We start from the raw sequence: 144179 nt of genomic DNA, 5'->3' as shown, positions 1-144179 counted from the left end.
GGGACAATAATTGGAAAAACAATTAAAGATAAACTTATTGACGTTTTAAACAGAAATTAAGGCTTTTGTTTATTGCGATCAATAAATAACATAATCAATGGAAGTTTTGACGAAGTTGTTAATATGGATCCCTCGCTAATTGTCAAACTTTATATTTGCTCCCATTTCATCTTGTGATGTTGAAAGATCGTTTTCCTCATATAAACACTTATTAAGAAGTGGCAGAAGGCATATCATTAGTCTGAAAAATATTGAATATTTTATGATTATATATTGTAACAGCAGGAACGAGGACATTTTCTTGTCAATTTTCATTTATATTTTATTAGTAAATGTAGTAATAAATAAAAACTCAGTTATACAATAATTTTATATCTCGCCGAATCTTAAGCCTTGGAAATTGCAAAATATTTTTTCTAAAGTGCACATATAAATGCATATTGCATATAATAAAAGCATATTTGGTTACTTTTTAAGTGCATATTGCATAGATATTTTAACTATTTTTTAGTGTATATAATCCAGGCTCTATATATAATACATGCTTGCCTTCTTCTGCGCCTACAGAACGCCTATTCTCTTATGCTACAATAATTAGTAGCCCTCGAAGAAATGCTCTAACTGATGAAAACTTTGAAAACTGAGTAATCTTAAAAGCCAATAAACTTAATCAGTGATTGTGAGTGGTGTTATACTGATTATTAATCGAGGATTAATTTTTAAAATTCTTATTTTTTATGTCAGTTGGAATTGTACGTTATTTTATGTTTTCATGACTCATAAATATGTTTAGAGATGCAGAGATAATTACAGTAGACTCCCTCTATAACAAGAACTGAAATGGCGGACTAATTACCTCGTTATAAGCGAATCTCGTTATATCAGACAACAATATTGTGCATACATATTATTAAATATAGTTTTCTAAGACATTAACTTCCTATAGTTAAGCCATTCGGAGCAATATAAAATGCTAAATATTGTTTCCTCAACAATAAGGCTTTGGCCATCGTAAATTGTAAATTTCCTGTAATACTCAATATCTGTCGAAAAACAAACAGATTAGGGAGAAGTTTATTATAGGCGGTGGATTTTATTACAGTACTGGCCTCGTACAGCATTTTTCCTCGTTATAACCCAATATGCCTCGTTATAGAGGTGTTACAGTGCCATAGGAATTTCATGGGACATCTAGCGTACCTCGTTGTAAGCAAAACTTCGTAATAACCGTGTTCGTTATAGAAAGAGTCTACTATATTACCTTCTTACCTTTTTCCGGGTTTTACATTCAAATGTACTCGAAATAAGTACCCGAGAAATTCGGGTAATTGTACTTTGAGTATTGTACTCTGAGTACTTTTCTGGAGCAATGTACTCGGTACTTTGTACTCGTTCCTTTAATATGAAAAGTACCCGGTACTCCGTACTCGAGTACAATTTATCAGTACCCGGCCCAGCTCTGCTTATTGGGGGGCCGTATGGGTAGAAATAAACATTTTAAGCATATTTTTGTGATTTTTTTTGAAACTTATGAATAAAGCTCGGATTATAGGCAAAATGCCTTTTTTTGCCTATTTTGCCTATTATAATTGTTTTTTGCACTTTTTGCCTTTTTTCGTAAATTCCGCCTATTTGTACCTATTACTAAACCATTCTATAAGAAAATTTTGGGTCAATAATAAAATATCAATGGTTTGTTTATATAACAGATTTCTAGGAAAATGTACCTGATCGAGACTTGAGGGTTAACTATTTGGAAATCCCTAAACTTTATTAGTTTATTATCAGTTGTACAGTCGGTTACTGTATCAGAGTTTAGTCACAAATTGCTATATCCTAGTTTAGTTTTGTTACGTATACCGAAAAGCAAAGAACACGTTTTAAAACGTTTTAGACATTTGTGTGAAAAGATGACATCTAAATTAAGTCTATGGATCGCACCTTATTCGGAACTTTCTCTAGAAGGAGATGGAGCATTTTGTAAACCATGCGGCAAATCGGTAAGTTTTATTTTTTCTCTTTCTTTCTCGTCCCACAACATAACTAAATTCTAAAGCGGTTTTAGAATTCTAATTTATTTTTTAAATTCTCAGATTTCAAGTAGAAAAAAGTACTTTATTGACCAGCATTGTGGAACCCCACTTCATAAACGTAATTTGGAAAAATTAAATTCCTCTAAGTTAGCCCAAATATCTCTGCGGGATAGTTTAAGAAGTTCAAAAAAAAAGGAGGAAGACGCATTTAAATTTGATTTATGCCAGATGATGATTGCATCCAACATTCCTCTATATAAAGTTAATAACCCTAGTTTTAACTGCCTTTTCGAAAAATATCTTAATAAATCCTTACCGGACGAGAGTACATCGAGAAAACATACTGCGGAAAAATGTTATGTGGAATGTATTTCAAAAATTAAGCGGGAGTTAGAGGGCAATTTTTGAATATTATCGTGGATGAAACGACAGATGTTTGCGGCAGGTATATACAGTGCGTCCATAAAGTAACGCATAAATTCATTATTTAGTAAACCGGCGACTTTAAGGGAAAATCCCGAAACAGGTCCATTTTTATTTTTTATTTACAATTTTTTGGCATATATATCATATTAGTGACGTCATCTATCTGGGCTTGATGACGTAATCGATGATTTTTTTAAATGGGAATAGGGGTCATGAAGTACCTTATTTGAAAGGGTATTCAATTATCTATTCACTAATATAAACATTAACATAATTATTTATACAGGTCGCTCAAAAAAAAATTTAATTAAATTAATTGAGACAAAAGGAAGAATGTAAGTATGTATTTTATTTAATTCAAAATACGTTTCACTGTTGTCAGAAAACAGAAAAAAAAATGTTTATTTGACAAATAAACATTGATTTTTGCGAAATGTTCAAATTGTCAAGAGGCAGTGGGTGGCAGCTTTAACATTGAATTTAAGCGAAAAGCAATATTTATTTGTCAAATAAACATTTTTTTCCTGTTTTCTGACAACAATAAAACGTAGTTTGAATTAAATAAATTACACACATTCTTCTTTTTGTCTCAATTCATTTTATTAAAAACAATTTTTTTGAACACTCTGTATAAATAATTATGTTAATGTTTATATTAGTGAATAGAGAATTGAATACCCTTTCAAATGAGGTGTCACATGACCCCTATTCCCATTTAAAAAAATCATCGATTACGTCATCAAGCCCAGATGGATGACGTCACTAATTTGATATATATGCCAAAAAATTGTAAATAAAAAATAAAAATCGACCAATTTCGGGATTTTTCCTTAAAGTCGCAGGTTTACGAAATAATGAATTTATGCGTTACTTTATGGACGCACTGTAGCTAATTTAATGATTGGAATTTTGTACGAAAACTTTGCGAGAAAACCGTATTTAGTTGCCGTTAAAGAATTGGAAAAAACCAACAATTTAACAATAAGTCGATTTATACAAGATAGTTTAACAAACCTCTTTTTACCCAACCCTATACCAGTGAATAAAATAGTTTTATTGCTTTCAGATGCTGGTGCATATATGTTAAAAGCTGCTGTTAATTTAAAGATTTTTTATCCTAATTTAATTCATTGCACTTGTGTAGCCCACGGGGTAAATAGAATTGCTGAAGAAATAATAAATCTATTTCCGTTGGTAAATAATTTTATAAATTTTATGAAAAAAGTTTTTGTAAAGGCTTCGTTGAGGGTGCAAATATATAAAGAAAGACTTCCCGGTGTCCCTTTGCCACCTAGACCAGTAATTACAAGGTGGGGAACCTGGCTCAAAGCAGCTTTTTTTTTTACTTTGAACACTGCAATGAAATAGAATTAGTTATGTCAGAATTTCATGATGATATTTCCGAAGCCATTCGAGAAGCAAAAAAAATATTAAAAAATCCACAAATTGAAACAGGAACTCGCTTATATCAATGACAATTATAAATTAATAGTTACCACAATTACCTTATTATAAAAGCAAGAGATAAATTTATGTGAGTCAGTAAAATTAATAGATAATTTAAAGACGAAAATTAAATCGGCACCTGGAAGAAACAGTCAATTAATTTTTAAAAAAATGAAATGTTTTCGACAAGAATGAAGGTTTTTCGTTTTTATCTAATGTTGCTAAAGTTTTGAATGGGACATTTTCCGAGGAATTACAAATTGTGCCAGATTTATTATCCGCTCTGAAATATGCTCCAATTACATCTTTCGATGTCGAACGTTCGTTTTCAATGTACAAATTAATTTTAAGTGATCGAAGACATAGTTTTAAGACCGAAAATATTGAAAAACATTTAGTTATTTCTATTAATGATAAAATTTTAAGTGGCTACAATGTTTAATTATTAATTAACAGTTATTTAGTTACTAGTTTATTTATACTAATGTGTAACTATACCTGCCTAAAGTTAATATTACGTTAATTCACTTTGTACAATAAATAATAAGTTATATTCCTTTATTGCCTATATTTTGCCTAAATGTTAATATTCCTGCCTTTTTTCATAAAATTCTTTGCCTATATAGGCGCCTTTTTCTTCAATTTTTGTTGCCTATAAATCCAAGCTTTAGTTATGAGAGAATAATTTTATTTTTAAATTAAATAAGCATATTAAGTACAATTCAGATAATATTAAAAAAATCAAGAAAAAATATTAACAAATAAGCCAACGGTGGCAAATTTTTAGGCACATAAAAAAAACAATGAATTTTGCGGTGGACATAGAAATTTATCATTGGATCATGGTAGACAAAATATTCAAAAAGTTTTTTTAGCTAATGAGTTTCTCGAGGTAACGCTGTCAAGTTTCTTTTAGTTTTAATGATCTTTGAATTTTTAGTATCACTCAGACGTCAAAACAACGAAATTTTTTACAGAAAAAAGGGTGACAATCAACATATTTGTTATTGTTAAACAAAATATGAACGTCTAAAGAATAAGAATGTCTAAAGAAATCATGTACAAAATTCCAGGTAAGTTGGTCAAGTAATTTTTGAGTTACAATGTCTCCAGGTTTTGAAAAAAAACAGTTTTGGGAAAAACGCTTTTAAAGTATTGTCAACTTTTATTTTCAATTTTTTTTGTCTGTCATATCGTAAAGTGATGCACACCGGAATGTTTTTGAATCGAGGGGTAATTTACGCGAAGATGCTGCAAAGCGAGTCGAAGGTAGGGAGATAGTGATGAATATCCCTATCTTCGGCTCGCTTTGCAGCAGATTCGCGTCAGCACGCTTGAACGTAATTAACAGAGGTCAACGGCTGTTCTCATTTTCTTTTGTAAATTACTCCGCGGTTCAAAAAGATATTTCGGTATGCATCATTTTACGATTTGACAGACAAACTGAAAATAAAACACAAATTGAAAATAAAAGTTGATAATACTTTAAAACGCTTTTTTCAAAAGGCTGTAGACATCGTAACTCAAAAAACTACTTGACCGACCCACCTGAAATTTTGTATAATATATTTTCTTTAGACATTCCTTGAGGCAACGATGTCGATATATGTTTTGTTTTATACTTATTTTTTATTTAACAATTATAAATATGTTGATTTTCGCCCTTTTTGTGCAAAAAAATTTCGCTGTTTTGATTTCTGAGTGATACCAAAAAGTCAAATATAGTTATAACTAAAAAAACTCGACAGAGTTATGTCGATAAACATATTACATATAAGCTAGTAAATTCTTTTTGAATTTTTTGTTTATCCTGATCCAGTGAAAAGTTCGGATGGCCACCGCAAAATCCATTTTTCTTTCGAGGTGTCTTAAAAAATTTGCCACCGTTGGCTTATTTTTCAATATTTTTGTTTGAATTTTTTGTTGGGTATCCTTTGAATTATACTGAATACGTTTATTTGATGTAAAAATAAAATAATTTTATATTTAAAAAAAAATTCACAAGAATGTGCTTGAAATGTTGTTTTCAACCCCTACGCCCCCCCCCCTTAAGGATAGCTATGACACGACTTTGATAGGCAACCAATGTTGGTCGTGTTTGTCTATGTATGAAATTAAATAAAAAAAATGTTTGATCCGGCAAGCAGATGGGTACATTTCGTCCTCCTATTCGGATCTTAGACTATTGGGCTATTAGAGAAGGCGAAAACGGCGGGTTCGTTAGAAAAAATATTCCCATCAGATTTTTTTGCATATTCACATTCGTGAGACATCCCAGAATAAGGTTCAGGAAGTCGCCCACGTGAAAAGTGGTCCAAATTTTTTTTAACAATTTTTTTTAATCAAATTGCAAAAATCAATTTTTGTTTGGTTCGTACAAATTTTCTTAGGTTTCTTAAACCATTCTGGACAAAAAAGGTCTCTTGTAATTTTTCTTTAAGGTTGATAGTTTTCGAGTTATAAACAACTTAAAATTGAAAAAAAAAATGTGTGTGTACTTTTGTAGGCACGTAAGAAGTTATACTTCTATTATATGATTATATGATTATAAACGAAATGAATATACTTTTTATTTATATTTTATTTAAATATTAAACTAATTTATACTTACTACTTCTCAAACATTTTTATTAAAACTGTGCCAAAAATTAAAATAATAAAAGAATAAAACACACACAAACACATTAAAAATGCCACAAATGATTTCTGAACATTAAATTGTCGGAAATTTTTTTAACTAAATACGTATTTTCTGAAAATAAAATTATATAATAAATATACTTACAATCATAAAATGTATAAAAAAAATAAAAAAACAAAAGTTTCTATTGGGATTCGAACCAACTTACCAGCGCTCCTGTTATTGGCGTTGTATTGGGGTTCACTCGCATTAAACGCTTCGCCACGGAGACAGTGTGTCATTATGTGCGAAGATCGACTAACTAAGGGCCGGTTGTTCGAACGCTAATCAACAAGAATCACTATCAAATATTTAATTACTGTCACAGCTGTCAACGTCAACTTTGGTTGGGTTGCTGAAAACATAATTGACTATAATTATGAGATTAGTTAATCAATTAACATAAAAATTATTAACATAATTGATTAACTAATTTCATAATTGTTATCAATAATTATATTTTCAACAACCCAATCAAAGTTGACATTTAAAGTTATGACAGTAATTAAATATTTGATAATGATCATTTTTGATTAGCGTTCGAACAACCGGCCCTTTGCGGATTAAACTTTTTGACATTTTTGAATTATGTAAATCAAATTATTTTGATTTTGAATTGAAATGATTTAGAATTGAAAAAATACAACAAAACATAGAGTAAGAAAACAATATATTAGGTGAATATTGATAGAAATTTTGATGGTAATCAAATTATGTAAATAAAAGTATTACATACTATGTATCAATATAACGACTAATAAATTTCGCAATCACTTGCATCGTGCTATGTTCAAATATCATAACAAAATTTGATCAACTATTTTTAAAACACTTACCAGTGTAAGATTATTTAGCTTTGAATAAGCGAGATCGTAGATCGTCCCGGTTGATTGTTGTTATCCACAGTTCTCTACGCTTTCGAGCTAATAGGTTATCTATCAGTAATTTTGCGGCACTCATACTAGTCACAGTTTGATGGGATTTCACATTGGCATGCAACAATCATCTCTTTTATAGTCCTGTCGCCAGGGGGGGTACAACGGCCTTCTTAATTCAGATGGACTTACCCAAGTTTTTTTTATGTATTTTGACCCGTAGAACACGAATTTTTTGGGTAACAGTTGATCCGGATGTCGATAAGATTGTTATAAACAAAGAAGTTGAGGAATTACATAACAGCGATTTCTCGCAAAACAAAACATTTTTTTGTATTTTTTGGGTCATTCTAACCAAAAAATGTTCCTACAAGTTTTTTCGTAGGATGCATAGTTTTCGAGATAAATGCGGTTGAACTTTCAAAAAATCGAAAAATTGCAATTTTTGAACCCGAATAACGTTTGAATAAAAAATAAAATAGCAATTCTGCTTACCGCCTTTAAAAGTTTAAGTAAAATTATATCTGTTTTGAATATTTGCATTGCTAAAAATTTATTTTTTGATTGTTAAAAAAAGCTGTAAACACATAGTGTTTCCCGTGCCTAATACATGCGTTTTAATGCATGTTACTTAGAAATAGCCCCGCTTGCACTTTTACCTCCTCTACGTACTCGTTCGATTTTAAATGAGAAATCATTGAAACATCACTCAAGCACTAGGTGTTTATAGCTTTGTTTTAACAATAACATAATACATTTTTAGCAATACAAATAATTAAAACCGATATAATTTGACTTGAACTTTCAAATGCGGTAAGCAGAATTGCTATTTTATTTTTTAATCAAAAGTTTTTCGGGTTCAAAAATTCCAATTTTTCGATTTTTTGAAAGTTCAACCGCGTTTATCTCGAAAACTATGCATCCTACGAAAAAATTTGTAGGAACATTTTTTGGTTAGAATAGCCCAAAAAATACAAAAAAATGTTTTGTTTTGCGAGAAATCGCTGTTATGTGATTCCTCAACTTCTTGGTTTATAACAATCTTATCGACATCCGGATCAACTGTTACCCAAAAAATTCGTGTTCTACAGGTCAAAATATATAAAAAAAACTTGGGTAAGTCCATCTGAATACAGGAGGCCGTTGTACCCCCCCTGGCGACAGGACTATTATGTTAATAAGTCCAAAAATATAATATGAAAACTATTTAAAAAGGCAGTATAACCATTAAGTAACTTTTTGTTTGTTGTTTCTCTTCTCTTCCTACAAATTTTAAAACGCAACAACCAAACCACAGTCCCACAGCTGCCATATTGGATAATTTTTGTCATGTCATTTGAACATCCAATCAGAACAAAGTTGTAATGCGACTGCGCCGGGATCAAAAGTTTTAATCCTATTAAAATTCACCCTCATGTCGCGCGTAAAGAAGTATAACTTCAAATAACGAAAAATTGCGATTTTCAAGGCTTAATAAATTGGTTAAAAGTTATTATTATGAAAGTCAGAAAGTGACTAAATCAAAGTTTAAAGCCTCCCCTAAAAGATCCTGAAGAAACTTTTGTCATTATTTTATTACTAAGCTGTTATTTTTAAGTAATAATAATGAGCGCCTGCACGTATTAGGAGGCCGTCTATGGTGAGTGCGAGAGAGATGCCATTCCGGCAGTCCAATGGGGAATATTACTCGCACTCACATTTACAACCGCGTCAATACGATCTTACGGCTTATTGTTAATAATTAAAAATAACAGCTTAGTAATAAAGTAATGACACAAATTTCTTCAGGATCATGTAAGGTAGGGATGTCGGTTTTTGACAAAACACCGGTTTTCGATTATACCAATTTTTTTGCTTACGGTTTAACCTGGCGGTTAAAACCGGCCAAAAAACCGGTTTCTGGAAAAACCGGTTTTCGGTTTTTTTAATCCGATAGGTTACAAAGTTATATTTACAATACACTTTAGTTTCCGATACTCCATTCGACTCGATATCAATATGATCAAAATTAGTACTATCGAAAGAACATGTATTACTTTTAACACGTTTGTATATTTGTAGAATAGGTACATTTTAACTCATTTAATACTTCCTGTATGAGTGTATCGTTTTGAAAACGTAGCGAAATTCTTGGAGATTCGTATTCGTAATCAGTAATTCGATGTTCATAGTCAGAGCATTATTTTTGGTACCTAATCAGAAAAAGTCATTCACCCACTTTCAATGTCAAGAGTTAAGTGTGAAAAATAGATGATGTTTGCGCAGATCACTTCTTATGTAAATATTGTGATTACAAATACCTTTTCAGGGAAATATTATAATAAAACTTAATAATTGTTTCTGGCTGATGTGAGATTGCACTTTCAGTTTGCTTCTGTATTTTATAAATTAAAATAAAATGTGAATTATTGTTTTGTTTGGAATAATTACTTGAGAATAATAATTATGATTGGGATCCAAAATAATACCTAACCTAATCCTAATCACCGTAAAAACCTAATAACCGGTTTTTACTTTAAAAAGAAAAACCGGTTATAACCGGGACAAAAAACAAGCGGTAAAACCGGTTATTGCGAAGTAAAAAACCGGTTTTAGGTTTAAACCGGTAGGTTTTTTCCATCCCTAATGTAGGGGGGCTTTAAACTTTGATTTAGTCACTTTCTGACTTTCATAATTATAATTTTTAAACGAGTTATTAAGTTCTTAAAAATGGCCAATTTCGCGTTTTTCAAATTTTAAATTGCTTATAACTCAAAAACTATCAACGCTAAAGAAAAATTACTAGAGACCTTTTTTGTCCAGAATTGTCTAAAAAACCTAAAACATATGTCCGGAGCAAAATAATAACTTTTGCCATTTGATTTAAAAAAATGTTAAAAAAAATTTGGGCCACTTTTCGCGTGGGCGACTTCTTGAACCTTGTTCTGGGGTGTATTACAAATGTGATTATGCAAAAAAATCTCAGGGGAATATTTTTTCCACCGAACCCGCAGTTTTCGCCTTGTCTATATGAACAAATTTTCAGATTGCTATTAATAAACTTTTTTTCGGTGCGTGTGATCCAGGACTATAAGAGTTGACAAAAGTCTTTTGTGATGAAATAACATTATATGTATATAGTAAAAAATAAGAAGACTAAATAAAATAGGTATACTTTAGTTTTTAAATACAAAACATTTTGTAAAATATTTAGACAGTTACTGGTGCAGTTGAATTTACGTTTATCAGAAATAGTAGAATTCTGTAGAACATTCCAAAATACTAAAAAAAAACAAACATAATATTAATGTTTATACATTTTAAATATAATTTGTATATTTATGTAAAAAACCAAATTTATTTAACTGAATTTAGTCAAAAAAATTTTAATTGCACCTGTATATTAAAATTATTTACAGTCATCTGATATAACCCGGGAGGTAGTGCCCAATTTGACCGGAGGATTTTAGCAAGGCTATTTTTTTTATTTTGTTAGGTGTTCCAAAGCCTATTAACAAATAATATTGATGTGTCAGCTGGCCCAAAACCGGGGCTTTTAGGCAAGGAAAGATAAAATATGAAAGTATATGGAAAGACCCTACAACTTATATTTATGTCAAATATTGTTAATATGTCATATTGGCCTAGTGGTTAGGATACCTGGCTCCTGGCTTTCACCCAGGCAAGTCGGCTTCGATTGCCGGCGTTGGAAATCTTTGTTGTTTTTAAAATTAACATTTTGATTTGAAAAATAATTATTTTTATAATTCTTTTTATACTGTGTCGTATAAATAATAAAAACGTGGTATTATAAAAACAATAGTTATTTTTCGAATCAAAATGTCAATTTTAAAAACAAAAAAGGTTTCCGATTCCGGGAATTGAACCCGACTCGCCTAGGTAAAAGCCAGGAACCAGGTATACTATCCACTGGGCCAATATGGACGTAAGTCATGGAGATAAATATTTGACATATAAGTTGTAGGGTCTTTTCATCTACTTTCATATTTTATCTTTTCTTGTAGAAAAGTCCCGGTATTATGCTAGCTGATACACAATTTGTTAATAAGCTTTGGAACACATAACCAAATAAAAAAACGAGTTATGCGCGTTTTTCTTTTTTTGGAAAAATCGTTTTTCTATACATTTTTTTTCATATACTTTTTTATATAGTTTATATTATTTGTTTGTTTCATTTGTATCTTCTACTTTAGAATCTTCCATAGAATCCACAGAGATTCCACATTAAATTTTGTCTTAGCTACTTTCTCTAGATCCATAAAAAACGAAATAGATATGTCGTCAGTAAAAACTTTCCAAATGTCCCACTATACTAAACTGCTATTCAAGTTAGTTTTGAATAAAAATAAATAGAAAGTTTCACAGAAAGTGCTGTGGGTTAGGGATCACATTTCCAGGGGTGATCACAATTCGTGGGAGGAATAGTCATCACCTCGACTATTCTTTATACGAACAATAGAATTATTTCAAGAATTTCTGGAAGTGCGGCAAGTTGCATATTAAGCTTATAGACAAGGCGACACCGGCGGGTTCATTGGAAAAAATATTCCCATGAGATTTTTTGCATAGTCATATTCGTGAGACATCCTGGAATAAGGTTAAAGAAGTCGCCCACGTGAAAAGTGGTCCAACTTTTTTTTCAATTTTTTTTTAATCAAATCGCAAAAATCAATATTTTTGGCCGGGAAACGCCATATTTTTTTAGGTTTTTTGGACCATTCTGGACAAAAAAGATATCTTATAATTGTTCTCCAAACTTGCTGGTTTTCGAGTTGTAAGAAATTTAAAATTGAAAAAAAAAACGAAAAATGCCGATTTTTAAGGTTTAATAACTCGGTTAAAAGTTATTATGAAAGTCAGAAAGTGATTAAATAAAAGTTTAGAGCCTGCCCTAAAAGATCCTGAAGAAACTTTTGTCATTATTTTATCACTAAACTGTTATTTTTTAAGTAAAAATAATGAGCGCCATGCACGTACTAGGCGGCCCGTAATGATGAGTGCATCTTACTCGCACTCACATTTACAGCCGCGTCAATACGATCTTACGGCTCATTATTAATAATTAAAACAGCTTAGTAATAAATTAATGATAGAAATTTCTTCAGGATCATGTCGTGGATACTTCAATCTTTGATTTGGTTACTTTCTGACTTTCATAATAATAATTTTTAATCGAGTTATTAAGCCTTAAAAATGGCCATATTGACGTTTTTCAAATTTTAAATTACTTATAACTCTAAAACGATCAACCTTAGAGAAAAATTACAAGAGATCTTTTTTATCCAAAATATCCCACTAAGAAAAATTTGTCTGGACCAAAAATATTTATTTTCACAACTTAATTAAAAAAAAATTGTTAAAAAAAATTTGGACCAGTTTTCGCCTGGACGACTTCTTGAACCTTCTTCTGGGGTGTCTCACAAATGTGATTATGCAAGAAAAGATTGTGTGTGTACTTTGTACGCACGTAAGAAGTTATACTTCTATTATATAATTTCAACGAAATAAATATACTTAACTGTTTATATTTGCATTTTATTTAAATATTAAACTAACTTTCTTACCTACCACTTTCAAATTTTTTTTATTAAAACTACCAAAAACTGGATTATCTCTAGTCCAATGCTCTACCTCTTATCTGTTTCCTCCCAAGAGTTCGGAGCCGTTTTTTAATTCTGAACAAAATATTGCAACTAAGGTACATACTGTCTGTGTGCGCATACGCGCAGTATTATGAAATTTTACTCTCAATCGCGCCTAAAGAAGTATAACTTCAAAAATCTCATGGGAATATTTTTCCAACGAACCCGCCGGTTAATGCCGTTAATTATTGCATTATTTGACATATTTCTAATGCAAATAATGCAATAATAAATTAACGGTATTAAATGCTAGTGTGCCCCCAGTATTAAAGTATAAGTCGAGCTTAGCTAAGCTCGAGCTTTAGATCTGTTGGTGCAACCAGGCATAATACATTTTTAGTTTGAAAATAATATACCATTTTTTTGCCATATTTTGTTTTATTCAAATGGGAAATAAGCCACAATTTTACCTAAAAATGATTTTATTAACGTTTCGACGCCCAAGTCGGGTGTCGTTGTCAAAATACAAAATAATACTAAATAAACAAAAATGTTGTTGCTTAGTAAAAAATTCTTCTAATAATTTATTTAATCTGACTCATTTATATCGGCAATTCAGACACGTATTATACATTTTAAAGTAGACGACTTTAAAATGATATTGCCAATATTGATAAGTTGCGTTCCTGGGACGACTTTACTAAAAGATAGTTCATTCGATTACATGAAATCAATCCCAACTCAAGAATATCCGCCACAAAAAACTCATAGCATGTGATCTGTCTTTAAAAAGACAATCAAATGCAACGGTGGCACTGAAAAATTTTATATTACAAGATAGAACATCACCCTTAATAGAACAATTATCCTATTTTCATGACCATGCATTAATAATTTTAGTAATTATTACAGTTCTAGTAGGTCAATTAATATTTTTTTTATTTTTTAATAAATTTTTACATCGAAACCTTCTAGAAGGACAATTAATTGAAATTATTTGAACTATTTTACCAACAATTACTTTAATTTTTATTGCTATTCCATCTTTACGATTAATTTATATTTTAGATGAAGTTAATAATCCAGCTATTACTATTAAAACTATTGGACATCAATGATACTGATCATATGAATATTCAGATTTTAAAAATGTAGAATTTGATTCATATATAATTCCAACTAATGAATTAAATAACTTTAATTTTCGATTATTAGATGTCGAGAATTAAAATTGATTATTAAAATAGCTTCAGAACAACATATTTTGTTTATTTGGTTACTATCATACGCTTTATCAAAATCTTTGAATATATATTATGCACTTTTTCCTTTTTTTAACTATATAATATAATGTTAGATAATAAAATATTTACCATAATAAGCATTTTTCGATTTGAAGGCAACTTAGCAAATGGCGAAAAGGAAAATTCCTTTGAATGATTCAATAAGATGATCAAGTAATTCCGTTTATTTTCTTTATCGAAAGTATACCATGGTAGCACATTAAAATTTTGAAGACTTCTGGATTCCTAAAACAATCATAAAATCTAAAAAGATAAAAATATATGAAAATAGACGGGTTCGTTTTAATTCAAATCTGTCTCTTGCCACCCTTCGATAGCTATTTCTAGGTGTACCCATTGTCAAGAAGGCTTTGCAAGAAGATAAATCCAAATTAAAACTTCCGATCTTCTCGGTATAGACTATCTATACCGTAGTAAGGTTATAACGACCTCTAACGGGGAGTAAGTGAAATGAATGTCTGCACAAATCAAGTTTTCTGTTAACCCAGATATTAAAATATCAAATGGCACCGCTAGGAAAATATCCCAACATTAGTCTCAGAGAACCCATATGAAATGAGTCTTTTGTCCTCTAATACAGTAATACTGTATGTAATCTAATACTGTATTAGAATACAAAAGACTCGTTTTATATGGGTTCTCTGAGACTCATGTTGGAATATTTTCTTACTTGGGTAGTAGACGGGAAAAGTCACTAGTTAGAAATACTTTTGTAAATGCAGGATTAAATTTACGGTTAAGAAGGTCTACACAAACAACACAAACAGGCAAGTGTCTCTCACAAAGGACTTACCTCAGATTCCAACTTTTCAACTACTTCCGCACATACTAAACATAACGGCAGAATTATCAAGGTCCATAACCATGTTATAATTTCCTTTTTTGCCTAAAATATTATAACAGTATTATTCTATGTTACACCATAATATATATTTAAACCAGTTTGTATTAACCTATAGAGCTGAAGTCTTGCAATTAATCAAGAAGTACAACGATAAATTACTATATGTAGGGATGGGAAAAACCTACCGGTTATAACCTAAAACCGGTTTTTCCTCTGCAATAATCGGTTTTTCCGGTTGTTTTTTTGTCCCGGTTTTAACCGGTTTTTTCTTTTTAACGTAATAACCGGTAAAAAATCGAATACGTAGAAAAAGTACTGAATTTAGAGAAAAAATGGGAAACTTTTCGCCCCTTGCGCATAAATGAGAAACTTTAAGCTGACTGAAACCGATTTTTAACTCTGATGTCTGATTTCTATACTGATATTGACTGATATCGATTCAAATGTAGTATCGCAAACTAAAACCCAATGTAAATGTAACCTATTGTGTATTGGCTATGACTAAAAAAAACCTAACACCGGTTTTTGGAATAGCCGGTCCTTTTGACCGGTTATAACCGCCAGGTTAAACCGTAGGTAAAAACAACCGGTATAACCGAAAACCGGTGTTATGTCAATAACCGCCATCCCTACTATATAGCAACTGACAGGCGCGGATACAGGGGGGTCAAAGGGTCTATAAACCCCCCTATTGTATTTAGTCTATAAGTATTTTTTTATTAAAAAAAAATAAAATTAACATGAAGTAAAACTCCCTAGTGTAGTTGGTATATTTGTTATTATTTATTATTTTTTCTGTCAACTCTAAACTTTAAGCCATCAGTAGAACCCTAAATTAAACGACAACCGCTTCCAAAGAATTATTGAAAGAAGCAATAAAATCTAATAAAACCAGCCTTTTCTGAAGAATATATTGAAGCCGCATTTGTTTGGGTACCGATGGAGCCATAAACAACGAAAATATTTATCTCAATTCAAAGAATAACATAAATGATATCTTAAAATGCAAATACATTACACTGGGTATAAACCTTACCTCATGAAAAGTCACGTTTCAAATTTGCGGTAGGTATCATAAAGATATAAAAATTTGAATTTTACTATTTAGATAATCCATGCGTACCTACCCATTGATGGTAGAAAGGTTAATCTCTATGGTAAAGAACAACCAGTGAGATTAATAGTCGTGAATTGTCTATCAATCCTTCTGATACCGTAGGTATCTGGGATTATATAGTGTATTTTATCCTTAGAGTAAGTGTGAGTCGTATGTCTTAATCTGGAAAATATAATATTTGAGCAGTGTTGCCACAGGTCTTGGACAAAATTTCGGGAGACTGCTCCTATTTTTTCGGTAGAAATCGTCAAATTTCTGTAAATTTCATTTTTGCTTCTTTTGCTATCACATTGCAAAAAATTATACTTTAGACTTTATATATTCAAAAATAAACTACATTAATCATCATATATAATGATCAATAATCAACATTCATCATAAAAATCATTCAAAGTTCAAAATCGGTATACCTTAAAAAAATGTATTTTCTCGGCTTTCTAGGTGTTATAGATGCTTTAGTTTTGTTATAAGGAATTAATTTATTTATAATAAAATAAAACTGCATATTTTTTCCTGTTGTAGAAGTTTTAAAAAATCTTACCACACGTGTACCTATTAGCGTTCAAAATACAAATATTTTTATTTAAAAGCTGTGTAATTGTTTAACAAGTTAAAAATTTTTGTTATAATAAATAATAGTTATAAGTTATTAACATTTATAAATTACTGCAAAAATAAGGGTTTTTTGCAATTATCTCCAATTCTTTATGTATTTCAAATTAGAAACTATTAAGATCTAGAATATTTATTTGAAACATTTTTCTCTAAAATATACAAGGAATGTTTTATAGGCAAAAACATGATTTTTAACACTTTAGAATCGTTTAAAAACAAAACAATATCGGATATTGAAGCAATTGAGAACGAGAAAAATTTTTAATGTTCTTTAGTTATGTCGAAATACTGTAAGTTAAAAAGGTGTAAAATAAATTTCTCTTGTTTTAAGATTTTAATATAAATACCGTTTTTAGTTTGGAGTTATTTTCTATATCAAAATAAGCCACAATTCTTTAGTTTTCACTATTCATTTTCAGGTAGATACATTTTACTCCAAAATCATAATATAAAAGGACAAAGGACTGGTCATAAAATTGATATCGGTAAATCCGTATCTGCTTATTCGCACTTTGTGTCACAACCTAGTAAAAGCAATTCAAGAATTCTTGACAAATGACTAAATTCTGCTGCCAAATCTATCCGCTAAAAAAATTTTCTAATAATTTTGATTTTTCGGTAGAAAAAAAAAGGAGAATTAGGTAGATCGGTAGATCGGTAGCATTTCGGAGCTACCGAAAAGTCGGTAGCTGTGGCATCACTGTATTGTGGTAGGTCTGGCCCCCCTATTATGAATTTCTAGATCCGCGCCTGGCAACTGAGATGGATTTTTGGAGGTTAGTAAGAAGATCTAATCCATCTTTTTATAGAAAAGATTAGAAACGGCGACCTTAGATAACAAATGGTAATACAAACCACAATTATAGGTGCCATCAAAAGTTAACAGCTAGTATGGTACGAACACGTAAGACAATTGGAGGATAAAATTATTAATCTTTCTATGGTTACTGTAAACAAGTCTAGTTAAACACCCATTGATTGACGATGACACAGTTAATTGCCACTATTGCCAGGCATATCAACTTTAACAACAGAACTTTTACATAGACCATTTAAAACATATTTCATCATTTTTAATAAGGATTTTGGAGATTCGGGTATTTTAATATTTTATTATGTGTAAGTTGCTCCACATATCAGAGAAGAATAATAAAAAGAGATTAAAAATAAATCTCGGGAAAGTAGGGCTGTCGCCAGGGGGGTAAAACGGCCTGTCAGATGGACTTGCCCAAGTTTTTTTATGTATTTTGATCCGTAAAACACGAATTTTTTGGGTAACGGTTGATTCGGATGTCTCTAAGATTGTTATAAACAAAGAACTTGAGGACTTACATAACAGCGATTTTTCGCAAAACAGAACATTTTTTTGTATCTTTTTTTGATTAAAAACTAAAATAACAATTCTGCTTCACGCATTTGAAAGTCAAAGTATTAAGTCAAATTATACCGGTTTTGATTATTTGCATTGCTAAAAATTTTTTTTTTATTGCCAAACAAAGCTATTAACAAATAGTGTTTCCCGTGCCTAATGCATGCGGTTTAATGCATGCTACGTAGAAATTGCCTGTTTGTAGGCGAGCCTACTCGTTCGATTTCAAATGAGAGATGCATTGAAAACATCACTCAAGTATTATGAGTTTATAGCTTTGTTTAACAATTAAAAAAATTATTTTTTAGCAATGCAAATTATCAAAACCGATATAATGTGACTTGATCTTTCAAATGCGGTAAGCAGAATTGCTTTTTTATTTTTTTGTCAAAATTTATTCGGGTTCAAAAATTCGAAAAAGGAGGCCGTTGTACCCCCTGGCGACAGGACTAAAGATATATGATGAAATTCTTACTTACCAGGTACCAATTTAAACTGCAAATAATTATTGTCATCGTGGCTAGAAGATGAGCTAAGAATATTAAGAGCTTGTTGAATTGGGTGTAGTGATTTTTAAATCTGAAAATTATACCTATAGTACGGTATAATTACATGTAGTACGATACAATTACATTATAGTATGATACAATTGATCCAAAAGATGGCATAACCCAGACATCTAAAGTGAAAGTTATCCTCCAACACCAAATTGTTCTATATGGTCCACATAATGTTCAGAAAAAAGTCACACCATTTTGAACTTTGGGTTTGGGGGACAAATCGGTAAATTCGTAGTTTTTTACGTTTTTCCTCAAAATATCTAAAACTATGCGGTTTAGCATGAACAACCTTCTATACAAAAATGTTCTAAATTAAATTTTACATAAAAAGGGCCCTATGCATATTCCTTCTAAAATGAACGGTTTACTACGGAGGTAGTATAGTATAGTTGATCCAAAAAAGGCCTAACCCAGACATTCAAAGTAGAAGTTTTCCTCCAACACCAAATTATTCTATATGGTCCACATATTATTCGGTAAAAAGTTACACCATTTTGAGCGTCCCGTTTGGGGAGGAGAAGTCGGTAAATTAGCAGTTTTTTTTACTTTTCGTCAATATTTCTAAAACTTTGCTTTAGCGCAAACAATGTTCTATACAAAAATGTTCTACATAAAATTTAAAACAAAAAAGCTCGTATACATAATTGTTATAAAATCAACGGTTCCAAAGTTACGGAGGGCAAAAAGGAGGTTTTCGATATTGTTTATATTTTTTGGACAATTGATGATGATTTTGGGTGGTTAGGTTGACGTTTCTTCAAGGGTTTATCACTAACACACCATCGGCCACTGAAATAGCAAATTTTATTTACAAAACACAATCCTGTGAAAGAAAATTTCTTTCATCAGTTATAATACTATAAATTGCCCAAAAAATATAAAAAGTATCGAAAACTTCCACTTTTCACCCTCGTTGATGTAGATGTTGTTTTTATAACAATTATGTATTCGACCTTTTTGGTTTTAAATTTTATGTAGAACATTTTTGTACAGAACATTGTTTACGCTAAAGTATAGTTTTAGAAATATTGACGAAAAACTTAAAGAAACTACTGATTTACCGACTTCTCCCCCATCTTCCCCCACACCCGACCTCAAAATAGTGTAACTTTTTACTGAATAATATGTGCACCACATAGAACAATTTAGTTTTGGAGGAAAATCTTTATTTTGGATGTCTGGGTTGTTTTGAACCAATTATACTATACTACTTCCATAACTTTGGAACCGTTCATTTTAGAAGGATTATGCATATGGCCTCTTTTATTTCAAATTTAATGTACAACATTTTTTTTTTAGAAGAGTGTTCATGTTAAACCGCATAGTTACAGAAATATTGACGAAAAACTTAAAAAACTACGAAATTACCGATTTCTCTCCCCCCCCCCTAAACCCGATGCTCAAAATGGTGTGACTTTTTTCTGAACATTATGTGGACCATATAGAACAAGATAACTTTCACTTTGGATGTCTGAGTTTGGGTCTAGTTATACCATACTACTAATTGAGCAAGTAAAAAAACGACAAAAATCTGTGCAAGCCTAAGAAATTCAAAATTGAATTTTTAAAATTTTAAAAGAATTTTAAAATTGAAAATCTTTAATATTTGTATATTATTCTAAGGGAAGGTTACAAAAAATAGTACTAACCTTCTTAGTCGAAACTCAAACTCTACAACTGATTTCATTTTTCTTTTTATGTTTTTCTGATAACTCTTATCATAGACCAACTGTATGTGGTTATCACCATCTAGATTGGTGACTATAGTAGAAATGCGTTCATTTAGCATAACTAGTTGAAAGTAACAGCTGACTATAAAATAAGTGACGATACTACCAACACAACACATCAAAATTAAAGACGCCAAAATGTGTAGCCAAAGACAAAATCCGATAAATTTTTTATTAACAAAGTGTATTAGAAACTCATGAAGAAAATCCACCTGGTATAAACTAAATCCTTCAATACCTATCGTAATGTATGAAAAGTTAATCAATAATGCGATAATCTGATACGCATTTAGTAAGATTCTAGTACTGCGTAAAATAGCGCATTTCATTTTGATTGAACAGTCTTGGAAAGAAATGAAAGTATCATTTTTCATTCGAACTAAATCTTCTATAGGTTTTTCCAGCCAAAAACGATTAACTGGGTATATAGCTACCTAAAATGAAAATCAGTGTAAATTAGGTATGTAAAAAATAATGAAAAACTAATCAGGTATTTTTAGAGATAAACGGTAATCGAGCTCATAAAAAAGATATCATCAACGAATAAGAAATAAAATGGTCATCAGAAAAATTAAGAGAACATTAAAACCGTAGGCTTTGTGGTAAAAAGGCGGTTTGCTACCTAGATTAGATTAGATTAGATTATGTGGGGTCGTTAAGGCCTATAAAGTTCTTTTGTGCATATCTTAAACTACACTTGAGAGCAATATAATCGACTCACTTGCTGAATTGTACATGTTAGAAGTCCCGAATTTCCTAAACCTGTTGTCCGATTTTAGTGATTTCTTTAGTGTGTTAGAGCCTTATTATTTAAGAAAATCGATGTAATATTATTGTTGCTATACAGGTAAAGGTCTTTTATACCGGGTGTAACAATCATACTGTGTTTTTTTCTTAAAGTTCGGAACACCCTGTGGAATGTTCTAGCATATAAAAAATATTTAAATTAAAATTTAATGGTAGCCTTAGGCTTTATTAACATTTTCTTTTTTGATTACTTTTCTTATGTTGGATAATAAAAAAGTTAAATACGTTAAAAACTAGCAATGTTTTTCAACAATAAATCCTCATTTTCTGCTTAGTTTAATAAACAAGCCTAAAGTAGGCTATCAGAAATTAACAATTTAATGGATGTCAAATGGTTAACAGTCAAAAAGTGTCTGGTTTGTTGTGAAAATGAGTAGATTTGTTACACAGGTCTGCGACCAAAAAATTGTTTAAAATTTAATAAGTGATTTTCATCATGTTTTTAACACTGATGCCGGGAAAAATAGTGAAAAAATTCCATCACGTACAGTTATTTCACAAAATGATAATAAAAAGTTATTAGGAGAAAGTTATTTTCATACTGTTTTCAACGCTGATTTCGGGAAAAATAGTGAAAACATTCTATCAAATACAGTTATTTCACAAAAATAAAGAGTAATTATGAGAAAGCAGCAGTATTTTGTACAATACTACGATCCTGGCACAACCGATCCCCATTCCATTCTTACAATTTGAGCTGAACGATTTAGTAAGAGATCTAGGCCTTTCTAAAGAATTGGCAGAAGTTTTAGGATCTAGAATAAAAAATAAACATATGCTGGTTCCGGATACATCTTTGTCTTGGTATCGATGTACGGAAAGGGAATTTGTATCTTTTTTCTCTTAAGAAGATGACCTGGTGTTAAGCAAACTTTGCTACTCAGACCACAAATGTACACTATGTGGTGATTTAAAAGTTATTTCAATGCTGCTTGGTCAACAAAGTGGCTATACAAAGTTCCCTTGCTTTCTCTATGAATGGGACAGTAGAGACAGAAAGCAACACTACATAAAAAATATTGGGCCCTGAGAGAAAGCTACAAGTAGGAGTTAAAAATGTTGAGAGGAAAAGCTTTGTGGATCCCAAAAAGGTCATACTTCCACCACTTCACATTAAGTTAGGGCTGATTAAACAATTTTTCAAGGCACCGAATAAAGAAGGGGAGTGTTTGAGTTATCTTTGTGGACAGTATCCTGGTTTATCCACGGCAAAACTAAAGGAAGAAATCTTTGTCGGACTGAACATTAGAAAACTATTGAGAGATTCCAACTTTGTGAACAAAATGAAAAGATGACTTGGACAACTTTTAAATTAGATGTTACCGATTTCCTCGGTAAGAAAAGAGATCCAAACTACAAGATAATCGTCGCAGACATGATCGACAACTTTAAGAAGTTTGGCTGTAACATGAGCATCATAAGCTTTACTTTCTCCACTCACATCTTGAGTACTTCCCGGCAAACATTGGTGATGTCAGTGAAAAGCAGGGCGAAAGATTTCACCGAGACATCAAAGAAATGGAAAGAAGATACCAAGAGAGATGACACGTCAGCATGATAGCAGACTACTGCTGGGTGATGAAAAGAGATGATCCTCAACGAGTCCACAGCCGGAAAAGCAGTAAAAGAAGCTTCGACAGAAAGCGTTAGCGTTATTATAAGGACTTTTGAGCTTAAAAAATAAATGTAAGTGTACCGGCAATGTAGATTAGAACATGACTAATAAGTAAAATAAATTTTATAACGTTGGAAAGAGGTGACAAATTGCTTACCTTTTGTTATTATACCCAAATATACCCCATAATTTGTGAGAAAACCTGACGTGATAGACAAAAATGGTTTACATTTTTGAAACCAGCGCTGAAAAGTACATCAAAGTCAGTTATCAAATTTCAAACAACTTTAAAAAAATATTTTTTGCAGGCCTGTGTTATTTAAAGTTTCAATTAAGTCTGTACTTTTTTTTTGTTGTTTGGTGGAAATGGAACGCGCTACAAGGAATTTGACCTGCGATGAGTGTGCTAAAGTAGTGATCTTACATAGCGAAGAACTTAGCTACTATGCTATCGGCTCCTTTTATTCGTAAAAATTTTTTGCTAGTGCTTGATAATGCAAGACCACGTTCACGAACTGTAACAGAATATTTACAACAGGTAAATCTTCGGACTTTGCATTGGCCATCGCATAGTCCAGATCTTAATCTGATCGAAAATTTGTGGGACATAATTGGCAGAAAACTACAGAGTTTTCCACCTTCTAGAACCTTACAAGAGGTAGAAACAGTTGCTCTCGAGATTTGGAATGATATTGATCAAGCATACCTCATTTGTAATATAAAAGTGCATATCTCTGTTATTATCAAACGCAAGCAAATAAATCAAAAAACATGATGTTAAGAAAGCCTAAGGCTACAATTGAGTTCTAATTTAAATATTTTATATATGCTAGAATAATATACAGGTAGGGCCGCGCCTAGGCTTTCAAGCGCCCCTTTCCTCCTCTATTTGTAAGTAGTTTTTTGCAACTTAGTGAATCGGTATACCGTATTCGCTCCGTGCGTGACTATGGTGGGTTACCTTGAAACGATGCCAACGTGAGTAGTGGCGAAATATGACAATATTGGAGCTATCTTTGTAATGTCATTGTCATTGTTAGTATAAAAATTTTTGTCAAAAATGGTATATAACTGTTACCTATTTATCATATGCTTAACGTCAAATTGTGAGATCCAAAAACGTCAGATGAAGGCGCTAGGTGTCGCGTCAGTCATGCACAAAGCGAAAACCTATAAACTATTTGTTTCACCATTATTCCTGTCTTTATCTCTATGCGGGGTCAGCTTCACTAATTATTGCATTTATCCATAAGTTTCTGTCTTGGATCATATAGATATTAATCCCCTTTACCAACATGACCTGACTAAGCGCCTAACTCCAAGTCTTCTTTGGTGTTCCTTTCTTACTACTTCCAGGAACCTGCAATTCAAGAATTCTTCGTATTGGGTGACTGACGTCTCGACGTTGAACACAACCAAACTATCTTAACATATGCTCTCTCATTTTGGCATCTATTGGTGTCACCCTTAGACTTCCTCTAATATACTCATTCCCAATCTTATCCTTCTTTGTCACTTCAGTTATCCATCTAAGCATTCTCATTTCCGCCACATGCATTCGTTGTTCTTCTTTCTTTTTAAGTGTCCAACATTCAGTTCCGTACATCATAGCTGGCCTTATAGCTGTATAGAATTTTCCCTTCAGCTTCATTGGAATTTTTCTCTCACGCAACAAACCACTCGCTTCATTCCACTTCATCCATCGATCCATCCCACTCTAATTCCACTACATGCATCTCCATATATTTCCCCATTACTCTATAATACCGATCGTAGGTAGTACTATTATTATTCAAAAAGTTTTAAACTCTTTTTCACTAGTCTCCACTGTTCCAGTTTTTGTTATAAGTTGCTTTATCATTTCATACCAACACAATATCAACAGCATACATTGAGAATCAGGGAATGTTACCCTGCAGCTGCGCTGTTATCTGATCCAAAACTAATAAGAATAAATAAAGACTAAGCACTGAGTCTTGGTACACGTGAAATCCTACTTTCATATGAAATTTATCAGTCTCTTCCACACCTGCCCTAACACTAGTTGTTGCTCCCTCATACATATCCCTCACAATATTTACATATTTATCCTCACAATATTTACATATTTATCCTCACAACATTTACATATTTATCCGGAACTCCTTTGTTATTGAGTGCCCACCACAGAATCTTTCGAGAAACTCTATCATCATATGCGTTCTCAAGATTTAGCATATAAAATATGCGTTTGTTTCTTTGATCCTATATTTTTCCATCAGCTGCCTTATAATGAAAATTGCATCTGTTGTTGATCTGCTCGGCATAAACTCACATTGATTATCGCATCTTTCGGTTTCTGCACGTATCCATCTATCAACTACTCTCCCCCATATTTTCATGGTGTGACTAAGTAGTTTGTACATTGTATCTCCCATGTTTTTGTAAACAGGTACTAATATACTGCTTCTCCATTTGTCCAACTTCTCTAATTCTATTAAATAAACCTGTTAGCCACCTTGTTCCTGTCCCTATCTCTCGTAATGCTCTCCACACTTCCCCAGAAATATCATCTTTTCCAACTGCTTTTCCTTTCTTTATTCTTGAAGTGCTTGAATCACTTCTTCGTTGTATACAAAAAAACAACGATTATACTAAGAGAACAAACATATAGTTCAGATTAATGAGATAAATAAGGTTTCGTACACTTATGGGATTAAAGTTAGTAGTAGCTGCTATTTTTATTTACCTACGATTGGGAAGTTTTCATTTTTACAATAATATATTGTTAATATTTCTGGTTTGATTTCACCAGTGGGTAAAATCATTCTTTTCCTTAGTCAATGTCATTACTTTTATTTGTTGTTTCTAGTAATAAAAAAAATTCTGGTAATTTGGGTATTGCCAAAAAAATTGTTTTCTGCACCTACCGGCGCCTTTTCAATATGGCGCCGGGGGGCACCGCCCCTCTTCGCCCTTGTGGCCCTGTATACAGGGGGTTCCGAACTTTAAGAAAAAAAAACACCCTATGATTGTTACACCCGGTATAAAATGACCTTTACCTATCCAGCAACAGTAACATTACATTGATTTTCTTATAATAAGGCAGTAACATACTAAAAAAGTCACTCGAATTGGACAACAGGTTTAGGAAATTCGAGACTTCTAAGATGTAAAATTCAGCAAGTGAGTCGATTATTTTGCTCTAAAGTGTAGTTAAACTTTAGGATGCCAATACTTCTAATGAAGTTGCATAGAATCCTAGGTGAATTGTTTCCTATGTCAGAGGAAACCGTTAGAGTGACCTCTTCTAGGAATTTTAGTCGTTTGCAGAACAGTGCTACGCAATTGCATAGAATGTGTTCTGCCGTTTCTTTTTCGTTGTCACAGAAACGACAGTTCTCACTATCTGATTTGCCCATTTTTTGAGCCGATATCTCAGAGGGCAGTGACCAGTGAGAAGGCCAATGACCGTCTTTTTTGCTCATTTGGAGAAGGAGGTTTGTTGCAGTAGCCGACACATTTATGTGCCTTTTTGCTTGCCTTTGTCCTGGTGTGTTAGACCAGTATAGTTGTAGTTAATTAAGTTCCCAAATCCGGAGTTCCTCTCTGATTATGGCCTTTTTATAATACACAGAAGGGTTCTGGACCTTAGAATGGGGTATTAGCCCCTTCTTTTGCGAGGCTATCAGTTTCCTCATTTCCTGTAATTCCCTTGTGACCTGACACCCATATCAAAAAAATGCCAAAAATGATCCCGACACATACAAAACAATAAATATATCAATAAGAAGGAAAATTAGAGAAGCGAAAGAAAAACAAGCAATGGAGAGATGCCAAGAAATTGAGATTCTACAATCAAAGTACTATAGTCACAATGTACATAGGAAAGTTAAAGAACTCAAAGGTGGACTAAGACGGAGACAGAGAGGAAATCAAACTGATTCTGACGGAAACATCATCTTAGATAAACAGAGTAAAATTAGAACGTGGAAAGAATATCTAGAAAAACTATTTGAAGACCAAAGAGATAACACCTTTGAGCTAGAAGAAGAGGTAAATGATGGACCAAGAATATTACAGCAGGAAGTTTATTCTGCCATAACACAGCTAAAGGATGGCAAAGCAGCAGGTCCCGATAATATACAAGCAGAACTACTCAAACTGATGGACAACGAATCAATAGAATAATCACAGGGATATTCAACAACATATACAACTGAGGACAAATACCAACAGAATGGCTGAAGACTGAGTTTATTGCACTTCCAAAAAAACCAGGAGCCAAAAAGTGCGAATAATATCGTACGATAAGCCTGATGAGTCATCTCCTAAAATTGTTCTAAAAGGTAATCCATACGAGAATTTACAAGCTATGTGAAAGTCAAATTTCGCCCAACCAGTTCGGGTTCCTAAATGCTGTTGATACGAAAGAGGCTTTGTTTTTAATGCAAGTCTTATTCCAGAGACGCAGAGACGTAAATTGCGACGTATACGCATGTCTGGTTGATTACGAGAAGGCGTTTGATCGAGTACAACACGCCAAGATGATGCAAATACTAAAAAAAGCAGGAATTAACATCCAAGATCTGAAAATAATTAGAAACCGTTACTGGAATCACACTGCAAACCTCAGAGTTGACGGTGAACTCACCGAATATATCAAAATCATGCGTGGAGTGAGGCAAGGCTGCATTTTGTCCCCCCTAATTTTCAATCTTTACTCTGAAAGAATATTTATCGAAGCTTTGCCCGAAACTGAAAAAGATATTCTATTAAACGGGTACCGCCTAAATAATTTCAGGTATGCAGATGACACCATAGTATTTGCGGACAACCTAGAAGACCTACAAGTCCTCATGGACAAAATCACGTATTACAGTCAACAATATGGACTCAATATATACGTAAAGAAAACAAAGCTTATGATCGTCAGCAAGAAAAAGATAACAGAAGGTCAACTCTATATCAACCAAACCCCTGTAGAAAGAGTGAGACACTACAACTACCTCGGCACCATAATAAATGAAGAATGGACCAACAACCAAGAAATAAGAGCGCGCATCGGAAAAGCTAGATCAATCTTTAACCGTGGGGGCGTTTTTCAAGAGCCACAACCTTTCTCTTGGTATAAAAGTAAGAATGCTGAGATGTTACGTCTTCTTTATCCTTTTTTATGGTGTTAAATCATGGACCTTAAACGAGGATATGTGCCGAAAATTGGAAGCATTTAGGATGTAGCTATATCGGAGAATTTTTAAAATCCCAAAGACTGATCGGGTAACAAATGAGAAGGTTCTTAGAAGAATGGGGAAGAACCGAGAAGTACTAACCACCATCAAATCTCGAAAGTTAGAATATTTTGGACACACTATACGAAATGAATCCAGATATGCCCTCCTACAAGCCATCCTGCAAGGAAAAATATTTGGAAAGCAAGGTCCAGGAAGAAGAAGGACATGCTGGTTAAAGAACCTCAGAACCTGGTTCAAAACAACATCTGTGCAGTTTTTTCGCGTTACTGCAGATAAAGTGAAGATTGCCATGATGATCGCCAACATTCGTCACGGATAGGCACATCAAGAAAAAGAAGTTGATAGTTGTAGCAAATTTTCCCTGACATTCTATGTCTCTCTCTAGAACCTCTCTCTTGTATGTTGGCCGCAATCTCGCTTCACCGTTTGAATGGGACGGGGCCACTACATCAGTATTGACACTTCTCTGCCTTCTACAATTTACAAGGCATAGACACGACGACAATAGAAAACGGAATAGATTCTACAATATGCAATCACATTCCGTTTTCCTTCATCTAGGAGAAGGTACAAGAAATGGTTCTTAGTACTCACAATCTGAGTAAAGGTAGAAGTGAATTAAAGGCAATTTATATTTTATGATTCAGAGGCAAGGCACAATCTGCAGACAGCGCTGTTTCTAGTATAACCTTCGTTAGTACAGATGCCTGCAGATTATGCCTTCCTCTGAATCGAAATAAAACTTAAATTGCCTTTAATTCACTTCTATCTTTACTCAGATTGTGAGTACTAATAACCATTTCTTGTACCTTTTCCTAGGTGAAGGAAAACGGAATGTCATTGCAAATTGTAAAATCCTTTGTGTTTTCTAGTTTCGTCGTCTCTATGTCTTGTAAACTGTAGAAGGCAGATATTCAGGATGTTAAGAGTGAATGGTTCTAATAAGGGAGGTTTCAGATTATTTTTAGTGTATATAGTGTACATACAAATATACAAATTAGTGTACAGTGCGTCCATAAAGTAACGCATAGATTCATTATTTCGTAAACCGGCGACTTTTATCGATTTTCAATCTATATTTGAAATTTCCCTTAAATAGGCAATTTTATTTTGTGTTGATTCAGAGCGTGCAAGCACTTCAGAGGCAAGGCATAATCTGCAGGCATCTGTACTGACGAAGGTTATACCGGAAACAGCGCTGTTTGCAAATTATGCCTTGCCTCTGAATACAAACAAAACTATATTGCCTTTAATAGTAGTGTTCGCGCAGTACAAATCGAGCATACCCAGAGTAAGTTCGGGATTAGTTTCCAATGCGCAGGCGTCAACGCAAACTTATCCTGGACATGCTCAGGATTTTTCGCTCCGCGAACAATTTTCGGATTCGCAATGTAATGACGGGTTGCATACATTAAGGTTAGAGAAGGAAGCCTTTTGTTGTCTCTTTCTTATTTCGAAATAAATGTCAAAAAAAATGCAACAAATTTGTATGTCAACAAAGAGAAAGAGAAAAGAGAATAAAGGCAACAGGCAAAGGATTAACTTTCTATTCAATAATTCAATGCCTTTCTTAGAAGGTAGAAATTTGATTAGAGTCTTTTTTTATTATTTCCACAATATAATGCGGTTATTTTCACTCTGAAATCCAGCTTACATTTTTGTAGAGTAAAAGATTGTTGATATTTAGATATAAAAATTACCTTTAACTTCCTGGGGGTTGAACATTATCTGAAGGAAGGAATAATTTAGTAAAACAATCATTTCCAATTTTGATATCTATGTATTGAATTTAATGGGTTGTGGCATTGTGTTGTGGTTTATTACACCACAAATATAATGAAATATAACAAGACACAAGAAATAGTTTCAGAATAAGTTTGATGTATTGTTTATGTTTCATTATATTCAATAAGAGACTAATTTAACTCATAAATTAAACTGAAAAATAAACCACAAGAATATGTAGGTACTTATAAGCTCATTTAGATAGAAGAAATTAAGTAAAAACAGAGTAAAATTTATTGTAATACATACTACCGTAGTAGATAATTATCGAATATCGAATGAAAATAATACTAGAAAAGGTACCTACTTATTTATAAACATACGAAATGGAAAACATTGACAAAAACAACTAAAAAAGCTTTAATATAAAAAATATTAAAATTTGTTTGAAGAATATTTAAATGATACAACACTTTACATAATTTCAAAACTTTAAAAACCAGAATCTACATCTACAAGCTGTTAAACAAAACAATATTTTAGGTTAAGAATTGGAAGGAGTAAGAACAGAATGTCAAGAAATTCCTCCCAAATATTTTGTGCGCCTGTGCGAACTTAAAATCCGAAACAAAATCCTCGAACGTCGAGAGCGTATCCCGGACACGTTCAGGATCTTTTTTCTGTACTGCGCGAACACCGAATTAAAAATCCGGAGGGTGTTCAGAGGGAAAGATTTGGACTCCGCGAACGCCCAATTTTGTAATACGCAGGCGTTCTCCCTCTGGGTATACCCAGGACGTACTGCGCGATCAAAGCTAATTTACTTCTATTTTTACTCAGATTGTGAATACTGAGAACCAATTCTTGTACCTTTTCCTAGGTAAAGGAGAACGTAATGTAATTGCATATTTAAAATCTTTTCCGTTCAGGAAGGTTACAGATTTAAATAAGTCTATATTATAATAATAAAAATGTATACCATTTTTACCGAACAAGCCTGCGCTCTCTCCGATGAGATACCAATAAGAATCGAAAATCGCAATTCAGAGAGCTGGATTGCACTCCGTATTCTAATTGAAAAGTAAGATTGTTTTGCCTTGGCATTGCAACTGAATAAAAATATTTATGTTCTAGTCGTATCACTCCGTAGAATAACTAGGTGCATTTTCCGTTATAACCTTACCAAGCTGCAGACGGAGTATGTGAAATGCATAGTGTAGAATTCCTTCCCTTTGTCTTCACTGCAGCATCCATTTGGCTTGCAAATTGTAGAAGCCTTGAAGGTGTCACCAGAAAAGTGCACCAATAAGATTTTCAATTTAAAAATCTTTTAGTAATATTTTTAATATTTTCAATATTATTAATGTTGCTATTAGGATTGAAAAACTTCATCTTTCAACTGTCAGATGACGCTAGTCACCTACCCTATTTGTTTCAGTTGCAATTTATGCGAAAAGCTCTCGGTGCTGGTCAGTTAGGATATGGAGAACAAGCCTGCGCTCTCTCCAATGAGATTCCAATAAGAATCGAAAATCGCGATTCAGAGAGCTGGATTGCACTCCGTATTCTAATTGAAAAGTAAGATTGTTTTGCCTTCGCATTGCAACTGAATAAAAATGGTATACATTTTTTTTTTATAGTCGTATTACTCCGTACAGTAACTAGGTGCATTTTCCGTTGGAACTTTACCAAGCTGCAGACGGGGGATGTGAATTGCATAGTGTAGAATTCCTTCCCTTTGTCTTCACTGCTGCATCCATTTGGCTTGCAAATTGTAGAAGCCTTGGAGGTGTCACCAGAAAAGTGTACCAATAAGTTTTTCAATTTAAAAATCTTTTAGTAATATTTTTAATATTTTCAATATTATTAATGTTGCTATTAGGATTGAAAAACTTCATCTTTTTAAGTCTATATTATTTTTAATAATGTATGCTGTATCTAAGGCCTTTCCACTTTATTTTCTAATTTTTATTGTGTTAATTATTTCGCATTTTTTTGCCTATGTCGCGCATTACTTCCGTATCATTTCTCTTCTGTGCCCATTTTATTCTAAGTATCCTTCTGTAACACCACATTTCAAATTACTGTAGCTTATTTATGCATTCTTGCTTTAATGTCCAGCTTTCAAGTCCATATTTCAGTATTGAAATCACCTAGCATATCAAAGCTCTTACTCTTAGTTCCAATCTGAACCAGAGTCTTTGACGAAGGTAATTATTTTCAGTTTTACAAACACATTTCTTACTATTTTTGTCCTGGCCCTTTTTTCTGTTGTACTGACAACTTTTTGTAATTCGTGCACTGGAAAGAGAGTTGTCAAGTTCTCCCAAGGCAACCTCCAAAGACAACATGATGACAGTAGCCTTGTCACACATCCAAATAATACCCGATACCACAATTGATTATGTAATGTTTGGGGATTGAGGAGGACTGCCATACGTCAAAAGATCTTGGGAATACTCATAATTAGACTTAGGCAAATATGCAAATTGCAATATTTTGTATATTATGCATAAAAAATGCAAAAATTTCAAATTTTGCATATTTTTTAATATGTGTGCATAAAGTGCATATAATTTGAAATTTTGGTTGTACATATATTTTTATATTCATGTAACAAATAGCTTGGAAATCTAATTATTTAATTTTGTTCTATAATCCCTTGGTATTCAAATTTTTGGTACAGGAATGTAGTAGGTAACTAATAAAAGATAGCGGCTTATACATAGTTTTGTCAAATTTTTATTTTGACCGTCAATTTTGCTTTTGTTGTAAAATAAGCCGTGGACACGAGCCTTTATAATTGTGAATAATTATTGTGCTTTGAAAATCCCGAAAATAAACAGTTCAGTGTCGTGGTGTCATTCATAAAATCAAACTAGTTTTGTTCAAAAAACTATTACTCATGACAGTACATTATAAATAAAATAATTTGAATCATTGTTTCAAAACGTTAAAAGCAATACATATTGGAAAGGAAATATTCCCAAAATTTTAAGCAACCATGAAAAAAAAACAGCGGTTACCTGGTTCTTTCTGAAGTGGTTCAAGTACTAGGTGGTACATTTTCCGATACACTTAACCCTTATCCGGACAAGGTGGGCCCGGCGGGCCCGAGACGCCAGTTCTTTTATCATAAACTGATAAAAACATTTTTATTGAATTTTATGCATCACTGAATTTGTTTAGAAGTGTGTTTCCTTCAACATAGTCATGAGCTATTCAAAATATTCATTATCATTTTTGAAGTTATTGCGTCGAAAGAATTTTGTCACGTAAAGGGACAATAAGGGCCTGTCGGGCCCTATTTGTATTTATACCTAAAGTCTAAATCTTTGTTACAGAAGTTAATCTGGCAGTCAGGTAATGTTTTTGTTGATTATGTAAAAGACTTTTATGATTCCTGAAATCCAATAATAAAGTCTAAACGTGCAACAAACAATTTAAACATCTCTTTGATGTGAACATCAAAGAGATGCTTACAATAGGTGTTATATCTATTCTAAATGAATTGTAAATACTGATAATGGTTGTTGGAATGTAATAGTATTTTTAGGTAGGTACCTATTAGGGTGGTCCTTATTTTCGAAAGTTCATATTTTTTCAAAATTATTTGTAATTTTGTTCAGTTACACCAAAACATTAAAAATACAAAATTTCAGCTCAATCCGATAATATTAACACGTGCCGCATTGGCCTTGAAGTTTCATGCATCTGACTGTCTAACATGCTACGACGAGTCGGCGCCAAGTGCGTTCGAATTCGCTACAAGCGCGACTACAAGTCTCGACAAGTCAATTTTGTTTTTACATATTATTTGTTCAATGCTACATTCGTTTTAGTTTCGTACTTGAAGTGCATAAGAAAAGACGTGCTATATAAGTAATTGATAAAAGTGCTGAAATGTCCACTTTGCGGAACAATATTTATCTAGTTGGAGTGATGAAAAATCAAATCTGCGGTAGTAAATTACCATGTAAACGAGATGTTTTGAGTGTACTTTTTTATAACATGAGAGTGGTAAATTTAAATCTTAATGACAGCAGTGCTTTAGTTATTGATGAAGTGGTCGTTTTTTGGAAAAAAGCAAGAATCCCAGTTCAAAACCGTTCAAACTGTATTTTGAAATTAAAATCTTTGTACGATAATGTCAGAAATTTAGAAAAATCTAAAAATAGAGATACTGAACGGCAGAGAGAAAAAGAAAATGATTTTAAAGAAGCTTTAGACAACCTTTTCGATATTGCCACCTTAAATGCGTTAAATGAGATTAAAATCGCCGAAGATAGAGAATTTTTAATTAAGCAAAGGGAGAAAGGTAGAGTAGGTTGTATGTTGGGAGTAGATATCAAATTATTACGTAAGGAAAAGCGGAAAGAAGAACGCACAGCTGCAGAGTTGAAAAGAAAAGAAGATTTGTTGGAAAATTCTAGTTGTTCGATTGGACATTTTGAAATGGAAGATAAAGAACACGAAGATTCACAGAAAAAAGTGATAAATCAAGACAACAGTGAAGATGACATATATTTCATATCGGAATCTCAACAGGGTCCATCTTCAAACAAGAGAGGACGAAAGACGTTAATGACACCTCGCCTGGCCGCTGCCTTGGACAAATGTAAAGTGAGTGACAGGGATGCAATGCATATTATTTCTGCCGTCCTAGAAGCTCTTAATATAGATATCACCGAGTTTGTTCTCAATAGATCGTCTATCAAAAGAAATAGAGAGATTTTGCGGAAAATAAAATATTCATCAATAAAATCGGTAGGAAATGATGCAAATTTTATTGAAGTGCATTGGGATTCCAAATTATTGCCTGATATCACAAAAAATGAGAAAATTGATCGGCTTCCTGTGATCGCGGTTGGTTTAGATTTTGAACAATTATTAGGAGTACCTGGAATTGCATCATCAGCAGGATCGGAAGTTTGCTCTGCTGTGTTCCATATCACTGATGAATGGAATTTAACCGAAAAAATTCAAGCCTTTTGTTTTGATACTACAGCATCAAACACTGGACGTATAAAAGGAGCTGCAGTTCTGCTTCAACAAAGGTTAGGGCGAGATATTTTGTGGCTTCCATGCCGACACCATATATTTGAGGTCGTTTTGGCTGGTGTATTCACGAGGACAAAAGCAATTGTAACATCCGGCCCTGAAATTGCTCAATTCAAAGCACTTAAAGAAAACTGGAAGAATATTGATAAAATGAAATTTTTAGATTATACCAGCGATGAAGCCGTTTATAATGCACTGAAAGATGTAGCGCCCGAAATTATTTATTTTGTGAAACAGAAACTTGCAGAAGAGCAACCACGTGATGACTACAAAGAGTTTTTGCAATTGACGCTCATTTTTTTGGGAGATAAAACAAATGTGAGTTTTAGGGCCCCCGGTGCATATCATTTAGCGAGATGGATGGCTAAAGCGATTTATTGTTTAAAACTTTTTTTATTTCGCGATCAAATGAAAATGAGAAAGGATAATTCCAAACTGAATGCAGAAATTTGCGTTTTCGTTGTATACTGTTATGTAGAGGCCTGGTTTTCAGCAACGAATACTACAGGAGCTCCCCTAAATGATATATATTTTTTGAGAAAATTGGTTATATTTAAAAATATTAATGAAAACATTGCAACCATTGCAATAACAAAATTTTTAAACCATTTATGGTATCTAAGTGAAGAGTGTGCTGCCATGGCAATATTTGACGATAGAATTGAGAGAGTTGAAAAAATTAGAATGGCTCAAAAAATTATGGAATGTGCAAGTAAAAACATAGAGACTGTGAATGAAAAAGAAGAAGAAAATGAAGAGACAGAAGTCATTGAGAAAAAACTATCGTTGCAAATCCGAGATGTCCAAAATTTTGTTCAAAAAGATCTACCAACTGAATTATTGTCCGCCAATTCACTTCAGTTATTTAAACGATTCGGTATTTGTGTTGAATTTCTTCAGGACGATCCGCTGAATTGGGAAAACAGAGAGGATTATCGCACAGGAAAAAATATCATTTCAACCTTAAAATGTACAAATGATATTGCAGAAAGAGGAGTCAAGTTGATTGAGGATTACAATGAAAAAATGACGAAAAATGAACATCAAAAACAATTTTTGATACAGGTATGTAGTATGTATAAACAATAGTTATTTATGAAACAGTTCGTGAAGTATGCTTTTTGCGAACGCACGCGATACTTAGAGTACGAGCGATAGCGAGTGCTCTACATCGCGTAAGTTCGCAAAAAGTACTTCACGCACAGTTTCATACAATATTTTATCTACTCTACGATAAATAAATCAAAAAACTGTAACTCTTCGTCACTGGAATTCATTTCAATTCTATTTACAATTTTTAGAACTTTGACATTTAAAAATTCTAATTTCTTTCAAACCACAAAACTGTCAAAATTTTTGTTGTAATTTATTGCTCATTATGTCATCACCATGACAACGCGAAAGTTAAGGATATTTGATTATATGAAAGTGTGTGAAAAACCCATTGAAAGTGTGTGAAAAAGTTAGTCCCATTTAAAATACACAGGTACTTCACGCACACTTTAAATCCTTCACGAACTGCTATCTATAATGACAGTTTTCACAAACTAAAAACTGATACATAATATGACGTAGAGTAGATAAATTTAATTTTTTGTTATTTTTTTCTTAGCAGTTAGTCCCATTTAAAATACACAGGTACTTCACGCACACTTTAAATCCTTCACGAACTGCTATCTATAATGACAGTTTTCACAAACTAAAAACTGATACATAATATGACGTAGAGTAGATAAATTTAATTTTTTGTTATTTTTTTCTTGAACACATTATATAGGCTAGGTTCAGAAAACACATTCAATATTATTTTTTTTTATTCAGGTTGTTCAGGAGTACCGGAGAGAGTTCCCAGTCGCCACAAAAGGAGGCTTACTTAAATCCAAAATATGTATCTGAAGTGGATGTATCATTTCAATAAATAAAAAATATAGTATTAGGATAAACTATATCTTTATTTTACGTTTTCATTTTAATTAGTATGTTTTTATACTAAAGTTTAAAAAAAATGCTTAATTTTATGTTTACAGTCGAGCGTACGCGTACATTGTCGTTCTTATAGGTAATAACTGCCTTACATTGAATCTCACAACTTTAGCGTCGATGCGGCACGTGTTAATATTAACCGATTGAGCTGAAATTTGTTATATTTTCATGTCTTATATAAAGGTACATTCTGGCAAATAATTTCTAAAAAATTCGAAAAAAAAATTTTTTCCTTATAAATAAGGACCACCCTAGTACCTATACATATTTTGAAATAAATAATGCATCTGCTATCAGTCGTTTGATACCGATGTTAGTGTCGACAACTACTAAGCCAGTAAAATTATATTGAATTACAGTGAAGGTAGATAGTGCGAATAAAATGTCCCGAAAACCATTACCAGCTGCAGAAATGCAAGATATTGCTAATAATTTATGGAATTCCAATGGTGAAGGATCTTCTGAAGTAGTTGACATTGAAAGTGACTTTGAAATTAAAGATCATCTTTCGGGAGCAAGTGAAGAGGATGATCAGCAAGTAGTACTGAGTGATAATGAAGAAGAATGTGTAGCTACCAGTTCCCAGATTTCAGAGTGTGTAATTTTTGAAACTAAGGATGGAACTAACTCTAAGAGTCAACCACAACCGACAGGACGTATGCGTCACATAACATAATAAAAAGCAAAATGCACAAAGTAATGTTAGCCCCTGGTCAAAGTGTGGATGATCCTGTTGATTCCTTTTGTTTGTTTGTGGACGAAAAAATTGTGAACGAAATAGTGAACTGTACAAATAAAGAAGCCGAAAAAGTCCTGGGGATAGAGAACTGGACATATTGCGACTGTACAGAGATATATGCCTTTTGGACTACTACCAACTGCAGGGCACATGAGTGTCAACAATCATAATGTAGATATACTTTGGAGTAAGTTTCTTGGCCCTACTATATTTTCTCTTTTATACCCTTTTCTCAGAAGGGTTTTTACACAGTAATGAAAGGCAACAACATTGTAATCCTTTTCCAGGGTATGCATAAATACCAATCCCTCTTTTCAAATAAAATGGCCTATTAGATTTACAAAAGATTTTATTTGTTTATGGCTCCAAAGCTTTATTAATAAGTCTTGTTTGGCTCCAAATCTTTATTACTTGTAAATAAATATTTTTTTCACAAAAGTTTTTTTGCATTTCATTATTTTGTGCAAAACCTTCAGGTAGATCGCACCCTCGAGGTAGACCGAATAAATACTACAGTAGCACCTTTTTTTAATCTAGAGAATTTAAATTTAACTTTAATAAAAAATCAAAAATGAATATTAGACATAATACATGGGTAAATATGAATAGTACATTAAAGAACAGTGGTGGGCCCAACGGACCCGAGTTGCCCGGTTACGTGAGTAAAATGTGTTACGCGAATAAGGGTTAATTTAGAGCCAAATATCGTAAATTGGAAAAATGCCATCAGTTGACGTCGAAAGAACTTTTTATATGTACATACTTAGATAAGTTTTTGTTAAAAAATTTTGAACAGCATTTGATAATTATTCATTCTTACCACAATTCGAAATAATATTTTATTTATTTGTTAAAACACTTAAATATGTAACTACGTATGCTTAGTTTGTAAAATACATACATGTTAATTCATACAATATATTATAGAGATATTGTATATATGTTTGTAAATAAAAAAATATTGTAAATTATTTTTTAATATATGCATATTTTCTAGATAAAGATGCATATATATGAAGTAAAATACTGCATATTTATGCTCATATTTCATAACATTTTAATTGCATATTTGCCTAAGTCTACTCATAATGCTTCTTATGTCTTAGTCTGTTGGTATCCATCCCTTTGCCTGTTGGACATATAGTTGTACAACAATTCTTCTGAGGGACATGAGTCTATTTACATCAATGAAGCCAACATTGTTTTTTGTGTATGTGTAAATTAAGGGTTAATATTCTACTCAACGCATGCATTTTTGAATTTGAATTAATTAAATCCAAAGGCAGAAAAACTACAAAAAAAATTAAGTTGGATGCTTCAAACAGAATATTTTTTTGCTAATAAACATTTAAGTTACAGAATCCACCTCATTACTAACTAAAGCAATATATAACTCACCACAACATAAAATAAAGTATGACTACCATATTTTTTGATCGCCTGCTGTTCTGGATACTTTATTGATGTGTATACCTGAATAAATATCAACGGCCAGTGAATAACTAGGAATGATACATATAACCATTTTGTTCGTTTAGTAAATATTTTTTTATATATTTCCAATAAAACTTTAAGTGGATCATCTAAAAATGGGTCGTTATTTTTTTGTGATATTTTTATAAAAATATTAAAAAATACATAATATTATTCAAAATCATTATTCCAAATTTGACAAAAATTACTATAGTTAAGTCAATGGAGTTTTTACTTACGAAAACAATTAAATAAATCAGAACTTTTTATAATTTCATTAAGAAACAACATTCGTATCAAAGCAGCAGTAGGATATGTAAAATAATGTAGTTTCGAGAAAAAGGCAATTGAAAATTTTACGAAACTTCAGTACTTAATAACTTTTTTATATTTGAATGGATTTACATGGAATTTTGTTTGAGTAGGTACCTAACTTTGCAGGCGTCACATAACAAGTTATAATAATTCACAAAAAAATGAAAAATAATTGAGAAAAAAGTTACTTGTCGTAACTAACGTAAAATAAATCTGTTTTTTAACGATATCCGTAAATTTTTTTTATAAAAACTTATATTTCACTGAAGTTTTGTTTAAAATTTTAAACCTTCCAATACAAAAAACAAAACAATTTTGTTGTTCAAACATTTTATTACATAAATTATAACGTGAACATACTTTTTCCAAAAATTTAAGAATTTGGCAATAAAGATAATAAACAAAATAAAATGAAAAAATAATCAGAATCATTTTTGGTAATAGCGGATGCTGAAAGTTTGAAAGTACAAGCATATTGCATTTTCTTAAATCAATGCGAAATTTCTAAAGGGGAATTTATCATGTCTGTATTGACACTATCTGTAAATAAATAATAATTCTCTGACCTTTTTCCTGTGCCTGATAAATTCCAGATAGCAAATCAGAATCAGTATACTTTTTGTTCGCTAAATACACTAAATAGTGGCTTCTTCCAGATACAATTTAAGTTGGCTGAATTATTCATGTTTAGTCTTAACATACACATTTTGACATGAATTTAATATTATAACTTATTGTTTAAGATTACTGAAGATAATAATTGTGACCGGATAACATAAACAAAGACATTCCCGTAACAAATATGAAGATAATAATTGAAGACACAAGTGCATGAAGGGTATATGTGACAATTTTTTCAAAATATGTTTTTTATGTTAAAAGTAAGTTGTTCAAACCTAGAAATCTTTCCAACAAGTCAAATACATCCTAAAATTAATATTTTCTAACTTACTAGAGTGTAAAGGATCTATGTACACTTTTTATATATAAAAAATTTATAATAAATGTTTTTTGAAGTTATACTTTTTTACGATCGAGGGTGAAATTTTATAATTGCCTGACGATGCACAGACAGACAGTATGTAGTTCGTTGCTAATCTTTCAAATTATGTATCAGCGCAAATAAGCCATTAAAATAATTTATTAGTGTTTTTTAGTAAATGAATTATATATGATAATTTTTGTGTCTTTGGATTTGTCTTCCTTGGGCGTAAAATAATAAAATATCTATTTTTATATTTTACTTGTCACCGTGATGTGTAATTGTAATTATGTATATCCGAAACGTCAATAACAGGCGCCTTGATAGCATGGTTGGTAGAGCATTGGACCAGAGATCGAGAGATCGCGCGTTCAAATCCTGGACGATTCATATCCTTTTTTTTAATTTTTGGCTTTGTTATATTTTGGTTAATTTTTGGTAATTATTGTTAATTTTTTGTATTGTAACTGTTAAGTATATTTATTTCGTTGAAATTATATAATAGAAGTATAACTTCTTACGTGCGTACAAAGTACACACACATTCTTTTTAATTTTTTTTTAATCTCGTTAATAAATATATTAGTTTCAGAACTACCTAGCCTATAAATTTAGTCTACTTAGATCTTATAGTAAAAAAGTTCTAGTATAAAAACTTTGACTTCATTTATTTCAATAACTTGAAAATGTCATATAGACCCTTCGTGCACTTGTGTCTTCAATTGTGACCCGATAATATAAACAAAGACCGCAATTCAGCAATAACTACATGGCAACAATAGGATATGTGCGTAAGATAACTTAGTGTTGCATCAATATTTGTGACCCAAATGGGTAAACGACAAAATAATTGTATGATATGTATGTTGTCCTAGTGCTGCATTATAAAATATGGGTTAAAGGGAATTAAACTACATAAGGATATGGAAAATTATGAAAAAATATTTCACCTTTTATTTATCTTAGTGTTACAATCAACAGAAGGGTTTATTTCGAATCATATGACATGGATATTACAAAAGTAATTTTTTTTTACATATCCTACTGTTGCTTTGAGGCAAGATATCGTCGGTGATGTGACAATACATACCTCCTATCTGCTGTAACATGAGTTTTGTAGGAGAGACGAAAAACCTATTTTAGGGTTACCTCCTATTTTCATATGATATTTTTTTGACATGATTTATAAAATTAAATGTTAATATTTTGTATATCAAGTCAAAAAAATGTCATAAAAACAAGAGGTAACAGCAGATAGGACGTATTGTCACATCATCGACGATATTAGAAAGTTCTACTCCAAATATTTTCGTCTGTTGATTTCGATTTACGGCGAATTCTTTTGTGCTAGTTTTACTCTTAACTGAGTATCGAGACCAAGTTTCCGTTGGAATTTTGTCACGCTGAGTAGACAAGAAGAAAGGTGAAAGTTATAGACCCCCGTGTTTTCATTAATTCAGCATTTATTTGGCTTGCAAATAATATAAACCACGAAGGTGCAACCAGCAACTTGGTCTCATTAGAATTTTTATTTCTCTGGAAATAAAATTCGAATTGTTTTGGGAAATTGTCGCTACAGCATCCATATCGAGTTATTTTGTCGTGATTCGGTTAGAAGGCTTGGTTTATTTCAGATTGTTCAGAGATATTTAGAGATGTTAAGAGATTGTTCACGGACATTGACCATATTATAGTTCTTCCAATCTAACTTTTCCCATGAAAACATAGTATATAAAAGGGTGGTAATTTGAAAAGTTGCCACCCCCATAAGTTGGTCCCTAAAGAAAATCTAAAAATATACAAAAACACGTCAAAATTTGTTTGGGAGACATTTTGTATACCAGTTTTTAACTAAATTACATTAACCCTCTAGCGGGGGCGGACACAACCCCCAAAATTTTTAATGAAAAGGGGGATTGAGTGATACCTCATTTTAAAGGTCCTTTAAATACCTTTTGAAAAATACCACATACATTATATTTCTTTTCGGTACATTTGGAAAAAATCAAGTAAAACCGTCAAGATATTATATTATCGTACCGTAAGCCTAAATATATTAAGCATTAGAACTCCAAAAATTTTTTTGTAGTATTGAACTCCATGAATTGAATTGAATTTAATTTTTTTTAATATTTTGTGGAAAAATCAAGTAAAAATATAAAGATATTAAGTATCGATTTCAGAACTCCAAGAATATTTTGGAGTATTGAGTCCAAGGTGTTTCCAAAAGTACTGAAAAGAAATATACGGTATGTGGTATTTTTGAAAAGGTAATTGAATGGCGTTTAAAATGAGGTATCACTTAACCCCCCTTTCCATTAAAGATTTTGGGGGTTGCGTCCGCCCTCGCTAAAGGGTTGATGTAATTTGGTTGAAAAGTGGTCTGCAAAATGTCCCCTCACAAATAAATTTGACCTGTTTTAGCATATTTTTAGATTTTATATAGGGACCAAATTATAGGGGGTGGCAACTTTTCAAATTGACACACTGTATACATCGGCGTACGTTTCACTTTATGTTTTGATTTAATTTGTTTGAAAATGAATCGTGACGAATGGGCAAAGATAAAATGGAACCACTATATATTTTTATAATCTCTTGATAATCTCCAATGAGAGTGAAACTAGTAATAGCCCGATCAGGGTACACAGAATTTTACGAAAATTTTTTAAAAAAAATAAAGATAATCCTTTTTTAAACACTTTAAAAAGATGTAATGAATTTTCCCCGAAAAGTGCTCTGTTTTTTGGTTATTTCACATTGAAATATTCGATTTGGAATTTTATGAAGAAGAACCCACTTTTCATTAGCTACAACTCTGCTTCTATTGGGTCTACACACCTCAAGCATACACCTTTTTTTTTATGAGCTATATTTTTCTAAGAATTTTTTTTTTCGCTGAAATACTTACTTTTTGAGTTATCTCCAAAAAACCCTCTAAAGCATGTTTTTTTCTGTTAAAAAAGAACATATTCACTTGCAAATAACTCGAAAAGTATTGACTTAAGGAAAAAACTCTATAGAACAAAAGTTGCTTAGAATTAGTCATTTTATCCAATTCCGGACTTATTTTGAATGTATATTTTTCACCTTCGAGAGGGGGTATTCCCCTCTATTTTTGAAAAATGGAGGGGATGTAGAATTGTAAACTTTTCCTTATATAATCATAGACAATTTTAACTATCTATTCCCAAATTTTCATCCTTCCTTATTTTTTTTGGGGTCAGATTGTTCTTTGATCGGGCTATAAGGGTATTTATGGCGCTCACTGAATGAACTGAACTATAATAGGTCTCTTGATTTCGATTGACGACGCATTCTTCTTAAATACTAAATAATATCAAGATAACGGTTTTTGAACATTTTAAAATAGTTAGCTATGTCTCTGTTTAATATTTTTTCTTAATGTATTTTTAAAAATCATACCATTACCATGTTTGCAGAAAGATGAAACTCGATATTAGAAAGATGCCGTTGGGATTCAGAAATGGCCACCAGAGAAGCTCTATTTGCTCTAAATGTTCTTACGCATCTATGCTTGGACATCAGTCGAGACAAAGTTTGAAGACTAGCTAATTTCTATAGTGTCAAAACTTAACATCAATTTAAATAAAAAAATATAAAATAGTCTGATTGTCAATCATACAAATATAATAAAAAGTATGTCAGATGTGTCACGTTTTTTAAAAAATACAAGAAAATTGATGGAACTTGGCAGACAATGATAAGTAAACATAAATATTAGTCCTGTCGCCAGGGGAGGTACAACTGCCTCCGTAATTCAGATGGACTTACCCAAGTTTTTTTTATGTATTTTGACCCGTAGAACACGAATTTTTTGGGTAACAGTCGATCCGGATGTCGATAAGTTTGTTATAAACAAAGAACTTGAGGAATCATATAACAGCGATTCTTCGCAAAACAAAACATTTTTTTTACATAAACGCGGTTGAACTTTCAAAACATCGAAAAAGTGCAATGTTTGAACCCGAATCACTTTTGACTAAAAAATAAAATAGCAATTCTGCTTGCTACACTTAAAAGTTAAAGTCAAATTCTATCGTTTTTGATTAGTTGCATTGCTAAAAATTAAGTTTTTATTTGTTAAACAAAGCCTAAACACAAAGTGTTTCCCGTGCCCAATGCATGCGTTTTAATGTACGTAATCTTGTAGAAATTGTATGTATGCGCGTCTACTCGTTTGATTTCAAATGAGAAATGCATTGAAAACATTATTCAATCACTATGTGTTTATAGCTTTGTTTAACAATAAAAAAATTAATTTTAAGCAATGAAAGTAATCAAAACCGATATAATTTGACTTGAGCTTTCAAATGCGGTAAGCAGAATTGCTATTTTATTTTTCAATCAAAAGTTATTCGGGTTCAAAAATTGCAATTTTTCGATTTTTTGAATGTTCAACCGCGTTTATGCCGAAAACTATGCATCCTACGAAAAAACTTGTAAAAATATTTTTTGCTTAAAATGACCCAAAAAATACAAAAAAATGTTTTGTTTTGCAAAAAATCGCTGTTAAATGATTCCTCAAGTTCTTTGTTTATAACAATCTTATCGACATCCGGATCGACTGTTACCCAAAAAATTCATGTTCTACGGGTCAAAATACATAAAAAAAACTTGGGTAAGTCCATCTGAATTAAGGAGGCCGTTGTACCTCCACTGGCGACAGAAATATATTTATACCTAATGATTTCAAATGATTAATTTAACTTACTTGTTATTGATTGTACTGAAGACCGGCTTATCATAATTCTCAAGTGTTACTAATAAAATAACTCGAATCTTTACTGATATTTAATTTTCGACTATACAAACAAAACCTTAATTACACAAAAAAATGTTGTACATAGAGACAAACTTAGTTCTTTAAATGATTAATATTCATACATTAGCCTCGTCGATTTTCCACCAATTTTGTAATTAAAAAGTATTCAGAGTAAATATTTGATTACTAAAGTTTAATAACTCCTGTTTATTAGAGTAAATGCATAAAATGTTTTATTGATTTTATTAAATTTAATTAACAATGAGATTTTTTTTATAATTTTCTTATTGAATTTTTACACTTTTTTCGACATTTTACTGGGTAAAGATTTGATTATGAAAAAACATGTATAAAACGTTTTCGGTAGGAAATTAGAAAACTCCAAGAGATATCTATCACATTTTCTATGTCATTTTCTATTATTATTTTGAAGACCCTAACAATGTGAAAGACATCTAGAACAAATTCCACCTACAAAAAAACTAATAAATTGTTTGATAAATATCTACATACATTACTCAATATTTCTGGAATATGCATGTATGTATATGTTACGGTCAATGATGTAAATTGGACATTGACGTTAATGGCCGGGCAATGTCGTGAATGTCCATTTTCCTTGGTTATTAACGACAGTGCCCGGCCATTAACGACAATAAGCTTAAATATTGGCCAATGTTGTAAAAACTTAACGTAAAATTAGATTTTTCATCAATAACCGGTTACTAACGACAGTGGCCAGAAGCAAATGGCCAATGTTGATAAATCGATACCTCAGAAGCCAATCGGTGTAAGTCAATATGTAAGTGTTTAAAATGAGATACTAAGATGATTCTGAACGTAGTTGCAGAAATATAAGTAGTTATTAAAAACAAATAAAACGTCTTTATTTATCATAATATGGGTAACCTATTCATAAATACAAACAAGGGAATAATAATATTTTTATATACAGTACGGTGCTAATGAAAGGAATAAATTCGTTATTTCGTAAACCAGCGACTTTAGGGAAAACTTTCGAAACAGGTCGATTTTTATTTTTAAATTATTATATTTTGGCATATATGGCATACTAGTGACGTCATCCATCTGGTGTAATGACGTAATCGATGATTTTTTTAAATGACAATAGGGGTCGTGTGCTACCTCATTTGAAAGGTTATTCAGTTCTCTATTAAGTAACATAGACACTTACATAATTAATTATAAAGGTTGTCCAAAAAAATTTTGTTTAATTAAATTATTTAACAAAAAAAAAAGAAGAATGTATGTAATTTATTTAATTCAAAATACATTTTACTGCTGTCATAAATCAGAAAAAAATGTTTATTTCACAAATAAACAATGGTTTTTCGCTTAAATTAATGTTTAAACTTTTAAGAGGTAGGTGGCTGGCGGGAGCTGGCTTGATCATTTAATTTCATTCTATAGTGCTTTGTTGTTTGTTTAGCACCCGGTTTTCTCAAAATATTTTTCGCTTCTTTAATTTCACTTATTCGGCTATTGTATTCGTCACAGTTTAAAAATGATTTATTGACATCACGTTTTGACTTGACTATTACGTTTATATAATTATTAAAACGAGTGCGCACATCGTTGGTATCCATGATAACAATTATTAAATAAATTTAGGAGTAATTTCCATTGACATATTAAGCGTAGACTCGGCATACTCATCAAAAAAGCGTAACGCGGAAACAGCATGGAAACAGTCGATCGGTGGTCTATCTCTTTTAACCAAGCGATCCCGCGCACGTGACAGATAAAGATGGCTAGACCACTCAATCCTATGTCGACGTTACACCTCGATGCATTGAGTGGCATTTCCCTAGCCAAGTCTATGCTTTTACGTGTCTCTGGTAATTTCAGCACGAGAACAATACACGATATACACACATGAAGTAAACAATAGTAAACCTACACATAACCTACCTTTTAGTCAAAATTTCAACATTGACCGATTAAAAACGGGCATTGTCGACATTGGCGGGCAATCATAGAGATGTTATCAATAATTTAAAATGATCATCAATGTCCAGTTTCTATGGACAATAACTTTAATATCTGGCCATTGTCGACAATGACCAATTCAACCGACCAATGTCGATATTGGCCGGCCAATAACGTTATTGGCCGGATTTGCGTCATTGTCCATAATACACAAATGCAAGTATATAAATATAAATAATAATATACAACTAAAATAGCTTTATGGATCTGCGAATAAATGTTAGTGAAAAGAAATATTTTTCATTTATTTTTTTCGATTTTTTCAAGCTTTTTGTCCGACATATATAAATTTTTGTGTTACAAAATATAATACATAAAAAATCCAAATTACCTTGTAGGGGAGTGCATATAGATTTTCACTTCGGAAAAAATCAAACAAGATAGAACTTTTTGTAATTTCATTAAGAAATGTTTATTAAACAACATATCAAAAAGTTCTACTCGAGAAGTGGGTGCTTCATTTTTTATTAAACAAATTATTAACTACGAAATTAGATGTTTTTTTAAATAACTCCGAAAATATAAATTAAAAAAAAACTGATTTGACCATTGAAAAATTCAGAAAAAGTTACAAAAAAACCTTATATAAAGAATTTTTTAAAATTAAATCTGCATCTTCTTTAACTTTTTATTTATAACTCTAAACTCACCCTTCTCACAAACATTGGCGCACTGTAAACTAGCGTACGGCGAAGTGCATGGTTGAGTTATTTTAATGTAATTCTTTAACTAATAGATCAAATGAAATTCTACAAATTGAACATGAAAGAAGAATAATTAAACTATCTTATGGTTGTAATAGAAAGAAATAAAATATATGGTCATAAGTACGGTGTGGGCGAAAAATGAGGCTGACATGAATTTTATTTAAAAATTATTTAAAAATGTGTAACTAATACAATTTTTCTTCTAAAACTCTCAATTTTGCACAACTTACCTTTCAAGCATCTTACTAAATGATGTTTTGTTAAAAAAAATCTCAAAAATTTAATTCAAATGATATGACGTCTCAAAAATGTAATTTTTGAAATCTTCGTAGTTTTATAGAATTACAACCACTTTAAGACGATATTACTCAAGTTTGAACAGATCTGTTATAGTTTTATAAGTACTTTTTTTAAAGCTTAGGAAGTATTCTTTAAACTGCACTTAATTATTTTACTTTAAAAATGAAATAAACTATTTAGGTCTGGATCCCACGTATGAAAAAAAAGTTGAATAATAGCAAGCTGAAAATTTGTTAATAGCTTAAGGGTGTCTAGTCGGACAAACTTTGATATATGGGAACACTGGAACAGGGGAAGTTTTAATTGTGGAACAGGTTAAAAATTTGGAACGGTCAGACCACGAAAACGGCACATTTATTTTGTCCGACAGAACAGACTTAAACTCTCCGAACAGAGATTAAACTCTCATACAAAAATTAGACTGCTATTTATCACCTGTCACAATTCCTGTCATCTGACAAATTCTACATGTTCCACTCATTAAAACGCCCATTTGGTGATAAATGGCAGTCTGATTTTTGCATGAGAGTTTAATATTTGTTCGGAGAGTTTAAGTCTGTTCTGTCGGACAAAATACATGTGCCGTTTTCTTGGTCTGACCGTTCCAAATTTTTAACCTGTTCCACAATTAAAACTTCCCCTGTTCCAGTGTTCCCATATATCAAAGTTTGTCCGACTAGACACCCTTAAGCTATTAACAAATTTTCAGCTTGCTATTATTCAACTTTTTTTTTATACGTGGGATCCAGACCTAATTCCTTTTTGAGAAAATTAAAAAAGATATCAAAAACATAATACAAAAACCGAAAATTATCAGTTAAAATAATGTTTATACAAAGTGATCAAAACTTTTTTTCTGTAAAACTTACCTAAAATACATTTAATAATAAGCTTCAGCAATAATAAATGTTCAGTAAAAAAATTTTTTTTAGCTCTTACACAGTATGTCTGCATAATTTGGAACCTATTGATAACTTTTTTATTATCAGTTTTACGAAAAAAAATTTATTCTTTATAAAATACTCTCCATCGTATATAATCTAAGATGCAATCATCAAATATCAAATTTATTTAATTTTATACAAGGTATGTCAAAAAATATGAATTTCACTCAAGATTAAAGTACTTTTACATTTCACAATATCGAAAAGTTTTATTAAGAAAAGTTGTTTGGAATTAAAAAAATTGTTTTAGTGTTCAATTACATCCTTCTAATTAAAATATTGTGAATAATAAAGGCACTTAACTCTTAAGAAAAATTAATTTGTTTTACATACCTCGTATAAAATTGAAAAAGTTTGATATCTGATGGTTGTATCTTAGATTTTAGACCAGGGAGAGGCTTTTTGTGAAGAATACCTTTTTTTCGTAAAATTGATAATAAAATAGTTATCATAATTGAAAAAAAAAGATGATGCGTATCAGTAATTTGAGAAAAAATTTAATTTTTTTTTCAATTAGAATGATGTAATTGTATATTTAAAAATAGTCTTTAATTTCAAACAACTTTTCATAATACCATTTTTTGATATTCTGGAATATAAAGGTACTTTACTCTTTAACGTAATTCATATTTTTGACATAACTCGTATAACATTGATAAAATTTGATATCTGATGGCTAAGTTTTAGATTTTTGACTAACCAGAGAATTTTATAAAGAATTTTTTTTTTCGTAAAATTGATAATAAAAATTTTTCCATGTGGTTCCTAGCTACGCATACATACTGTATAAGAGCTTCTGTATATAGTGCAGTCACTGAAGGTAGATATGAGCTATTACCTTCGATTTCGTTTAACCTCCATCGATTTGCATGAAAATTGGTGAGTCGTTAGAGGATATCTCAAGGAACAACGGTGACATGGTGCCAACTTGCGCTTTTACCCTGTGGGTGGATGCCACCCCTCCTCGGGGGAGAAAATTATTTTATTAAAAATAACCCCACAATTCGATAGAGTGACAAATTATAAGCAAAATTTGTTATATAAATTTATTAAAATAATAAACTTTTTGTGACATGTAAGATCAAAAATTTTTATTTTTCGTGAGAAAAATGTATGTTTTTACCCGATTTTTCATAAATAACTCAAAAATTATAAGTTTTTGCAAAAAAGGTATAATTATCAAAATTGAAGCTATTAAAAAATCAAATAAACTCCTTACTAGAAAAACCTTTCAATGTTAACTAAAAGTAAGTTATGGCTAATTGAATGTATATTTCTTTCGTCGAGTAGCAAAATCTAAGTATTCAGGCTTAAATACCGGGAAAATGGTGCATTTTATAACATAAACTTATTAAACATTGGTCAAAGTTCATAGAAATATCTATCAAATAAGCCATTGCACAAGTTGATTGCTTTAAAATTTATGCCCCGAAAATGTTTCAAAATGCATCTTTTAAAAATGTTTTCAAAAAATGTTATTGTTTTTTTGTAAATAACTCCGTTAATTTTTAAGATATTAGATTCACATAAAAACTATTTAAAAGTTGATTCCAAGAGCTATTAAAAAACGTCAAAATTAGTCTTTCAAACCTCTTTCTTTTTTTAAAATAAAAGGTTAAATTGCCCCGGTTACATGGTTCTCGCAGCAAAATTGAAAAATTAAACTTTTCTATCTCGGGTATTTTTTACTCTACGGAAATAGTAAAAGAATTAAAGTATTTGGAATAGAAAAAACTAAAATTTAGTTATATATGGTTCTTTACGTATATTAAGTATTTTTGGAGTTATTATCAAAAGAAAATGAAAAGTACAAAAATTTTAAAAATTCTGATTTTTTTAAATTATATCTTTTTTTTTTTCAAAAATATGCAGTCTAAACCGGTCAAAATTGTTGAAATCATTAACTATGTTAACCTTAAGAAATTCTTGTGAGGATTACTACAAAAATTTTAATTTTTGTGGAAATGGCGTATGTTTTATTTTTCATTTTTCCTAAAAAAATCGAAAGGGTTCTCTTATTTTCATCATAACTTGCTTAAGTTTAATGCTATTAACTGCTACTTGAGCTCATTCGATAGGTATTCCGAAGTACTTTGAAAAGTGCTTAAAAAGAATATATATATAAAATGTATCATTTTCCCGTTATGCAAGCTTGAATACTTAGATTTGAGTACTCGTCGAAAAAAATATACATTCAATTACCCATAACTCACTTTGAAATAACATTAGTTTAGTTCTTTAAGTGGGGAGTGTATTAACTTTAATTTTGGTAATAATAGCTTTTTGATATTTGCTTTAGCAGAGGTTATAGTTTTTGAGTAATACGTGAAAAACAGCTTTAAAACATGGATTTTTTTAAGGAAAAATAAAATTTTTGATATTTAGTAACTCAAAAAGTATTTATTTATGTTAATAACTTTATATAACAAATTTTGCTAAGAAGTTGCCCCTCTATCGATTTCTGGTATTATTTTTAATAAAAAAATTTCACCCTCGAGAAGGGGTGGGATCCACCCCCAGGGTAAAAGCGCAAGTTGGAGTCATGTCACCTTTGTTCCTTTAAGTATCTTCTAACTACTCACCAATTTTCATGAAAATCTATGAAGGTTCAACGAAATCGGAGGTGAAAACCTTCAGTGACTCCACCAATAAGAATTTTCAAATTGCAATGCCATATTCGGATTTAGTCCATTAAAATGTTACATTTTTTAAGCCGTACCTTGCATTTGCTAGAGGTGTCAATTTTATTTCTTTAATATATAGGGGGGATCAGTAGAAGCTTATGTTCATGTTTTTGGGGTCGTCACCCTTGTCCCCCGGCCGCCATCTTGGAATAGGGGTGCAAAGGGGTTTCGCGCTATATCTCGTAAACTACCAACCCTACGGAAAATCTAATTAAACATAAAATGTAGCAAATTAAATTTTATATAATTTTGTTTCTATTACTTTTTATCGTCAACTGACCAACAAAAAAGATATAAACAAAAATATGTAAACAATTTTTAACAAGTTTCCTTTGGAGGTTATAATTTATTTTCAGTTCATTTTAAAATAAAATAGTATTTTAGCAATTTTGTAGAAGATTTCTCAGGAATAATTTCCATTATAAATTTGTTTAATTCTATTTATTCATATAGGTTTTACAGCGCTCCAAACGTGACCAGATTCTCGAATGATCATAGGGATACAATAAAAACAAAAGTTAGGCTTACTTTTCTATCTAAATATATTTTTTATTCATACAATTTATTATGATTTTAACATTCCTATGCTATTATTAATTCGTTTTTGACCTTTCTCCCCACTATAAAACTTATAACCCTAAGCATATTATAGAAAAGGCCCAAGAAGTTGTTTGAGGACAAAATCGCCGGTTCAGAAGAAGAATGACGCAACCGCAAAATGCAAAATTCTTAAAAAGAGATTTTTGATATCAAAATCATAAAGTATGATCAAAATTAGCCATTCACCACACCGTGGTCAGGATCTCGAAATATAAGCGTTTTTTGGGGTGTGCCGCTTGTATATATGAAGTAACATAACTTTTTTTCCTATTGTTAGTTTTGACTTAAAATTTTTGAAAAAACTTCCTTATGAATTATATTTTATTATTATGTTGGTTAAAATTATAAACAAAAAGTTTGTCCCTCAATTTTTTTAAGTAAACATGAAACTAACGAAATATGATGACAAAATGTTTAAAAATTAACAACTCCTTTTTTATGTGTTAAAACATTTTGCACAAATTTCACTGTTATCTACATACTTCAAAGATGACACAGTAAAATCTTCAAAAGGAAATATTTACAGCGACCAAAGAAACAGCGAGGTAAATTTGAAAAATCATCAAAATTGATTTTTGGCATTTTTGTATAACATTTGATTTTAAAACATGTTCCACCAACTCCAGATAAAAATAAACTTCAAATTCGGATTCAGCGACCTCGAAAACATAAAAATAGACCAAAATTGGTCATTTACCTTAAATTTGATTTTCGTGGTCGGCTCGGCATAACGGTTGATGCCGCTTGCCTAATATACAGGGTGTCCCAAAAGTAGTGGAACGGTCGAATATTTCGCGAACTAAACATCGGATCGAAAAATTGAAAAATACGTGTTCAATCACTTAACTTTAAAATCTTAAATAGCAACCCCCACTTTTTATTACAGATTCGGATTCGTCATGAAAAATTAAGCAACATTTATTTTCGAAACATTTTTTAGAATTGTTGATAGATCGCGCTTTAATTGGAAAAGTACGATTTATTAGCGCCATCTATCAGCAATTTTAAAAAATGTTTCGAATAAATGTTGCTTAATTTTTCATGACGAATTCGAGTCTGTAATAAAAAGTGGGGGTTGCTATTTAAGATTTTAAATTTACCCCCCACCCCGTTTCCAGAGGGTGGGTTGGAGGGTCATTTTTGGTGTTTGTTGATAGGTTTTCAAAAAATATTAAAAACCTGTTTTTTGGTTTCTCATTTGGAGGTGTATTTCTCGCGATATTAGACCGTTTCTATAATTTACCTATGGTATCAGGATAAATGGTTTTTCCCAATTATAGCGCCACCTATCCACAGTTCGAAAAAATGTTTTGAATAAAAGTTGCTTACTTTTACGTAACGAATCCAAATCTGCAAGAAAAACTAGGGGATTCAATTTGAGATTTTAAAGTTACCCCCCACCCCACCTCCAGGTGGTGTAGTGAGGGTTGGTGTTTGGTGTCATTGGATAGATTTTTGAAAATGATTGAAAACGTATTTTTCAGTTTTTCGATCCGATGTTTAGTTTGCGAAATATTCGACCGTTCCACTCCTTTTGGGACACCCTATATATGTAGATAGAAAAGTATTGTTTTTATAGTGTATTCCTATGAGAAATCAAGAATCTGGTCAAGTTTGGAGCGCTGTAAAACGTAGATAATAAATAAAATTAAACAACTTTATAGTGAAAAATGTTCATTGAGAAATCCTCTACAAAATCGCTATGATGTTATTTTATTGTGAAATGAACGGAAAAAAGTTGTAAACTCCAAAAGGAAACTTCTTACAAAATTGTCTCTTATTTTTGTTGATAACTTTTTTGTTGGTCACTCGACGATTAAAAGTAATAGATATATAATTGTAGAAAATTTAATTTGCTACATTTTATGTGTAATTAAATTTTCTGTAGGATTGCTAGTTTAGGAGATACAGCGCGAAAGCCCTTTGCACTACTTTTATCAATATGGCGGCCGGGGGACAAGGGTGTCGGCCCCAAAAACTTGAACTTAAGCTACTACTAAATAGCCCTACATATTAAAAAAATAAAATTGACTCCTCTAAGAAATGCAACCCTAAATGTAACATTTCAATGGACTAATTCAGCATAATCAAAAACAAAATAGAAATATATTTGATCAAAGTAAAATGATGAATTTCACGATATTTTTAAAATTATGTATACAAAAAAATTGTTATTGTTTAGATAATAATTAATAAACAATTGGCGGCCAAATCTGCAAGTAGAACTTTTTACTTTAACAAGTATATAGACTAACAAAAAAGTTTTAGAAAAATATAAGCTCGTTTGAATTTTTCCGAAACAATGCATGTTTTCGTTCTAATTGCACTCCCCTATTGCTTTTAATTACCAACATTTTGTCTATGTATCTTACAGGTTTCGAACGTCGGACTACGAAAACGTCCCATGTATTTTGTCCCACAGAACTTGAAATTGATTTTTTACTCTTTTGTTAAACTATCATGTAAAAATTAGACTGCTAGGTACCACCAATATAATTCCTGTTATTTGACACCTTCTACGTGTCTTGTAGCGTGCAAACCCGCTACTTTGTAGAATTTATTTTAACAAGACCCACTCTGCATTTAGAGGTCCAGGTAGCTGTTGATTTTGATTTTTAGCAAATAATTATTAGTCGGTCCATTTATATTCTTTTTGTGCACCCTATATATACATTTTCACATCTATAATGAAATTAGAGATGCCTGATTTAAATTAGAAAAATTATTTCCATTATCTCGAATAGTATTTATTGAGAAAATATTATTGTCATTTTCATTTTAAACCGTTTAATTATTTCCAGTAGTCGTTATTTATAGATATTTTATTCCGAAGCAAAACTATTTATCAATCCATTCATTTTTTGTAAGTTTAGAACGTTCAACTTTGCCAATTTCAATAAGAGTGTCTCTTTCGTTATCAGCTGATACTGACCTTCAGTTAATTTCTTTTACTTTCATAAATACCAGGCTGGTTCCTTTCTGATTTTTCTATTATCTCCGCCAAGCATCGAGCCACTACAGACCTAATTGGCACCCAGGAGAAGGGCGTGGCCCTAGCCTTAGCTCGTTTGTTTTGGCACAGAGGATAGAATGTTCCCCAGAAAGTAACCACATCGTGAATGGTAGAGTACCAGTTCCTCAAGACAGGCACCCATGGGTTCGACGAACAGTTAAACAGCTCTAGAAGCAACCATCGAACCACCAGTACATCAAACTACCACCTGACGCCTCCCGAAGAAGATCTTGAGCTGTGGATAACCTAGGACAGCACCGGAAGTAGCCTTCACACCACAAGCTAAGTTTTTAATAGAATCTTGTGCTTGCCTGTCAACAGAGGCAGTTTTTTTTATAAAAAGTAACTTCATAATGACTAGAATCTACATCCTAGATTATAACCAATGAAATGAGAAAATAAAGCATTTATACCGAAATTCATTCCTTTTACTGATAGTGTACCGTATGCCTGGAGAATGCAGATGAGTAGAATACAAGGACCCACATAAAGTCTCATTCTCGTCGTGTTGGTGTTAATGATGTTATGTCGAATTTGTTTCTTGGTCCAATGTTGGCATTTGGAAATGAGTTCGATATAATATCATTGTCAATATGGACACGAAAGTTTGAGTTGTTAATATGTCCCATATTTTAAAACATTTTTTTATATAACGTCGGCTATTGAATAAAGTTAAAAATAGTCTGCTAGTTTTCATAATCACATATCATATTCCACAATTAAAACTTCCCCTGTTTCAGTGTTCGCATACATCAAAGTTTGTTCGACTCTACACCGTTCGTCTGTGAACATATTTTCAGCTTGCTATTAATAAATAGTTTTTGGTGCCTGGGATCCAGGACTATAAGAGTTGGCAAAAATCTCTTGTGATGAAATAACGTATATAGTGAAAAAGAAGAAGAATAAATAAAATAGGTGTATTTCATTTTTTAACTACAAAACATTTTGTAAAATATTTAGACAGTTACTGGTGAAGTTGAATTTACGTTTATCAGAAGTAGTAGAATTCTCTCCAGATACTCCAAAGAACACTCCAAAATACTAAAAAAACAAACATAATATTAATATTTATATAGTTTTGATATTATTTCTATATTTATGTAAGAAACAAAATTTATTTAACTGAATTTAGTAAAAAAAAAAAATTATAGTCATCCGTTACTGTGAACATAACACATAACAAACATTACGATTAAAATTGACCCGAATATTTAGGGCCGTTTTCATCAACAACAAATAAATTAGCGAATATTTATTCGTCAAGTTAAATTTAATATTCGATTATACTTTTATTTTGTTTCAATATAATTTTGATAATTTAAAATTAAACTTACGAATTTTTTTTGTTATAGATATTTAAAGCATGATTACCTTGTCAATTTATATAGGCAATGTACACTTCGCGTCAAAAAAAACTGGTACAACTCTTATAACCGAAAATCGTGTTTTTCAAGTTGTGTAAGTTGATCTTGTCACAAGTGTCATTCCAATTTCTAGGGTAACGTTGCCAGTTCAACGAAAATATTATATCAAACTAGGTAAAAACGGGGCTGTGCGACAAACCGCATTTTTTAATATACTAAAAACTAAAACAATTGTAATTATCTGTCATCTCAATTAAGTATCCATACATTGATTCGTGTTTTATTATAATTTATGAAAATATTTCAATTCAAAAATAATGATAAATAATAAATCTTGACATGACTTTAAATTATTATGTTTAATGTCAAATCGAGAGGTGTGATTAGTTTCTCGTAAATTGTAGGAGAAAACTGCATTAAGTTGTGTAGAATAAATAAAACACACTGGAAAAATTAAATATTTTATTTGAAATTAATACAAAATGAATAATTTTTACAGTGAACAATTGTGTAATTTAAATATATGTATTACAATTTGAAATATACATTTTAAACGTTATTTTTTTGTATTTAGATTTAGTGCAATTCCGTTATCTGTGATGGCAACAACGAAGTGATTAACGAACAATAATTGTCAGTCTGAACACAGGTTTACATTGGAAAAAAAAGTGTACCAGTTTTATATGACGCGAAGTGTACGTAGTAATTATTATGTTCTAAAAAGTTTTTTTTTTGTAAAGTTCACTCATATTCGCTACATGCTTCTCTTAGTTCTTTCGTGTTACGGACGTGGCTAAACGTCTACTTCCACTAAGAAGGAACCCCCCTTCGGGTCTGACTTAGGGTCGTGAAATTAAAACTGTCAAAGTGTCACTCGGGATACAAATCGATAGTTTTATAGCTCTCGTGTAATTACTACTGATTATTTTTTCATAGAGATTCTGACCAATAGAGACCTACAAAAATAAAAATTACAGGGATTATTTTTTAATGATTTTAACTTCCAATCGTATAGTAAGATTTTAGATCACGTGTATAATTCTGTTTAATCAGATTAAAATTATACTGGGAATAATCTACTGTAGAAAATTACCGATTCGCTGTGAGCCGAGGAGTAGAGGGGATTTGACAGTTTTCGCCAGCGCTGTTAGTGGCAGTTTTGTGTATTGAATTTTAACAATTTTATCAGAAAAGTACAAGTTTCACACCGCGAGAGAGCGCTATTGACGAAACTCACAGCCAATAAAAACAGAGGTAACCTCCACGGTTATTAGACCATTGACATATTAAGCGTAGACTCGGCATACTCACCCAAAAAGCGTAACGCGGAAACAGCATGGAAACAGTCGATAGTTAGTCTATCTATCTCTTTTAACCAAATTAATGATCCCGCGCATGTGACAGACAAAGATGGATAGACCACTCAATTCTATGTCGGCGTTAAACCTCGATGCATTGAGTGGCATAACCCTAGCCAAGTCTATCCTTAACATGTCTCTGTATTAGACCTTATTACGGTCACGATTTTTGATTATTTCATTCATAGGAGATTCTGAACAATAGAAAGCTACAGAAATCTAAATTAAATCGATAATTTTTGATAATTTCCCGTCGTCAAGTATATTACGTCAGATGCCCTTCGTTGCTACGAAAAAATACATTCAGTGACATTAATGACAATAATTAATGTTTTAAAAATTATAAAAGTGATGACTTTCAACCGTCAAATATTTATAACAAATGTGTGTTTAATTATACTAATTTGTACTTACATAAATAAATTACAATAAAATTTTGGTTTTGAACAGTTTTATTCATGAAATAATCGCAACAAATTACACTCGCTCTCTAAAATTTTTATCGAATTTTTGCCCTCGTGACACTTTGACATAATTTCACTCCCCTTCGGGTCGTGAAATTAAACCTGTAAAAGTGTCACTCGGAGAACCGGCAACGGTGTAGAGCCAAGAGAAGGTTATTGAAATACCACCTACTATTTTACCGAATTGTGGATGTGGTAGTGGAAATTAAATAACAGTTTCCAATATAAAGTGTATGTAAAAGTGCATACTGACGATACAAGTGAAAAAATAAACAAAAATTACTAATTAAGTGTGAATTAAGAGTGTATAAACAAACACAAAAACAGGCATACGAATGTGAACGAGTTTCAACACCCAGCTGGTAGACGGGTCACGCTCCACGTCACGGTCACGCTCCACGTCACGGCGACGTTGCCAGAGTGTAGTAAAAGTCGCGGAAAAAGGGAAAACTAAAAATTAAAATACTTGGCGAAGAAAACTAAAATAAACTACATAGTTTGAGGACTCAAAGAGGAACCTAGCTTTTGAAGAGTCGATCTGGGCGAAGTTCCTATCGTTGAGATACCAACTAAGATACCGTGAAATAAACAAGAACATGACGGAAGGCGATAATAAAATAATACAAAGCGAAACAAACAAGAACATGGAGGACAGCGACGACTGTTCGGACGACAGCAAAAGGAAAAGAGTTCCGGATGATGCGACTCAAAGATCAAAAAATAGAAAGCTCTCACAAACACCATCTAAAACAAATAGTAAAGAACAAAAACTAGATCTATTAATAGAGATGGTGTCGGAGCTCAAAAAGCAGAGTGACAAAACCAGTGAAGATAAAAAAAATGAAAAGAGAAGAAAATAAGATATTGAGACAAGAAAATCAAAAACTAAAAGAAGAAAATAAAGATATAAAAGAGAAGCTAGAGGAAACAAATGATAGAATTGAATGACTAGAGAGACAGAAAAGGAAAATAATATAGTGATGTCAGGAATTGAAATGGAGACACAAAATAAAACAGAACTTAAACAATTCGTGGAGAACATGATAAAAAACACTCTACAGATAAATATTAATGTAAAAAGAGCTCATAAAATAGGAAGAAAGGTATGCTTAATTGAAAGAAATAATGAAGACGAAAAAGAACAAATCATGAAAAACAAATACAAATTAAAAGAACTGCAGCAGGAAAAGGTCAACATAAATCATGACATGACAACAAGGGAGCGTGAGAAGAACAAGTAAATAAGAAAAATGGCAAAAGAAGAAGAATTAAGAGGAAATAAGGTGAAAATTGGGTACAATAAAATAACTATAAATGGCGAGACATGGAAATGGAATAAGACTATGAAAAAACTAGAAGTAATAAATCCAAAAAACGAATAGCAGAAATTGAAAGCGGCATGAAAACAAACACAACGAACCTGGCAAATAAAATGGACACGAATAAAAATATATATGTAGCTACAAATATAGCGAGGAACAAAAATGGTGAGATATATAAAAATACGGAACATAAGAAAAATGAAAAGGAAATCATAAAAATGGCTACATGGAACGTGCGAGGTATTAACGGTAAGGAAGAGGAAATAATTGAAGAGATGAAACTACAAAATGTAGACTACTTGGGAGTAACTGAAATAAAAAAGAAAGGTAGAGGAATAGTAGATCTAAATGAGGATTACCGCTTATATTGGTCAGGAGTTGACTTAAAAGAATGGGGCGCGGGAGGTGTAGGCCTAATAGTAAAAAGAGAAAAGACAAATAACATAATAGGTGAAAGATATATAAACGAAAGATTATTGGTAGTGGAAGTAAAACTAGAAAATACAAATATAACCATCATAATCGTAGCATATGGGCTAAATGATAATGCCAAAAAAGAGGAAAAAGATGAATTCCTTGAAATGTTACAAGCAGAGATGGATAACGAAGGAGAAAACATTATAATAATGGGAGACCTAAATGGTAGAGTGGGAAGAGACAATAAAGGGATTGAACGATACTTAGGGCAACATGGAGAAGAAATGAAAAATGATAACGGAAACAGAATCATAGACTTATGTATAGCAAATGACATGGTTATAACGAATTCAAAATTTATGCACAAAGACATACACAAATATACTAGAGCAATCTCATCGAGAAAAGAAAAATCCATAATAGACTATTTCCTAATAAAAAGAAAAGACCTAAAGATGATAAAAGACGTAAAGGTAAAAAGAGAGACTGAAATAAGCAGTGATCATTACTTGCTTATAATGGAACTAAGGGTGCACACACATAACACAACAGAAAAAAGAAAGAAGATAACTAAAGAAAAAATAAAAAGCTACAAATTAAGAGAAATGGATAGTAAAGAGGAATACCGGAAGAAGTTAACCAAACAGTTCGAGACTATAAAGGCAATTAACACAGGAATAGAAAATAAATGGAAGCAATTTAAGGAAATCATATTGAAAACAGCAAAAGAAATATGTGGAACAACTAAAATCACAAACATATATTCGAAGAAAAGTAAATGGTGGACAGCAGAAATACAACGTAAAGTGAAAGAAAAGAAAAAAGTATGGAAAAATATCTAAAAACCAAATCGGAGGACGATTTCGAAAAATATAAAATGGCCAGAAACGACATTAAACAAGAAATTAAAACGGCAAAAAAGAAGTCTTGGGAAGATTTTGGACACAAAATGAATGGAAACTATGTTAATAACCAGAAATTGTTCTATGGTACATTGAAACAGCTAAGACAAAAGAAAACACATAGATTAAGAAACATAAGAGATAAAGAAGGAAATATATTAACTACAGAAAGAGAAATAATGCAAAGATGGAAGCAGTACTTTGAAGAACTAACAGAATGGAAACCACATCAACATGAAAGAGAGGAAGACATGATCGAAAATACAGAGGAAATGCAGCAAATAACAAAAGAGGAAATTGCAGAAGCCATTGACAAATTAAAATTGGGAAAATCTCCAGGCCAAAATGAAATCACAGCTGAAATGTTAAAGTACATGAGTGAAAATTCAAAAGAAAAATTCCGAGAACTACTAAATGAAATAATCACAGCAAAGGAAATATCATCTGATTGGAAAACAGATATAATAGTACCACTGTTTAAGAAAGGAGACGCAAGAAATTGCGAAAATTATAGGGGTATTACATTGACAAGCGTTCCTGCCAAAATATTCAATAGAATAATTGAAAAAAGGCTAAGGGAAAAACTAGAAATAAAACTAGAAGAATCCCAGCTTGGCTTCAGAAAAGGAAGGAGTACCCAAGATCTGATATTCATATTCTGATATCCAAGATCTGATATTCTGAGACAAATAGGAGAAAAACTATTGATGAAAGGCAAAGAGATACACATATGCTTTATTGATCTGAAAGTCCATTACTTTTCTCAATGGTACTAGATGACGCAATAAAGCAATGCAAGGAGAAATCTAAAGACATGATATTGGGAAAATGGGAAATGAACAATGTACAAATACAGAATTACTATTTGCAGATGATATGGTATTTTTAGCTGACACGGAAGATAAACACTTATATAAAAGAACTAAGAAAAATGAACATGGAAATAAATACAGATAAAATAAAACAATGGTTATGGCAACTACAAAAAAAGTAATAAAAATTAAGGTAGAAGGACAAGCGTTGGAACAAGTAAACAGCTACAACTACTTAGGTACAATTATTAAAGAAGATGTTAAAATAGACAAAGAAATAAACAATAAAATAGGAAAAGCAGGGACAATTTATAATACATTAAGAAATACGTTCTTTGGAAAGAAAGAGGTACCCAAAGAAGTCAAAACACAAGTGTACCAAAAAGTGGTTCGACCATCAATCGTCTATGGGAGTGAGTCGTGGACGCTAACAAAGAACAACAAAAGAAAAATCAAAGCTACAGAGATGAGATTCTTGAGAATAATAGAAGGGGTTACACGAAGAGACAAAATAAGAAACGACACAATAACTCAAGCTCTAAAGATAAAATCCATAGAGACAATTATAGGGGAACGACAGTTAGGATGGTTGGGCCACATCCACAGACTAAACGACACAAGAATAACGAAAAAAGTATATGAAGTCAGAGTACAAGGGAAGAACAAGTTAGACAAGAAGCAGAGAAGAGAGGACTGCAATGGAGTATGGCAAAACAATTGGCTGAAAATAGAACAGCATGGAAAAAAAGTATCAAAGAAGCACCACAAGATTAAAACATATGGACAGAAAGATGGGTAAAATAAGTAATTTATATTTATTAAAATTGTATTGTTAAAATAAAAGTATGGTATAATTATTAAAATGTATTGAAATGTAGACATTGAACTAGTTGTAAACAGCCCAACACCGAAAGGTACGAATGGGCTTAACTGATTAAATAAAGAAAATAAAATAAAAGTGTCACTCGGGAAAAATTCGATAATTTTAGAGCTCTTGTGCAATTATTACTGAGAATATTTTGTTGATCTCTGTGCTGCTATTTTTCGATTTTGTTCTAAATTTTTGATGTTTTCGCTTTTCTCCTTTAACTCAGGTGGTAACAAGTCAGTAGATTCACCACTTAATAGGTATTTTGGTGAAAATCCTGTAACTAACTGTGTGATTTGTCTCGTTATATTTATCTGTACATTTTTGTGCTATTTTAGACAATGCCATATTTTGTCTTCATTTAATTTACATCGTATTTTATTTGCTAATATCTGGTTTAACCTTTCGTTTAAACCATTTGAGAATGGTGCATCTACTGCTGTGAAAATCAGTTGAATTTTCCTCTGTTCAAGATAATTTTTAAAATCATTTGAATTTTGATCTGGGTATTGATCTGTAAGGATTGTCTCGATTTCATTTTCTGCAGAAACCTTTTCTATCAGCTTTATGAGTTCTTGAGCAGTTTGACCTTTTGAACAGAGGATAAAGGTAAATCTTGTAAAGTGATCTAATAATAAGTGTAGGTATTTCTTTGTCGATCCGCGGCCACCAAAACCACCAATTGTATCCAAAGATATTATTTGAAACGGTTTCTCAGTAGGACCTAGTTGTGACATTAAACCATATTTCTTGTTTAATTTCGTTTTATTTTTTATGCAAACGTCACAGTTTTTACATATTACCTTTATATTTTCAGTATAATTTGGTGCAATATAACAAGGTTTAAACATTGTTTTCATTTGATTTATTCCTATGTAACAATAAGTTTCATGAATTTTCTTCAAAACAAGTTTACTCTATTGTTCACTTAATACCATATTTTTTCTTTTCTTTTATCATTCTTGTAGTAAATATAGTTTCCCATAATAAAATTGTTTTTTTTTTCTCTTATTTGTTGGTTTTGTGCTTGATCACTTTTATACATTTTAGACTAATAAGATTGACTGCCTTTAGGATATCTTCATTATTTTCATGATCCTCAAAAAATGAATTTCTACTCAGACAATCTGCTTCTGTATTTGCTTTTCCTGGTTTGTACTCTATCTTAAAATTATATTGGGATAAATAGTGAAATCATATCCCCTAATGCATTATCTGTTCTGTTTTTACTATTGAGCTTTTCCAGTGGTTTATGATCTGTGTATATAGTGAAGAAGTTTCCAAGCAACCAATGTTGCCAAAATTTTATAGCCAAAGTTTCCAAAAAAGAGCTTTTCTCTTTTTTTGATATTGGGTTAATTTCTTTGAAAAGTAGGCTACAGGCTTTTGATCTCCATGTAATTGTGTTTGATTTAGAACAGTTCGTAAATCATTTATACTTGCATCAGTATAAAAAATAAATATAAGTAATTTTGGATTAAAAATTGCAAGAATTTGCCTTGAACATACCTAATAAATCGTGTTTTTCCTATTGTAGCGTCACAGTCCAAGTAATGAAGCTTAAAATAGGACAAAACCTCGCAATTTTTACAGAATGAATCGATTTGTTTTAAAACTTGAGAATAAGTAGTGGATAGTCCAAGGATCAAAATCTATATCATGCCGAAAGGCACTTTTACCATGGGGGTGGTTGCCACTCCATCTCGGGGGTGGAAATTTTTTATTATATTTTAATCGCAAAACTTAGTAAAAACGTTTATTGTAAGCAAAAAGCGTTTTATACATTTTTTTTGATAGAATTGATAGTTTTCGAGTTATTCGCTATCGAAAGTGTTAGTTTTATATCGAAAAATTCAATGATTTTAATAAGTTTTCTGCTAATAACTCCAAAAATTTTCGTTTTATCAAAACAACTTTATTTAACAAAAATGAACCTACCTTTTGAAAAAATAAACAAAACCGTTTTTTTAAATTTTCTGTAAGACCAATAGTAATTGAGCTATAGTTATTTATATGTTGGCTCTATTTCATCAAATGCTAAATATTGTAGTTTCAGAGTCAAAAGACGGGAAAACTATGCATTTTTCAAGGACAACTTGTTATAACTGATTTAAAGTCTTTATTAATATCTATCTCTAGAAAAAAGTTGCTTTTGTTTTGTTATATTACTGTTTTGACAGTTGTCAAAACTAGGAAACTGGTTGCCATTAAACAAAAACAATCTACTTTAAAAAAATTCTATCGGTAATTTTCTAGAGTAGATAATTCTCAGTATAATTTTAATCTGATTGGACAAAATTAAACACGTGATCAAATATCTTACTATACGATTGGAAGTTAAAATCATCAAAAAATAATCGGGTATAATATCACAAGAGAGTGAGAATAAATTGAAAATAATGCGACAGTTTTTCGAAAATTTGTTGTCTGGCAATAGACACGAGAGCCCGCAGGGCTCGAGTGCCTATTGCCCAATGATAACAAATTTGAGTAAAAATGAAGCATTATTTCCTTATTTATTCTTACTGTCGTGTGATATTCGTAAGATTATTTTTTTAATACGTATATTATGGATATTTTCTTAAATGTGACAGTTGTCAAAACTAGGAAACTGGTTGCCATTAAACAGAAACAATCTACTTAAAAAAATTCTATCGGTAATTTTCTACAGTAGATAATTCTACGTATAATTTTAATCTGATTGGACAGAATTAAATACGTGATCAATTATCTTACTATACGATTGGAAGTTAAAATCATCAAAAAATAATCAGTTTAATTTTTATTTCTGTAGCTTTCTATTGGTCAGAATCTCCTATGAATGAAATAATCGCGCTAATTTCATTAAAACATGAACACAATAAGATAAATTTGAAATAAATTAGTAAGTAATATCTAAATATTAGTTTATTGCAAGTTTTATAATATATTATAATGCCATATTACAAGGTATTTTACTTTCCCCCACGCCGTGCGAGAAAATTTACTTTCACGCACGCCGTGCGGGAAAGTGCAACTTTCGGAAACGAAATCCGTGCGTGAAAGTGGCTCTTTTATCATGGCTATAGAAAATAATTATTTTTGTGGCGTCAGCAAAATAGAATTCTACTGATCGTGATCCCACCACAGAATCGCAATATTGAATGCCAGCTTGTAAGTTATAGAAATGGTTAGGATAATTTTCTTTGTCCATAATGACGATTTAATTACAAGATTATTCAAAAAGTAATTTATTTAGATCCAATATCAATAATATTATGAAAGTAGATACATTATTAAAATAATTTGTACATAATTTTTTCCATGTAATCAGGATACCAATTTGGTCGTAATAACAATACAAACAAATTCACAAACATTTTTATTATTTTAATCTAGCTCCCAACAACAAAAACATTTAATTTTAAATGACAACCCTAATCATAATCTATAAATAAGGTACAAAATATTTTGTTGACTTAGTTTATCTAAGGGTTGACAAAACATTCCTTGGGGAGAGATATCGTATAAATGAAAAATAAAAACAATAAATAAAACAGTGGAACTTTCTTTTCCGAACTGTAAAATATTTTGTAAAATATTTAGATAGTAGTTGCTGGTGTCGTTGAATTTAAGTTTACCAAAAGTAACAGAATTTTGTAGAACACGGTAAAATACTGAAAAAAAACAAACGTATCATTATTTATAAATATACTGTTTAATAGATACTATTTCTATCTTCATGTAAAAAACAAACTTTATTGAGCTGAATTTAGTAAAAAAACTATTTTTATTGTAACTGTGCATTAAAATTTCTGTATCGGTTATCTAATATTTTTTTTCTACAACCGTGTTAAAAATGCAATTTTTAGCACTCCATACGAGTGTTAAAAATGCTACTTTAAGGCACTAGTGCTTTAAAAAAATTTTAACGCACTGCAGTTTGTATTGACCGTATATGCAATTTTGATGTAATGTCAAAAAAATATAAAATTGGAATGTCAGTCAAGTTCAAGTAAAAGTTTTTGTAGATATTGTCCTGTAATTACGTTTGTAGAAAAACTATTGTATGATGTGCGTGTAAAAAAGTACATTATTAAGGCACTCATGTGAATTGCATAACTCGCTATCGCTCATTCTGCAAACTTTCACATGCGTGCCTTAAACGTGTACTTTTAACACTTATATCATAAATAACTATTATGTCATACCGGTTTAATAGGCTATTGGTTATATTCAAAATGAGATAGCTAAAAGGAACTAAAACGTTAACGGGGTTTTATTATTTCATGTGGTCAATGGACATCTATATATGAAAAAACTGCGGAGTGCTACCATTTAAAGGGGTGCGTTTTTGAGAAATGGGTGAATTAGTCCCTGGGCACAGGTTACATGAGGGTGAGTTCTATGCACTTTTGGTACAAACATATCTACATAAAAATTGTTCCTGGTTAAATTTCTTTTCTAAATATCACTTTTTAAAGCCAATGATACTTTTTTTACAAATATATATATATATATATATATATATATATTTATGCACAGATATCAAAGTGAGGTCCTGACATTACGCGCACTTAGTGAGGACCGGTAGAAAACGTAGACATAATCGTTTCAACTCTTCATAGTGACCTTGACAAGTAAATAGCAATTAAAAAATGACGAGTATACACAAAAAAAATTACGTATATGTGCCCCGTATTGTTCAAGTATATTGCCACCCAAGTGAGGCCATTATACGCAGCTATTAAAGTGAGACTGTATATACTTTTTCGTTATGCGCACAAAGTGAGGACAACTTTACGTGTATATTTCCTTACAGCTCATCAAGTGAGGACCATACAGTGTTGTCGATAAATATGAGATTAATCGTTTCTACTGCCTTTTTCTGTATAACACAGTAAGAATTATTATTGTTTCGATGTTTCAGTCACTTGTAGTTATAAGAAGATGTGGACTCTTTGTTCTTGCTCGTACTGTTTGTTAATTTTATAACATTTTAGTACCTCAGCATTAAATCACGGTAGCCTTATCGGAGACTAGCGTTAATAAAGAAATAGTTTTATATTTTTTAATAATTTACGTTAAAGATGGATAGGAAAGCAAGAATTTTGAAAATAGCGTTAGTTGAGAACAATAATAATCAAAATGGAGGACACAGTGATAGTTCAGTTATGTGAAATTTATATTGAACTTAACATATAAATATAAAAGCCCGACTTTTGATCTAAGGGGAACACAGTTTTTACGGTACATACATATCTGTCATTTGTCAACCCCCTACCTTCCATTTCCCCCACCCCTTATTTTTAAATAGGGAAGAGGGGCGTGTGCTAGCTCATTTGAAAGGATATTCAATTCTCTATCCAGTATTATTAACATTGACATAATTATCTATACAGAGTGTATTTTAGTATAGGTACTGTTGCCCCTGTCGATTTTCATTTTGAAATGAAAATTTTAGAACCTTAATTTTAGTATACAAGATGATTTACTTAATTTAATTAAACTTAATGTACCTTTTTTACTGACTTAATTTTACAGTTATTCCACTAGATGGCAAATACAGTGAATATTTGCATATGTTTTATTTCGAATAATCATTTTAAAATAGTTTTAGTTTTCTATTTTCTCTGAAAATTGTTGCAAGCTTCTTGTTCTTATACTTAAAATCATGTCACTACAAATTTATACGAGACTACATATTAAGAGTATAGAAAGTATTATAATATATGACATACATGCTTTTTTCCATTTATTGAAGATATTTCACCTTATCCTGAAACAATGCAATGTGATCAAGTGTCCTCAACTAAAAAAATATATCCCACTATTTTGATATTAAATGTATATTTTGTACTATAAACCGTATTGAAATAGATTGCAACATGTGTGCGTGGTTGGGATATTGACTGCGAAACCTAAGGCTTCATTCGCCTAATCATATTTACCTTTGATTCTTATAACAATAAATAAAATTGATTAACATTTTATATCAATATTATTAGTGTTTTTAAACAATATCAGTATGATATATCAGTATGATAAAGTCAAGATAAACAATACTATAACAGAAAGCTTTGAGGTCAAACAAGGACTGCGACAGGGTGATCCATTATCGCCTATAATGTTTAGTATATTACTAGAAAAGGTTATACAGGAATCAAACATTAATAGAACAGGTCTGATCTACCACAAAAAACATCAGTGCTTGGCATTCGCAGACGATTTGGTAATCTTGGCTAGGAGCAAAATAGAACTTATAGAAACACTCATGAAACTCGAGGAGAGGGCAGCAACCAAAGGATTGTATATAAATGAAGCAAAAACAAAGTATATGGAATGGACAAATAAGCAATTCGTTCGGGGGCAATACATAACAATGACAACAGCGAAGGGAACACAGTATAAATTCGAAGAAGTTGAGAGATTTGAGTACTTAAGAACTGTCTTCACAAGAGATCCTAACTGTGAAGAAAAAATACAAAAGAGAATTATGTCGGACAACCGCGCTATATTTGCTTTTAATGGGTTGTTAAGAAGTAAACATATCACGAAGAGCAAAACTAAGAACTTACAAGACCGTAATAAGGCCGATAGTAACGTATGCTTCTGAAACATGGGTCACAACAAAAAACATCAAGAGTTGTTATTAGTTTGGGAGAGGAAAATGCTGCGCAAAATCTTCGCTGGGAAAAACTTAAATGGACAATGGGTAAGAAGAACAAATAAGGAACTAACTGAGCTCTATCAAGATCCTAACATACTAGCAGTAATTAAGGCGCAAAGACTTAGATGGTTGGGCCATGTGCAGAGGATGATTCCATCTAGAATTCCCAGAATGGTACTATCTAGTGCATTGGCAGGGAAAAGACGAAGAGGAAGACCGAGGTCACGATGGAGTAATGGAGTTAGAGAAGATATGAGAAGAATTAACTTAAGGAACTGGGAAACAAAAGCGACTGACAAAAGGGAGTGGAAAAGAATAGTACATCAAGCCATGGGCCTACTAGGCTCGTAGTGCTTACATATTATAATATCAGTTTTCTAATATTATCCAGTTCCATATCCAGTTCCGAATCCAGTGGTTATATTTCTTCCGTATTGTTTAGTTTCGCTTCCAGTGATTGTATTTTTTTTCTTGTTTTTTTTTTTTTTGAAATATTTATTTATTATTTTATTACTATATTTTTTTATTGTGCTCATAATAGATTGCAACATTGTCTACAGACATGAATGCAGTAAAAATAAATAAAAAAATCGGAGATCCACACCCCGGATTTGAAATCGAAACCTCTGCTTTACGAATCCGAGATCCGAGGTCTACCCACTAGGTCACTAGGCTATCGCTCTTAGACAATATTTTTTCCTGAAACGGGGAACTTTTAAAGCCGGGTCTAGACTATGTAACAAAACATGCTAATAACAAAGTTGTACAACAAATTTGTTGTACAACTTTGTTATGTAACTTGTTAATAGCATGAGTATCCAGACTATATAACAAAAAACAAAACAATAACATGAGCATAAAGTTTGCAGCATTTTAGATGGATAGCTGGTGGGTTAGGTAGTATATAAAATTGCGTCATATAAGTATGGAGGATCTCTTCATAGCAACAGCAGCTTGTGTAATATTGTGGAGGCGACACCGGCGTGTTAAATTAATATTTTGGATGTGTCCTTCATTAGCAGCTCGAGCAAAATATAGGTAGTGGTACAGCTCTTTTAGCTGATCTGGAAAGAGATAACATAGACCCATCGACAGGAGACATTAAATGTGATGGCAGTTTTAAAAACTTCTTAAGAATAGAAAGTTCTGATTTTAAATTTCTTATAAATGAAATCGGCCATAAAATAGGCAGGAAAGACATTTCGAGATACAATTCCAGTAAGAGAAAGATTAACAGTTATATTATTAGCAAAGTATATGAGGCGTTCTTTGCAAAAACCCCAGTTGTCCTTTTTTTTTCGGAAATGGACTTATGGCTTCTATGGATTGAAGGACTAATTACCTACGTTCCTTGCGTAAGAAACTTGCATTAAAATTACAGTAGTTCAAAATATAAGCGACAAAAATATAGGCGATTCCGCCTAAACCCCATATGTCAAGCGCAATTCCCTTCAAAACCATAGTTGTTATTGGTGTTTTTGCGGGAAACTTTATCGCTTGGCTGTCAGAACCGTGGGCTGTCAGTAGGTTTTTATAGGTTAAATATCCTTCGAATAGTTGTGTTGCGTGATATTATAAGTAAACACCATTTTTCGTTCATTTTTTATTTTGGTTTATTACTATAAATATCGTTTTTCCTATAAATTAATGAAAAATTCCTGCAGAAACCCCATGTCAAATGAATAAATGTCCTTCATAAATAAACAAAAGGAAAAAATAATGTTATTTATATTGTAAACTGTGTGTAATCATCAAAATAATAAATCACTAATTTGAGAATTTCCGTAAACTTAATAGGGTTCAATTAAATAACTTTTTTTTAAATATCTCCGATGTTGTAAAAAGTGACATATGGGGTTTTTGCAAAGAACGCCTCATATTTTTTAAACTTTTTACTCATTGTTTCAGAGAGGAAGTATAACATTTCTGTAGAATTTAATTCCTCAGTATTATCGTCTTCACCTGTTCATGATTGAGTGTCACTGTCTGTTTGAATTGGTGTAGCTGGAGAAGTAGCGGATGTAGGTGTAGTAGACGGAATAGAAAGGCTCAGATATATTGTATGATTGAGTGCCTGTTTGAGTAGCTGATGAAGCAGTCTGCATCTGTGTAGCGAATGAAGTGAATGTTACAGGTTTTATGTCTGAACACTCTGCTCTGTAGAGAATAGTATTTATGTCAAATTTAGAGTTGATTTTCACCGATTTGCTGTTAAGGTTCCGCGTACTGCTTTTCTTTTGTTGGCTTGAGTTATAGGCGTACGTGCATTGCATTAGTTTTAACTACAGTTTCTGTATCTATTTTCACTTCTATTTCAGTCTATTCATCGTGTTTTTTATTTGTTTTTTAAATCAATAAATGTAGCTCATACCATAGCAATCCCATAATACTCGTTACTTACGAAATAGCTCAATTAAATGAGTAGTCAGTTCTTTCGACAATTTCATCGCGTAAATAACCCTACGTGAACAGAGCAAAGAAAAATCTAGCACAATCACTCCAGAATGAACAAGGCGATATGACTCCAACGGTTGCTGCTCGCGTAGGTACTATGCCAGAGAAATGTTTCAATAACATGTTTTTAGGTGTAGATCAGTCGCGGTGCGGTTTTATAACTTTCTTTGATGTTTACCGACATCTGTTGGATAACATAAAACATGCTATATAACCAGAAAAATGTTATACAACACTGTGTTTTAAAACTTGTTTATTTAAAATTTTGTAACAAGTTACAAAACTTTGTTATTTAACATGTTTTGTTACATAGTCTGGACCCGGCTTAACGGTAACTTCTTATAGGTAATACACTACAATTTCTGAATATTTTTTCTGAAATCTATCGAATGGTACCAAACACGACCCCACGGAGGTGGGGGGGGGGGGTTACTTTAAAATCTTAAATAGGAACTCCTTTTTTTTATTTCAGATTTGGATTCTTTGCGTAAAAATAAGCAAATTTTATTCGAAACGTTTTTTCTAATTACGGATAGGTGGCGCTATAATCGGAGAAAACGGGTGTTGGAAATGGAAAATTAAATTAAAATATGGAAAGTCCCCACTAAAATGGAAAATTTTACTTAACTTTTTTGGTTTTAGAACCTAATAATCACAACCCAATAGGTCCCCAAAGCGCTCGAGTGACTGCACATTTAGCATACTTTGCTCCCCTACTATATATGTATTACAAATAATATGCGAAGTAATTATTAACCCAAACAACCATAATTCAACTTTTATTTACTAATAAAGAACTGGACGAAAGTGTCACATCAGCTTTTATGAAACACATGAATATTTACATAAAAAGGTAAGTGATCTGCTTGAAATCGATATTCCCAAAATCATCTAAAAATTGTTTATACTTGAGTACTTTGAGACTCTTGTATGAAATGTGAATACCGAAATACGATTAGGAATCTCCATTATGTAATTTTTAAATAATACATAATTCTTAGGAAATGAAAGGTATTATACAAAAGTATGTGTTAAAAAATACTACCTACTGAAATTTTTTGATGGCAATAAATGATGAATTGGTTTATCGAATTTATTTTTAAGGTGATACAGTAGCGATCAACAGGTAGCCAAAACGCGTTCCAAGATTGAGGCTGTAATTTTGAATATTTTTTCGAGATATTTGGCACACGTATTTGTAATATAATAAAGAATGGCGGTACATAGCCCAATTTGAAAAATATATTAATATGTGGAAATTACTCTGTAAATAAATACAATATTAAAAAAACGAGTCTGTACCGCCATTAAGAAGAACAAAAAAATACACTTTCTTCAAATAAACTTTTTTATCAGATGCCTAGATTTTGTGTCATTTTGGAACTACTAATGAAATAAAAAATTTTAGTAGTTCCAAAATGACACAAAATCTAGGCATCGGATAAAAAAGTTTATTTGAAGAAAATGTATTTTTTGTTCTTCTTAGTGGCGGTACAGGCTCGTTTTTTTAATATTGTATTTAATTACAGAGTAATTTCCACATATTAATATATTTTTTAAATTGGGCTCTGTACCGCCATTCTTTATTATATTACGAATACGTGTGCCACATATCTCGAAAAAATATTCAAAATTACAGCCGCAATCTTGGAACGCGTTTTCGCTACCTGTTGATCGCTACTGTTTCCTCTTAAGTAAAATATGTCATTTGGATATTTTTTTAAACTCGATAGATCCTAGGGACATGTCGGTAGATCGGTAGGATCATCACTTTTGGGAGTTTTGAGAATATCCCAATTGACAACGCAATATACACCGACGCCGTCTACAACGAGCGACGAATCAGAGATGCCAGATTGGGGTACTTTCGCCCATTTTTAGGGTAATTTGAAAGCACATGGGAAAATTTTTATAGGTTGAATTGGTTGGGGAATTTTTTCGGGAGGAAAATTGAGCAAACTGAATTGCAATATAAATGTATTGTTATGATCTGCTTTTTATTAATTATATATTAATTATTATTTATCTGATTAATTATTTAATTGTCGCAAATCATACATAAAAATGAATAAAAAATCTCAGGGTGCCTTTTTATACTATAAAAAAAATCTAAATTATCTCACGTTATACTTATCTTCTCTCGTGGGTTCAGTATCTCTTAGTTGATCCTAATCGGGATAAAATAGGGAAAAGAAATAAAGCAAAATATTAAAATAAACCTACAGAATTGTCTTTTATTTGTCAAAATCAATACTCTAAACTCTATCAAATCTAAAACCTGTGGACACAGATGTCTGAATGAAATCTTTACCACTTAAATTTATTATAGTTAAAAAAAAACAATTTATCGGTTTGTTCCCGATGACTTTGGTAAAACAAACTAAACAAAACAAATTTATGTATTCGCAAGATTAGCTATACTTCCTATTTACTTTTAGAAATATTGGAATTTTAATTCATATGCCTTTTACTCAAAATTTTAGTTTCCGAACATAAAAATATCTTTCACATAAGTTGACTGACCTTTTGCTTCACTCACTCTGGTGTCTTCTCGTGACCCAAAACAGCTCTCCCTCGTTGACTATGTTAAAGGCTACTCATCAAAGCCCTCTCCGTTCTCCAGCTTCAAAACTATCAGCATACCAGCACCAATTCTCCAACAAGCCGGGCCTCTTTTGACACGTACTCGATTCAAACAAAACTCCAAAAATTCTCTACTCTCCTTCTCACAATAATACAGAATCAAAGAGGTATTTCGTCTCAATTTGATCTGTCTCTCGTTCCACTTTTAAACACTATTCTCCACTATCAAACAGCCACTGGTATCTGCTAACTATCTATCCACTAAAACGTCGAACCGGTCCTCAGCGATGCCAAAAACATAATGACTTCCCCTTCAAACTCTCTTAATCATTCAAACTACTTTTCCCCTTCCACGTTGCCAAGAATCTGAAACATCGACTTTTCCATTCGACAAACAAAACAGTCACCCTCAAAACCATTCCGACCATCCTAATTACCTTCTGAGAACTATACAACATTTACTCGTGTTGAAACAAAGATACTAAAATTTCAAACTTTCTCCTAAAACCACTTTTCTAGAAATTGATAATTACCTCTACCCTAAACAATCTTTTTCCATTTTATATCAAAATACATCGTTATTTTCAATTTAATTATTCACAAAAGTCTTTAATGGTTCATCGGAAAGCTCATTAAAAAAAGAAATCCACTTACATCCAAACTAAATTCTAATAAATATTTACAGATCAATATACAGGGTGTATCAAATTTATGTGCCCGCGTTATTAAAAAAAAAATTAATTTAATTTTTATTTTGCCTTTGATTGATAAAATTGAAAACACAATATTATGTAACACATAACATTATATTAACATTATAACCTATCGAGTATTTGCTTCTGATTAAAAAAACCGAAAAATGGTTTTTGGAACAACCGCTTTTTTTGACCAGTTATAACCGCCAGGTTAAACCGTAAGTAAAAAACCGGTATAACCGAAAACCGGTTTTTTGTTCAACAACCGCCATCCCTACCTTGGTTGTTACAAATACAGTTCGCTGGAATAAGTTTTACCCCCCTTATTAACTTATTTATTTTTAGCACATAAGAAAAACGCTCGGATAGGTCGATTTTTAAAATAATCATAGTATATTATAGCGTAAATGTTTCGAACTTTACGCGATCCCTCTTCTTCAGGTGACAGGCACAACTTTGATTTTTTTAAATAGGAAAGTAAGTACATCATGTGACACCTCATTTAAAGGCTTTTTTCTACAACCGTGTTAAAAATGCAATTTTTAGAACTCCATACGTGCGTTAAAAATGCTACTTTAAGGCAGGGCCGGTTTTAGGGTTCTGAGCGCCCCTGGCAAAATAAAATTTGGCGCCCCTTCATATAAGAATATACAAATTTACTGCAAATATAAAAAAAATAGGAAAAAATCAAAATTTTACCATAAAGAACTATGTAAAAATATATTTATTTAAAAAATAGTAGGATAGTTATTACTTACAACTTATCCAACATAGGGCATAGCATAGCGAGCACATTTTAAGTTCAAGCGACGAAGAAGCGAGGTAAAAGATAAATGCACATTATCAACAACCAGTAAAAAATGTGTATAAATAACTATTTAGATGGAAAATAAGCCACAATTAAATTGAAAAAAATAATTTTATTATCGTTTCGACGCCCAAATCGGGTGTCGTTGTCAAAATACTACTAAATTAAACAAAAATGTTGTTGCTTAGTAAAAAATTCGTCTAATAATTTATTTAATCTGACTCATTTATATCATTTAGTGTGTATAAATCTTCTACAAGACCAAAAAACATGTTGATTGTGCGCAAGATATAGCTGCATCCCCAATAACTAAATTGAGGGAGTGGCATCCACTTAGCATAAAATAACATGAGGATATTCTTTGCAAACGCGAGCTTGTACATCTTTATTTTTTCTCTTCCTTTTAGAGCCGTTGTGATATCCTTGGCCTTACAATCATCTATGCAAATTCAAATAAAATCATTCATTATTTTTTTTTTATTATCTCATGAGCTTTTTATTATCTCTATGACTCGATACCTATAGAACCAAGCTATGGTTTTAGGTATCGAGTTACTAGGACAAACAATATGCTGCATACTAAAATTAAACCCGGTACTGTGGGATAAGAACATCAGTATAAAAACAAAAAGAAGAATATAATATAACACCATGACAAAAAGTATTCTGAATAATGGGTGTGAAAATTGAATAAAAAATACGAAAACCAAATGCAAAATAAGAGCAACAGAGATCGAATACCTAAGTAGAAGCTGTAGAAGGGATAGAATAAATAACATAGAGATTAAGAAAATAATGGTAATGAATTCAAGGGATAATAGACAACATAGAGCAAAAGAGATTAACCTGGTACGGACATGGCAGAAGAGCAGACCAAAATCGTTGATAAACAGAATAACAGATTGGAGCCCGATAGGAAGAAGGAAGAGAGACAGACCCCAAAAATCTTTTAGAGATAAAATGGACGAAGCAATATTAGAAAAGAAACCTGCAGGACTGGAAAAACAGAAAGAACTGAAAATAACGGTCAAGTGAAATAATACAGGAAAAACTATGGAAATCCAGGGTGGTCAAGAAAAAACAGGATGTTTCTAAATAAATGCAACAAACTTTAAAGGGTAATTCTATATGAAAAAATAATAACAGTTTGCTCTATAAGCGTATGTCAGCAAATACTTCGTTTCCGAGATATGGGGTGTTGACATTTTTCTTACAAACTGACGATTTCTTTATTGTTCTAAAACCGGTTCAGATATGCAAATGAAATTTGATGTGTTTCAAGAGGTAATTATTGCGCATTTTTTGACATAAAATTAATAATTTTATATCTACTGTTGAAATGGTGTGAATTTTTTTAAAGAAAAACATAGTACGCCACTGAGATATTTCAAATAACAAATCATTTTGGAATTACTCGTTCAATTTATGATATATACAAAAATCTATTATTCCTTTTTTTCATACGTCGTTCGTGCCGTTTTTATGCAAAAAGTGAAACATCTTAACACGTACAAAGTATTCGAAATAAATTTCTATATATTCATATTATGAAAAAGAACTTGTCAATTCTAATTCATATAGATATACCTGGTTTGTTTTTTTTTTTATTTCAAATTACGCACCCACGGACACACGACAATGTTAATAAAGCAAAGTTTACAGAACAGGAAGACAAAACTATCTAACCATTGAGGCTATAATGACAAGTAGCAGTATAATAATATCACTGACTATTCATAAATTTGTTGATACTTCGTAAATCTGATCTTCGTGTATTTTAAGTATGTATGTATAACATTGTAATACCATAAAAGTGATAGGTATTACCTGACAAAAATGACCTTTAAAAGCCATAACAGTTTTTAGGTTGCATTATTTTTATTAGAGAATTTTTGTGAGCTAGAAATAGTTTTCTTATTGTTACAATTATTTAATATTAATTGTCTTAGGAGTAATCTTAGCCCAAAGATAATCTATAAAGTCCAAAAAAATAGTGAATGTAAAAAATATTATATTTTTTTCTTGTTTAGCTAATGCCTCGACAACTAATGGCCATTGGCATGGTAGGTACGGTAATTTTGAACAGTTAGGTACCTAGTGTCATGTGTAAGTAGTGTGGGTGTTGAGTAAGTGGCTTGTTACTTTGCAATGTCGACGTCATTGTCTTTGCTAAGAGACGCTAATTGTATCCGAACGTCTGCGGTCCCTCCGGTGAGAACCGATCCCACGAGGACAGAAACTATATTCATCTATTAATTTATAATAAATGAAAAATTTCCGACCCTGGTGAGATTCGAACCCACAACCTTTCGGATTTTTTCGATCCAAAGGCAGGCGCTCTTACCACTGAGCCACGGAGGGGGGTAAATATTATATTTATATATCAGCGTCTCTCAAAATTTGGCGCCCCCAAATTCTGGCGCCCCGGGCGGTCGCCCGGCTCGCCCGCCCCTTTATCCGGCGCTGCTTTAAGGCACTAGTGCTTTAAAATTTTTATGGCACTGCAATTCGTATTGATCGTATAGGCAATTTTGATGTAATGTCAAAAAAATATAAAAATGGAATGTCAGTCAAGTTCAAGTAAAAGTTTTTGTAGATATTGTCCTGTAATTACGTTTGTAGAAAAAATATTGCATGATATGCGTGTTAAAAAGTGCATTTTTAAGGCACTCATGTGAATTGCAGAACTCGCTGTCGCTCATTCTGCAAACTTTCACATGCGTGCCTTAAACGTGTACTTTTAACACTTATATCATAAATAACTATTGAAATACTGATTACAAAAATTTATAGTATTTTAAGCCTTTCTGAGAGCATATGCGCAAAAATTTCGCTCGAATTATTTTTAAATGCGTTCATTTTTTTCGAATACTGAGAAAACCTTAAGTATTTTTAAAAAATTTAAACGCAGAAAGAAATATTACTGTATTATCCATGGTCGAAAGTCCTTGAGAACTTCTATAATATTTATTTTAATAAGTCACAGGGGTGAAAAAAAATAGTCTGATTTTTAATTTTAAATATATATTACAAAAGAAACTTTTTGTTCATTATAAGGGACTTTCTGCCCTCGGGAATAATGTAGTCTTCTATTTTGCGTTTAAATATTTTAAAAATACCTATTAGTTATCTCAGGATTCGAAAAAAATAAATGCGTTTAAAAAGAACTCGACCGAAATTTTGCGCCTACGCTCTCAAAAAGGATTAAAGTATTAAACATTTTTGTACTGTTTGAATTTATGCGACGATTGACGATCCACTGTTTTAAAGATTGGTTGAACAGATGTTGCCAGTTGTATGGTCCTCACTATGTGTATCGTAAGTTATTCAACAGGGCATAGAATATACATGGTTAGAAAATATACGCCAAAGTCAGCGCCTCTATGCGGAAAATCTCTGAACTAAAAATTGATGTGGACCATACAATGTGAGGTCCCACTTTTTTTTGTAAAAAAACAGTGTTTGCTATCAGTACATGTCTACGAAAAAGTCTTACATTGATTGACTAAGTGAGGTCCGTATACTGGACCTCACTTTGTACAGGACCTCACTTCAACCGCAGTTTCTTTTGATATGTGGCTCACTTCATACGCTGGGAGTAAATATATATATATATATATATATATATATATATGAAATAAACGAAAGGATTTCTCTGGTGTACAGAAGAAATCCTTTCCGTAGCGGCCGTGACCATGTGAATTCAAAGTCTTGATAAAAGACTATGAAACGACAAAAGATACCTCTTTGTATCACAGATTTGTCTACAAAGCCACGTTATTCGCTACGCATTCCTCAATAACGGGGAAACCGTGATAATATGAAAGAACGGCAATTGCATTTTATTACACTTCGACCACCACCGGTATTCTACACGACGTGTTTCGCAGGTTATGTCAACCACTCGTCAGGAACACCTAGGTGAAGTGGTCGAAGAGAAATAAAATGCATGGGGCCTTCCTGGTAATAATAAAATACCAGACTTCAGTACACTAGGTACGACATCTATATGAAATAAACGAAAGGATTTCTCTGGTGTACAGAAGAAATCCTTTCCGTAGCGGCCGTGTAGAATACCGGTGGTGGTCGAAGTGTAATAAAATGCAATTGCCGTTCTTTCATATTATCACGGTTTCTCCGTTATGGAGGAATGCGTAGCGAATAACGTGGCTTTGTAGACAAATCTGTGATACAAAGAGGTATCTTTTGTCGTTTCATAGTCTTTTATCAAGACTTTGAATTCACATGGTCACGGCCGCTACGGAAAGGATTTCTTCTGTACACCAGAGAATTCCTTTCGTTTATTTCATATAGATGTCGTACCTAGTGTACTGAAGTCTGGTATTTTATTATTATCAGGAAGGCCCCATGCATTTTATTCCTCTTCGACCACTTCACCTAGGTGTTCCTGACGAGCGGTTGACATAACCTGCGAAACACGTCGTGAAGAATACCGGTGGTGGTCGAAGTGTAATAAAATGCAATTGCCGTTCTTTCATATTATCACGGTTTCTCCGTTATTGAGGAATGCGTAGCGAATAACGTGGCTTTGTAGACAAATCTGTGATACAAAGAGGTATCTTTTGTCGTTTCATAGTCTTTTATCAAGACTTTGAATTCACATGGTCACGGCCGCTACGGAAAGGATTTCTTCTGTACACCAGAGAAATTCTTTCGTTTATTTCATATAGATGTCGTACCTAGTGTACTGAAGTCTGGTATTTTATTATTACCAGGAAGGCCCCATGCATTTTATTCCTCTTCGACCACTTCACCTAGGTGTTCCTGACGAGCGGTTGACATAACCTGCGAAACACGTCGTGTAGAATACCGGTGGTGGTCGAAGTGTAATAAAATGCAATTGCCGTTCTTTCATATATATATATATATATATATATATATATATATATATATATATATATATATATATATATATATATATATATATATATATATATTGTTATATTTCTATTTGATATGAAAATTAAATTTTGATAATTATAAACAGAATTCAATTTAATATAAAATATTTTCAATTTTCTCAACCACGGGCATATAAATTTAGAACAACCTGTATACAACAAATTGTTATAGTTAATTTTAAGAAGTGATTAAATAAGACTCAAGTGAAATCGTTAATAGGTCATTATCGTTTGTTGGCGGAAGGATCGATCATTAGCCGATGCTAAATAAGACTAAGTGGAAATAGAGAATAGGTCATTAAAATTTGTATATAGTAGAAAGTAATTTTAGAATGGGAATTAACTATTTTCTTTGAAATCCATTAAGCATATTTAGAAAGTTTAAAAATTGGTTTTGAGGAATACTGCGAATGAGAGTTGGTGGTGGAAGTTTGATTTGTGAATCTGGAAGGGATATTTAGAAAGTAGGGGAATGAATGACAAATAGAGATCAGAATGTTTTGAGCTGTCGAGAAGTGAAGTCGAGTAGTAGACGGTAGTGTACGGAGAGTGAGAAAGCCGGTGTAGTTCCGTGAGTGTGGAGTATCTATCGTAGAACGAGAGGTAGGCCAGGTTGAGAGTAAAAGAACCTCCTTGAGCCAAGAGTTCCCGGTAGCTGATTGCAGTTTCGAAAAAGGTAGAACACAGCATCACGACAGAAGCAGGAAACGAGAGCTATACGAGCTAGTTTCAGAGGAGAACATTACTGGAAGCCAGGACGAGGTTTTGATTGCAGCCAAGGATAGCAGGAAACGGGTCTTGTGTGAAGACATTCTCAGTGCACCAGAAAAAGGTCAGTCTCATTTGTTTGGACATGAATGTATGGGTTTTTCGTAGTAAATACCACATTTAAAATTGAAGAAACATAATCAATAATATCAGAAAAGCTTCATCAAACTTAAATAGAATTATTGCTAATAAATCATAATAGTTAAATGTTAATAAAAACTTTCAATTGGAAATCAAAAGGAAATAAGATTCCCATGTGTAAATGTTATGTTTAAGAATAATAAGATATAGCAAATATTAAGCAGTGATTGCCATTTAAATAAAATAAACAATATTTTGATTACAATTGTAACCCATATGTGTTATTATTTTACTCTTTTCTTTCCTATCCCGATTAGGAACCATTAAGAAATACTTAGAAGCCACGTATGTAAGTAATTAATTTTATAAAAAGCCCTGAGATTGAAAACATATTGATATGTGATCTGGTAAATTAATTAGATTATTATTAATGCATTGATTAAATTAAATGACATATGAAAATATTATCTCATATCAATAATCAAGATCACAACAACTGTCGTCCAACGTGGAGGGCATTGTAAAGTATTTCTAGTGGCAAATTTGAAGGATAGAAAGAGTAAAGCCGGTATTTGAAAATTTATATGCCTGTGGTAAAAAGTGAGATACTTACATTTGATAACATAAAATTTTAGATCTCTTTAGGTACAAATTTTACATAACTGATTTAATATTTTATTTTTACGATATTTACATTTGATATATTTATTGACAATTTATAATATTTGGGTGAGAAAAAGTCGTCTTGGTAACATACTAGTAAAATTTTATATTTGGCGGGGACAGTACTGCTTGAAAACAAATGTCTGTGACAAGAAGCCAAAGCAAAGACAACAAAAAACAAAAAGAACATTCAGACCAAGAAGATATTTTAGACACGACAATCATGGCATCAGAACAGCAAGAATTATCAGGAATAGATAAAATATTACAAATGATGCAACTCCAGTCACAAAGAATAGAACAGAAAATGGATGAAACACAACAAAAATTGGATCAGAAAATGGATGAAAATCAACAGGAAACAAAACAAGCCATAGAAGAAAACAACAGAAATATAGAGAGTATTAAGAAGGAAATGGTTAAAAAAATAGAAGAGATTGCAGAAAAGAGCGAGAAACAGGAGTTAGAGATTAAAGAAATCAAAATCAAAATAAAGGAGGTAACGAATTGCCAGAAAAAGGAAATAGAAAATTTGGAAAATAAGTTGGAAAATGCTATTCAAGTAGACAGAGAAGAAGTGGAAAAAAGAATCACAGAAATAGAAAAACAAGTCACCGAAAACAGGACGCAACAGAATGTCGGAGAAAGAAGAGAAATGGTTATACATAGCACAGATGACGTGAAGATAAGGTTTGGCGGGGATGTAAGAAGATTACACCCAGTGCCGTTCATAAATAGCCTGAAAAAGAAAATACAGCACATCGGAAATTTCGAAACAGCAAAAGAAACTATCAGAAACCATCTCAAATATGAAGCAAGCCTATGGTTCGATAGCAAAGAAGAAGAATTCGGCAATTGGCAACAATTTGAACAAAAATTTTTGAATTATTTCTGGGGAAAGGTCCAACAATTGGAAATTAACAAGGAATTGCAAAATGGGAAATACAATGATAGGATGGGTGTATCAGAAAGGACATATGCTTTGCAAATTTACAATAATGCAAAACATTTACAATATAATTACTCATCGGAACAATTAGTCGAACTGATTGCAAGACATTTCGAAGAAACGCTGGAAGACCATATCACATTGCAAAACTACAAAGACATAGATAGTTTATGCCAATTCCTACAAATAAGAGAATCACGTTTAAGAGAAAGAAAATCAAGAAGGTCACGAGAAGATTACAGGCCCCGAGAAACACAGGATTACAGAGATAGAAATCAAAATAGGAGGGACTATACAAGACGAGATTTTAATCCCAGAAGGGAAAACGAAAATAGAGACAACGGAAGAGGAAATTATGAACAAAGAAATAGGCAATGGAATGAGGACAGAAATCGAGAATACCAGAATAGAAACATCACACGCTCAAATCAAGAAAACAGAAATAATGGTAGACAAAATGAACAGGGATATCGAGAAAACCGAAACAGATCCGACAGACCAAGAGAAAATAGAAGAGAAGTAAATAATACCCAGACAGATGAATATGACGGAGAGAGACATTATGACGAAAATATAAACAACGATGAGCAACCGGCGTTTTTTCACGACGGCGCTCACTAAAAACCAAAAATCAAACAGGAATCTTTTGTAACCCCAAGGAGTTTATTAAATTGGCAAGGAACAACGAAAAGAAAAATGGAGTTAATTTAAAATTTGTGGATGGATTTATCAACGAGAAACCAATTAAAATTATGATAGACACTGGATCTGAAATAACATTGGTCAACAGAAAACTAATAGAAGAAGTTAACTTAACAAATTTAATTTACAAAATACCTAGGGTAAATTTAGTGGGCGCAAACAAACGGACATTGGCAACTATAAATGAAGGCATACGAGTAATGGTACGACTGGGTAAGAATATGTATGCACTACAATGTGTAATAATGCCAAATATGTCACATGACATGATAGTAGGAGTTGACGAATTGGCAGAAAAACATGTAGTGATAGATTTTAAAAATAATACGATGAATCTAACAGAAGAAAAAGAAGAAGAACAGGACAAGGAACAGGAGAAACAAAATACGGACGAATCAGGTAAAGAACAAACAGTGGAAATGAATTTGGCAACGAAGCAAGGACAAAGAAGAAAAGGGAGAAAAAGTCAGAAAAAGACAAAAGAAAATGAAACATGTGGCTCCTCAAAAGAAGAGTTGAGCCCAGAAGAAGAAAAATTGAGAGTATCAAAAGCAAAAGAAAACTGGGATTCCTCAAAAGAAGAGATGAGCTCAGGAGAAGAAGAAATAAAGCTAACAAATGAAAGCGAAAAAGATATGATCGAAACAGTGGCATTTGAAGAGGAGGCATATGAAAACGAGGATGCAGAATACACGGTAAAAGTATGTGAAAAATCTGAAGAAAAAGACAGAAGATTGATATGGGAAAAAGGGAAAGACAACATAATAGCCGACACTCTAACACAGGATGAGGACACTGAAAATAAGGAAACAATTACTCTACAGGTGGGACTAATTAGAGTAATACAAGAAGAAGGGGTATAAGACGTAGATTAAAGTAAGGAAATATCCAGGGAGTTGGTTTTGCCTCGAGAAAATTTATTTAAAAATGCAGATAAATTTTATCGAATACAAGGCGGGGATTTGTTATATTTCTATTTGATATGAAAATTAAATTTTGATAATTATAAACAGAATTCAATTTAATATAAAATATTTTCAATTTTCTCAACCACGGGCATATAAATTTAGAACAACCTGTATACAACAAATTGTTATAGTTAATTTTAAGAAGTGATTAAATAAGACTCAAGTGAAATCGTTAATATGTCATTATCGTTTGTTGGCGGAAGGATCGATCATTAGCCGATGCTAAATAAGACTAAGTGGAAATAGAGAATAGGTCATTAAAATTTGTATATAGTAGAAAGTAATTTTAGAATGGGAATTAACTATTTTCTTTGAAATCCATTAAGCATATTTAGAAAGTTTAAAAATTGGTTTTGAGGAATACTGCGAATGAGAGTTGGTGGTGGAAGTTTGATTTGTGAATCTGGAAGGGATATTTAGAAAGTAGGGGAATGAATGACAAATAGAGATCAGAATGTTTTGAGCTGTCGAGAAGTGAAGTCGAGTAGTAGACGGTAGTGTACGGAGAGTGAGAAAGCCGGTGTAGTTCCGTGAGTGTGGAGTATCTATCGTAGAACGAGAGGTAGGCCAGGTTGAGAGTAAAAGAACCTCCTTGAGCCAAGAGTTCCCGGTAGCTGATTGCAGTTTCGAAAAAGGTAGAACACAGCATCACGACAGAAGCAGGAAACGAGAGCTATACGAGCTAGTTTCAGAGGAGAACATTACTGGAAGCCAGGACGAGGTTTTGATTGCAGCCAAGGATAGCAGGAAACGGGTCTTGTGTGAAGACATTCTCAGTGCACCAGAAAAAGGTCAGTCTCATTTGTTTGGACATGAATGTATGGGTTTTTCGTAGTAAATACCACATTTAAAATTGAAGAAACATAATCAATAATATCAGAAAAGCTTCATCAAACTTAAATAGAATTATTGCTAATAAATCATAATAGTTAAATGTTAATAAAAACTTTCAATTGGAAATCAAAAGGAAATAAGATTCCCATGTGTAAATGTTATGTTTAAGAATAATAAGATATAGCAAATATTAAGCAGTGATTGCCATTTAAATAAAATAAACAATATTTTGATTACAATTGTAACCCATATGTGTTATTATTTTACTCTTTTCTTTCCTATCCCGATTAGGAACCATTAAGAAATACTTAGAAGCCACGTATGTAAGTAATTAATTTTATAAAAAGCCCTGAGATTGAAAACATATTGATATGTGATCTGGTAAATTAATTAGATTATTATTAATGCATTGATTAAATTAAATGACATATGAAAATATTATCTCATATCAATAATCAAGATCACAACAATATATATATATATATATATATATATATATATATATATATATATATATATATATATATATATAAGCACAAAGAAACCCAAAAGAAAGAAATTTTGTTTTTTGTCCCATAACTTTTGTTTACGAGGATATAGGTATAGACATTGCTTTGCAGAAAGAAAACCTACATATTTCTTGTTTAAATGTTGTTTAGTATAGGTAATTAGGATTTATAGTTTTCAAAATATGATTTTTCAAATTTCGCCACTCACAGCAATTTTGGGCAATTTTCCTTGTTATTTCGCAAATATTGTTCTGTAATAGGAATAGAAATCAATTACCTTTAAAATGGTCTACTGTATAACGTACGACATTTTTAAGGAGGTTATGGTTTTTCCAGGTTTTATAGTTTTAACGATTTTTTATAATATAATATTAAAATAAAATAATATATAATATTATAATATATTATATATTATATACTATATATTATATATTACATATTATATATCATATATTATATATTACATATAATACGTAATATAAAAAAATATTTTTTTTTACGATTATTTTTGAAATTTCTCATTATAACTTTTTTTTTCTTGTACATGAATATATCTACTATATATTGCTCAATAAAGAGGGCTTACTTTCTGTTCTTTAAAATGGTGTATCATCTATATTTAAATAATGGAAACCGAGTGAATCTTTGATATTTTTTACCTGTATTATTTAAAATAATTATTTCTTTTACAAAAATTTCATGAACATTAGTTTTAGAAAACATCACTTTAGTTAAAATTATTTAATCGTTGACATTTAAAAAATTTTCAAAATCAAAGTCCATCTCTTCGTTAGCATTAGCTTCAATATCTTCTTCTGACACCTCAGTTATCTTAGAGTTCCCACAATTAGTACCCATGCAAATGCACCCTTTGCAGAATATTGAACAGCTAATAATTCCTAGCTTCCTACAACCGCAGTTTTTTGTACATTTATATGCTATTTTTCAAGCAAATCTTTTGGAGCAGTTTTGACAGTAAATATTGGAATTAATCCATATTTTGAAGTTTGCCCGGCCGAGTCAAGTAGATCCAATAAAGTATTACCTATAAAAAATAAAATTCAATCATTCAATAAAATTCAAAATGTTATAATAAGAAATTTAAAAAATAATCCTAAAATCAAAAATCGTTGCAAGTACTTAGTACATTTTGAAAAAGCATTTCTTATTCAAAAATAATCCTAGGATTTTTTATAATACACCATTTTAAAGTAAACAGAATAAGCTCTTTTTTATTACTTATATAATATATACCTAAATGTAGAAAAAAAAGGTGTGATGACAAATTTAAAAAATAATCGTAAAAAATAAAAAACTCGTTAAAAGTATAAAATCTTGAAAAATATAACCTCTTTAAAAGAAGTCGTACAACATTATACAGTAGAACATTTTAAAGGTAATTGATTTCTATTCCTCTTACATGTACCATTGCATATGCCTAAAGTTACATAGAAAAAAATTACAGTAGCCCGATCAAGGAACACAAAACTTTACAAAAACCTCAAAAAAATTAAAGGGAGGATGAAAATTTGGGAATAGGTAGTTGAAATTGTCTATTATTATATAAGAAAAAGTTTACAATTCTAAACCGTCCCCATTTTACAAAAATAGGGAAATAAGGGTTGGTTTTTCATTAAAAGTGCTGTATTTTAAAAATAATGAAATAATAAAAAAAATGTAACAGTGAAAAATAAAATAGTCATCAGAGTGATTTAACCTTAAAGATTGGTCTTAAATTTTTTTAGATCTCGATTATTTTATGAGATATAGCCAAAGCCTATTTTTAATAAGGGTTGAAAACCAAAAAATTTTAAAACGGTCTTATTCGGTTAGTTTTGTATCAATTAAACTGAAAATTGGTGAACACACTCTTTACAGATCTATTAAGGGCTTGAGGTTAAAATTTTCAAAAAAAATTTTTTTTTTGAATTTCTGGAAAAAGAACTGAATCTTTGGTTTTTCTTGTAAGTATGTACTTACCTGAACGAATTACATGCGCGTGCACGTATCCTATATTATTTTCTTTTTGAATTAAGTTAATAATTTGAAAAACTATAATTTTAAAGTACCTACATACTTGTACTTTGAAGTTAATTATTTCAATATAAACATATAAAATGAAAATAAATCAAAATTTCTCAAAAAAATATTTCTTTTACTAAATATTTATTAGGTTTACTAAAGTTCATTTAAAAATTAAATTAACTTAATTAAAAATAAATATACTCTATTAAGAGGCTACATCAGCGCGTCATCAATATTTTTTTTTGATAGTTCTCCGAACTTTCAACAGTGCGGCAACAGTGTGTCGGCAGTACTACAGTGTCAGTGACACTATACACTATACACTATACTATCAGAAACAAAGGCACAGTAATGTGATAACAATAATTATTATACTCATAGGCCCGCTAAATGTTGCCATGTCAGTCAAGTTCAATTTCTTGTTATAGATAATCGTTTTTTAGTAATTCCATTGTGACACAAAATCTAGACATGGGATAAAAAAGTTTATTTGAAGAAACTGTATTTTTTTGTTCTTCTTAAAGCGGCACAGACTCGTTTTTTATATTTAATTTAATTTTAGAGTAATTTCTACATACTAACATGTTTCTTAAATTGGTCTCTGTTCCACAATTCTTTACTATATTGCGAATATGTGTGCCAGATATCTCGACATAATATTCAAAATTAAAGTTGCAATCTTGGAACGCGTTTTTTTGCGCGCTGATGTTGCCTCCTAAGTTATAAAGGATCAAATAAGTATGAAGTACTAAAATGATAAAAGGTGCAATGAAAAATCGTTTATTGTATATCGAACTGGATCGTCACTGTTTACATTTAATTAATTAATCTAAATTATTCAAAGTTCATTTTCATCTTCGTCTGATGTAAAATTTGTGTCTGAATCAAATTCATTTATAATAGAATCAACTGTAAAATCATAATTTTGGGTCTCTTGGCAGCTACCATCTAAACTATTATCATCTTCATCATCAGAAACTATAATGTCTTCCTTTTTATGATTTGTACAATTACCAGTTTGACAACTTCCGCATGCAGCATGAAAACGTTTCTCCTCTTTTTAATACATATTTTTGTCTACATTCTAATTTCATCACAGTCCAAAAGCATTTTGTGTCTATCATCTTTTCTTTCTAAACTTACACTTTTTAATGTTTCAATTCCACGTTTGACAATTACAATTTTTTTCGGTATCACATTCTAAATGTTTTTCACAAATAAAACAAGAATTATTATTATTTGTTTCACTGTTCGCATTCATTGTAAATATTTACACAATTATTTTATAACAAACAGATCACTTTTATTGATAATAAGTTATAAATTCAAAAACTTTGACAGCCGAAAACGATAATAAAACATTGCATCGTGAACATTGCTCCAATTTTTTAGGTTATGTTCGTCTACTGTGTTTAGGAAGCGCGCCGTTTTCTCTTTTAAGCAACTTTTTCACCTGTGTTACGTGCCCCATATATTTTTACCTTTGCAATAGGCGTGTTGTATATATATGTAGTATGTTACTCAAGCCTTTTTTAATATTTTCCCATATTTTCATTTAAAAAAGGCTTTCAGAAAAGAATGGCATCGATTTTATTAAAACATGACATTTTTTTGTAGTTGTTTATAATGAGTGAGCCTTATTTAAAAAGTATTCTATGCACAAGAAAAATAGATACCGCTTTCGAAAGAGTACATTTTCAAGTACCTACAAGCATATTTCTAAAGTTTTTTATGAATTTTCAACAAAGATATTATTGATTGAAATCTTGAATTTGACTTAAAATAACAAATCAAAAAAATATCCATTTTTTATCGTCATACAAATTTTTATCATTTAAAGTAACCTTGCGCAATTTTAAATCTAAATGTTAATTAGCCATCTTAAAACGTAAATCTAAAACGAATTTTAATTTAAATGATTATGTAAATTTTTGTGATAAAAAATATGTGTTGCTCTCAAAACTTGTATTAGTATATTTTAAAATATATTTTTCTAAATTAAATAATTTGTAATTCACAATAAAAATATATTCACGTTAAAACTGATATTTTTCTAAAGGTATTGTGTTTTTTTCGTACATTTTAATTTTTGATAAATGCCCCAAATTATCGATTTAAAAGTTAGTTAATTTTAGTTAGACATTTTTGTTGTGCGCGCAATTCAAATGAGCGCCCCTGTTAAGTACTTTAAAAAGGGCTATAGGTTAGAAACGAATCAAGATGCAAACAAAGTTTTTAGTCAAAATGTTAGGATAAAAGTAACTTGATGATTTTTAAATAAAAGTTTTTGTTATTACTGCCTTATTTTCCGAAATACAGCACTTTTAATGAAAAACCAACCCTTATTTCCCTATTTTTGTAAAATGGAGGGTGTGTAGAATTGTAAACTTTTTTTATAAAATAATAGACAACTTCAACTACCTGTTCCCAAATTTTCATCCTTCCTTTATTTTTTTGAGGTCAGATTGTGCTTTGATCGGGCTACAGCACAATATTTGCGAAATAACAAGGAAAATTGCCCAAAATTGCTGTGAGTGGCGAACTTTGAAAAATCATATTTCGAAAACTGTAAATCCTAATGACCTCTTCCAACATCATTTTAAATAGAAAATATGTAAGTTTTTTTTTCTGTGAAGCAATGTCTATACCTATATCCCAGTGGACAAAAAGTATGGGACAAAAATCAAAATTTCTTTCTTTTGGGTTTCTTTGTTCTTTTTCTTTTGAATATATTTTTGTAAAAAAAGGTATCTTTGTAATAGATAGGAAATTTAACCAGGAACAATTTTTATGTATACGGGTTTGTACCAAAAGTGCATAGAACTCACCCTAATGTAACCTGTGCCCAGGGACTAATTCACCCATTTCTCAAAAACGCACCCCTTTAAATGGTAGCACTCCACGGTTTTTCATATATAGAGATTCATTGACCATATGAAATAATAAAACACCGTTAATGTTATACTTTATGCCCGCGCGCGGATAAAGAAAAAATGATTGCAATGGGAAACAACAAAAATCAAGCATTTACGTATTCAGTATTATTTTCTGCAATCCGTTGTTGAAATTTAGTATATTCTTTGTTGTACGTTTCTTTGGATTTTTTCGGTTACAGATTCTTAGTCGCTTTTTTTGCTTTTTTAACTATTTCTTCAGAAATATCGAACTTTGACTCTTCTGACATTCTGACTTTTTTTTGACAATGTCGCATAGAACAACTTTGTTTCCTAGCAACGGTACTAAATACCTGCTGCGATAAAATCGAGCTCAATGGTACCTAGAGCATAATACATTAAGGGCCGGTTGTTCGAACGCTAATCAACAATGATCATTATCAAATAATTAATTACTGTCAATGTCAACTTTGTTTGGGTTGTTAAAAACATAATTAATTACAATTCTGAGGCTATAATCAATTAATATAACAATAATTATTAACATAATTAATAATAAATCTCATAATTGTAATTAATTATGTTTTCAGCAACCCAAACAAAGTTGACATTGACAGTTTTGGTGACAGTAATTAAATATTTGATAATGATCATTGTTGATTAGCGTTCGAACAACCGGCCCTGAATATTTTAAACATCCATGTTTAATTTCACATTTTACATCTATGTTCCTATGACGGATCAATTGTAAAAGGTTTTTACCGATATATTATTTTAATTTGGTGGTTAGCATGTTAGATTCACGTAAACACTGATGATGATCGGTCATCCGATCAAAAACTAGTTCTGTTCTGTGATGTAACCCTTTTTAGAGATTTTAACAGATATACCTTTTATAAAGTATTTCATCGTTCTTTTTTTTTTTGAAAATAAAGTTTAGCATAAATTTGAATTTTTTATATTTATGGTATAGTTTGTAATAGGTCTGGATCCCGCGTATGAAAAAAAAATTGATTAATAGCAAGCTGAAATTTTTTTAATGGATTAAATGTGTCTAGTCGGACAATCTTTGATATATAGGAACACTGGAACAGGGGAAGTTTTAATTGTGGAACAGGTTAAAAATTTGGAACGGTCAGACCACATAAACGTCACATGTATTTTATCCGACAGAACTTCCAATTGATTTGTTACCCTTTCATTAAACTCTCATGCAAAAATCAAGCTGCTATTTATCACCAAATGGTAATTATAATGAGTGGAACACGTAGAATATGTCAAATGACAGGAATTATGACAGGTGATAAACAGCAGTCTGATTTTTGCATGAGAGTTTAATGAAAGGGTAACAAATCAATTGGAAGTTTTGTCGGACAAAATACATGTGACGTTTTCGTGGTCTGACTGTTCCAAATTTTTAACCTGTTCCACAATTAAAACTGTCCCTATTACAGTATTCCCATATATCAAAGTTTGTCCAAGTAGACACCCTTAAGCTATTAACAAATTTTCAACTTGCTATTAACCAACTTTTTTTTCATACGCGTGATCCAGACCTAAAATAAATAGTAGTTATAAAATTTATAAAAGTTTTTTGAGTATATTTTTTATTTCCCTGTTTTTCCTGGATAAAGGAAGCAACGAGAAATACTAGAAGCCACAAAATAAAGGAAATACATACAATCCATTAGCCATGAGAATGTGTTTTATTGAAAAAGTTTATTAAATTTTGTTTTGTTTTATGAGTAGCAATTAAATTAAATAATTAATTAATGTAATTAATAAAAGGCATCTTGATCTCATAACAAGAAGAAAATACAGATTATAAAAATACATACAATATTGTAATTTCTAACAATTGAATAATAAAATACGTACCAAAAGAATCATTCTTCGATTCGTAGGCAACATGGTAAATGGCGAAAACGAAAATTCTTTTGAATGATTCAATAAGATTATAAAGTAGTTACGCCTATTTTCCTTATTGAAAGTATACCAGGGTAACATATTGAAAATGTGAAGACTTCGGGAGTCCTAAAACGATCATAAAAAACTAAAAGGGTATAAAGTATGTTTACATTTTTCATAAAATTCATAACTGGTGAAATTAGTTGGTGGAGAATAAGCCAGGGAAAATAAGCCTTGATAGAAACAGTGTGTTCAATATAACAAGCTATTAGTGCTTATATTTATTAACTATGAAAAAGCTTTCGACAAATAAATTATCAAAAAATGTTAAAAGCCTTAGGCCTATTTCATACTTTACGACTTCGGTCGTCACGACAAACGGTCGTAACGACAGTTAGTCGTACATTCCATTAGTCCAATACAGTAATAAACGGAGCCTTTCACACAGGACGACCACGACTAACTGTCGTGCCGTTGCTCCTCGCCTGTCATCCAATGTTACTGCAATGTACGACGGTCGTGTCGTGCCGTGCTATCAGTGAACCACGGGCATAAATTAATGCTTCCATACTTAACGACAGTTAGTCGTGTAGTACCAGTGAATTCAGTGGCACGTACATAATGGCAGACAATACAGGGTGAGGCAGATAAAGGGCCTATTAGAAATATCTCGAGAACTAAAGCTAAGAGAATGTTGAAAATTGGACTACAGGGGTTTTGAGGTATGAACTATTTAATGAAAATATTTTCTTCTCTTTGCTACTTCCGGTTATACCGGAAGTTGATTGTAACTTCGTTTTTTTAAATGGGACACCCTGTATATTTTTACATTGTTGGATTCTCCTCGATTTCTTCTTTCTTAAAATATAAGGTTTTGTAATATTATACAGGATAGGTTACAAGATAATTACGTTTCCTTATTAATTTCGTAGCAACATTAACACCCTGTAGGATTGTAGTAGACATAATAAACTATATTAATATTCAAAAGATTTTTAATATAGTCTACTATTGTTAAGAGTTATTGGTATAGTTAAATTTTTAATTTTAGTATACAGGGTTGGTCAAAACTCGGAATGAGTATTTTCTGAGTTTTTTTAAATGGAACACCCTGTATTTGAGTATTGTAATGAAATGTTATTTTATGGTACTTTTTAATTTCTTAAGCATTCCCTATACCTAACTCCTTTAATTTGTGAGTTATTGGTGATTAAACCAAACATTAATTGCAACACAAAATAGGTGAAATGGTATTAGGTTGGCCGTGAAAATACTCAGTCACAAATAATTTTTTGGAAATAAATACATATTAATCTATACTGATACTTAAAATTGCCAATAGTGGTTCAGGTATCAAAATACCATCGAAGTTAAGATTGTTGGTGCGATTAACAATTAAGCACAAACTAAAGCAGTTAGGTATAGGTAATGCTTAAGAAGTAAAAAGTACCATGAAATATCATTGCATTGCAATACTAAAATATAGGGTGTTCCATTTAAGAAAACTCATTCCGAAAACATTTAAGAAAATACTCATTCCGAGTTTCGACCCACCCTGTATACTAAAATTAAAAATTTAGCTACACTAATAATTGGTAACAATAGTAGACTATATTAAAAATCAGTTGAACATAAAGAGAGTTTATTATGTCAAACTACTACAATCCTACAGGGTGTGAATATTGCTACGAAATTAATAAGAAAACGTAATTATCTTTTAACCGACCCTGTATAATCTGACAAAACCTTATATTCTAAGAAAGAAAAAATCGAGGAGAATCCAAAAATGTAAAAATATACAGGGTGTCCCATTTAAAAAAACGAAGTTATAAGCAACTTCCGGTATAACCGGAAGTACCAAATAGATGAAAATATTTTCATTAAATAGATCAGTCTTCAAAACCCCCTTATTCTAATTTTCATAATTCAGTTGTCTTAGTTCTCGAGATATTTCTAATAGGCCCTTTATCTGCCTCACCCTATATAGATGGGGAATTTTTAATTGCACTGGTAAAAAGTAGACCAGTGTGGTGAGACAAAGCTTTGGATGCGTATAAAGACAGAAATGCGACAAGAAATGCATGGCGTGAAGTTTTAGTGGAGGTTAACCCTGATTTTGAAACCTAGAGGACCAGAAGAAAACTAAGTTTGGTAAGTTGTACTTACTTTATTTTACATTTAAAGTAGGTATACTCGTAGATTACAAACCTGATGTTTTTAGTCCATTAATTTCTAACGTTCTGTAAACGCAACATTTTTAATTGTTTTAATGTATCACTACTTGAATAACATTTTTGTTGCTACATTTTATTTAAAACAGAACATAAAGTACAAATCTAATAAAATATTTTGAAATAATTATGGCATGTAATGTAATACGCATAAAGATAAAGACAAGAAGAAGAAGTATTTTGATCACGATTTCCGAAGTGGAAATCGAAACGTCAAATAAACTTAATCATAAAATAAAATTGGGCTTATTCCCAACTAAAATAGTAAATTGCATAAGAGACCACAAGAAAATAGCTTCAGAAGAATTATTATTTTTTATGTTATTTAACTACAAAAGTTTATAATTAGAATTTTTAGTAAAAATGCTTATTTTAAAGATATGTTGCTTATCTTTGTTTATTTTACTTATTATGATAAACTATAGTGAAATTTCATGTTACTTCCTATCTTAAGCAAAATTCTATGAAGTATACAGAGCTATAATAAAACTCTAATAATATATAATCTATAATACCTAGTACATTATTTGACGGTTTTTGCTGTAAATTTTAAAGAACCGTTTGGATTGACATAAAATTTGGCATACGAATAGCCAACATGCCAAAGAAAAAAAGTGATATTGTGCTGATGTGTGCTTTGGCCTTGGGGGTGAGTTTCACCCCTTCTCGGGGGTGAAAAACATACGTTCAAAATAAGTCCGAAATTCGATATAACGCCTAATTCTAAGCAACTTTTATTCTACACAGTTTTTCACTAAGTCAGTACTTTTCGAGTTATTTGCGAGTGAATATGTTCATTTTTCAGCAAAACAAACACGTTTTTAGACAATTTTTCGCAAGTAATTCAAAAAGTAAGTATTTTATCAAAAAAGCCAATGTTAGCAAAAGTATAGCTTGTAGAAAAGTGAAAAAAAATGGTGTATACGTGAAGTCTCCAGACCGAGTAAAAGCAGAGTTATAGCTAAAGAAAAATAGGTTCATATTCGCCAAACTTCAAATAAATATATTTCAACGGGAAATAACTAAAAATTAAGCACTTTTTGGAAAAAACTCATTAAAACTTTTTTAAAGAGTTTACAAAGCTTTATGTCTATTTTTATAGAAAAATATTCTAGTAACAAATGTGAGCAAGTTACGCTCAAAACAGAGTTGCTCCGTTTTGATTTGGCATAAAAAAATCGGGAAAATCACCCCCTAATTAAAAACTTAAATAGAACTAATCCTTATCGCTTCACATGTTGCTTTATTTATGTTGTGTCTACTGTAAGTTTCATCGATTCAACGTGCTTGTTTTGAAAAAAAATGGTTTTAAAATAAAATTTTTAATTTTGAAAAAAATGTTCTTTTTCAAAATAACCTAAAAAAATTTGAATACCAAAAATCTCAAGAAGTAATAAAATGTACGTTTTCCTTTTCTGAATATTTTGGACCTTTTGTTTTCCTGTTAGACAAAAATCGGTTATGCTATGGCTGTTCAAAATTTGCATACACTCGGGATTAGTGACTCGTTCAAACCATTCTAACTACAGCCTTTTAAAAAATAAGCACTTTGAACCGCTGAGACTTGCATATCCTATAAAGAATAAATAAGCAAAGTAACCTGTGATGCGGTTACGATTAATTTTATTTGATATGCTAATTAGGGGGTGCTTTTCGGGATTCTTTTTACCAAAAAATAAAAGGTACCAAAAATATTTTGAGCATAGCTCACGTACTTTTAAGGTTAAAAGTTTTTTAAAAAAACAAAATTAAGCTTTTTTTAAACGCTTTAAAAAAGTTGAAATGAGTGTTCCCGAAAAGTGTTTTGGTTATTTCTCGATGAAATATTCGATTTGGAATTTGACGAATAAGAACCTACTTTTCATTAGCTACAACTTTGCTTATACTGGGTCTAGATACTTAGTATATGCAGCGTTTTTTTCACTTTTTTATAAACTATGTTTTTATTAAGAATATTTTTTTCGACACAATACTTACTTTTTGAGTTATTTGCGAAAAACCGTCTAAAAACGAGGTTATTTTGTTTAAAAATGAACAAGTTCACTGGCAAATAACTCGAAAAGTATTGACTTGGTGAAAAAACTCTATAGATCAAAAGTTGCTTAGCATTAGTCAGTTTATCGAATGCCGAACTTATTTTGGACATATATTTTTTCACCCCCGAGAAGGGGTGAAACTCACCCCCAGGGAAAAAGCACACATTGGCACAATATCTCTTTTTTACTTTGACTTATTAGCTATGTGTATGCCAAATTTCATGTCAATCCAAGCGGTTCTTTCAAATTTAGAGGTTTTGCAATATTTACCGTTAAAGAACATACTATAATTCAATAAATCATAAGAATTTTAATCCCTTAGGCTTAGGAGATCGGGAAAACCAATCGTTATACCTGCCATATAATAAACTAATGGTAGGGGAGCAAAGTATGCTAAATGTGCAGTCACTCGAGCGCTTTGGAGACCTATTGGGTTGTGAAGAGTAGGTCCTAAAACCAAAAAAAGTTAAGCAACATTTTCCATTTTAGTGGCGCTTGCCATTTTTAAATTTAATTTTCCATTTCCAACAATTGTTTTTTCCGATTATAACGCCATCTATGCATAATTTGGAAAAATCTTTCGAATAAAAGTTACTTATTTTTCGTAAGGAATCCAAATCTGCAATAAAAAATGGGGGCTCCTATTTAAGATTTTAAAGTAATCCCCCACCCCACCTCCGTGGGGGTCGTGTTTGGTGCCATTCGATAGATTTTTTAAAAATATTAAATAAGTGTATTTTACAGTTTTTCGATCTGATGTTCAATTCGCGAAATATCGCGGGATTGGTATTTAAAATATTAAATTTACCCCCCACCCCTCTCCGTGGGAAGTCGTGTTTGGTATCATTCGATTGATTGATTTTTAAAAAATATTGAGCACATATTTTTTAGTTTTTCGATCTGTCATTTATTTCGCTAAATATTCGCTATTTTCTTGTGAAATTTTTGGATTCACCCATTTCCGTACGGCCGGCTCAAATCGTCAGATTTTTGAAATATACACTCCTTTTCATGTACTTAACTTACCTTATCTTAATCTGACAAATTTCGAGTTTTTTTAAGGATATATTTTTTTTTCGGGCCCCCTTAACGAACTCCCCTGTGTTAAGAGCCAATAATATATGGTAGATGTACATCTGCAGGGTACCAGGTTTCTCCCCATATGATAATCTGACGCGCTCGATTAACTGCAAAAATCCCCACTTGGGCTCCCCTACCATAATATTTGTCTGCAGTAAGCCCAAATTTAGTATATGTATTGTTGTAAAATAGTACCGGCACATTTGTCTAAATTTAAATACGAACCAATCACATCTACAGATGTTCAAAGAACTTTTCTACGTATAAATAGTATATTATGTATAAATAATAAATTTTAGCCCGATTCATTCTACGCCCTGTGCTCTCTACGACAATAAGATGAATACTGTCGTGAAGTGTGAAAGTCCGATGAGCACGACAAACCGTCATACGACCGTTTGTCGTGACGACCAAAGTCGTAAAGTATGAAATAGACCTTAACAGAGTGCCGTATAGATAATCGCTATATAAACATGATCAAATACATCTATCAAAATGCGACAGCAAGCGTGAAATTGGCATATAAAAAGACCAACACATTTACATAAAATAAAAAGAAGGAGTACAACAGGGAGACACAATTTCGCCAAAATTGTTTACAAAAATATTAAGAGCATATGTTTAAAAACGCAAATCTGGGTGAGAAAGGAATTAATGTCAACGCAGAAATACTTAGTCATTTGAGGTTCGCTAAAGATATTGTTCTTATTGCTGACAGCATCGATGATGCAGTATTGCAACTGGAGAAACTATACCTAGCCTCCCTAGAAGTTGGATTAAAAACCAACCACACAAAAACAAGAATCATGACAAATCTTATGTTAAGCGAAAAGATTTTAGTAAATGGCATGCATATCGAAGAAACCACCTCTTTTAAGTACATGGGGCATAAGATACGCATAGGAAGAGATAATCAAACGTGCGAACTAAGCCGCTGCGTAGGACTCACTTGGGTGGCATTCGGCAAGCTGATCTATGTCCTTGAGTCAGAACTGCACATGTGTCTCAAAAGAAAAGTCTTTTTCCACCTACCTCTACCGAAAGTATACGTTTCCGGACCTGATTGTAGGGAGCAAAGTTGTACTTTTCCTCCCTAGGGAGGAAAATATTTTTCCTCCCTAGGGAGGAAAAGTAAAAGTGACGTCATGATATTTCATTCATGAGATATAACTTATTGACGCCCTGTACAATATCTATTTTCTATTACGTAAGTATCTATACATTTTAACGTTTATTTAAAAAACACCCTGTATTTTGCAGAATGGTAAAAAACAGTAAATTGTTATTTTGATTTAACAATGTTTACATTAATAATTTGACTTATATTTGACAGTTGACAGTTATATTGTACCTACTTGTTAGTTTTAGTTTTAATAAATTTTGTTGGTTAGTTACATAAATAAATTCAGTAAAAATGAAAAAATTAATTGTTATTTGAGGAAGGTGGAAAAACCATATGTATAACATGGGAGTAAAGTGCCTTTTCCTCCCTTGAATGATTACTGCCCTCCGCTACGCGTCGGGCAGTAAACTTCATTCTCGGGAGGAAAAGTAGCACTTTCCTCCCTTGTTATACAAATAGGTATTATCAGTGCGTGTTACGAATACTTAGGCCCGGCGCAAATTGAACCTAAGCGAGACACAACCTGCGCCGGCGGGACGGGTGACCCGTGCATTTATTTTTCTAGCGTGCCGCATATTGAACACAAACCAACCCAACCGTTGGCTATCGACGTGGCGAATAGAGACGGGCAAAATCAGTGCGGACATGTAACGGTTACTTTTGATACCGGTTCTCAGTGGTACTGAGTAGAAATAGTGATTTCAAAGTAATGATGTATTTGATCCTTGTATTGAATTGAGTGGGCAACTTAAAATGAATTTGATCATAAGCGGGTGCGTAAAAATATATCTTACACTGAGTATTTTATTTCTGTACATAATACCTACATATTTAAAATTATCTCTCCCTTACTGCTCGGTCATTACTCATATTCCTCAATTTACTGCTCGGATCACAATCATTTACAATTACTGCAGGTCATAATTCATAATCCCTCCGCTACTGATCGGTCATAAAAAAATAACACTATCTGCATATTTCGTTTTTAATTTTTAAGCATAAAGAAAAATGTAATATGTAATAAACCAAAGCGATGGGTAGCGAGTAGGAACTCTTTAAATTATTGAAGATAGTCCTATCAGGGAAAACGAAATAGTCCCTACCCCTCGCAGATTCCGGGGTTTCCTGACCCGGGAAACTAGCACCTGTTTAGGGTCCCTTGTCCAGGGTTACGGATGAAGTCCACAACGGCAGACATGGCGGAGAAGCGGAGCTTCGGTACGGTGTGGATGGCGGAAGTGGCAACCCTCGATTATAGGGGTAATATAGAATCAAAACCGTAGCGTCTGATCCAGAATGGACGGCTACGAACAGCGTCTGACCCAGAGTGGGCGGCTTATATAAAACTCACCAACCCGTCTAGCCAGCGTGGTGTTTTAAGGCTACTCATCCTTCCAACTACATAGAAATGGCGAATACTAAAACGAACGGATATGGTCCCCAGGTGGGTACGGTATGTTATGCCAAGTCCCACACCCAGAAAAGGGTCTGCCTCGTGGAATCTGGGGGAGGCAAGAATTCGCTTAGTACACACAAAATGCACATCGGAACATATAACATCAGAACGATGAGGACAGAAGATAACCTAGAAGAGTTGCAAGAAGAACTTAAGACCATAAAATGGGACGTAGTAGGCTTATGCGAGACAAGGCTTAAAGGCGAAGAAACCACTCTACTAAAATCAGGGCACATTTTGTACCAATACAATTCAGGAAATAAACAAGGTATAGGAGGCGTAGGCTTTTTGGTACATAAAAGAATTGAAAACTTGGTAACTAAATTCCAAGCGATTTCTAATAGAGTTATCTATCTGGTAATAAAACTAAATTGTAGATACAGCTTCAAATAATCCATTGTTATGCGCCAACTTCTTCTGCAGATGATGAAGAGGTAGAACAACTTTATGAAGACATTACAAGAGCCAGAAACCTAGAGAAAACATATTACGTAATAATTACGGGAGATTTCAACGCTAAAATAGGAAAGAACGAAAATAACAACGACAACGAATATATTGGAAAATTTGGACTGGGAAGTAGAAATCACAGGGGTGATATGCTCGCAAACTTCCTCAGCAAAGAAAAGCTATTCTGCTTAAACATATTCTACAAGAAAAAGATGCAGAGAAAATGGACTTGGCACAGCCCAGACGGCAAAGTAAAGAATGAAATTGACTTTATACTCTCTAACTTCAAAAACATTGCTAAAGATGTTACTGTACTAAATTCTGTCGACACTGGTAGTGACCATCGATTAGTTAGGGTGCGAATAGAAGTAAATACGAAATTCGATAGAAGAAAATTATTAACACAGGATAAATTACCAAACATATAAGCACTCGAAATGAATCAAGAGGAATATCGAAGTGAACTAGAAAAGAAACTAGGACCTTTATCAGTATTCAACACGAAAGATATAAATGAAATAACACAAAAATTAACGAATGACATAATATCAACTACAAAAAAGATCTGTGGTAAAAATAAAAATCCGAGAAAAACGAAACTTAAACAAACAACACTGGATTTAATGGAAGAAAGAAGAAGAACATCTAAAGAATTGCCAGAATATAAGGCTATCAACAATAAAGTTAAAAAGAGCATAAGGTCAGACTTGCGGGCTTATAAAACAAAACAAATATTGCAAACCATCGAAGAAAATAGCAACATGAGAGTATTGAAATCAAATTTAACTAAAGGAAAATCGAAGATAACTAAAATCAAAAACCAACAGGGGAATACGGTGACAGAAAAAACTCAAATACTGAAGGAAATACAAACGTTCTACAAGAATCTTTATACATCCACTATACAGAACCCCGGAACAGACCATAGAACAATTCTAAACGTCGTTTCGGAAACTCTCCCTAAAATAACTTCTTCGGAAATTAGACATGCCTTACAGCAAATGAAGAATAAAAAAGCTCCTGGCGAGGATCATATAACGTCTGAAATGTTAAAAATGGGTGGCAACACCGTTGTAGAGGTTGTGGAAGTCTTGCTGAATAGGTGTCTGATAGAGAAAAGAATTCCCAATCTGTGGGAAAACGCCGAAATAATACTTTTACACAAGAAAGAAGACAATACTAATATTGAAAACTACAGGCCTATAAGTTTGTTGTCACATTTATACAAATTGCTAACAAGAATAATAACCAACCGCATAATAGACCAGGCCGCATCTGTAAACATATTAGTACATTTGGACGTTGAGAGGTGACTCAAATTTTTTTGCAGAAATTGCTTGAAAATAACTCAAATAATAATATTTGGGTTATCCTCCCTCTCAAAAAGGTCCGGAACATTGTTTAAATAATCAAAATGTCAAAAAATGAAGGAAAAATTTGATTTTTTTCTTCGTTTTTTGATTATAACTTTTAAAGTATTCATTTCCGAGAAAAGTTGTACTGACATAAAAGTTGCATAATTCAATTTACTACAATACGGAATTGGTTAAAAATTTAAAAAATAGTCACCCTTGTTGCAATATAGCAATAATTGCGAAAACACCTTACAAAAACAAGTATTCGTATTTTACGTTTTTCGACCATTTATGCTACACTAAGGACCTTCATATTTCACTCAGAAAAACTTTATAATACAATAAAACAATATTGTAAATTTCATTAAGATCGGTTCAATAGATTTTGCAAAATTCATTTTGCAATCCAGCTTTCGCAAAAAAAATTCATTTTTTCAAAATGTTACAGGACTGAAAATAAAACAGATAGCAAGTTGAAATTTTTTTTGCATATAGAAGTGTACTGTACCTTTTATTTGCAATTTTGTTTTCGCATAGAAGTGTACTGTTCCTTTCATATTCAATTTGCAAAATTAAAATCGATTAACTACCACGGCGTCAGGAATTTTTTTAATAAACATAAATTATAGGTGCTACGCGCAGGACAGCGGATAGTTTGCTCTGATTGGGCATTCCAATGACCTTTGATAATGATTGATACATTTTAATTTTTATTACATTTGGATATAAATAAATAAATTTGTTTATTGAAAAATAAAAACTCATACTCTATCCTTTGAAATAATACTTTTTTTAGAAAAACTTTCTTTGTTCATATATTTTAACTTAGAGAATAAAAGTTTATTATTTTTAAACATATGCAATCGTTTAAACAATATTTCACAAACAATAATAAAATTAGTTTGATTTTTGGGGAATTAAAATATTAAAATACAACAAAATATAGGGTAAGAAAATAATATATTAGATAAAGATTGGAAGAAATTTTGGTGGAAATCAACTTGTGTGAATCGAACACCGCTGTCCTGCGCGTAGCACCAAAAATTAATGTTTATTTAAAAAAATTCCTGACGCCGTGGTAATTAATCGATTTTAATTTTGCAAATTGGAAATGAAAGGTACAGAACACTTCTTTACCAAAAAAATTTTTTGAACTTGAGATCTGCTTTATTTTCAGTCCTGTAACATTTTAAATAAATGAATTTTTTTGCGAAAGCTGGATTGCAAAATTTATTTTGCAGAATCTGTTGAACCGCTTTTAATTGCAATTTACAATATTGTTTTATTATATCATAAAGTTTTTCTGGGTGAAATTTGAAGGTCCTATGTCTAGCATAAATGGGTTTTATAATGTAAAATGCAAATACTTGTTTTTTATGGTTTTTTCGCAATTATTCCAATTTTGCAACAAGGGTGAATATTTTTTAAATTTTTAACCAATTTTATCTTGTAGGAAATTTAATTACGCAACTTTTATGTTAGTACAACTTTTCTCGGAAATGAATACTTTTAAAGTTATAATCAAAAACGAAGAAAAAAATCGAATTTTTCCTTCATTTTTTGACATTTTGATTATTTAAACAATGTTCCGGACCATTTTGAGAGGGAGGATAGCTCAAATATTATTATTTGAGTTATTTTCAAGCAATTTCTACAAAAAAATTTGAGTCACCTCTCAACGTCCATCTAAAAACAGATGCGCCCTGGACTATAACACAAAAACTTGATTTATATCAACCGGTTGAACAGGCGGGATTTCGAAAAGGGTTTGGTACTAACAATCACTTACAAACCGTCAGAACACTGGTAGAAAAAACCACAGAATATAATGTGCCCTTACATATGGCATTTATTGACTTTCACAAGGCTTTCGATAGTATTGAAACCTGGTCCTTTTTGTCAGCCCTCAGGGATGCTCGAATAGACTCACGGTACACTACACTCATTAAAAACATTTATGAACAGGCCACATTCCACATCAAAATCAATAAAGACCAAAAAACCGAAAAAATACGCCTTGGTAAAGGTATTAGACAAGGTGATACTATTTCACCAAAACTTTTTACCTTAGCATTGGAAAATGTATTCAAAAAGCTCGACTGGGAGGAAAAAGGTCTAAACATTGATGGTGTACATTTGAGTCATTTGAGGTTTGCGGACGACATAGTATTATTCAGTACAGATATCAAGGAACTGGAGCAAATGATGAAGGAACTAAACCAGCAGTCAAATAAAATAGGTCTCAGAATGAATCTTCAGAAAACAAAAATAATGAGTAATGTACAAACTAATCTTGTTATTGACAACGTCAGTCTTGAAAATGTAGACCACTATATATATCTTGGACATACCATTAAAATCGGCAAAGAAAACCAAATAGCCGAAGTAAAAAGACGCATACAATTGTCTTGGGTAGCTTTCGGCAAGTTAAGCTTTATCTTGAAGAATAGAGATATACCAATGTGTCTAAAACGTAGAGTTTATGACAAATGTATCTTGCCTGTAACTACATATGGACTGGAGACCATGGCCTTTACAAAGAAAACCTTAGAGCAGCTCAGTACAACTCAAAGAGCGATGGAGAGGGCCATGCTAGGGATTAGTTTGAGAGACAAAATTCGAAATATCGACATTCGTGAAAGAACAAAGATTACTGATGTCGCAGAACGTATAGCAAGGCTCAGGTGGCAATGGGTCGGACATGTTGCCCGAGATAATCCCGAAAAATGGACACAGAGACTAACAAACTGGAGACCAAGAGAGAACAGGCGATTAGTAGGCAGACCGCAGAAGAGGTGGGCAGATGATATCAAACAAGTCGCGGGCAAACAGTGGATGAGAATTGCCAAGAGTAGAAATCGATGGAAGCAAATGGAAGAGGCCTATGTCCAGCAGTGGACGAACACAGGCTGAAGAAGAAGAAGAATAAACCAAAATGTAATATGCCGATAAGTTAAATTTGAGGGTAATACGATATTTTTATAGATCACGGTTGTAAGTAACATGAAACATTTTTCACCTTATTTTTCTAATAATGTGTTTTTATAAAGGCATAACTTTGATTATTAATTTCGTATCGCCGCTTATTTAGTCTACCAAAAGTTATCAGAATTTAATGACAAAGACAACGTAGTTTTCACTCGGGGTGTTGACTATATTAAAATTTTTATTTATCATAATAAACTGTACTTAGGTACCATCCGTATTTATTTCAGATACGTCCATCTCACCAACAAAAACAAGCAAAAATAAACATCTGACGGTGAGTCATGCGACCCACGGCCCAAGAAAACTGTACGCCGATGACAAACGTTCCCAAGCGAGATCTGCGAACGCATGAACTGATAGTAGGATGCGCAAAACTGTCTACGCATTCGCCGGTGCAGGTTGTGTCTCGCTTAGGATCAATTTGCGCCGGGGCTTACACATGGTGCAAAAACCTTAGCAGAAACCAAGAAAATACGAAATAAAATTTGTGTTACACAAAGAGCCATGGAACGCCAGATGTTAGGCATTTCTCGTAGGGATCGAATTACGAACAAGGAAATAGGACGGAAAACAGGAGTGACAGATGCCATATAAAAAATTATGACCCTTCAGTGGAACTGGGCGGGGCATGTAGTTAGAATGTTGGATATTAGATGGACACAGTGAATAATAATCTGGAGATCAAGACAAGAAGCATATCGGAGTGAAGGTCGTCCGCCAAAAAGATGGTCTGATGGCATAAAACAAATCGACAAAAATTGGATGCAAACAGCACAAAACAGGAAAACATGGAAAGGACTGAGGAAGACCTATATCCAGTAGTGGATAGATCCGGGTTAAATGATGAAGCTAGGGAAAAACCTGACGGGTGTCTCTTGATACACACTTATACCCAGCAAACAGGTTTGAGCCCAGTTACGTGATGATTACGTTAAATTTACGGCAAATTTCAACGAATACGTAACTCGGTGATTTTAGCTTCCTTTATACATGTCTGACATTAGAATAATATAAAATCATAATGACGAATATAGTACATGTTTTTTATAATAGGTGTGAATGTCGGTTACGTCGCAAAAGTACGTTTATTTCACGTAATAATCACGAAACAGAAATAACTTCCTTTGGTTAAATTTTGAGAAAAATTTGGGAAAACAAAACTTTACAACGGTGTTGGTTAAATACGTATCGCTTGAATTTTACTCACTGTATTTTATTGACGTAGAAAAATTAGATGTATTTCACGTAAAAGTAATTTAAATAATACAAATATTTAAACAAAAAGTTTATAATTTCGCTTTTAAAATCATTTGGCATAACTATTTCAATCCAACCGTGATTTGCAGCTATTTTTGCTATTTTTTTCTTTAAAAATATCACAGGAGCTAAAATGATGTTGAGTCTAATTTTCAAATCGCGCGCGGTGATGACGTACTACCAAGCCGACCAAGACTTTCTCCACCTTTAAATACTATCACGTGACCACGGTACGTGACTAACATAGTTGGTTCGAAAACTAAATTAATCGATTTATCGAATAATAGATACGTTTCGATAGGATTATTTTTTTATATCATTCTGGTATTGAAATAGATTTTTAGTAAGACCAATTAGTTAATAGTAGAAAAAATTTAAAAACAAAAAGAAAATACATAATAGTAATTTAAAGTAAGTAGAATAGTTTAACTGTAATTTAAAAGTAATCGATTTTTATAATCGATCATCATAACCTCTAATATCAGCTTCTCACATTTCTCACAACAATTAGTGAAACGTGAAGAGCTTTATTTCCCTCGTTTTCTTTTAGGCGGGTTTATTTATAATAATGTCTTTCGTATTAACGTTTACCTCACTGCTCGAGGGTTGAAGTGCCGATGATGCAATTAGAAAAAACAAGAAAGTGTCGAAGTGTCCTCCTCGAAATGAAAAGTGACCTGTGTTGTGTTTTGTGTTGGCAAATTTGTTAATGTGTCTTCAGGTCGGTACCATTTTTGGTTCATTATCTTGTATAATAATTATACAAGACAAATGTTTTAAAGTCTCTAAATTCTACTAAATAAATACATTTTTAATACTTTATATGCTTGTTTTATTTATATCATATGAGGATAATAATTACGTGATTCATAAGTTAATTAAGGTCGAATTATTTACGTGAACCGAGGACGTATCTTTCACGTGAATAACTATACATTCCATTCCGTATATACATTCCCTAACAGATACGTTAATCAACATGTATTTGCAACGTGAATTTCCCGAAACATTTTATTTCTATTTAAGGTAAATAACACGTCTATTGAAGACAAGTTATTCACGTAACTTAAAGACGTATTTTCAATGTGACATTCCAACCAAATTTTCACGTGAAATTCACGTAAGAAATTTACGTATATTGGTGACAAATGTACTCAAAATTCACGTAATTAACACGTCGGCCTGTTTGCTGGGTAAGCTTGCAGTGAGCATGGAAGGTTAAATTGGAGGTAGCATCATTAAGCATTAAAATGGCAACAAAAACAATAAAAAGAGTCGGTGAAAATAGATTTACCTCAGATTCTAACCTGTCAATCACTTCCGCAGTTGTTAAACCAAATGGCGCGATGAGAAAAATCCATAACCAAGTTACAATTTCTTTTCTTGCCTAAAACATTATACTATTATTTTTTACGTTTTTGCGAAGGACAACTTTAGTGAAATAGGTTTATTAAAAACAACGGTTCTTAATTATTATTGTTCGGTAAGAAACGCAATAAAATTATACAGGGTTGGTCATTCAATAGAGTTTGCACTTATATTTGACAATATTCGTTAGATTTTATGAAAATGTTGAAAAAGTTCAATTTTTATTTCAATTGGACGATATTTATTTTGGATAAAACGTTTTATATACTTCACTTGTTCTTTATCTGTCCCTTTGTCACTTTATTTGGTCATTTAATGACCTAATTTGTTACCTTTGACCCACTTACAACGTGTGGGAGTCATATGTTATCCTAGGGCCATATCCTTAGGGATTATATCCATCCTTTGGAATTTGCTATGTTAGCATTTTGATGTGACTTTTAGTCCATTTTTGAAAGGCTTTGACCTTCGTATTTTTTGGTTGGCTCACCATGTTCTTGTAAGTATAACCAAACTTTGATTCTACCTTGGTCATCACTTTAAGTTCAACATTTTGATAATTAATATGGTTATACTTATTTTAGGCAACACTGATGATGCTCTTTTTAGAGCGAAAACGTTCTGTTCGATGTTTGTAGCCCTATAGGGCTTTTTAAAATAATATACCTTTTACCAAGACCAAAATTTTTTATTAAATTTTACTTAAAAAAATATATACAAAATTCCAGGTGGGTTGGTCAAACAGTTTTTGAGTTACAATATCTACAGCCTTTGAAAAAAAAAAGTTTTGAGAAAAACGCGTTTAAAATATTGTCAACTTTTATTTTCAATTTATTTTTTGTCTGTCAAATCGTAAAGTGATGATCAGTTGAATACGTTTTTGAATTGCGGAATAATTTACAAAAGAAAATGAGAAGAGTTGTAAAAAGTGAATCTCGGGAAATGGTCCAAGTAATGAAGCTTAAAATAGGACAAAACCTCGCAATTTTTACAGAATGGATCGATTTGCTTGAAAATTTGAGAATAAGTAGTGGATAGGCCAAGGATCAAAATCTATATAAGGCCGAAAGGCGCTTTAACCGTGGGGGTGGTTGCCACCCCATGTCGGGGGTGGAAAGTTTTTATTTTATTTTGTCCGCCAAAGTTGTTAAAAACATTAATTTTAAGCCAAAAACGTTCTATACATTTTTTTGATAAAATTAATAGTTTTCGATTTATTCGCTATCGAAAGTCTTAGTTTTATAGCGAAAAAATCAATGTTTTTAGTCAGTTTTCTGCTAATAACTCAAAAAGTTTTCGTTTTATCAAAAGAACTTTGCTTAACAAAAATGTACCTTTAAAAAAATAAACAAAACGGTTTTTTTAATTTTCTTTAAGACCAATAGTAATCGAGCTATACTTTATTTTATATAAGCTCTTCCTCGTCAAATGCTAAATATTGTATTTTCAAAGTCAAAAGACGAGAAAACTATGCATTTTTTGAGGATAACTTGTTTAAACTAATTTGAAGTATTTAGAAATATATATCTTTTGAAATAAAAAGTAGTCTCTAGCTCAAAAATTAAGTGACTTATAATAAAAAGAATGTCAGTCCCTATTTTTTTCAGCGAAAAAGTGATCGGAAACTTCACCCTACTCACCACCCAAATTAAAATTAGTCATTGACCTTATTTGGTCTTCTTTATTTATGTATTATTAATATGTTCAAGAGGTTTGACCGGCTTATAATAATTAGTTTTAAAAAAAATGGAGTTAAAAGCGAATAACGAATTTTTGTAGTTTGGCAAAAAATGCCCTTTTCTTCATAATAGAAAGATTATCATCAGAGATACAAAAAAATATTTAAATAAAAAATTGTAGATTATTTAATTTTCAAGAAAACGGTGTAAAAAATTTTTTTTCATGGTAAAAATTGAGTGAGCTATTGACAGTTAAAACTTATAATAACATGCAAAAACCACCTTTACTAACCCTTTCAAAGTCACCTCTTTTTGCGACTGAGTATTTTAAAAGGATTTATTATTAACGTCCTTATAGAGCTTATAAAAACCTACAAAATTCTTTTTTAACAAACTTCCTAAAGTAAAAAATAAAAAAGCTACGGTTAAAAAATCAATATATTTTTTTGAAAAGAAAAAGGGGAATTCCAATTGGAAGCATAATAATGTAAGTTAGCGATGTTTTTAGTCCTTGGCCTTATCTATTCTTCTTTATTTATGAATTTTTAATAGATTTCAAAATGTTGTTCTGAAGCTATTTTATTGTGGCATTTTTACAATTTTAACTATTTAATGGGAAATAAGCCACAATATTATTAAAAAAATGATTTTTATTAACGTTTCGACGCCCAAATCGGGTGCCGTTGTCAAAATAAAAATTACTACTAACATAAATAAAAATGTTGTTGCTTAGTAAAAAAGTTCTTCTAATAATTTATTTAATTTGACTCATTTATATCGGCAATTCAGATACATATGATACATTTTAAAGTAGAAGACTTTAAAATGATGTTGCCAATATTTATGAGTTGCGTTCCTGGGACGACTTTACTTTATTTTAGATTTCAGAAGTTTGACTGGCTTATAATGATTAGTTTTTAAAAAACTGGAGTTAACAACGAATAACGAATTTTTGTAGTTTTGTAAAAAACTCCATTTTCTTCAGAATAGAAAGATTAGCATCAGAGATACGAAAAAATGTTTAAATATGAAATTGTAGGTTATTTAATTCTTGAGAATTTGGTTTAAAAAACTTTTTTCTACGACAAAAATTGAGTGAATCGTAAATGAGTATAATATCGAAAAACATTGATTTTTTCGATATAAAACTAACACTTTCGATAGCGAATAAATCGAAAACTATTATTTCTATCAAAAAAATGTATAGAACATTTTTTGCTTAAAATGAACGTCTTTATCAACTTTTGCGGTCAAAATGTAATAAAAATTTTTCACCCCCTAGATGGGGTGGCAACCACCCCCATGGTAAAAGCGCCTTTTGCCATCATATAGATTTTGATCCTTGGACCATCCACTACTTATCTTTAAATTTTCAAGCAAATCGACCCATTCTGTAAAAATTGCGAGGTGAAAAGCTTCAGTTCCTGGACTAAAAGATATAAAAATAATTCTTACTTACCAGGTAAACTTTTAAACCGCAAACAATTATAGTATTTGTTGCTACAAAGTGAGCTGCAAAATTGAACACCTTACTGATTTGGCTGTAGTGAGCTTTAAATCTAAAAATTTTACCTAATGTAGCAAACAGTTTAGCAATGTTTTATTATATTATATAGATTATTTGATTCAGAGGCTACAGTAGCGCGTAATCGAAAAGGAAAACGCGGTCCAATGCGGTTTTAACTTTGAATATTTTGTAGAAATGGCGTTATACAGCCCAATTTGAGAAATATATTAGAATGTAGAAATTACTCTATAATTAAATATAATATTAAAAAAATGAGCCTGAACCGCCCTTAAAAAGAACAAAAGAATAAACTTTCTCCAAATAAACGTTTCTGGCTACTACCAGAGGCTTACAGGGGAAAGTGCATGGTTGACGCTTCTCAAATTCTAAACCACTGATAGAATTGCTATATAAGCATAATATTTACATTCTCCAATACTTTCTATGTGAATAATATACTCTTCATTCGTATCGATAATATCATTAGTTTTCGAGCTTTTTGAAGTTAAAAATGAAAGCGCAATACCTTAATCAAAATAGCTGTGCCGTTTAATTTTCAACATCAAATATATAGAAGACTAATGACTTTATAGTTATATTATGAATAAAGAGGACATTATTTATATAGAAAGTATTGGATACTCGAAATATTGTGCTAAAATAGCAATTCCGCCAGTGGCGTAGACTTTGAGAAGGGTAAACCATTCACTGTTCCCAGTCGTACGCCTCTGGTAGTAGCCAGAAACGTTTATTTATCATAATTTAGTGGGGTGTACGGTAATTACATGTTTTGCAAAGTATGACAAGGATATGTCAAATAGTTTTAAAGTACTGGGTAAAAATACAGTCGAACCCGCTTATTGGAATAGCCTTTGAGGCAAGCAAAAGTATTCCTATAACCGGGGTATTCTAATAACCGATCATTAGTAGCTAGTAAAACCGTTTTGCTACCTCAAATTTCTATTCCTTAAACCGGGATATTCCTATAACCGGTATTTTAATAATCGGGTTCGACTGTAGTTATGAAATTTATAAATAAAACACCCTGTAACTCAGTAACTAGTCACATTTTATCTAATTGATTTGGGTAAAATCTTAATATTTTGACGTCTGGAATCTACAACTCAGAGATTGGACAATTGGACATTCTTAACACTCGTAAGGCGGTGCGGGGTGCAGCTGCACCCCAGACTTCGTTTTTTCCACATATCTTTTTAATATTTTTTTTTGATTTTTGTCCATTTTTTTATTCGCATTAAATTCAATTCTAAACGAATTCCACCCATTACAGCATTTAAAGCTCTTCAAGTTTACGTGCTTTTTTGAAAAAAATGACTGTAAGGTGCTAATGATGATTATTTAATATCCTGAATTAGATGCTTCTGATGTTCCACGTTGAGCTAACAGAGCTACGGGACAAGGTCGGTTTAACTTATGTCAGAGAAAAAAAAGATCGAAAGTCCCGGCATAACAGTATTGTGTGTAAAAACTTTGTGTTGGTCACTCTGTGAAAAATTTCATTTGTTTGTCTTGCAACGATAATAATTTTTTTTAAAGAAGAAATGAGAACTTTGTTGTAAAATTATGTTTCATGGTATAAAAAACAAGTCCTAATTATATTCCAAATCAATTTCACGACGTTCACATATAAAAAAAGGATATACAGATGGGGTGCAAATGCACCCCGCACCGTTGTTTACGTAAGAATTTAAGCGCCGCCTTACGAGGGTTAATGAATCACCCTGTATATTATGACTAAATTAACTATTCTAATTTAGACATAAGCCACAATTTAACTTGAAAAAATAATTATATTAACGTTTAGACTTCCTTTTAAGACGTCGTTGTCAAAATACAAATCGAAGCCGTTTTCGACGTGCGAGAAGGAACCGCCGAAAAGACTAGAATAAGCATTAGCAGGCTGAATATCGCATCTAACGAAAAATTCAGAACCTCGCCCAAATAGTATAAATAAGAGGACTTGTATGGTATGGACTGATTGACACTAAGAGGACTTACAGGCAGCAAAAGCAAACTAAGACTAAAAACAAGGCTAAGATTGATAAACAGCATTATACTACCGGTACTAACATACGCATCTCTCGCATGGGGACAAGCTTGTAACACCCACAAAATGAAGATTCAAGCGGTCCACAACAGCAGCTTGAGAGAAGCCGCCAGAGTCCCAAGATACGTAGCAGAAAGATTACTGTTCAGAGAACTCCAACAGGCGAGAGGCACCGAAATCATGACAGACAAGGCAAGGGTCAAATTCGCGGAACTGGAGCACCACCCAAGTCACATACTGCGAGAGATGCTAAGGTATGATGAGTTCCACCGATGGAAGCACAAAAGACCGAAACAGCAGATAGTGGAATAAAGTGAACAAAAGTGAAAAGTGATAGTAGTCAGTTCGTAGCTCGAAAACAAGTGCCGAAGACAGCGTTACTCACGAAGATCCAACACCACGATCACCTTCAAGGTAAGACAAGTATAGAAAATTATAGAATGGCGCAAGCCCCCAAAAAAATATATAAAAAAAATAAAAAGGCGTAAGCCCCCAAAAAAAATATAAAAAACCATAAAAAACACATAAAAACTCGCCCTATTGGGCGGAGCCCAATAGGGCTCAGCACGATGACTTGGGGCCCAAGCAAGCAATTTTTAGTACCGCGGTTAAGTAAGTAAGACGATAAAGGCATAGAGCGCATTACGCTGAGCCTAAGATTTTTGCATTCGATTAGGGTACCAAATGGAATCTTATTACTCAGGATTCCATTGTGAAGAGCATTTGGCTACGATAGTTGTGCCCTCATCGCGCATCAGCGTGCTATGGGGAGAAAGGGATGGCCTGGGGCATTGGAGCGAGGTGGGGTGATCCCTGTTTACACTCGGGTCAAAACACCTCGCCCCAATGAATTGTTACACCCGAATGTACTCTTTCGAGAGGGTGGACATTCCCACAGGTCGGGTTGAATCAAATTGCTTGATTGCTTGCTATGGACTGATTGATATTTTGAGTGTAATTGTGAGCGTTGTATATTATTTTATCGCCAACTATCACTAAAGTCATTCATCATTGTTTTCATTTGTCCTCTTTTGCGACAGTAAAGTAACATTTTAGTGTAATGAAAGAAGAATTTTACTCTACCTGCCGCGATTATTAATCAAATTAACCGAGATTGAATGTAAGTGGGCGATGGCAGTAATCGTTTATTTATTTGAGTGAACTCAAAATGTATTTACTTTAGTTATTAAAAATATTGTACAAAGTGTACGTTATTATTAATTAAATTTATGTTAAAAAGTGAAATTCTGTAGTATTTTGCCATTATGCTCATACAAACTAAATCAAAACTTTACAGAATTAGTAACTAGGTATGCAATATTGATAACTATCGATTAAGCATCGAAACTGGCCATTATGCAAAAATCATCTGTCATTACAACTACTGTCATACGAAATTTTTATTTCGTCTAAAATTGAAAAATTTCTTAAATTGTAAGTAAGAAGAAGTGATAATGTTTTTTTATAATTGGCGATAAAATTTTGTATGAACCACGTAAATATAGACTATTTATCGAACTCATCTGTTACTCGCCTCGCTCGCTTCGCTCCCTCTGCTCTTAATATCAGACTCTTTCGATAAAGAGTCACTTTACTGACTTGGTACATAAATAACTATTATAAATTATAGTAAAAATGTGTAATAAATAATTGTAAATAGTAAATGTAATAAATTAAATAATAGATGTGTGTAAATAAGTTAAAAATACAGACTAATAAATTATGGATGTTCAATTAAAATACCTACGTGTTAAAAATAAAATAAACTAAAGACACCATTACACTACGAAAATAACATCTGTGCAACTTTAAGAAATTCGTGAGAATTTTAAAACTACATAATATTTTTATTATTTTTTTATACAGTGGAACCCCGATAAGTCGGCCCCCGATAACCCGGAAGTCCGGCTAAACCGGACCGATTTTCATCAGACAAAAATTTAACAAATAAACAATTTAACAATTTTATCAAATAAAAATATATGTAGGCCAAATAATATTTCAGAGATAATGTGTATTTGTGTAATTTGAACACATAAGTACAATAGTAAAAATGATTCATGCACACGGCGGCAGCCAGAGCGACCGTCTCAGCTTATCGGAAAGAACAGACACCTGTCTGTATTCCTTTTCCTTTATTTATGTCAAACTGTCTTAGCATTGTTTAAAAAAGACGTGACTATTTAAAAATTCTTGTATTGTGTGTAGTACAGCCTATTAATCACTTCCGTTCTGTAATGTAATCGTGCTTCAGATTGTGTTTGCTTTGTCTACGTAATGGTAACAAAACGTAAAAATGTTGCAGTGACAATGGAAAAGAAACTAGAAACATTAGGTAGGATTGATAAAGACGAATCTTTAAAATAAATTTATTGCAGCATCATAATATGATATTATGCTACCATAGGTCTGGATCCCGCGTATGAAAAAAAAGTTGATTAATAGCAAGCTAAAAATTTATTAATAGCTTAAGGGTGTCTAGTCGGATAAACTTTGATATATGAGAACACTGGAACAGGGGCAGTTTTAATTGTGGAACAGGTCAAAAATTTGGAACGGTCAGAACACGAAAATGGCACATTTGTTTTGTCCGACAGAACAGACATAAACTCTCCGAACAGAGATTAAACTCTCATGCAAAAATCAGACTGCTATTTATCACCTGTCATAATTCCTGTCATTTGACATATTCTACATGTTCCACTCATTAAAACGCCAATTTGGTGATAAATAGCAGTCTGATTTTTGCATGAGAGTTTAATCTCTGTTCGGAGAGTTTAAGTCTGTTCTGTCGGAAAAAATACATGTGCCGTTTTCGTGGTCTGACCGTTCCAAATTTTTAACCTGTTCCATAGTTAAAACTTCCCCTGTTCCAGTGTTCCCATATATTAATGTTTGTCCGACTAGACACCCTTAAGCTAATAACAAATTTTCAGCTTGCTATTTATCAATTTTTTTTTGTACGCAGGATCCAGACCTACCATATTATGGTGTCGGTACATCTCTACAGTATGACTGAGTTTTTTACCAAGAAATGAACAAAACTCTACACTCTATACAACTATACGTAATTTAGATGTGTACTGTGCATATGTGTTTCATGTTTTTGTAATTGTAATGGAGGTTATTTATTAATTTTTACTATATTCTCCGGCTAACCCGGATTTTCGATAACCCGTATCGGCCGCGGTCCCGATTAATCCGAGTTATCGAGGTTCCACTGTACTATGTATTATAAGAGAAAGGACTCCGCACCAGTTCATGGAAAAGTGGTCCCGGTCAAATTTAACTAAACTTTGGTCAATGATAGTTCTCAGTGAGTAGATTAAAAAAGTCCATGGCACCAAGATCTGAAAACTATTATTCTCGAGCTACATCCTTCTGAATTTCTTAAATTAAGGTACTTGGTTTACGTTAAGTGCACTAATTCACGGTCAAGCGAATGAAAATATCTATTATTGAAAGAAGAGAGCCTATTTTCCTCATGCATATTTGCGTGTTGCATACGAAACTTTAAAAAGGGTACATTCAGACATCACAAATCTAAAAATTGTTTGATTAAGATATGTACATTTTTTCAATTCCACTTCCCTCATTTAATATCAGTTATTTTCCTTTAATACCTCCCATAATTTACAATACAGAACTATAGAATAGTATTTTCTTATTATACTCATTGGGTCCCTGAAACATATTATGCAACCAACCATTTCCTTATTTGAAATCCTTTCAAATTAAACAGATTTTACTTCATTAAAGTACCATGTGTTTTATAAAAAGTTTCTAAATATTTTTAGATAATTTCAGTAATATTTATTCATCACAACATCACAACTCTACATAACTAAATATAATCATTTTCACTCAGTTAAATTTAAAAAAACAGTCTATGACATCACAGAATATGAGCAGATTTTTTCCTTTGATTTCAGTTCACCAATGAATATATTACAGCTCATTAACTTTTATTTACAAATTAGAATTCACAACAAACATTTTTAATAGTTGCATATTTCCAACATAACAATTAAAGCTAAATATTAATTCTCATTGTCAAAAAAATTATTTCGGATGATATTTGAAAAATGCACCTACCTTCCTTTGACACCTTGTCATAAATTCTCTGGCACCAATCTGTTTAATCAGTTGGTTGTAAACCTCTCACCTGATTACAACAACCTTGTGCAATTTCCGAGCAAGGATGACATACATCCACATGTGATATTCATAATCTTAAGACATCGACTTAATGTCGACTACTATATAGCATATTATAGTGTAGCAATAATGTTATTTAGAGGTTTTTACACCTATTGAAGTGTCTAGTTACAATTACTTGTACACTGGACCTAAGTAACAACATTTTCTATTTTTAACTGTCAAAATTTCACCCTTTTGCTTTTCAATCTAAGTGGTTCACTTATTTCCAGGTTTTCACTGATGATGGTCAGTTTGACCGAAAACGTTTTGAACTTCCACTCCCTTGTGGATAAATTTTAAGAATTTTAATAAATTCATATACATATATACAACAGAAGTGTTTACTTCATTCCACGTTGTTGCATATGAATTCGTGGTTAAAATTAGATGCATCGTATTTTAGTCTTAAGAACACCTCCGAAAAGTACTCATAAAACTGAAGAAGTGCAATAGAAAATGTGTGGCTACAGCGACATAAGAAATATCATGTTTTCATGAAAAGTTCAGACTTAGCCAATACCAGCATAGCTGCAGTTCCGCCTTATCTTTAGAAAACTACTGAACAATGGCGGATCTAGGGGGAATAGGGCAATTCCCCCGTAACACTGTCCAGAATTGAAGAAAAAAGTGTTGATACATAAAAAATGTATTAGCTGACATAAAACTTACTACAGACAGACAAATTCAACCCAATTAACTCGACAGTTAGGAAAATTAATTGAACTTATTGCACATGCATTGTCTTGTAGTTTGGGTTTATCTATTTTATATATTTCGGGGTTGGTGTTTTATGGAAGTCACCCCCTTTCCCAAGGCAAATGTTCCGCCACTGCTACTGAAGCGCCTTCAGAAAATTGAAGAACGACCACAATAAGTGCTGCTAGACCAGAACAAGACATCTCACGTTTTTACGCATGTAGATTAGAGTGCCTTTAAAAATCATTAGATATGCCGACGAAGTAGCAGTTTTTGCAAATGAGGCACTCAGAGCAATAGTGGCCTAACCGCAAAAACGAAGTTTTGAGATAAATGCAATCTTTGCATTCGTATTTCCATTGTGCTTATGGGATGGCTTTACGAAATATGTAGCGCCGTTTAGCCAAATATAGAGGTAGGTTGTGTAATGTGTACCCCTACAAGTTTGCTTGTTAACCCGAATAATTCATGTTGTTGTTTTTATTGATATAATAATCTAAAAATGCTCAACGGTTGCACTGTGTGCATCATATAGCTTAGACGATTTGCAAAGAAAAATTTCCAGTACTCAGATATGAGTAGAGAAATTGGACTTGATCTCAATATGACAAGAAAAAACAAAGTACATACATGGTAGTAGGTAAACGCGAAACATTAGTTAAAATCTTCTATGGGAAATTCGGGTTTATGTCATTTTCTATTCTCCGTAAGTTAAGATTTTTCTGCAAGCAAGCAAGCAATTTGATTCAACCCGACCTGTGGGAGATGTCCACCCTATCGAAAAAATACATTCGGGTGTAACAATTCATTGGGGCGAGGTGTTTTGACCCGAGTAAAAACAGGGATCCCCCACCTCGCTCCAATGCCCCAGGCCATCCCTTTCCCCCCATAGCACGGTGATGCGCGATGGGAGCACAACTATCAGCCAAATGCTCTTCAGAATGAAATCCTGGGTAATAAGATTCCAATGTGGTGCCCTAATCGAATTATTCAAAACTAGGATAGAGTGAAGCGCTCTATGCCTTTATCTTCTAATTACTTATCCGCGGAACTAAAATTGCTTGCTTGGGCCCCAAGTTATTGTACCAAGCCCCACTGAGCTCAGTCCAATGAATTGGTGCTCAAGTATTTTTTGTTTTTTATGTTTTTTGTGTTTTTTTTGGTGGCTTGCGCCTTTTTTTGGTTTTTATATTTTTTTGGTGGCTTGCGCCTTTTCTTCTATTTTCTTAAGGGCTAACTTTACCTGATCGTGATGTTAGACCTACGCTTGTGATTTCGTGTTTCTTCGGCAGTTGGTGTTTCGAGCTACGAAATATCTACTATTTTTCTGTTTTACTTCTTTATCACTTTACTTTCACTTTATGTTTCTCTTTATTTTCTTTACTTTATTCCACTATTTGCTGTTTTTAGGACGTTTGTGCTTCCATCGGTGGAAAGCGTCATACCCTAGCATCTCTCGCAGTATGGGGCTTGGGTGGTGTTCCAGCTCTGCAAATTTGACCCTTATCTTGTCTGTCATCATTTCGGTGACTCTCACCTGTTGTAGTTCTCTGAACAGGAATCGTTCTGCGACGTACCTCGGGACTTTGGCTGCTTCTCTTAGGCTGCTGTTGTGTGCCGCTTGAATCTTCTTTTTGTGTGTTTTGCATACATATCCCCATGCGAGCGATGCGTATGTTAATACCGGTAATATTATGCTGTTTATTAATCTTAACCTCGTTTTTAGTCTTAATTTATTTTCTTGCCTGTGTGTCCTCTTAATGTTGCTCTCGCCATGTTAGCCTTCTGAACTGTGGTTTCTACGTGTTTTTGGAAGGTTAATCCTTTGTCCATGATGACTGCTAGGAATTTGGCTTCGTCTTTCCATTCGATGGGGTTGTTCTGCACCGTCAGTTGTTCTTCTGGTTGCTGTTTTCCTTTCTTGTACAGTACCGCTTGCGTCTTTTCGGAGTTGATGGCTATTTTCCACTTTACACTCCATTCTTCGATGTCATCTAATGCTGTTTGCAGTTTGGTCACTGCTATGTCTACGTTTCTGTGTTTGGCCGCTATCGCTGTGTCGTCGGCGTAGAGGCTCATGAGGGTGCCTGGTGTTCTAGGTACGTCTGAGGTGTATATTGTGTACAGCAGAGGGTGGCAGGACTGCTCCCTGTGGTACTCCAGCCTCCGGGCTCCCGATCTCGGACAGGACTTGTCCTATCCGAACCCTGAAACTCCGGCCGCCCAAGTACGAAGAGATCAGCCTTGTCATCGCCCCGCTGTACCCATAACCTCGCATTTTATATATGAGCCCCTTATGCCATACTCTGTCGAAAGCTTTGCTTACGTCCAGGAATGCTGCTCCAGTGTACTGCTTGTCATTGAATCCAGCTGCTATATACTCAGTTAGTTTGAGTACTTGTAGCTCGCTGGAGTGCTATGCTCTAAATCCGAATTGAGCTTCAGGGATTATCTCTAGTCTATTTGTTTCCGCTTGCAGTCTGCTGAGGATGATTCTTTCCACTATCTTGCTGATTGCTGGGAGTAAACTGATTGGCCTGTAGTTCTGCGGGAATGTGTGGTTCTTGCCAGGTTTTGGAATCATAATGACATGGGCCTCTTTCCATCTGTTTGGCAATATTTTATATCTTAGTATCGCATTCACTATGTTTGTAAAATACACTATAGCTCTTATGGGCAGGTATTTTGGGGCTCTATTTGTTATTTCATCTAGACCAGGCGCTTTTTTCGGTGAACTGTTTTTTATATGTTCGTTTACTTCTTCCGGTGATGTTGGGGGAATGATGTCTTCTGGATCGTCTGGTATTTCTTTTTGCTCTTCGACTTCTTCCATGAATTCTACGTCCTCGTCTGCGTGGTAGTTTAATCTGCATTCTCTTTCGAGTGTTGACCTCATCACCTCTAATTTTTCTTCTATGGTGTATACCATGCCGTTTTCTCCATGTAATGGGGGGATGGGTTTTCTGTCGCTTCTTATCATTTTCTGGAGCTTCCTAACGTTTTTCATGTTTGAGTCTAGTTCTTCCATCTCTTGTACATAGTTGTCCCATTTTTCGCTGCGGTGTTGTCGAAGAGCCGTGTTCACCTCTCTGTTTAATGTGTTTGCCCAGGTTTTGTCTACTCGGTTTATTGTTCTTCTGGCTATTTGCTTCTCTCTGTTCTTTTCCCTTATCAGGTCTTGTACTTCTAGTGGTATGTCTTTGAGCCTTCCCGTGTGGATCTCGACTTCTTCTTCTGTTGTGCTATTTCTAATTGCTTCTAGGATGATATTTTCTAGCTCTAGGACTTTTTTTTTCTATTTGTTGTGGGATATTTATAACTGGCACTATATGTATTCCTTCACTCACTAATCTTTTATAATTTGTCCACTTTAGTTCCTTTTTTATTCTTTTCGGCGGGTTTGTTTCTTCCCATATTCCTAGTTCTAGTAGAATAGGGTTGTGGTCTGTTGTTCCTTCGTTTAGGGCGATTAGTTCTGCTTGTAGTTCTAGGTTTTTAGCCACAACGATGGCAATGTGGGTGGGAAGTCCATTTCCTGGGAAATGTGTTGGTTCTTCTGGGCCCATTGCCACTCTGTCCTCGTTATTTTCTATGTAGCTATTTAGTAGTCGTCCGTTTCTATTCGTAGCTCTACCGTTCCAGTTGGAGGATCTTGCATTTAGGTCTCCTATTATTATCGATGTTTCGGCGATGTTTAGGAACGCATCTAGGTCATTGTCCATTAATGGGTCTTGCGGTCTAACGTAGGCTGATGTTATTCTGTCTGCGCCTTTAAGATTTTTCTGATTTCAATTAGAAGCATCAAATATGTCGTGTTAACGAACGACCTATCAGGATGCTTCAGTAGAGGTGGCAAAACATTTGCCTTGGGGGAGGTGGCGACTTTCAATAAAACACCAACCCCAAAGTATATAAAATAGAAATGTTAGAGTATAGGAAATCTAATGCTCACAATCTTATTGAAGGTTTTTATTAAAACAATTTTCAGGCGACCGGTTTCGGCGTTTACAGTTTATACGCCATCATCAGGCCTTTTAAGAAACTCAATAAGCTAAAATTCAGCTTTATTTTAGCTTATTCAGTTTCTTAAAAGACCTAATGATGGCGTATAAACTGTAAACGCCGAAACCGGTCGCCTGAAAACTGTTTTAATAAAAACTTTCAATAAGATTGTGAGCATTAGACTTCCTATACCCTAACATTTCTACAATGTGCTCATATCAGCAGCGTGTTCATCATTTTATATAAAATAAAAAGACATAGGAAATGACATGTGCAATAAGTTCACTTAATTTTCCTAACTGTCGAGTTAATTGGGCTGAATTTGTCTGTCTATAGTAAGTTGCATAAGCTAACAGATTTCAACGTGTAATAATCAATTTTAAACAATGTGTCTTTAATTCTGGACCGTGTTATGGGGGTAATTTCCCTATCCACCCCCCTAAATCTCCGCCACTATTCAGTAGTTTTCTAACGATAAGGTGGAACTGCAGATATGTTGGTATTGGATAAGTCAGAATCATTCATGAAAACGTGATAATTCTTGTGTCGCTCTAGCAACACATTGAAAATGAGTCTCTCTTCTTTCAATAATATACTCACGGACAAAAACATTGCATATTTTATCATCAATCGTTACTGTTTGTTTATTTTTTAAATTTCAAATGTTAATAATTTTTTTTATTTATTTATATATCTATTTATTTATTTGATGTATTTTAATTTATTAGAGATAAATAAATGTTTTTTTTGTGAATTTGATGGCCTTGGCCGAGCCAATTAGCCAGACATTAAATAAATGGTTAAAAATAGCCTTTATACATAAGAGCCGAGCGGGAGATACCCCTAAAATGACCAGGTACTGACCACGGAGGGCCGAGGGGCCCTCCGTGTTTTATTCATACTTTATATTTTCGAGTGTGCTGAAACCTAAAATGAGGTTTATTTTGAATTATATGTGGGAGAACATTGTCAAAATCGCAATTTTAACCTAAAAATAAAAAAAATCACGTTTTTTGCGTTTACCTCGCTACAACTCTGTGAAATTTTAATATTTTTTCTAAAATTTTTACAGTGTATATCACTAACATTTCTGAAGACAACGGTACTTGTTTTGAGCTTTAATTCTTATTCTGATAAAGGTTATAATTTTTTCAAAGGGAAAGGCACGGATTTGTGCATTGCAAAGCTTAATCGCAAAAGTGGAGTGACGAAATTTAAAATTTATCTTTTTAATCACGTTTATGTTAAAGTAGAGAGTGCAAAGAAGTTTTCTTGAAAATTTTTGATCAAAATGTTTTATAGAAAAAAAAAATAGTGCAACTTTTATTATCGACATTAGAAATCCCCGATATAACGGTTATTTTTCGAGATACTGACCATGTGTGGTAATTGGCCAATTTTGATCTTAGATTATGTTTTTCATAGTGCTGAAAACGATACCAGAGGATCCGGAAGACATTATTCCCCCAACATCACCGGAAGAAATTAACGAACATATAAGAAACAGTTCTCCGAGAAAAGCGCCTGGTCTAGACCAAATATCAAATAGAGCTCTGAAATACCTTCCCAGAAAAGCTATAGTGTATTTTACAAACATAGTGAACGCTATACTCAGATATAAAAGATTCCCAAACAGATGGAAAGAGGCCCATGTCATCATGATCCCAAAACCTGGCAAAAACCACACGTTCCCGCAGAACTACAGGCCAATCAGCTTACTCCCAGCTATCAGCAAGATAGTGGAAAGAATCATCCTCAGCAGACTGCAAGCGGAAACAAATAGATTAGAGATAATCCCTGAAGCTCAATTTGGATTTAGAGCAGAGCACTCCAGTGAGCTACAAGTACTCAGACTAACTGAGTACATAGCAGCTGGTTTCAATGATAAGCAGTACACTGGAGCGGCATTCCTGGACGTAAGCAAAGCTTTCGACAGAGTATGGCATAAGGGGCTCATTTATAAAATGCGAGGATATGGGTACAGCGGGGCGATGACGAGACTGATCTCTTCGTACTTGGGCGACCGGAGTTTCAGGGTTCGGATAGGACAAGTCCTGTCCGAGCTCGGGAGCCCGGAAGCTGGAGTGCCACAGGGAGCGGTCCTGTCACCTCTGCTATACACAATATACACCGCTGACGTACCTAGAACACCAGGGACCCTAATGAGCCTCTACGCCGATGATACAGCGATAGCGGCCAAACACAGAAATGTAGACATAGCAGTGACCAACCTGCAAACAGCGTTAGAAGACATCGAGGAATGGAGTATAAAATGGAAGATAGCCATAAACTCAGAAAAGACGCAAGCGGTACTATACAAGAAGGGAAGACAACAGCCAGAAGAACAGCTGACAGTGCAGAACACCCCCATCGAGTGGAAAAATGAAGCTAAATACCTAGGTGTCATCATGGACAAAGGATTAACCTTCCAAAAACATGTAGAAGCCACAGTCCAGAAGGCCAACATAGCGAGAGCAACATTAAGAGGACTCACAGGAAGAAAAAGTAAACTAAGACTAAAAACAAGGTTAAGATTAATAAACAGCATAATATTACCGGTATTGACATACGCATCTCTCGCATGGGGACAAGTATGTAACACCCACAAAAAGAAGATACAAGCGGTCCATAACAGCAGCTTAAGAGAAGCAGCCAGAGTCCCAAGATACGTAGCAGAAAGATTCCTGTTCAGAGAACTTCAACAGGTGAGAGTCACCGAAATGATGACAGACAAGGCAAGGGTCAAATTCGCGGAACTGGAGCACCACCCAAGTCACATACTGCGAGAGATGCTAGGGTACGATGCGTTCCACCGATGGAAACACAAACGTCCAAAACAGCAAATATTGTGAAATGGGAAAAATAGTGAAAACAGTGAACGGTTCGTAGCTCGAAAACAACAAGTGCCGAAGATAACGTAACACACGTAGGTTCAATACCACGATCACCTCAAGGTAAGACAGTAATAGAAAATTACAGAAGGGCGTAAGCCCCCAAAAAAATATATAAAATACAAAAAAGGCGTAAGCCCCCAAAAAAAATAAAAAACCAAAAAACACTCAAAAAAACTCGAGCAACAAGTCATTGGACAGAGCTCAATGGGGCTCGGTACAATGACTTGGGGCCCAAGCAAGCAATTTTAGTTTCCGCGGATAAGTAAGTAAGAAGATAAAGGCATAGAGCGCTTCACGCTGGCCTAGTTTTTTGCATTCGATTAGGGTACCACATGGAATCTTATTACCCAGGATTCCATTGTGAAGAGCACTTGGCTACGATAGTTGTGCCCCCATCGCGCATCAGCGTGCTATGGGGGGGGGAAAGGGATGGCCTGGGGCATTGGAGCGAGGTGGGGTGATCCCTGTTCATACTCGGGTCAAAACACCTCGCTCCAATGAATTGTTACACCCGAATGTACTTTTTCGATAGGGTGGACACATCCCACAGGTCGGGTTGAATCAAATTGCTTGCTTGCTTAGTGCTGAAAACGAAAATGAAATTTATTTAAAATTTTAGGTGGGGGAATATTGTCAAAATTGTAATTGTACCCTAAAAATAAAAAAAATTAAATCACGTTTTTTTGCGTTTAACTCGCTACAACTCTGGTCGATTTTAATATTTTTATCTAAGGTTTATACACTGTATGTTACTAATTTTTTTGAAGAAAACGGCATCTGCTTTAAGATTTTACTGTTATTCTAGTAAAAGTTATGAATTTTTTAAAGTACAAGGTACAGATTCTTGAATTGCAAAGTTTAATCGCAAAAGTTAAGACGCAAAATTTAAAATTTATCTTATTAATTACATTTATGTTAAAATATAGAGTACAAAGAAGTTTTTTGGAAAGTTTTAGTTACAAATGGTTAATAGAACAAAAATTGCGCCACTTTTAATATAGACGTTATACGTCCCCAAAATAGCGCTTATTTTTCGACATACTGACCATGGGAGATGAATGGCTAATTTTGATCTTATTTTATGTTTTCGATGGTGCTGACAATGAAAAAGAGGTTTATTTTGAATTTTATGTGACGGAACATTGTCAAAATCGCTCTTTTAAAAAATGAAAAAAAAAAAGTGAAGTCACGAATTTTTACGTTTAACTCTCTACAACCCTGTTCCATTTTAATATTTTTTTTTTAAATTTCTACGGGATAAATTTCTTACCTTTGTGAAGACTATGAAGGTAACTGTAGTCTTTCAGTTTTTTTTTGTAAAAGTTATGAATTTTAAAAAATTAAAGGTGCAGATTCGTGAATTGCAGAGTTAAATCACAAAAATTAAGTGATAAAATTTAAAATTTATGTATTTGATTACATTTATGTTAAACCATAGAGTTCAAAGAAGTTTTATGGGGAGTTTTAGGTCTAAATGTGTTATAGAAAAAATATGGTGCAACTTTTAATTTTAAGAAAAACGTGGTTTAACTTATTTTTATTTTTAGGGCAAAATTGCGATTTTGACAATTTTCTCCCACCTAAAATTCAAAATAAACTTGATTTTCGTTTTCGGCACTATCAAAAACATAAATTAAGACCAAAATTATCCATTCACCACCAATGATCAGTATCTCGAAAAATTAGCGTTATTTTGGGGATTTATAACGTAGATGTTAAACGTTGCACAATTTGTTTTCTATAAAACATTTTAATCCAAAACTTTCCAGAAAAATTTTTTGTACTTATGTTTTATTTTTCAATTTAATTTAAAATCTATATTTCAAATTTTGTCAGACAAATTATGCGATTAAACTTTGCAACTCACGAATCTGCACCTTGTACTTTAAAAGATTCATAACTTTTACTAGAATAAGACTAATATCTTAAAGTAAAAACCATTGTCTTCAAAAAAAGTGAGTGATATACAGTGTAGAAACTTTAGAAAAAAATATTAAAACGGACCAGAGTTGTAGCGAGCTAAAAGCAAAAAAACGTGATTTATTTTTTTTTATTTTTAGGGTGCAATTACAATTTTGACAATATTCCCCTCCTAAAACTTAAAATAAATTTTATTTTCGTTTTCATCACGGTCAAAAACATAATCTAAGACCAAAATTAGCCATTCTCCACCCATGGTCAGTACCTCGAAAAATAAGCGTTATCGCAAAGCGTCTAATGTTGACATTAAAAGTTGCACCATTTTTTTTCTATAAAACATTTTGGTCTAAAACTTTCCAGAAACTTCTTTGTACTCTTTATTTTAACACAAACGTAATTAAAAAGCTAAATTTTAAACTTCGTCACACAACTTTTGCAATTAAACTTTGCAATGCACAAATCCACACCTTTTCCATTGAAAAATTCATAACCTTTATCCGGATAAGAATAAAAGCGTGAAACAGGTACCGTTGTCTTCAGAAAAATTAGAGCTATATTTATACTGTAAAAATTTCAGAAAAAAATATTAAAATGGAACAGAGTTGTAGCGAGGTAAACGCAAAAAACGTGATTTAATTTTTTTTATTTTTAGGTTAAAATTGCGATTTTGACAATGTTCCCCCACATAAAATTCAAAGTAAACCTCATTTTCGTTTTCATCACCCTCGAAAATATAGAGTATGAATAAACTTAGCCCTTCGGCCCTCCGTGGTAAGTATCTCGAAAACTAAGCGCTTTTTGAGGGTGTCCCGCTCGTGTATAACCGAATATGCAATAATGTAACAAATTAACAAAGATTGCATAGTATGGAAAGTGTGCTTTGGCGACTTGACAATTCGTGTTTTGTAGAAATGTCAGTTAGAATACTTCTGTCAGTTGGACAGTTTTATTTTTCGATTCTGCAGTTTTCTTGCTGATATGCCACATTTAAGCGAGTTAGTGTGTGCTAGAATTGTTACTTTAAGAAATGAGGGTTACAGAAAAGAAGATATTGCGTGGATAGCAAATATCCATCAGTCGACTGTTTCTCGTATAGTAAAGCGATACAATGAGACTGGGGAATACAAACGGCGACCTGGTCAAGGACGAAAAAGATGAACAACGCCAAGAGATGACCAATATTAAAGATTTAAATCTTTGCGAAATCGTGCACTTACAGCTCCTTATCTCAAAAATGAATTAATGATCACAAGACAAGTTAATGTAAGTGTCAAAACTGTTGACTCAAAGACTTAAAGAGGTTGGTTTGAATCCAAAACGGCCTGCCAGACTTCCACTTCTTCTACCACGACATAAAACTCAAAGGTTGCACTTTGCAAGAGCCCTCGTTAACTGGAGCGAACATCAATGGAGCAGAGTTCTTTTCACAGATGAAACGAGGATATAATTATGGAAGCCAGATGGAAGTGATCGAGTATACAGAAGGTCTGGGGAACGTTGCGCAGAATGTAATCTTGTACAAAATGTCAGTTTTGGTGGCGGTTCCATAATGCTATGGGGTGGCATTAGTTGGGAGAGTCGTACGGAGCTTATTGAGGTGAATATTCGAATGAATGCTGACTGGTACATAAGGAACATCCTTGAAGAGCATGTTTTTCCTTATGCCGGCTTCATTGGGCATGATAACTTTGTGCTAATGCATTATAATGCCCGTGCACATACCCCAGGGACAGTCATACAATATCTTGAAGATGTTGGGGTTGAGGCTCTAGACTGGCTACCAATGAGCCCTGATGCAAGTCCCATAGAACATATATGGGACATCCTAAAAAGACGTATACGAGCAAGAAATCCAGCTCCAAACTCAATTGCAGAATTAAGAAATGCTGCACAGGAAGAATAGAATGGAATCGACTTCCGCAAGAAACCATCCAAGATATTCTGCGGGGCATGCCTAGTAGGATGCAGGCAATCATTAGAGCTAGAGGAGGAAATACTAGGTACTAAATTGTTACAATATTGCCTTAAAAATTGTTCTATTGTCGTTATTGTTTGTTTTTCTAATTAAACGTTATAATGCAAAATCAGACTATTTCATTAATTTCTCTACAAATTAGTTGTGACTCTGCAATATGCAAGTTTATTGACAATAAGTATACGTAGGATAGTCCAGCTCAACTTATTTGGCAATAAAAAGTACAAAATTTTTTATAAGGAAAAAGATATACTTCAAAAATAAAATATGCAATATTTTTGTCTGTGAGTGTAGATACTTTCATTCACTTGACCGTGAATTAGTGCACTTAACGGAAACTGAGCACCTGAATTTAAGGCCCGTATTCATAGTCGGTACTTCAGTCAGCGTCGATGCTCAAGGTCGACCTTGAACAAATTTGTGTTTCATAAACCGTTCTCAACGTGAAATGCGGTCTTGAAGAGCCAAAAAATGACACTAATGACAGCTGAGTCTCAAGTCGTCGATAGACCTACCTTAAGTCTGCGTTTCTAACCTAACTTTGTTTGTTTATGTTTGAATCTTGATTGAATATTAATTTTTTTCCAATTCAGTTCGACTTCCAGTCCATATTTTTTCGTTTTTCTAATTACAATAAAAAATGTATGAAGAAGTTGAAGAATTTTTAGAGTTTATTGATTGTGTTGAAGAAGAAAATCGTCCGGAAAATATACAAATTCGTGATAAAATTATATCTAAAATCCAATGGAGTTTTAATATTGAATTTCATCAGAGCATTAACTTAACCCTTAAATACTAACACCCCGTCTCTCAGACGGCATCGCTTGTCGAAAGTGGGACATTTCCTTTCCTAGAAAATTTTGAAGGTCGTCCATTGTAGTAAAAATGCCTTTTACAAAATTAGGCTTTTATTCACATAAAACTTGACAGTAGAATTAATTTGAATGACAAAACAATTAATCAATAAAATAAACAATGACAAAAGAATACTAAATTATACTACATTCACCCGGCCCTATTTTTGAACAAAATCTTGCAAATATCGTGGTTTATTTTTAGTTCTAGCTGATTTACGGCTAGATTGAAAATCTGAATTTTCCAATCTTGGTTCACGATTATCATCAGGTACTTGATTGGGTTCTTGAATAGATAAATTTTCTATTAGACAAGGCGGAAACGGCGGGTTCGTTGGGAAAAATATTCCCATGAGATATTTTTGCATAATCACATTCGTGAGACGTCCCAGAATAAAGTTCAAGAAGTCGCCCACGTGAAAAGTGGGCCAATTTTTTTTAACAATTTTTTTTAATCAAATTGCAAAAATCAATATTTTTGGCCCGCACTAATTTTTTTTAGGTTTTTTGGGCCATTCTGGACAAAGAAGGTCTCTTATAATTTTTCTCTAAAGTTGATCTTTTTCGAGTTATAAGCAATTTAAAATTTGAAAAACGCGAAAATGGCCATTTTTAAGACTTAATAACTCGGTTAAAAATTATTATTATGAAAGTCAGAAAGCGACTAAATCAAAGTTTAAAGTCTCCGCTACATGATCCTGAAGAAATCTGTGTCATTAATTTACTACTAAGCTGATATTTTTAATTAAAAACTATGAGCGGTTAGATCGTATTGACGCGGTTGTAAATGTGAGTGCGAGCAAGATGCACAATTGGACTGCTGGAATGGCTTCTCTCTCGCACTCAGCATTTACAGTGGCCGCACACATGCATGGCGCTTATTATTTTTATTTAAAAATAACAGCTTAGTAATAAAATAATGACAAAAATTTCTTCAGGATCTTGTAGGGGGGGCTTTAAACTTTGATTTAGTCATATATTGACTTTCATAATAATAACTTTTAACCGAGTTATTAAGCCTTGAAAATCATCATTTTCCGTTTTTTTCAATTTTAAATTGCTTATAAGTCGAAAACGATCAACTTTAGAGAAAAATTATAAGAGATCTTTTTTGTTCAGAATGGTCCAAAAAATTAAAGAAAAAATTGTTCGGGCCAAAAATATTGATTCTTGCAATTTGATTAAAAAAAAATTGTTAAAAAAAAATTGGCCCACTTTTCACGTGGGCGACTTCTTGAACCTTATTCTGGGATGTCTCACGAATATGATTATGCAAAAAAATCTCATGGGAATATTTTTCCCTTCGAACCCGCCGTTTTCGCCTTGTCTATATGTCCTCTGGTATTGATTCAGTAGTGGAATTCTCTAGTGTATTATTTGGACTTTCATTTTCATCTTCATCATTATCTTGATTCAATAATTTCAGGTCACCTCTAGGAGCTAAATGCTTCGTTGAAACTGTACTTTTCTTTCCGTTTGGATACTGTATTAAGGCGTAATCTGAATTGGCTTCTAAAAGATCAACCTCTTCAACTAAAGGATCAAACTTACTTTTTCGTACAAATTTTCTTAGTAATACTTTGTCTGAATCTTTAAGCCATGATGGAATAGAAGTTCCGCTAGTTGATCTTCGCTGATACGTAAACAAACGTTCATGAGGTGTACAATTGGTTTGCTGTACACAGTAAACTTCTTATAGAGTGCAGAGCATCTGGTAGAACAGTCTCCCATTTAGTGATGTCTAAATTTTTGGTTTTCAATGCTAGATTCACTGCTTTCCATATAATTCCATTGTATCTCTCGACTTGACCATTTCTTCCAGGGTTATATGGTGTTGTTCTACTTGAAGATATTCCTTTAGAGTGTAGATAATTAATAAATTCTTGTGAAGTAAAGCTAGTTCCCCTGTCAGAATGTGTATATATGCCGGCATTCCATATAAACAAAACATTTGATTCAAACATTCAATTACTGTCTGACTGGATGTATCTGAGCATGGAAAAGCCCATGGAAATCTTGAAAATTCATCAATGATTGTAAGCATATAAGAATTTCTAGAAGAACCGGGTATTGGACCTTTAAAGTCAATATTCAATCTTTCGAACGGAGCTGTTGATTTAATTAAATGTGTATCATCTTCTTTCTTATAAAATCTGGGTTTAATTTCTGCACAGATTGGACAAGAGGTAATTACGTGTTTAATTTCATCTAAAGAATAAGGTAAATTTCGAATTTTTACAAAATGGTGCATACGAGTAATCCCAGGATGCGATAAATCTGAATGTAATTGATATAACTTGCTTGTATTATTTATATTATTGCATATTCTTGATAGTGCATCAGCTGCATCATTAGCCTTTCCTGGACGATAGATAATATCATATTTAAAACAAGAAAGCTCCAAACGCCAACGCGAAATTTTTTCATTTTTGATTTTACTTGTATGGTTTGTATTAAACATGAACGAAACTGATTTCTGATCTGTGATTAGTTTGAATTGTCTTCCTAAAAGATAGTGTCTCCATTTTTTCAATGCTTCAACGCAAGCATATGCTTATTTTTCAATTGCAGAATGTTTTCGTTCAGAATCTGTAAGGGTACGTGAGAAAAAAGTAACGGGTCTTCCAGATTGACTCAGAGTGGCAGCAATAGCAAATTCAGAAGCATCAGTTTCAACAATGAGAATTTCTTTTTCATCAATTGTCCATAGAAGTGCATTAGCTATATCAGTTCTCAACTCCTCAAAAGCAAATACCAAGTCAGGACCTAATGGAAATTTCTTGCAATCTATAAGACCTCTAATTTTTGCTGAAAAATTATTAACCCATTTTGAGTAATGTGAAAACATTCCAAGTGCCCTCTGAAGACTTTTAGAATCATTCGGAACTGGTAAATTTAGTAGAGGCTTCAATCTGTCTGGATCAGGTTTCATTGTAGAGTTTTCTATTGTATATCCCAAAATATTTATAATTTTTTGATTGTAGTGACATTTATTTTGATTTAAAGTTAACCCATATTTTTTAACAGCATTTAAAAAATTCTGTAAATTTAAATCATGTCTATCTTGATCCTCACCACCAACTGTTACATCATCTAAATAAGCGTAAACACCTTGTAGATTTTCTTTTTTTATGATAGAATCAATGGCTCTCTGAAAGCATGATACTCCATTGGTAACTCCAAAAGGAATACGACGGAATTGGTAAAGGCCTCCACTTGCCTCGAAAGCTGTAAATGGTTTGTCAGATTCGTAAATTGGTATTTGATGATATGCGTATTTTAAATCAATTGAGCTAAAAATTTTATATTTTGCTATCTTAGACACCAGTGAATCAATATTCGGCAACGGATAAGCATCAAGTAATGTGAATCTATTTATTGTTTGAGAGTAATCAACTACCATCCGACGTTTATGATTTTCGTTTTTAGTTAGCAACACTTGGGCCCTCTAAGGTGATTTACTTTCTTCAATAATTTCTTCTTTAAGGAGACGTTTTATTTCTTGTTTAATAAATTCTTCATCTTCCTGTGAATGCTTGCGAGATTTAGTAGCAATAGGGTGACAATCTTCTGTTAAATTAGCAAACAACGAAGGTGGCTTAATTTTAGCTTCAGTAAGACAGCATATCTTAAGAGGTCTTCTTGGTCCTCCAAATTTAACTTCTAAGCTTTCATGTTGTTTCATAATATCTTGACCCAAAGTCACATCTGTACAAAGATTGGATAAAACTAAAACTTTTGTTTGATCATATTTTTCTTTATCAACCTGAATGTTTATTAAACAATAGCCTTGAATATTAGCTGAGAATGACATAGATGCCATAGAAACTTGGACCCCTTGTATTGGAAAAATTTTAAGCTTATTTTCAATAGCGATTTCATGATCTAAAAAAGTATCTGAGCTTCCAGTGTCTATTAAAGCGTTGGCATCAATTTGGTTAACTGTTACTTTGGCTATACATTTTGAAAGCGATTGAGGTGTTTCCATTGAAGAAGCGATTACCATTGTAGATGCATAAGTTGATCTCGTTTGACTTTTCTTTGATTGCATGCACATTTTAAACCAATGTCCAATTTTATGACAGTTTTGGTAAATCGCAGCCCTTGCTGGACATACAGATCGAGGATGTCTTGGATGTCCACAAAAATAACAAGTCTGACCAGGTTTTGTTTGAACAGAAGCTAAAGTAGTTTGTTCTGAATTTGGATGACTACAAGATGCTATATTATTTAATGCTGCATGATATGTATCAGATTGTTTTTGAGAATCTTCTAAAGATCTAGATTTAGATAATGCTTCGTCCAAAGATAAAGAACTAAACTCTAGTAATCTTTGACGTATATTAGATTGAACGAGACCATTAATAAAAGCATCACGAATATAGTAATTTTTATTTTCTTCTGAAGAAACTGCTTTAAAATTACAATTTTTAGCCAAAAGCTTTAACTGTTGAGCATACTGATCTATAGATTCGTTTATTTGTTGTTTTCTTGTAGCTAGAATATGTCTTGCGTAAATCTCATTTGTAGGTTTAATATACAATTCTTCCAAAATTTTGATAGCAGAAATGTATGTTTTTGCTTCGCTTATGTAATCATATACTGAATGTGAGACAAAATTGATTAAAAGCATGTACTTGTCTTTATCTTCTAGCGATTTTTCTGTAGATTTATTGCTTTCCAAAAAATTCTTAAATGTTTCGTACCAGTGTTTAAATTCTTTGGCGGCAGTTTGGGAGTTTGGATCAGCCTCTAGTTTATCAGGTCTAAAGTACTTCTCCATTGTATATTTGGTATATTTATGTGAATAAAATTGTAGTAAAAATGCCTTTTACAAAATTAGGCTTTTATTCACATAAAACTTATGTTTATGTGAACCGTAGTGACCGTAGAATTAATTTGAATGACAAAACAATTAATCAATAAAATAAACAATGACAAAAGAATACTAAATTATACTACACCCATTTATGACTTTTTAAATTGGGTTGTTCTTTAGTAGTATTGAATTCGGCAATTTGCTGCAGGTTGTTATTCGAAAGATATTTAGGCTCAAAGTGTGATTTCCGTCTAATAGACGGGGTGTTAGTGTTTGTGCCCAGTTCGTCATTACACATAATGTGTTCCAGTTCGTAAAAAAACATCAAATAAGGGAATAAACACTCTGAGAAAGCTCTTTTGAAATGGTTTGATGAGGTAGAAGATGACATAAGTGCAGTGAAATCATTTTGTGATGAAAATGTTGCCACTGACTACCATTGCTACAGTGTACTAACTATAGAGTACCTGTCAGTTTTTTTTTGTTTTAACATTTTTTAAAAACCTTTTTTTTTCATTTTTCTTACTCTTTGTTTAACTCGATTATAAATTTTTATTAAGATTCTTTAATTTGTTTAATTTTTATCACACTTTTTTCAGGAGTAAAGAGGTACACAAACAATCCTTCCATTCTTGTTATAATGTTTTTTATTTTAATAAATACAGAAAAACTAGACTAATTACTGTGTTTTTTAGATAATCAATACTTTCAGTAAGTCATCGAGATATTTTTTTGCATTAAAATATTTAACAAAAACAAAAATTACCACTAAAATGTTAAACCTGTCTGTCGGGCGGTTAATTAGTGTTTACGCCATTGATTTAAGATGTTAGTACTTAAGGGTTAACAACAAAGATTGAATGCTACTTAGAGTTGCCCATTTTCCTAATGTACAGGTTCTCGAAGGGAGATTATGTATATTGTTTTTCAAGAATACAGTTATCAAGTTATGACATCTTAATATTTGATCCAAGTGCATTAGCAGATCCAAGAGCGAAACTGGAAAGTAATTTTGTGTCTTTCTCTTGTTCTACATTCAACTGGAATTTTTTTATTTATTCTGAGAATATATTATTGAATCCTTGTATTATGTTAGATATATTCTTTTTATTTTATTTCTCAATATGTATTTTTATATTTTATTTTAAAATAAATGAGCATGAGTTTCTCTCCTTTTAAATAAGTGTTTATTTGACAAACCTTTCCTTACCAATTATAAAGTTAATTATGCATGTAGGAGTGCAGTTGACCCACTAAATGGTAAACATCAGCCATTGTTTGTTGAGTACTAATACCTCAAAATAGTGAATTAGCATCGTTTTAAAAATAGTGAAAGTGGTCCAGCAAGAACATTACACTATCCACTAGCTGGGTAAGTGTTTGCAAATTCAAAGTGTCCAAATAGACTATTAATAATTAGAATTAGAATTACACAAAGACTATATAGCCTTTTTATCAGCAATTTATTTTCAAATGTTTTTATTTTATTATGGGAGAGATTAAATGTCCAGCAAACGACGGCAATGTTGCCAGATTCCTTTTAGCGGGAATTTTAAAATTTTATAGTCTAATGCCAATTTGGTTTTAAATTTGACAATTCTGTTTTCTCAAGTCAAAAATCTTAACCTTACTTTTACAAGTGATTAGGATTATTATTATTATTTTATTTACATGTAAATTAAAACAATAAATGTTGTACTGTGTCATAATTTAAAACTTATTATGTTGCAGTCTTTTCCAGTTGATAAAATTGCAATTCAAAAACTTTTAGGTATGTAACTTCCACATTATTATTTATTTTTTAAGTATTAAGGTTGATGTTGATATCAAAAATTTAGATTTCAAAGATAGTTTTATGTAGGTAGATATTAATAGAGTAATACTAGATAATAGAGTAGATACAAAGTAAGCTGTAAGTAGTATAACTGCCCATGTAATCACCTGTTGAGTTGTTTTTTTTTTATATTTGCACTGTATGGATGGCACAGGAAGAAAACAAAAGTACAAGAACATGAAACATCTTATTATGGATGTATATGTATGTGATCCTCAAAAAATTATTTTACAAATCAAGATAGAGAAAGAGCTTTAAAATCCCAAGGATCCTGCAAAATGTTTATTTGGTGTACTACTCGAATAATAGTATCTAAAAATATTGAAACCAATTGTTGTGCAGTAACATATTTTAAAACACATTACGGGCATGAGGATGATATAGAGCACTTACATAAATACCAAAATCAGATAAATATCTCTTCAAAGTTTATTTTGAGACTTTCTTCAAAAATGTAAGTAAAATATTTGCATATCGATGGCGGAAAAGCAGGACTTCATAACTGAAAAATTTTTATAACATGAGTTACTTCAGTTTTCGCTTTAGAATAAGTGAATCGGCAGCTATTAAACAGCGGTTACAGCTGGGAAAGTTTCCGGAAGGCTTCCAAAAGGCTTTCCCAGCTCTAAAAGCTGTTTAATAGGTGCCGATACACTTATTCTAAAGCGGAAACCGAAGTAACTCATTCTATACAGATTTTCAGTTACGAGGTCCTGCCTTTCCGCTGTCGATATACACAATATAATTTAAAACAAGAATGTTACCACTAAACCACTTTTTAAATATTAATCATGAATATTTACTACAGTTTACAATTTCAAACTAGTGTGTTTGATTCTCCTATAGGTACTTATATTTTACTTTTTTAGTAAATTTCAGACTGTTCAGGATAGCACAATAGCATAGGAGACGAATTAAAAAGAATTAATTTACTTACAAGAAAAGATATCACAAACATTAAACTCTCTTATGGCATTGATTTGAAAGATGGATTTATGTACAATGATGATGCAACCAGTGTTTATTTTTGGGTTGAATGCTTACAGACTCATGTCCAATATTATTTTACAAACAACAGGGCATACTAATGGATATTCATTCTGAATTTAACATTTATGATTTTTGTCTTATTTTCCTTAATGCTTTGCCAAAAGGAAATGTTAATTAAGTTTGGTAAATCCTTTATCACAATCGATGGAACTCATGGGCTCAATTCCTATGACTTTGAACTTATGACAGTATTAGTAAAAGATGAATTTGGGAATGGATTTTGTACTGCTTTCTTATTTTCAAATAGAAAAGATACCTACAGTAGAACGTCAATAATCCGGATTAATTGGGACCGGACCCATCCAGATTATCGAATTATCCGGATTATCGGAATTACCTCAAAAAAGGCCAGTATACACATTAAAGTACAACAAACGTTTTAAAATTTTATGTTTTCTCTTGTATAGTAAAGTTTCTAGAGGTGAAATTAATCAAAACTTTTTTTATGTTTAAACACTGTGTTGTAAAATTAATTTATAATAGCACCATCTGTACAGTAAAAATATTCAGACACTATTTGGGCTTTTAAAAAAATGTGTAAAATATTTTTGAACTGCGGTAGAGGTTCGTTTTTCGCAGGGAAGTTTTTAATTTATTTTAAAAGAATCACATATTTTTGCTAGATACAAATCCGGATTATTGACGGTCCGGATTTTTGACGTCCGGATTATCGATGTTCTACTGTACTTTTATTTCGGTACCAATTTTTTTAAATACATGTCTGTGTTGGTATTATATGTATAGTCAAATGTTTTCATATCAGTGACACCTTTTACAATGCCTTGTCAAATGTAATGGGTATTGTTCCTAATAGACTGTTAAGTGCCTGGCACATAGATAGGGCATGGCAAGTAAATCTTAATAAAAAATCTGATTCTGAAAAAAATCCTATTATGTATACAAGATCTATCAATGATGGTTTAGAGAGTATTAATAGCTTTTTGGGTAGACTTCTAAGTGATGCAGATATATTAAATTTTAGTAAGTATTTCCAGTAGAACTACTGCAATAGCATCCAACAATGGGCCTATTGTTATAGGAAAGGGTTGTGGAATTAATACCAATATGACCATTCAAAATTTTCATAAAATTTTGGATAAAAGAGTATACGTTAGTTGTTATCAGTTAAGCTTAAAACTTGGCACTCATGGAGAGCTATACCATAATATATAATAGGTATATCTCATATTATTACATCTCATATTGTTCACTACAGTAGTAATGAGTGAGCCTGCATACACAGAACCATAATAATATATTATAGTTCGTGTATGTAGGCTCACTCATTACAATAGTGAGCAATATGAGATATAACATATTATGGTATAACTCTGTGTGCATGACCAGATTAACACGTTTGGTGCCCATCTCGAACAAGCTCCACTTGGCTGGTACTACATACTTAAATCATTTATTTAGTTACACAGTACTACTCACATAAGTTATGCATCGTCAGTAGCTTCGGTAAAACCTCGTGATGCTACCCATATGTCATGGCCACTGAATGTGTTAAAGCTTGTTAATGTAGGAGAGTTATACTAAAATATATATCTTATATTATATTACTTTAAATAGAAAAAATATCTTATTTAAATTGTATCCATGTAAGTTTTGATTTAATGAAATAAACCTTTTAATCAAAGAAGTGTTGTTTACTTGTGTACACCCAGCAATATCCTGATCATAGATAAATAATATAGTATTACCGGATCCTGATATGCAGACGCCAATAGGGCTTTTCATCGATTGTTATTTGTTTCGAGCTTCCGTCATGAGTCACATAATATTAATGTATCTACGTCATACGTCTTTGGTTTGTATCATTGGTATATACCAATAACATACGACGTAGATATATTAATATAATGTGACACATGACAGAAGCTCAAAACAAATGGCTGTGAATGAAAAGCCCTATTGAATAGGGCATTTCATCGATTGTCATTTGCTTCGAGCTTCGGTCACGTGTCACATAATATTAATTATCTACGTCATACGTGTTTGGTTTGTATCATTGGCAATACCAATAACATATGACAAATATATTACTATTAGACAACACATGACAGAAGCTCGAAACAAATGACTGTGAATGAAAAGCCCTATATCATGTAAATACAAGTCATAAAGATGTCTTTCTACGGCTAAAATTTCACAGCCTAAAGACGTCATTTATGTAACTTCTTAAGCTGTCACAAAATGACTGCAATAAGAAAATAGAATTTATTAACTCGCCTCGTTCCCAGGTAAAGTAAAGGTGCTAGCTAGGCCACTAAGAATGTTTTTTCCAATTTTTTTATTTAGCGCTTAGCTATTTAGCCAGATAATGCTGAGAATTAATACTATTATAATATATATTAAAACTAATTCAAATTACTAGTAATTTTATTAATATTCTCAATAATTATGTAACCACTTAATACTAAAATAAAAAAGTGTCCATCTATACTATCCAACACATTTTCACCTTTGAAATAGTAAATCTCCAATCCCATTAAAAAATAATTTGTACTGTATAAGAGTATATTTCTATACAGTACAAATTATTTTTTAATGGGATTGGAGATTTACTATTTCAAAGGTGAAAATGTGTTGGATAGTATAGATGGACACTTTTTTATTTTAGTATTAAGTGGTTACATAATTATTGAGAATATTAATAAAATTACTAGTAATTTGAATTAGTTTTAATATATATTATAATAGTATTAATTCTCAGCATTATCTGGCTAAATAGCTAAGCGCTAAATAAAAAAATTGGAAAAAACATTCTTAGTGGCCTAGCTAGCACCTTTACTTTATTTACTAGCACCATTAAAAAATAATTTGTACTGTATAAGAGTATATTTCTCCCTCGAGCGCCGAGTCGCCGAACTGGACATAGCCCAGAGCGGGGACTCGGCGCCCGAGCAAGCAAAACAGATCGAAGATAAGTCACTAGAGATAGCGGGAATAGAGCGCCTCACGCTGGCCTGCATTGATCGGGGTAGGATTTCATATGGGAGTCCGTGTACCCAAGACTCCCATATGATAAGCACTTTGCTGATTGAGAGCCCCTATAGCGCATCAGAGTGCTATCGGGGGTAAGTGGATGGTCTGGAGCATTGAAGCGGGGTGGAGTGATTCCTGCTTACGGGAGTTAATCCTCCTCGCCCCAATGAATTGTATCACCCGAATGTCATTCTTTAGGGGTGAGCAAGTCTCTCAGGCTGGGTTAAATCACTATGCTTGCTTGCTTGAGAGTATATTTCTTTTGAGCTTCATTTATAGCATGATCCTGAACATGCTAACAACAGTCATTAGTAAAATAACGAATTAATGGCTCCATCAATTAGAATAGCTGCCTGGAACGCCAACGGGCTACCAAACCATGTACAGGAAATCATAGCATTTTTAAAAGTAAATAAATTAGATGTTCTTCTCATCTCAGAATCACACTCAACCGAAAGAACAGTAGTAAAAATCCCTTTATACACAACGTATCTTCTCATCATCCTGATGGAACTGCTCACGCGGGAACAGCAATTATTATTAAATCTTCCATTAAACACTACTTCCTACAAAATTACGCCACACCTAAAATACAAGGAACCATACTAAAAAGAGAAACATCTACATGGCTACTTGCCATTGCAGCAATTTACTGTCCTCCTAGACACTCCATATCAATTGAAGAATACGAGACCTTTTTTCAAGAACTAGGACCCCGATTTATAGCAGCTGGAGACTGGAACGCCAAACACACCGTACGCGGATCGAGGCTTGTAACACCAAAGGGTCGAAATTTATTGGCGTGCTCGCAGAGAAATAATTTAAACTTCCTTTCGACAGGTCAGCCAACGTATTGGCCTACCGATCAAAACAGGATTCCTGACCTGCTAGACTTTGCCGTTATCAAAGGTATCTCAAATATACATTACAAAATAGAACCTAGTCTTGATTTAAGTTCAGATCACACCGCAATAATCATAACATTAAGTACAACTGTAATATGGTAGGAACCTGTGGCAAAACTCTGGAATAAAAGGACCAACTGGGAAAAATTTCAAGCTATTATTAACACAAATATAAACTTAAAACATCGAATTAAAGAACCCCATGAAATAGAAAAAGCAGTGCAACATTTAACAGAAGTAATACAAGATGTTGCATGGAAGTCAACTCCAGATGATAAAAAAATTACCACCCATGATCATAACATTCCTTTACAAATTAAAGAAATTTTAAATGAAAAAAGAAGAGCTAGAGCCAAATGGCAGCGGTCAAGGAATCCCCGGGATAAAACACAATTAAATCGATTAATACATCAACTGCGTACAGCTTTAATCCAGGCCCGTAATGAGACTTTTAAATATTACATCTCCAACCTAACATCTAATGACCATTCATTATGGCAAGCGACCAAAAAATTCAAGAGACCAATAGCATCTATTCCACCAATTAGAAAATCGGATCTAAGCTGGGCAAAAACTGATGAAGAAAAATCAAACACATTAGCACAACACCTCGCCCAGGTATTTAGTCTACATACAGAAGTCAATGCTGAAGATAAAGAAGTATACACATTTCTCGACGCTCCTTGTCAATTATCACTACCACTGAAACCATGTACACCAACAGAGATCTGGAAGGCGATAAATAAAATAAACCCTCATAAGGCTCCAGGTTATGACTTAATTAATGGTGATGTACTAAAGCATTTGCCTAGAAAAGCGATAGTCCTGCTAACTATTGTATATAACAGCATGATAAGACTGTGTCACTTTCCTATTCAATGGAAATACGCACAAATAATTATGATTGCGAAACTGGGCAAACCGCCTACAGAACCCTCCTCCTATCGTCCTATAAGACTTCTTTTAGTCCGAATTCTCGAAAGAATAAACATAAATAACATAATACCTGACCATCAATTTGGCTTTCGACAGAACTACTCAACAATACAGCAGTGCCATAGGATTGTAAATTATATAAAAGAAACTTTTGAGGGAAAGAAAATGTGTGCGGCAGTATTCCTTGATGTGGAAAAGGCATTTGATAAGGTGTGGCATAAAAGCCTGTTGTATAAAGTGAAAAAGAATATGCCTAATGAAATATACCTGATATTAAAATCATATCTGAGCGATCGATTTTTCCAAATCAAAGTAAATACCTCACTTTCCAAATATCATCCTATACAATCCGGAGTACCTCAACGTCCTCGGTCCCTTCCTTTATCTCCTTTACACTGCTGATATACCTGCTGATGATGACATTACTATGGCCACATATGCCGACGATACAGTAATCCTTACATCAGACGATAACCCAGATAGAGCTTCTAACAAACTGCAAAACTATTTAAATTCACTTCAAACATGGTTAACAAAATGGAAGATTAAAGTAAACGGTGAAAAGTCTTCACAAATTACGTTCAAAACAAGAAGGATCGACTATCCACAGGTTAATATTAACAACATTCCTATCCCCTTAAAATCAGATGTCAAGTACCTGGGACTCCATTTGGACCGAAAGCTGACATGGAAGAACCATATCAAAACCAAGAAAGCTCAACTAAATCTAAAAGTCAGACAAATGTATTGGCTGCTAGGTAAAAGATCCCAGTTATCATTAGAAAACAAAGTATTATTATACAAAATTATACTAAAGCCGATATGGAGTTATGGTATAGAGTTATGGGGCTGCAGCAAACCGAGCAACACTAAAATACTGCAAACTTTTCAATCAAAGACGCTGCGCATGATAGAGAATGCACCATGGTAGGTTTCCAATATAACTATCCATAATGACCTTGGGATACCATTCATCGAAGATGTTATTAAACTACAGGCAAACAAAGCCCAAGAAAGAAATTTCGCCC

At 32.4% G+C, this 144179-nt stretch overlaps 2 protein-coding genes across 2 annotated transcripts; one reads left to right on the top strand and one right to left on the bottom strand.

The window, feature by feature from the left end:
* Positions 1-33565: 33565 nt before the first annotated feature.
* LOC126890001 (uncharacterized) lies at positions 33566-36971 on the top strand. Its single transcript, XM_050658801.1, has 2 exons — positions 33566-36088; positions 36845-36971. Exons 1-2 carry the CDS (start codon positions 33866-33868, stop codon positions 36917-36919), a joined length of 2298 nt encoding a protein of 765 aa, XP_050514758.1. The 5' UTR covers positions 33566-33865; the 3' UTR covers positions 36920-36971.
* A 19543-nt stretch (positions 36972-56514) lies between these two features.
* On the bottom strand, positions 56515-135399 carry LOC126890309 (uncharacterized). Its single transcript, XM_050659168.1, has 2 exons — positions 134204-135399; positions 56515-56599 (listed from the first exon to the last, which is right to left on the bottom strand). Exons 1-2 carry the CDS (start codon positions 135397-135399, stop codon positions 56515-56517), a joined length of 1281 nt encoding a protein of 426 aa, XP_050515125.1.
* Between the last annotated feature and the right edge of the window lie 8780 nt (positions 135400-144179).

This window comes from Diabrotica virgifera, chromosome 8 (assembly GCF_917563875.1).
Source record: "Diabrotica virgifera virgifera chromosome 8, PGI_DIABVI_V3a".
NCBI lineage: Eukaryota > Metazoa > Arthropoda > Insecta > Coleoptera > Chrysomelidae > Diabrotica > Diabrotica virgifera.
Note: the sequence above shows the minus strand (reverse complement) of the source record. Positions and strands in the feature narration are given on the sequence as shown.

Coding starts and splice junctions, on each gene's coding strand:
- LOC126890309 (XM_050659168.1), bottom strand. CDS start 135,399: ATGGAGAAGTACTTTAGACCTGATAAACTAGAGGCTGATCCAAACTCC. Junction 56,600..134,203: donor AAAATTAAGCCACCTTCGTT/GTTTGCTAATTT, acceptor TTGTTTTTTTAG/TATTTTGGAGTGTTCTTTGG.
- LOC126890001 (XM_050658801.1), top strand. CDS start 33,866: ATGTCCACTTTGCGGAACAATATTTATCTAGTTGGAGTGATGAAAAAT. Junction 36,089..36,844: donor AAAAACAATTTTTGATACAG/GTATGTAGTATG, acceptor TTTTTTATTCAG/GTTGTTCAGGAGTACCGGAG.